Source organism: Pinus tabuliformis, chromosome 2_2, assembly GCF_031772625.1.
Source record: "Pinus tabuliformis cultivar Carrire ecotype Pingquan chromosome 2_2, CPIR1, whole genome shotgun sequence".
NCBI classification, from domain to species: Eukaryota; Viridiplantae; Streptophyta; class Pinopsida; order Pinales; family Pinaceae; genus Pinus; species Pinus tabuliformis.
The window spans coordinates 711086488-711230666 of record NC_142300.1 but is presented as its reverse complement, the minus strand read 5'-3'; positions in this window follow the sequence as shown (position 1 = coordinate 711230666).

Genomic DNA, 144179 nt, shown 5'->3' with positions numbered 1-144179 from the left:
TAATATTACTTATTTTTGTGGAATATTATGAGAATATTGGACAGATTATGGAGATTTGGAGGAGGAGATAATATATGGACCTTCTCTATACTGTAGTAGGATCAATATTAAATAATAAATCAACAAGATATTATGGAATTATTGCACAAATTCTGGAGCTCCAATGATTGAGAAAATCTAGGAATGTGTTCCCTATTATTTAATGTAGATTCCTAGTATTGGGAACCAGATCCACTAATCAAGGGATTTTGGTGGGGAAATATTCCTCCTTTTATGGGGAATGATTCCTAATAATTTTTTATAAGTACCAAGTCTAATTTTCCTCTAGGGGTTGATTTTTATTAGTCTTCTTGTGGAGAGAACTCGTATTTTTGCAGCTCCACTTTTATTTCTTGCAGGGATGTAATTGTATTGATGGAAATAATGAAGATTGGTTCCATGTTCAACTTCTATATCTTGGTATCCTTCATAGGAATCTGAGTTTCCTTGGGTTTAGCCATCCCAGGACCCCTAGATACCTTTTGTATCATTTACTTTTCTTCCTTTCAATTCTTATTCACATGCATCTCTTGTTGTTTTTTTCCTATTTCTGCATTTAGTATTAATGATTTCGTGTTGTAGGATTGGTTTAAATTGTTGAACTAAGTTATTTTGCAGGATCACAAGCATCAATTCATCATTGGAACAACTTTGGAAGGTCATAGTAATCATTGAGCTACTTGGATTAGCTTGCTTATTCCCAAATCTAGATTTCTAGAAGTCCCTTTTGGCATATAACAATAAATTTCTTCTATTTTTTAGAGCATGCTAACGAGCTTCAATCGAATTGATTATACTTGCATTAGATCACAAAAACATTGTAGTTAATAATAAAAATTACCCCATTGCATTTTCACTTTATTAGGTTAGGCATTTGATAGATTTGCTAGCTCATTAGTTCTTGAATTGCTATATTTTAGACTAGTATTTTTTTGTTATTTTTAGCATGGGTTAACAGAGGTATTTTTGAGTGATTCCACTTGAAATGGAAAACTAATAAATCCAAGTCAATAAAATTTTTTTTCCCATCCAATTTTGATTTGATTTTCTTGGCCATTCAGTTAATTATAGTTTCCTGTAGTACTCTTCCAATGTTTATATACTTGCCCAGATTCGCTCAAGAAGCTTGGTTATTGTCCCTTAGGGTTGATCAAAGACCCCTAGGCTCTTAATAAATGATTAGGGAAGACTAAAGACCACTTAGGACTTGCCTCTTTACCCATGCAAAACATTTCAGTGATTTGGGCTAATGGACAAATTTATGAAATGGATAATACAATGATGATTGCAACATCCAATGAACTCTGTTAATGGATCTAAAATATTTGAAATGCAATGGTTGAAATTAAGTTCATTATATTTACTTTATGAAATTAGAATACGTTTCTTTCATTGTATTTTCTTTCTTGCAAATAACCTAATGTTTCCATTCCAAGCATTTCATTTTCTGCAATTAGTTTAGGATTTGATTTCATTGCATGCACTCCATTACATCATGACAACAAAGGAAGGACACGTTGTATGCTTCACATATAGTGCTGATACCTCTTAAGTTTGTACTAACCCTGGGTTGATAATTAAATTTGGTAGCCTTGGGAGTTGCAGCATTCTTGTTGCAATACTGAGGCTCATCACATGGATTACATGGATGTAAACAGTTATGATTTAGTGATCCTAAACAATGGCTCCATATTTTTCTCTTCTAGTGAAGTCATTACCTTCGGTGGTTTTTTCTCATAAAATTCGACTTTTTCTACTAGGGATGCAAACTCGACTAGTGGGTTTTCTTGGAACCCTTCCAGTGGGGTTCTGGGGAATATTTTTTCGTTTGCCGTATTTTCGGGTTTCACAACAGTGGCTCCTTATATAAGTGTTTTCCCCTCCTCAATGGATCTTTTGAAGCTAGCTTCCGTGGGTGTTTTTCCACCTCTATTCCCTTCCTTTTCAAAGGAGTTTGTTTTTTCCAGGCCATACTCATTGGGTTTAGCCAATGTGGGTTTTCCTCTACCATCATTAAATAGATGGGTTTCAACTTTCTTGGTTTCCCAACCTATGAATAGTTTGCCTCAAGGTGTGGGGCCTATTCCTGTAGTGCCCATTATTCCTGTGGAAAATCCTCTTGTTGCAGATTTAGGCCCTCAAGTTTCGGTTAATCAGGTGGTGACCATGCCATGTCCTCATTCTAGTTTTGGTTCAGAGGGTTCAATGAAGGATGCTTGAAATTAGGGTTTACAGCATGGGGTGGTGGATGTCCTTCTCATATTAAGAAGAAGAAGCTACAAGTTCTAAGATGTGATGTATCCCCCATAGCATATAGCTTATGCCTAGGGGATAATGTGGAGATGGCATATGTGGCTGATTTGGCTGAGAAATCTTTGGTAGCAAGAGATATAGGGAGGAAATTCTTATTAGCGACCATTTTGGCATGGAGTGACCAATATATTTCCCCTATGGTCTCAGATCTGCTTGATGTCTTTCTTCTAGCTAAGGGGTGGATTTAGCTCTCCTTCAAGTCAAAGGAGGATGCAACTATAATTGTGAAGGAAGTCTGGGCTATACACACCACCCCTGTCATATTTAATTTTTGGACTCCCTTATTTTCCCTTGAAAAGGAGCATATGAATGAAATTCCTTTACAGATTTGGTTTCTCAGATTTCCCTCAAACATGTGGAACCCCTAAATCATTAAAAATATGGGGAATAGTTTGGGGTACTTCTTGGATGTGGATTACTCTTTCCGTCAGGCTTGTGACAAGTTTGTAGCGAAGGTGTTAGTTTTCCTGGACCTCCAGAAAAACTACACGCTACCATGAACATTGGGAAGGGCGTTATGAAGCTTCAGAAATTGGACTGCGAGAGGTTCTGTTTTCCTTGCACAAGATGCCATAAATAAGGCCATTTGGTGAACAATTGAAACCATCCTTTTAAGTTTTTTTCAAATAATGGGAAATAATCCAAGAAGAAAAATACTAGGGGGGAGGTTTTGGGGGTTGGTCCTGATGATGTAGAAAAAGATAATGGTTGGATGTTGGACGTGGTGATGTATATTTTAGTAATGCCAAGTTTGGTGATTGTTTCACAAATGGGGTTGCTTTCAAAGGTATCTTAGTCAACTCTAGCAGTGAGGAATGATTGGTCTCTTGAGGACACATCGATTCCTCTAATTCATATACCCTCTCTTTAACAAATTTACATATTTGTTCATTTTTTGATTCTCTAAATATTGGGCTCCATATTTGTTCGAATGTCAGTGTTGGGAAACCTCCTTTGTCTTATTTTCTACCTCCCCTAATTAGTTATCCATGTACCATGCCATCTAAGTATTTGGGTTACTCTTCCCCTGAGGGAATCTATATTGTTGGGTAGTTTTGGTGATTTGGGGGAAGGTGACATACTACATAATTTAAGGTCTCGTTTAGTGATTTCAGGTTATGGGGACCCTTATGGTGGTTTGTTTTAGATAATGGTGTATGATACTTCTAGTAAAGGTAGGAGGTTAAAATCTAATATATCTTTAGAAAAAGCCAATGACCATGTGGAAATGGTTGCAGGTAGACAATCGTCAATTGGTGAGGTGCTTAGAGAAATGAAAGCCCTTCAAGAGGTTCCCTTATTAATACTTCATCCTAAAATTGTCATGGGTTGGCTAGTAAACAAAAAAACTGGCTTTAAATGAATCAGTACTTGTGGAATGTCCAAAGGTTATTTTTCTGCAAGAAACCCTTGGGGAGGGAGAAAATATCACAAAGGTTTTAGAATCCACTTTATCTTCCTAGAAAATTTTCATTATTGATGTCCATGGACATTCTAAGGGTTTGACACTTGTTTGGGATGATCATAAGATTTAGGTACAAAAAATTTGGAGTTTTTCCTCCTTCCTAGGTTTGGTGGGTTTTTTGTCAGAGTTGGACCAAATTATTACATTTATCAATATATATGGGCCACATGAAGATAGAGTTCCCTTTTGGAATCATTTCTTTGAGAAATCATGTTTGAGGTCTAAGAACCTATTAATTGTTGGTAATCTAAAATTTTCCATGGATGTTGTAGAATCTTGGGGACCTCATGCTAGGGTCGACCCACTTTCATATTTTTTTTATGCACAAAATTTAAAATAGCCACTTGATAGACATAGCCCCAGTGCATCTAAAACCTACTTGGAGCAACCAAAGAATTGGGGGTAAACATGTGACAAAGAGGCATGACTATTTTCTTGTGGTCGATTCTATGATGCTAAATTTTTCTCTTCTTCACCACTAGTTTGGCTCTTGTGGGATCTCGAATCATTATACTATTATAATCGATATAAAAGAAAAATTTCATAAGCTTGCATGCCCCTTCAAAGTGAATTCTAGATGGATTAAGAAGAGGCCTTTAATTTTCTGGTTAGGGATAACTGGTGCCCCTTTGATGGAAGTCTTAGGAGATATTCTATGAGCCAATTTGAACAAAATATCAAACATATAAAATCTATAGTTAAAGAATGGGATGGTGAAAAGCATAGAAGGGGGGGGGGGGGGGGGTTGGAGCTCGTAGTAGTGGAACAAATGATTGAATATTTCATTGATTCTGGATCTGATGGATTTCGATCTCAAGAGTCTCATGAGGAGATCCATAGACCTTTTGCCAGAAGGAAAGAGATCCTTGCAAAAATGAAGAGACTTAGTGACTAAAATGTAGGGATTTGTGGTTGGATAGTGGATATGAGAACACAAAATTTTTCCATGCCTATGAAAAAGGCAGGAAAATGATTAACATTATCTATAGCATGGTTGATGAGGAGGGTCGTGAGGTTTCAAAATTTCATGGACTTACTTCCATTGGTCAGGCACATTTGCAAAATATCTTTAAGGAACATCAGAGAGTCAATATAGCAGAGATCATTTGAGTGGCTCACTTATTCCCATGTTTTGTGGAGGATGTTAAGTATCATGAGATAATGGAGGATGTTTCTGAAGGGAAGTTAAAAGTGACTCTCTCCATATTTCAAAAATACAAGTGTATGGGACCTGATAGCTAGGTTGTTGAATTCTTCATTGCCTTTTTTGACCCTATTGGAAAATATCTGTTACGGATTGTGAATGAATATTGTAGAAAAGTATAGTTTCTCCCCGCTTTCAAATTGGAATTCATACCTAATATTGATAATCCCACCTCATTTGAGAACTTTCATCCTATCTCTATTTGCAATTGTGTTTATAAGGTCATATTAAAGGTGATAACTCGTAGAATCAAAAATATCCTCTCTAAGATATTATCTTAAGAACAATTTGGGTTTCTCACTGGGAGAGAAATACATGAGGCCATCAAGGTAGCTCAGGTGGGTTTACACAACATCAAAACATTGAATCTTGAGGTTGTTGTGTTTAAAATTTCTCTCTCAAAGGCATATGATCATGTTAATTGGTCTTTCATTAGACTTATCACACATGTTGGATTTGATATTAATTTCATTAATTGTATCATGGGTTGTTTTAATATTGTTTTCTTTGTTGTTTTGATAAATGATTCAACTTCACATTCTTCCAAGCTCATCAAAGCTGGTGACTAGGAGTCCCCTTATCTCAACTTCTTTTCCTACTTGTTGTTGAAGGCCTTAGTCTTATGTTAAAAGATTCCAATAGAAGAAGGGATTTTCATGGTGTTATTCTTGCACAACTCCTATGGATCACACATTTGTTATTTGTAGATGATATACTTATATTTGCAATGGCTCGGAAAGAGGTTTGGGTAAATTTTCAGAGATTCTGACCTTATTTGTGTCACAGACGGGTGTGGTGATAAATGAAAGGAAATATTCCATCATTGTTCACAACTTGGAAGAGTGAGAGATTATATATACACATTCTAATTTTTCCTTTGAGATTTCATAGTTGGATTCAAGACTTAAATATTTTGGTTTCCACTTGAAATCAAATTGTTATTAAAAAAGCTAACTAGATGTGGTTGAAGGCTAAGATGGAAAAAAAGACTCTCGTGTTGGAGCTTCAGGTGGTTGTCTTGTGTCGGTAGACTAGTACTGGTCAAATATGTTCTTGAAGCCATACCAGTCTATTAGATGTTGTTGGTTTGGATCCCTAAGGGAGTATTGGAGAAATATAAAAGAATTTCCTTTAAATTTTTATGGGAAGGCTCTCAGGATCGGTTCGTCCTTCCATGGGCAAGGTGGATTTTATTGGCTATCCCAAAGCATTTGGGTTTGCAGGGTCTCAAAAATATTTTTATCTTTTCTAAATCTCTCACTTCCAAGTCTATTTAGAGGTTCCAATCCACACACAACCTTGTTCAATGGTGATTTACTAGAAGTATAATATTTCTTCATACTCCTTAGATGATTGGGTACATCTTCAAAGCAAGTATAGAAAAACATATCTGTGGTTTGGTGGGAAGTTTTAAATTCCTTTGATTTGGTTGCATCAAGCCTAGCATAGAAGAGCGTGTATGGGTCCAATTTTCATATAGGATATGATCCATGGCTAGGATGCAGGGATACTCACCATCTTTCCCAGGCACTTATTGATTATTTGCATGATTAGGGCATCACTCACTTGGCCCATAGAATTTCTCCTACTCGCTTGTCCATTTGGTAGCGAAGTTGGATGAAAGTGCTTGACCTTAACCTGTTAGACATCTTCAGGGTGGAGTGATCTCATTTCCATAATACTATGCATTTATTGCACATTAAATTAATACACAGAGAAGATGAACTAGTCTGAGAATTCACTCTGCATGGATGCTACACTCCTAAATTGGGGTATCTTCACCTAAATGTTGGTGTACAAAATATGGATGTGGATTGGTGTTGGCAGGTTCTTTGGAAATCCAAATGTATGTTAAAATATTGACTATTGGTTTGGTGCATCATGACAAGAAAAATTCCCACATGGGACATTATGCAACGTAGATATAAAATTGGGTTAGGAAGGTGTACATTGTGCAAGAACAATGAGGAATCTATTGATCACATTTATGTACTTTATCCTTTCACTATGTGGGTTTGGGACACATGTTATTCTTTGTTGGGGTAGGATTGTCATTGTGATGGTATTACTTTTGAATTCATTTGGAAAATATGGGTTGAGAACAAGGCTAAAAAGTATTTCCATGCTCTCCCCCTTATTTCGTGTTAGGGTATTTGGCTTACATGGAAAAAATATTTTTTCATGGATTCTCCATTGTATCTTGAAAAGGTTGCAGTTGAAGTGTTGGAAATTTTCTTTCACTATCCACAAACCAAGATTTCTTTGGGTGGTAGATCTATGCTAATTGAATCTCCAAATGTTTCCATACCTTGGGGTTATTTCAATGGGCCTTCATAGGGGGAAGCTCCTATTTGCAGGGGTGGCTTTGTTCTTCATTTAACATATAATCATTTCTTTCATGTAGAAACGGGTCTGGGAAGAGGGACAAATAATTGGGTTGAAGTTACTGCATGTAAATCTCTTATTTATTTTGTTATTGAAAAAGGATGTGCTCATCTTAAGTGTTTTGTGAATCTTTGTTGGTTTTCAACTAGGTTAATATGACTCAAAGTTGTAGGAAGATTATGCTTGACATGTTACATGGGAAATTCAGAGAATAAAAAATGCATTCAACTGTTTTACATGCTACCATGTCTATAAGGAAAGGAACGGGGCTGCTGACGGTCTTTCTAAAGAACGTGTTATGCAACCAGCTCAAAAATATATATAAATGACTTAAAAAGTATCCTCTTTGAGGGGTAAACCTCCTTTACAAAACATAAATGAAAAATTCTAGGATGATACAAATGATAAGACCTCCTTGGTATATATAGGAGTCTAAGGGGTCACAATATAATCGGAGCCTACATAACAATAATAATGTAAGGGTAATGTTGAAAGTAACAATAAGAAATGTTAAAAACAACATCTAGAAATTCCAATTTATTTTGTTCTTGAATTAAATCGAAATTCTATTCTCATAGCAACTTGTAATAGTTAATTAAGTTAAATTGACTTAATTGAGTTAGGAAATTTGATTTGGAAGTCTATCTAGAGTCATGTAGAGTGATCCCTAAATTTTAGGGGCCCAGGTTGAGTTCTTTTGAGTTGTAATTAGATAACTCAGTTAATCTAGTTCTAACTACTACGAGAACTAGTGAATGGTCAAGTGAATTAAATTGGATTTAAGTCACATGTAGTGATCAATTAGATAACTGAATACACACTCATAAATAACTCATGGATGTCTATTAAGAGGAAGACAAAGTTGATATTAGAGTTTAGGGATAGTATACTATCGGTTGTATAATTTTCTGAGTTGTACAAATGGTGCATGCAATCAGTAGAAGGCCTATGATGGATTGTGCAGTTATGGATGAGGAAATTGACAATTAAATATGGGCTAATTCTCTCAGGAATTACACAAGAAAGTAGGAGCTTGGAAGGCTAGGAATTTGGCTAAGTATTGGCCAAAGGCAGTCAGTCAGGCAAGGATAGAAAATACTTGCGCAGGTTGAGTAGAGCATATTGTATTCATCCAAGGCTTTCCCCAGAAGCAGAGAGATAGATTGCACTAGTTCAGGAATTGTTCGGGTGGAAAAAGCATTGTATTTTATTCTCAAATCTTCTGGTTAATGCAATATAGATAGTCGGGGTTTTTACCAGTTGCTTTCCCTAGAGAAATTTTGTGTTATGTGCGATTGATATTATTCCTTTTTTAATTATTGTTTTCATCTATTAATTTTGGTTTCCGCTGAAGAGTAGAGTATATTCTTGTATTGTGTTTTAACATATCACATAACCTGTTGAATCTACAGTAAAAATCTACATGGTATCGAAGTTGAAGACAATATAGAAGAGGAGAATTCGAGTTTGTTGTGCAGGTGAAAATCGAATTTGCAAGTTCAATATTCAGAGCAACAATATGTCATTCTACAGTTTGTGACTTGAGTATGCCTTGGATGGCAACTCGAATTTAATAGCTTGTAAGGATAGGATAGAGGCATTGCTGGAAGACAATGGCCTCAAGAAATTCATATATCATGACATTCCTAAGCCTCTAACATCGGATTCTAAAGATCTGTCTGAATGAAGAAAGTGTGTGGAAAAAGAAACAAGAAATATCCTGGAAGAAGTTCGAGACCACATTGTCTCGAGTCTCCATGGTAAAGATACTCCATACTCAATGTGGAAGGAATTGATAGACCTGTTTGAAAATAACAGTGACCATAGGAAGTTGGAACTCAAGGACAAACTCAGAAAGATCAAGATGGATAAGGGTGACTCAATTTTGAATTAGTTGACCAAGTTCACCCATTGTCGAGATTACTGTTTCTAAAGACGATTTGGTGAGCCTAGCTCTTCTAGGACTTCCCAAGAGCTATCACAATTACCAGGAATTAGTTAATGGGAGAGAGAAGCTACCAGATTGGGAGCAATTGTGGTCGGTTTTGGTACAGGAAGAGATTCGATGGAACACTAGAAATGGGACCTCTTCCAAAGAAGTGGAAGAGGAATTTTCATTAGTCATCAAAGAAAAGAAATCCAAGGGAAAGAAGCTCCAAGGCGAGGAGGGTAGCAAGATGAAACAATTGTCGAAAGTCAAATGTTTTCACTATCATGAGTATGGGAACTATGTGATGTATTTCCCACAGAAGAAAGCAAGCAAGAAGGAGCACGCAACTGCAGCAATATGTGAAGCTCTAGCTTCACAATTTGAAATTGATTTCACTCTCATTGCATGCATGTACAACACTGTAATGGGAAGCGTGTGGTATCTCAACAACGATGCCTCGTTCCATATGATGGGAAATAGAGATATCTTTAGTGATTTTGAGGAGAAAGACCTCAAGAAGAACATAGAGTTTTGAGATGACAGGAGGTATATTGCTAACGGGATTGGTACAATTACCTTTCAGAGGGAGTCTAGCTCCCCTCTCAGAATCACAAATGTAACGTATGTTCTAGGACACAAGAAGAATCTTGTTTCCTTCGCGGTATTTGAAGACCATGGCTATGATGTGATCCTTAGTAAGGGAAAGGTTTTCCTTAGACACATCACCACAGGACAGGTGTAACATATTGGTGTTTGAGTCAAGAACTTGTATGCTCTCTAGGTCGAAGATGCATGAAAATATTTGAGGAGCAAGGAAAATGTTAGAGACTTGGTGGTTGAGAGGGAGCATGAATTACCTCTCAACATAGAGTTTGAGAATCAGCCTTAGAAGTAGTCTCAAAAATTTGTGGAGCAGCCATAATTAGAGAAGCAGAGAGGAGACCGAGTGGAGAGATCCACTCAAGCAGAGAAGAAGAATCATTAGAAAGTTGTGGAGCAGCCAAAATTATAGAAGCATAGAGGAGTCTGAGTGGAGGCATCCACTCAAGTAGAGACCTAGAGTAGTGGGAAATTCTGAGCCAAGTGGGTAGATGGAGCACATGAAACCATACCTCCAGGTGAGAGGTGGGGCGATATGAAGTAATAGTCCCAAGAGTACAAAAATTTGGGTGGGTCCATTGAGATGTTTTGTCTCATGATTCATTACCTTGCTATGGTAGCCTAGAATACACAATAGAGGGATGGATTAGTGGTGGTTGATGCAGTCAGATGTTAGAGTGACAGAGGTAGAGACTAGCAATAGTCAGATACTGTGGATCACAGAGCAAAGTTGGAAGCAGTGCAAATGGCACAGTGCATAGTCAATATAAGCACAAAGCTTTCAGTAGATAGGTAGAGCTAGTAGCAGTCAGAGAATTTGGTGACCGATGCATCAAATTGATTCAGGTTCGATGCTTTTTTGTTGTAGATGTTGCAGTAGCAACAAAAACAGTGACAAGTGTTGCATGCAGAAAATTCCAAAGGTACTGGATCAGGATAGAGTTGAATTCCTTTCTTGTTGAGAGGGAGTGTTGAAAATAACAAGAAGAAATGTTAAAAATAACGTCTAGAAATTCCAATTTAATTTTTCCTTGAATTAAATTTCGAATTAAATCAGAATTCTATTCTCATAGCAACTTGTAATAGTTAATTAATTTAAATTGACTTAATTGACTTAGGAAATTTGAGTTGGAAGTCTATGTAGAGTCATGTAGAGTGATCCCTAAATTTTAGGGGCCCAGGTTGAGTTCTATTGAGTTGTAATTAGATAACTCAGTTTAATTGAGTTACATTCAGTTAAACTAGTTCTAACTAGTGGAGGAACTAGTGCGTAGTCAAGTGAATTAAATTGGATTTAATTCACATGTAGTGATCAATTAGATAACCGAAGATCCACTTGTAAATAACTATGCATGTCAGTTTAGAGGAAGACCCAGTTGAGATTAGAGTTTAGGGACAATGTACTATCAGCTGTATAATTTTTCGAGTTATACAAATGGTGAATGCAATCAGTAGAAGGCCTATGATGGATTTCATAGTTATGGATGAGGAATTTCCCAATTAAATATGGGCTAATTCTCTCAAGAATTGCACAAGGAAGTAGGATCATGGAAGGCTAGGAATTTGGCTAATTATTGGCCAAAGGAAGTCAGTTAGGTAGAGGATAAAAAATACTTGTGTAGGTTGAGTAGATCATATTGTATTCATTGAAGGCTTTCCGAGGAAGTAGAGATATAGATTGTACTAGTGCAGGAATTGTTCGAGTGGAACAAGCATTGTATTTTCTTCTCAGGTCTTTTGGTTAATGCAATATAGATAGTCGAGGTTTTTACCAGTTGCTTTCCCAATCAATCAATTTTGGTTTTCATTGAAGAGTAGAGTAGATTCTTGTATTGTGTTTTAGCATATCACATAAGTTGTTGAATCTACAGGAAAAATCTACAGGCACAACAATAGCAACAGAGAGATTCTATGGGGGCACAACAATAAAAAAATGGGGGATACATGGGCACACCAATAACAATAGGAGGCTACAATAAAAATAACAACAAGGGGAATACACTAGTATTATAGGGACATAACATGCTCCTCCCTCAAAAAATTTATGTCCTCAATGTTTGAGTAGTTCGGGATGCTTCTGTATAAAATTCTCATCCTCCCACATGGAATCTTCAGTGGGTAAGTTCTTCCACTTAATGAGATACTCTGAAATTAATCGATTCCGTAGCTGTTGGGTTCTTGTTTCCGTGACTGCTTCAGTCTCAAATATGATTTTTCCTTCTTCGTCAAGTGTTGGGAACACTATTTGAACTGGGAGCTTATCATTGATAACCTTCTTTAAGCATGAAACATGGAAAATTGGGTGTACTCAGGAAGATGTAGGTAGATCCAATTTGTATGCCATATTACCAATATTTTGCAACACCTTGTAAGGACCATACTACTTGGGCGATAATTTATTATCCTTCTTAGCTTACTTGAGGGACATTTGTTTGTATGGTTGTAGCCATAAAAATAACTAGTCACCTACATCAAAAATTCTTTCACTACGATGTTGATTTGCTTGTTGTTTCATTTTATTTTCACCAGAGTGAGGTTATCCTTTAAGAGTTGGAGAACTTGTCGTTGATGCTCGATGTGATCTTCCACTGCTTGAACCTTATAATTTTCTCTTAAATATGATGTGATAGATGGTGGATGATATCCATAAAGCGCCATAAATGGGGTAATTTTTTCTGCAGCATGGAAGGAATTGTCATGCCACCATTCAACTATAGGTAACCACTTAACCCATTGTGTTTGTTTATCATATACAAATAAATGAAGATATCCTTCCAAACATGTGTTCACTATCTGTTACAGATCCATTTGGGCACATCACTCCCATAATCCAGATCAGTGTTTTAGGGCTCATCAAACCCTAATTTCAGTTGCTACATGCCCTAAACAAGTCACCCTTTTGAATGCCTCCTTCTCAGATAGTTTCGTGACATGAAAACATCTTGAAATGACCTCTAGAGGGACCAACGCAGGTAGGCCCATGTAAGGGTGCATTGCAGAGAAGTTAAGTCCATGCTAGGGTGCTCTGCAGAGCACTTAGGCTTCCTTTCACCTGTGCTGGGTGAGTTTTTTTGGACTCATCTAGAAGGTTCCCTCACTTATCAACTCCGATGAGCTCGAAAATGGATGAGGAATGAGTTAAGATGCATCCTATCCTCTCATACCTTCCTCCATGGAACTAATTCTAAGTATGGAAGGCCATTCAATACCACCATTTATGTCAAAACCTCCTTCATCTCCCTATAAATTGACCACTCATCTAAGTGATCAAGGGTTGGACTATGTTGAATTATAAGGAGATAATGTTGCTATGAGAATTGGCTTTGAAGCAAGAATGCTACAAGTTTGTCATGCTTTTGATGTGATGTGGATGGGATCCAAGCTGGAGGAATGACTTTGAATTAGACACAATGGTTGTAATTCCTTATTCTATTCAATAAAGTATTTGAACCTTTCTCGTATATGTTTTTATTGTCTTATGATGATTATATGTGTGAAATTTATATGATTCCATTTACTTGTATTCAATAGATCTTTTGCTTTGATTGGTTCTTTGTCTTCCGTTTGTGTTTACAAGTACTTCTCAAGCATGTAAGTATGGGAAGGAGCAATAGGATCGATACAAAGGAGACCAAAGGAAAGTGGAACTACAAGTAGGTCTTCTCGTCTTCTTTGTCTTATCTATTTCTTGTAGGAAAAGACTAAAATGCTTTAAACTGTTGTTCTAGATATGGCTACATATCTAGGGAATTAATATTTATCCGTAGATACCAAATTCTCCAAAACAAATTGGTGACTCTATTGGGGAGATATCGTCCTTCCTAGTAACTTATCCACCTCCTAGGACATTCTTGCCGACCCTAATTGTGTTCATTGATTGTATTTCAGCTCTTTTTCATTGAATTTTGCTCAAAACTGTGTCAAATTGCCTTTTGAAATGGCTCACTGTCACCAGCGCAGGCTTATGAGGGAAACAATGCACTGCAGTTCAACCTTGGCTTAGGGACAATGCTCTGAAGTGCACTGTCTCCCATTCGGGGCTGCGCTAATCATCCTTGGGTCAGTTTCCCACCTTTGGAATGAGTTTTTGCCAACTTTTCTCTGTTTTTTTGCTTGTTGATTGATCAATGAATGTCATGTCTCAGAGAACAAGTTTCTATCTCCTTTGCTAGCCCTAATTTGACTTGATTGATTAATGTTTCTTAAATTTTTTCTTTGTCATTATCGATCCATAGTCAAAGTTAGAATATAGTTGATTAATCTTTGTTCAAATGGAAGTGTCGTAAAAGTCTTCTTTTCCTTTGAAACATAACTGTCGTAAAGTCTTCGTTCTTGTTAAAGATTGATTGATTGTATGTGCATAGTTTCCTTTTTGTTCACATTCACATTAAGGAAATCGAAAAGAAAAACTTGCATCGTTCATATTGTAGTTTGTGAATTCTTGAAAGGAATAGCTTGGGAAATTGCATTAGATGTTCTCTTTGCTCTTTGTCAAAGATCTGATTGCTCTATCCCTACTAGCTAAGGTTTTCATTGCTCAATTGAATGAGAAGAATGCTTATCATATTAGTTTCATTTTAGTAATTGCAAACATACATCATGTGATGAACCTTGAAAGGAAAATTCTAAAGAAGATCAACTTAAAATTCATCTGACCTAATGGAGCATTGTCACCTAACGAAAAAAATTTAGTGGTTCTAGGCTAGAGACGTGTTCTGGCATCATAAAACAAAGAAGTTGTCGCTAACTTGTCTACAATACATCCCAAGTGTGACACCTCATTCCACATACATGAGTATATCATAGCTTGTCCACGTACCTTCAGGTATATAGGGCGGTGTTACAGTATGTAAATTATATGGGAATGCTCTCACTGTGTGGTTTTGCATTAGACAATGCTTATACGGATTGGGCCTCCACGTACTTTCGTGTATATATGGGAGAACAAAACTAGGTTGCTATCCATCCTTAGGTAACCTATTCGCCGCCTTGTACACTGTGATACACTGAACACAACATTCGGGGAGATTGCCTACCCGTACTTCTCAGTTCATCGGGAGGTATTCTTTAGTTCATAATTGATTGTTAAACCTTTTTCCTAGATTATCCCTCTTTTGTTCTTTTATGTTACTTTGATTAAAATAAATTTAATTGACCACGAATAACATCCTCCACTCTCACTCCTTAGTTGATCTTAGGTTGAGACATATGGCGACAAATTTGGAGTCCACCGATCAGGGAATTCCTTTTGATGGGAATCCTAGTCCTTTTCCTCCTTTTGGAAATATTGGTGCTCTTTATATGGCTACATTGTCCCTTCTGGGGCTTACATTGGCTTGCCAGTATGGTTGTTTTCAACCTCCTTGGTTCAAAAAGTCGTGATTTCTCCGCAATCGAGTACACCTCCAACTAGACAAAATCAACCTCCAGTTGATCATAAAGTTGACCCTTTGTCTTACTCCTTGGTTGCTTCTTCCTCCCCCTTATTCCTCTTTGCCTGGTGAAAGTATTGATACTAGTAACCAGGTGGCTAAGAAGAAGAAGAAAGGGAAGAAGAAGAAGAAGAAGCAAATTCAGCAGAGGGGCAACCAAGCAACCATTGCTTTGAATGCAACATCTGATGAGAAATCATCTGTCAAGCCTCACAAAGTTTGATATCCATGCAAACTTTGTGCGGGAGACCATGTCCTTCGAAATTGCTCTGGTATTCTTCCGATATTAGAATAATAGTATTCCTGTTCACATCATCTTGTGTCATCAACTTCTGGAGATCATGTTGGTGACACACCATCAACTAGTGGTAGTAAAGTTCATGGAAAGAAGGGTAATGTTAAGTTTCCCTGTAGGTTATGTGAAGGGAATCACCCCATTCACCTTTTTCCCTATCTGGATGAAGCCAAAAAGTGTTGGACGACCATCTTGCTTCTCCGCAGCGACTTCCATCTGGTTACAGGAGACTCTCCCTTAATCCTTCACTAGGTGATGAAGTGACTAACCAAAATCAACCATCGGTCAAACCCACTCTCTCTGAATGTGAATCCCATGAATCTACACCTGACCCATGACAGGTAGAGGAAACAGTTGACCCAATTTCACCTTTAGTTAATCATACCTTTCCCACAGAGAGTGAATATGATACCACTCAAGTTCTTTTCATTTCTTCAGATTCCAATGAGCTTGGAGGCAACCCTCCTGTTCCATCAAGACAGGAGGAAAATCCTCCTGTTCTCGTAACTCAAGGGGATAATTCTCCCATTTTTACGGTACCCCCTCCAAGTAGTCTAGTCACTTCCTTTGATTGGAACTGACTGACAGGATTTTGTCTTCCTTCTTATGTGCCTTTCCAGATCATAGTACATGTTTGTAATATGATTGTATCTGGAACTATTATAGATGAAGGTGCATCTGTGAGTATCCTTTCCTCAACTGCTTGGCAAGCACTCAGTTCACTGCCACTTGTGCCTGTTACCCAAAATCTGTTGGCTTTTAATAGAGGAACCAATCAACCATTAGGGATCCTCCCTTAGTTGCCTATTACTTTGGGAGGAAAAATCGTTTATCTGAATGTGATGGTAGTCCCAGGCCCTTTAGATTACAATTTACTTCTTGGGAGCGACTATGTTTATGACATGGGAGCTAATGTTTCAACACTCTTTCAAGTGATGTGTTTCCCGCATGAAGGAAGAATTGTCACCACTGACCAGATTTCATTTCTTGGTCCAAATATGGCTTCCAGTCAACCATCTTCCCTAAGTGGTCCTTTTGTACCAATGGTATCATCCCTGCCACGGGTTAATTATGTGGCAATCCATTCCCTGCCTACATCAACTGACGATCAATTCAGTGATGTTGTAGATTATGTATTGGGGGCATTAGAAACAGATCCCTCTAATGGATTCCTTGCTACGGATCCCTTCTAGAGCATTGTTCTCCCATCTGATGAGAACCTCTTGGAAGTCATGACCTCTTATGAGTCGTGATCGAGGAAAATGGGGATAGTTCTTTTACTATGTTAGCCTTATTAAAAAATGAAACAACTCCCATGAGGATAGTTCCTTGTCTTGTGTCAACGTTGTTAAACAATGAAACCAAGGGTACAAGGATAGTTCCTTGTCTTGTGTCAACCTCGTTAAAAAATGAAATAAGGAATATGAGGATAGTTCCTTATCTTGTGTCAAGCTCGTTAAAAAATGAAACAAGGAATATGAGGATAGTTCCTGGTCTTGTGTCAACCTCATTAAAAAAATGAAACAACCTCCCCTGGAGAAAAGTTACAATTCGAGTCTTTGAGTAGATCTCATAAAATCCCAATTGAGTCTTTCACTTCATCTCGTAAACGAACCTTCATTCCATCCACCTGATATCCATGAGTAGTCTACTTAGGTGAATGTAATGGGGGGCATGCACCTAGTGGTAAGGTTAAGTTTCCCTGTAGGTTATGTGAAGGGAATCACCCATTCACCTTTGTCCCTGTCTGGACGAAGCCAAAAAAAGTGTTGGATAACTGTCCTACTTAACCGCAACACCTTCAATCTGGTTACAAGAGACTCTCCCTTTCATCATGCTAGGGGCATGTAAATCAATCCCAAGCATAGTTCTTCGTTTCAAGCTTGTGTAAAAAAGACACTGAATTCAAGCATAGTTCTTCATTTCAAGCTTGTGTAAAAATGAAACTGAGTTCAAGCATAGTTCTTCATTTCAAGCTTTTATGAAAATGAAACTGAATCCAAGCATAGTTTTTCATTTCAAGCTTGTGTAAACATGAAACTGAATCCAAGAATATTTTTTCGTTTCAATCTTGTGTAAACATGAAACTGAATCCAGTTTCCCATGGTTCAAGCTTGTGTAAAAATGAACCCATCTTGATTTTAACCCTCATGATTTCCATTCTATCAACCTCTTTCGTCAGATGAGCCTTAGTTGTTTTCATCCCATTGCCACCATCCCTTTGGCTGATCATATGCTTTCACTTGGTTGTTTTACCCTTTTTGAGGAACAATTGCAATGAGTTGTCTTATTAGCCATCCTCTTCACATAAATCAACATGTTTTGAGAAGTTCCAACATCACTGGAACCAGTTGCTATCCTAGACACCACTCGTTCCTCAAAGTGGAGTCCTCTTTAAGATCTTTTCAGACTCTCCAAACATGAAAAGATTGTCAAGTGCTTGTCCTTTTCAACTCATTAATGGATTGGAAATGACATCTACTCAGCATAATTTTAACCCTTTTTCGGGCTGAGATAGATTATGTACAAAAAAGGAATACGTTGACCGAACATGGTCAATAAGATCTCTCTCGTATTGTTTTACGCTTTTTCAAGCTTGAGATATTAATTTACGAAAAAGAACTTGTGGAGTTTTCTTTTTTTCACTTTTCAAACTATATAAATATGAAAAGGACCGAGTTATCTTTATTTTTAAACTTGTCAAAACATCAAATAGCAACAAACTTGTCCATCTAGACAAGACCAAGTTTCACCTTCGCTAGACTCGTTAAAACATCAATTAGCGATGGATTCACCCGAAGGATGGAATTATACAACAAGCATATGCTATCCTCCTCAAGCTTGATAAAAAATAAAGAGGTATTGGTCAACAATGACAAGGGAAAATGGGAAAAAGGGGAAAAAAACCACTTTATGGTAGGAGGTCGCTCTTGAACATGACACTTTCACTCCATCACCGTGACTATTTGGGTTGGGTTATCAGTTTGATGGTTATCATACCGTTGGTCTATCATACCATCCATCACTTTTTTTTGGGTCAATGAAGCCAATTCATTTCAGTGTTTCCGACATGTTCAAGAGAATTCATCCAGTCAAAATTCATCCTTTGCAATACCATAAACCTGTAGGTTTTAACCCCGTACAAAAATTACCTGCATATGAATTCTAAAACACAGAAAATAAACAATGCGAGAGCATAGCACATAAAACACATATACACATATATTATCCCCTGGATCCCAAAACCAAGACTACCAGCTTGATTTTTCATTATGTTCCTTTCAATGTTACAATACATATTTATACATGCCGAAGCATCCAATACCATGGACCGAAAACCATCGTGTCCAAAACCATGGACCGAGAACCATCTCATCCAAAACGATGTGCGAAAATCATGGACAAAAACATAGGTAGGTCTGCCCAACCTTATATAGGGTCCAAAACCATAGAGGGGGGTTACCTGCACCCCTCAAACTCCCTGTGACCCCTTCGCTACGCAATCGATGCAACGAAGGGGGGGCTTCTCCCCCCCTCTAATCCCCTAGTTAACTACATGGTCTTGTCATGGAAAGAATATAACACAACCCAACATTCTCCCACTTGTTGTTTTCCTTCCACAGGCGGCCACAAGAGAGCGTAGCCATTTATCCAACCCCGCAACACCCATTGTTTCTCTACTCCAAGACAACTTCTTAGGGCTCACAGATTTTGTCAATGCATCTGAAATATTCTTAAAAGTGTCCACCTTTACCAGCAATACCTTTTTGTCTTCTATCATATCCCTCACAAAGTGATATTGAACATCAATGTGCTTTGTCTTTGAATGATATGCAGGGTTCTTTGCTAAGAAAATTGGACTTTGGTTGTCACAATATATCCTTATAGCTCCTTGTACTAACCCCATACTTGAACACAATATTTGCAACCAAAATTCTTCCTTGATTGCATGAGTGGCTGCCATGTATTCTACCTCTATAGTTGATAGTCACTACAAATTGTTTCTTAATCATCCAACTGACTGCACCTCCAAATAGGTTAAACACATACCCACTTGTAGATCTTCTCTAATCTAGATCTCCAGCCCAGTCTGCATCAACAAAGCCACGAATATCCAACACTCTGTCCAATCTTGGTCTTCCTTGGTAGCATAAACCATAATCACTAGTGCCACGCAAATACTTGAAAACTCACTTCACTGTTGTCCAGTGCTCCTTCCCTGGTTTTGACATAAAACTGTTGAATACTCCCACTGCATGTGCAATGTCTGGTCTAGTACATACCATTGCATACATTAGGCTGCCAACTACACTTGCATATGGAACATGGGACATGTCCTCTTCCTCTTCTTCTGTCTTGGGACACTGTTCAGCAGATAACTTCACACCTACAGGAATAAGAACCTTCACTAGTTTATTATCCTGCATATTAAACCTCTGCAGTATTGTCTCAACATACTTCCTCTGGTTTAACCAAAGCTTCCTCTTTGCCTGATCTCTTTTAATTTCCATGCCCAAAATATAGTTTGCAACACCAAGATCTTTCATGTCGAATTTGGAGGAAAATTGGGTCTTCAAATCCTAGATATTTTCTTTGTCATTTCCAACCAGCAACATATAATCCACATACAAGACCAGATAAATAACACGGTCACCAATTAATTTAAAATACACATAGTGATATGCTTTTCTTCTGGTGAAGCCAAGTCCCCATATAAATGTATCAAATTTCTGATACCACATCCTTGGTGACTGTTTTAACCCATACAGAGACTTCTTTAACTTTCATACCAGTTCTTTCTTACCCTTCACCGCAAAGCCTTCAGGTTGCTTCATGTATATTTCATCTTCTAGATCCCTGTGAAGAAATGTTGTCTTCACATCCATCTGTTCTACCTCAAAATCAAGAGTAGCAACAATAGATAAAAGTAATCTAATAGAAGCTAACTTGGCAACAAGAGAAAAAATATCACCAAAATCAATTCTTGACACCTCGGAATAACCTTTTTCTACCAACCGAGCTTTGTATTTCTCCACCTTTCCTTCTGCATTTGTCTTCTTCTTGAACATCCATTTGCTGCCAATGGGTTTCATTCCAGCCAACAACTCCACTAGATCCCATGCCTCATTTTTGTGAAAAGATGCAATTTCATCAACCATGGGGTCTTTCCAGAGTTTTCTTTCCTCTGAATCTACTGCTTCCTTCATAGTTTTGGGATCATCGACAGTAATAGATAAAGCAAAATTTGAACAGAAAGAGAATGGACTATACCTTTCTAGCTGCCTTGTTTCCCGAACCAATCTTCTCACACCCAGAGTTTGTGGCTCTTCATCTTCTAATTACTCCTCTGCTGTAGAGCCTAATTCTTCCTCCTTAAGCTTGAACTCTATCTTCTCAGGTTCCTTTGGTTGGACTTCATGTTTAATAACAGCTTTCACCTCTCTAAACACCACATCTCGGCTGTACACAACCTTCCTTGTTACTGGGTTCCAAATCTTATAACCCTTTAAACCATCCTTATACCCAATAAAGATGCACTTTTTAGATTTACTATCCAACTTGGTTCTTTTCTCCTTTGGAACATGTACATATGCCACATCCAAATACCTTCAGATGTGAAAGAGAGGGTTTCTTACCAGTCCATAACTCTTGTGGAGTCTTATCCTCCAATGTTGATGGAGGTGATCTGTTGACCAGGTAACATGCTGTCTCCACCGCCTCTGCCCAGAATTCCCGTCCTAACTCAGCACCATTGAGCATACGTCTTTCCCTTTCCATCAACTTCTTATTCATTCTTTTTGCAACTCCATTTTGCTCACGTGTGTATGGAGTAGTCTTCTAGTGTGCTATATAATAATTCTTACAGAATCCTTCAAATTCCTTGTTGCAAAACTCTCCACCATTATCTGTCCTCAACACCTTTATCTTCTTCTCTGTCTGTTTTTCCCCCAGAACCTTAAATTATTTAAACCTATCAATGACTTTATATTTTTTTCTTAAGTAAACATATCCATGTATTCCTTGAGAAGTCATCTATAATTGATACATAGTACACAAAATTATCCAGTGATGGAACCTTCAGAGGTCCAAACATATCACTTTGCACAAGTTCTAATATATGTTTCACCCTTTTACCACCAGAGGGGAAACTCACCCAATTCTACTTCCCATATACACAATTTTCATAGAAATCAAAATCCAGAGAGCTATTACTCATACCTTCTACCATACCTTTACCATGAAGTATTCGAAGGCCCTTCTCTCCAATATTTCCAAGCCTTTGATGCCACAACATGGTCTTCTCTCCAGAGACCAGTAGATTTTCTTCTCCTCTTTCAAGAACCACATAACTGTTGCATCCATCAACAATAGTGCTACCTTGCAGCTTGTACAGAGCTCCAATCCTAACTTCCGACATCAATACTAGTGATCTCCGAACCATCTTGTAGGTATCCTTCTTGAACACTGTTTTTACATCTGCATCATCCAGCTTGCTTACGGAAATCAGATTTTTGGCCAATGCAGGAATATGCAGAACACCCGGAAGTGTTCTAACCCTTCCACCTCGCAACTTCAACTTTACTTTTCTATGACCAAAAATTCTAGCCTTCTGGTCTTCCCCCAACAAGAAATCACCACCATCATATTTCTCATACTCGCAGAACCACTCTCTATGGGGAGTGAAGTGAAAGGATGCACCTGAGTCAATCAACCATGCCTCATGATCTACACGTTAGAAGCCAAGTACACATCCCCACCTTCATCAGAGGTTGTTTTCGCCTCTGTAGAAGGACCATCATCAGATCCATTTCCTTTATCAGGAGCTTTAGATTTACAGTCCTTTTTGTAGTGCCCTTCCTTTCCACATTTCTAGCACACCACCTTTACAGGTGTTCCTGGAGATTTAGATCTCCCCCTAGATTTAGATCTCCCGCTCGATGACTTATTTTTGTTTTCTATTCTGGGACTGTCTTCGTACAAATAAGGCATTACCATTTTGGCTCTCCATATTTTTCCATCTCATCTCCTCCGTTAGCAAGGATGAGACTATTTCATCAAACTGAAAGGCAGTTGCATTGCTACATATTGCAATAACCAGACTATCCCACGAATTTGGTAGAGAACACAACAAACTGATGCACTTATCTTCATCTGAAATTTTAATATCAATAGATAATAACTAACTTACCACAATATTAAATGCATTCAAATACTCTATCACCGAGTCTCCATCTTTCATCGTCAGGTTATACAACTTTTTCCGTAGGAACAGTTTATTCACCAGAGACTTAGATTGGTACAAAGTCCCTAACTTGTCCCACAAAGCCTTCACGGTAGCTTCCCCTAATACATTCAACAATATTGAATCTAAGACACACAATCGTATTATGCTCTTTGCCTTCCGATCTAACTTCTTCCATTCTTCATCGGACACTCTCGTTGGTTTAGTATCTGGATCTACTGTGATCCACTAATCTTTATCCACCAACAGATCCTCCATATTTAGTTTCCACAACTCAAAACTCCGACCATTAAATTTCTTGATCTATATCTTTCCACTGCTCGCCATCTTCTTTCACCATCATAATCGATCTTGCAGATCTCCCACTGAACAGGGTCTACCACAGGCCCGAGCGAAACCCCTCAGTAAAAAAGGTGTCCCCTTGAAGCCAAAACAACTCTGATACCAAATGTAGGTTTTAACCCTGTACAGAAATTACCTGCATACGAATTCTAAAACACAGAAAATAAACAATGCGAGAGCAGAACACATAAAACACATATACACAGAGAATTTCCCTTGGATCCCAAAACCAGGACTACCAGCTTGATTTTTCATTATGTTCCTTTCAATGTTACAATACATATTTATACATGTTGAAGCATCCAATACCATGGACCGAAAACCATCGTGTCCAAAACCATGGACGAAACCCATCACGTCCAAAACCATGTGCAAAAATCATGTTCAAAACCATAGGTAGGTCCGCCCAACCTAATATAGGGTTACCTGCATGCCTAAAACCCCTTGTGAACCCCACCCTACGCAATCGGTGCAATGAAGGGGGGGGGTCTTCGCCCCCCTTCTAACTCCCCGGTTAACTACGTGGGCTAGTCGTGGAAAGAATATAACACAACCCAACAAAATCTTCATTTTCATGAATGCCATTCCTGAACATTGTGTTGTCAGTCAAGTTCCATCTCCAAAATCACTACACTTGTTTCGTGTTGTTGATGTGGGATACATAAAGGACCTCCTGCGACGAGTCGCGTCTTGTCGACATCAGCACATTATCCAAGAAGTTGACTTAGAAACACCCTTCTAGTACCTTGAGGCTTGCATACATAAATGGCAGGTTTCTAGCTTTCGGTGATAGGTTTACATCAATGACCTTCAACCGAAAGACTTTGTACGGTGTTCAACATCAAATCATGCATTCACACCATGCAGAATGTATTGCAGTACCTTGAGGATCATTATCATTATCAATGATTTCTCTTGTGTTTGTTAACAACTTACAACATTGTCTAGTAATCAGATGGTGTCTTCCCATGTTCGATTTCAGATCACATATTCACATGGTTAGACTCATACTTGAGTGAATGATTAAATGAGATAGAAGACCCCGGATCTAGTTTCATCCATTCGGGCTGCGATTTCAGGAGTACTAAATCATATGTACAATGGTTTTACATTAATGGTCATTCCGATCATGGGTCTATATCTGTAGACGACTATTTATGTACATGTAATGAAAATTTAGAAGCTGATCATGGGTATGCCTTCCCTCAACAATTCATGTAAAAATTAAAATATCATGATATATGTATTGTAATTGATGCAGGTCACCTTCCACTTCGAAACTTCCTCATCACATCGTAAAGCATTTCATTCGACATTGGCATTTTTTCGACTTCATGATTTAGGGGGAAGCTGTTACAGATCCATTTGGGAACATCACTCCCATCATCTAGATCAGTGTTTTAGGGCTCATAAAACCCTAATTTCAGTTGCTACATGCCCTAAAAAAGCCACCCTTTTGTGCCTCCTTCCTAGACAATGTCATGACATGAATACATCTTGAAATGACCTCTAGAGGGACCAGCACAGGTAGGCCCATTTAAGGGTGTGCTGTAGAGCAGTTAATTCCATGCCAGGGTGCTCTATAGAGCACTTAGGCTTCCTTTCACCTGAGCTGGGTGAGTTTGAGGGAAATTCACATAGGGTTTTGGGAATATTCTTATATTTTGGAGTCATCTAGAAGGTTCCCTCACTTATCAACTCCTATGAGCTCGAAAATGGATGAGGAATGAGTTAAGATTTATCCTATCCTCTCATCCCTTCCTCCATGGAACTAATTCTAAGTATGTAAGGCCATTCAATACCCCCATTTATGACAAAACCTCATTCGTCTCCCTATAAATTGACCACTCATCTAAGTGATCAGGGGCTGGACTATGTTGAATTGTAAGGAGATAATTTTGCTATGAGAATTGGCTTTGAAGCAAGTATTGTAATGCTACAATTTTGTCATGATTTTGATGTGATGTGGATGGGATATAAGCTGGAGGAATGACTTTGAATCAAACACAATGGTTGTAATTCCTTCTTCTATTCAATAAAGTATTTGAACCTTTCTCCCATATGTTTGTATTGTCTTATGATGCTTATATGTGTGAAATGTATTTGATTCCATTCACTTGTATTCAATAGATATTTTGCTTTGATCGGTTCTTTGTCTTTCATTTGTGTTTACAGGTACTTCTCAAGTGTGTTAAGTACGGGAAGGAGCGAAAAGATCGATACAAAGGAGACAAGAGGAAAGCAGAACTACAAGTAGGTCTTCTCATCTTCTTTGTCTTATCTATTTCTTATAGGAAAAGACTAAAATTCTTTAAACTGTTGTTCTAGATATGGATACTTATCTAGGAAATTAGTATTTATCCGTAGATACCAAATTCTCCAAAAACATTTTGCGACTCTGTTGGGGAGAGATCATCCTTCCTAGTAGCTTATCCACCTCCTAGGACATTCTTGTAGACCCTACCTGTGTTCATTGATTTTATTTCAGCTCTTTTGCATTGAAATTTGGTCAAAATTGTGTCAAATTGCCTTTTGAAATGGCTCACTATCACCAACGTAGGATTGTGAGGGAAACAATGCACTATAGATCACCCTTGGCTTAGGGACAATGCTCTAAAGCACACTGTCTCCCATTCAGGGCTGTGCTGATCCTCCTAGGGTCAGTTTCCCACCTTTGGAATGAGTTTTTGCCAACTTTTCTTTGTTTGTTTGCTTGCTGATTGATCAATGAATGTCATGTCTCAGAGAACAAGCTTCTATCTCCTTTGCTAGCCCTACTTTGACTTGATTGATTAATGTTTCTTAAATTTTTTCTTTGTCATTATCGATCCATAGTCAAAGTTAGAATATGGTTGATTAATCTTTGTTCGAATGGAAGTGTCGTAAAAGTATTCTTTTCCTTCGAAACATAACTGTTGTAAAGTCTTCATTCTTGTTAAAGATTGATTGATTGTATGTGCATGGTTTCCTTTTTGTTCAGATTCACATTAAGGAAATCGAAAAGAAAAACTTTCATCGTTCATATTGTAGTTTGTGAATGCTTGAAAGGAATAGCTTGGGAAATTGCATTAGATGTTCTCTTTGCTCTTTGTCAAAGATCTGATTGCTCTATCCCTACTAGCTAAGGTTTTCATTGTTCAATTGAATGATAAGAATACTTATCATATTAGTTGCATTTTAGGAATTGCAAACATACATCACGTGGTGAACCTTGAAAGGAAAATTCTAAAGAAGATTAACTTAAAATTCATCTGACCTAATGGAACATTATCCCCTAATAAAAACATTTACTGTTTCTAGGCTAGAGACATGTTCCTGCGTCGTAAAACAAAGCAACTGTTGCTATCTTGTCTACAATACATCCAAAATGTTATACCTCATTCCATGTACATGAGTATATCGTAGCTCGTCCATGTACCTTCGTCTATATAGGGCGGTGTTATAGTACGTAAAGTATATGGGAATGCTCTCACTGTGCAGTTTTGCATTAGACAATGCTTATACAGATTGGGCCTCCATGTACTTTTGGGTATATATGGGAGGAAAAAACTAGGTTGCTATCCATCCTTAGATAACCGAGTCGGTCATCTTGTACACTGTGATACATTGAACACAACATTCGGGGATATTTCCTGCCCGTACTTCTCGGTTCGCCGGGAGGTATTCTTCAGTTCACAGTTGCTTGGTAAACCTTTTGCCTCGATTATCCATCTTTTGTTTTGTTATGTCACTTTGATTAAAATAAATTTAATTGACCACAGATAACATCGTCGACGCTCGCTCCTTAGTTGATTTTAGGTTGAGACATATGGCAACAAATCCGGAGTCCACTGATCATGGAATTCCTTTTGATGGTAATCTTAGTCCTTTTCCTCCTTTTGCAAATATTGGTGCTCCTTATATGGCTACGTTGTCCCTTTCGGGACTTACCATTGGCTTGCTAGTATGGTTGTTTTCAACCTCCTTGGTTCAAAATGTCATGATTTCTCCGCAATCGAGTACACCTCCAACTGGACAAAATCAACCTAGTAAGAAGTCCCAACTAGACCTCCCTGGTAAGAAGTCCCAACTAGACCTTAGACCATTTAGAGTAGGAGTCCCAATAATGGGTAGTAAAGTAGTGCCTTGACCATGGTAGTGCGCAGAGGTAAGTATGATAAATTTTTTAGAAGAAAGTGCGTGACCTTGCAACGAGTAAACTGAGATGCATGGGGGTTCTAACACACAGATAGGAAAGGAAGTGTGTCCCTTAGAATACTATAATAGTACACATCCTGAAAGGAACACAAGAACATAATAAAATAACAGGTTGGAAGTGGAATAGTCCATAATCCAAAGTCATAGGTTAATACAAAAACATGTCTTCAACAAGATTCATACAATTTCATACAAAATAGTTCATACACAAATGCGTAAGTTAAAGAACACACATTGCTAAAGTAACTAGAATAGTCAAACTATAATAACAACGTATGCATGAAAACGTGTTGGCTCAATTATATTATTAAGTGAAAGTTCCATCCATACATACACCATTGACAACCACTAGCCCAGATAGTGGAACATTATAGTCAACACCATCTCCTCCTCCAAAGAGTTATACTCGCTCTACGCTATGGAGAAGCCAAGGCTCATCACAATACTCTCCAAGCCTTCTCTAAGAAATTCCTAGCCAAAAGCTTGGCTCCCAAAAAGCCCTTTACTATGAGTTATGAGGTTCTGTATATAACAAAGGCTGGGGTGACCCTTTCCATTCCCCTTTGACTCTTTGACTACCCCCATGACTCTTCAACTCCTTTACAAATAACTCTTTACATTACATAGTGACTGTTAACATTCCACTAATGACACTTGGAATTTCACATACAATATATTTACAAGTAATAATACAATTTCCACATATACCCATCTGGGACAAAATAGGCTTGAGTCAGACTAACAAGACAAACATCATCACTCAGGGTCTTGGGGAAAGACCAACTCGACACATCCTCTTGATGGTCTTTGGTGACGAACTGATACCAAACTTGGTACTGAGCTATTGTGTCCTTGTATCGTTTGGTGATGTGTTTCTCGAAATGGACCCTTGATTTAATGGATTCTGGGTATATGGTTATGGAAACTCTTTCCAGCTCATCTTGAAGCATGCACAACATTGTTCTATGTGTGGCTGGATTGTCGATGTAAGTCTGCATGTTTTCAATGCTCAACTGCAAGTTGTCGCTGGTGGCCTCTCACATCAACTGCTTTGTGTACCCGTTGAGCTCCAACAGGACTTGGTTCTTCTTCATGGATTGAGTGAGATTCTATGTGTCCTCACTATGAAATCCAGAGTCTTGAGCAACCATGGATAGGAAGCCTCAATTCTGGTGATGAGTGGAGAGAGCTACTCATAACTATGGATCAACATTTGAATCTGTGTTTTGTTTAGATATTCATGTGGCTTCATTATCTTCTACAAGTAAAGCGATGCTCCCTTGTACCTCCTTGTCCATTCCTATAGATACATAATATCAATGTGGATGTCCTTGAGAGTTTGGGATATATTCATGCATTGCTACTAAGAACCATATAGATGAAAAACTGCCTTCTGTACGGTGACAAATCTATCATATAGTTTCTACATGGTGATCTCAAGGGTCGATACTTCAGCAAGCATCACGTTTCTCATTTATGCCATAGCGGATCCTATGGAAATTTATGTTCTATGCCTAGCCTCTTGAAAGTCCTTTGCCATCTGATCATTCTTTGCTATTAAGAGCTTGACTGTTGAACTCGTGGCTTCTGCATAAGCCTTAGAAGCATCGGCCATGACATATGGATGTCTTCTAAGATCTGCAACAATCATCCTTTCCTCTATGTGTGCAGGTGATGCGTGATCATCCCGAAGCTACTTTCTTCATTCCTATACAGTCCTTTGCTATGACTCATAAAATGACATATTGCACACATCCATCTACAGATCATCATCAAGGAGGAAAAACTCTCCTTGCCAACTTAGGACTCGTTTTGATTTTGGAGGTGGCAGAGACTATGGGGCGACCTCAAATGCTCTCGGCATGATGTCGATGTCTTAGTCCTGTGGCTCTTGTTCCAACTCCATGTTTTTTGCATCAACCATATACTGAATCTACTGAGAAAGTTCCTAAACTTGCACCTTCTCACCCTCTTCTTCATCTGATAGCTACTTTGATTCCTTAACCTGTATAGGCATAGTTTTCTCTGTCATTGCACCTTTCCTTTCCTCCTGTTTCTGTTTCTGCTTTTCTTCCATTTCTCTCCTTCTTAGCTCCTGCACTTCTTTCAACTTCTTTTCTGTTTCTTGCAACTTCCTCTATGCATATTCCAACCTTTTCTTATCTCTCTTCCTCCGTTCTACTCTCCTTTCGTGTTGTTACCTCTTCACCTCTATCTCCCAAGCTACTTTCTCAACAAGGAAATCTTCTTTGAACTTCTAGATTTTCTCATCCTCTGCGCTCTCGACAATCTTCCTCTTTCCTTTGTCTTGTGCCAGTTTGATTCTCACTGTTGTTGTTGTTGCTAGTTCCTGTGGTGCTGCTACCTCTAGAGCCAATTTCCATTCTATAGCCATGCTGATTGGTTCGTTAATCCTAGAGGAGTTGTAGCAATACCTCCAAGGGTATTCCTTTGGCCAATGACATGCCCTGTGGATCCTTGGATACAACACCTTCACACAGTGGTTCTTGCATATGTAGTGGGGATCATATGGCTTGAAACTCTTGGTGCTGAACTCAAACTTCTTCAAGTCCTCAGCCTAGACATCCACATCCTTCAAGCTCGGGATCTCATACAATCCAATCCCAAAAGGAAGAGCAAGCCATGGTGCCTTCTTCCTCTTGTGCAGTCATGTTGATAAACCTGTGGAGATGTGATATGCAACCTCTTGCATGACCAACTTATCCATGGAAAACCTTGGTAGAACATGTGAAGGCTTCTCTTCCAAACATCGCGATGAAGGTGCCACTAGGTGAGGCATACCAATCTGCAATGTTAAGCAATGTCTGCATCACTTCTTGGGACATACAAGGTGGATCCTATTCAAATATTATCTTCTACACCGAGGTGATGAAGTGGTAGAATAGCCTTGCCATGAATCCTCAGTAGCTACACTCAGAGAGCAACTTGTAATAGGTGTTCACACAAATCTGATGGTGTCCATGTCCAACCCATGCCAGGAAACTATAGCTAGGCACATATATCATCAAGCAAGTACGCAGACATATAAAATCCCATTTTTTCATCCTTAGGAGGATTTTGGGCATTAGAAACATGCATTTTCAGCTAAAGAGCCAACATGTATGACTAGTTGGATGATCTTCCTTCATTTTCCAACTGATCGAACATAACCACCCAACTCTGCGGAAAGGTATCTGTGCTCTCTTGACCATACATGTAACATGAAAAGATGATCAAGAGTTGGTAGGCCTTCTTGAGTGACTTAGTCTTGTAGACCTGATTGGGTGTTGACTTGAAATTTGATGGATCTTTTACTCAATGCTTAATGATGTCTCTAGTGTTCACATTGCTGTTGGGAGTAAAGAAGAGTGCATCCATGCGGTTCATCGACTGTTGTAAGTGATACATTTGGTGATAGTTTTCCATCATGAAGGTAACAAGCTATGTTACACTAGTAATGCTCAATGTCATCATCTCAGGATTGGTATGTGAGACAATCCAGTGAATGATGTACGCACATGGGAAGGTGGGGTACCTGCATGCAACCATGTACAAGCCTAACTTGTGGATGTTTACATAGACCTGTCGATCTTCCAGATCTTCCTTGAAGCTACATGCAAATATGTCCTTTATTTCCTACCATGTAATCTTCATGTCCTTCTCTATGAACAATTGTGTGTCTGCATAGACTAGAAAGTTCATTGACACCTATTCAACTACATCTCCAATGCGGATTTCTACTGTATCCTTTGATCCAACTCTCTTAGAAACCATGTTTCTTATACTGTTGTGAAGTTGCTCAAAAATTGCTATACTTGGAGACAGAGAGGAAAATCATGTCATGCAAATGTCAGCTTAAAATAAAATAGCACTTCAAGGACTGATCATGAAACAAATTGGGCAACCACTGAGCAAGATTGTGTAATTTTGACTTTTAGAGGTGAGGGACTTCCAGCTAGATCTGCGCATTATGTAGCCCCAGCTAACGGTGAGAGGTGTTGATGACTAGAACTGCGCAATGCGTAGTCTAGTGTGGCTTGGTGGTGACTGCAACTGTGCAATGCATAGTTGAGTCTGACTTTGATGCTGGTTGGGAATGCACATTGTGCAATCCTAGTGGTAAGACTTCACGACTATCTCTTGGGACTATGCAGTGCACAGCTAGAGCCAGTCACTCGCAACCTCTATGCAATTCTTGGAGCCAAGGCAGAGCCTTGAGATCCAAAAATGCACGATGCATGCCAGGAAGAGCTAGATCCGGGCCAAGGCAGCCCATATATTCCTAAGGGAAACTTGAAAATGAGTAGATATGAATGCATGAGAAAAGGATGGTGCAGATCTAAGTGAATGGTGAAGCATGCAATGAAAACAAATGCATGAATTAGCCAAATAGAAGAACAATCAAGCTTGTGGGAGAGTCACCGCAACGATGACTGTAAGTGTAAAAACTAGGTTATGAATGTGATGCTAAGGAAAGGCAATGCAAAACTTAAAAAAAACACTTCTACAAGATAAAACAAATCAAAATTCTAGTGGTCATTTTACAACGAGGGTAAAACAATGCTCACACAAGCCAAGGAAACAAAGGTGAAAAAAAAGGATGCAAAAGACTTGAAAATACAAACTTACCCGGAAACGATTTGTCGACTGTGATAAAGGTTCTAAGATGCCTCGGGAATGCCACAACTCCAAGATCAAATGTGCAAATGAGATCTGGTGGCATCCATTAAATAGATTTGATCGATTTAATGTTTATGATGCGAAGGCCAAAATTCTAGGAAAAAGCCACAAGTAGTGACAATTTTTAAAATTAACCCAAGTGTAACTCCCACTACTAAAAATAGATCTCTATTTTTGATGGATGCTTTTTTATTTTTGATTTTTTGATAACGTCTTCCATGCATGCATGGATAAATTGTGCAGTCCTAGGGGGACCGAGCAACTTACCAGCACATGCATCGGGCAACAGCTAAGGGAATGCTTCTGCGCAATTCCTGGGTTGAGTGGCTTTGGCTACCTCTCATGCTCTGTGCAATTTCCCAGCTAAAGACAAGCTTCCAACTAGGTCTATGCATTTCTATAGCTGAAGCTCACTATCGGGTTGAACTACGCATTTCCTGGGAGCAAAGCTAGTTTCCCTCTAGGACTGCGTAGATTGCAAGGCAGTGCAAGAGCTAGATTGTAACCAAGTCACGGGGAGTTCAACCTATGCTTAATCTGCAAAGAAAGTAATCACACAGAAGTTTTAAAGCAAAAGATAAACTCAAATGAAAGCGCAAGTACCTGGGCAGTGCAAGCCAAGCTACTGAGATTTTAGTAGGGAGGCTCCAAAATGAAGCGAAGGAAAATTTTTGGAGGGCAATTGTAGCCACTACAACATTGGTGGCACACTGCTAGAAATCCAACTCTCTGTATGAACCTTGTCTCGTGCAAAGCAATTCTAACTCCTCTAGAAGTATTGTTCGATTCTTTGATCGTCATGGCTTCTTCACTAGCTTGAGCTAAAGGTATAGTCCCTGCCATTCTCTTGATTAGTCAACACACATACAAAGCCAAGTCAACTGAGTTGTTTTGATTGGGGATGATGGGTATATTGATGCACAATTAATATAGTATGTTGAAGCTTAAGTTTCATCTCTAGTGTTGCTTTGTTGCTAGTAGGCCTCAGCAATACCTCGACAGAGTCACTCTAGGAAAAAAAGCATCGCTCTGTTGCCAGTGAGCCTGGATGGTACCCTGGGAGAGTTTCTTTCTTAACCTCTTTGCGTAGGAAGCCTTTCTCTTCTTCTTCCTTTATTATATTATTTTTCATGTTTCATTTTTCAGAGAACTTTCAATGGGCACTTATTTATTTTCATGAGGTGCAAGAGGGATCCCGACTTATTGAGAGCAGAAGAGGTTGTCCCTTCAGAGAAGGATGTTATATATACCTTTGACATACTTGTTAATGTTTTCCCCCTCACCTTACTCTACTTGAATGAGTTGAAAAGGGTTAACTAAAAATAAAAAACCGATTAGAGTAGGCGGTACTAGTCAAAAGTGAATGCGTTCTGTTTTCACCAAGATTCACTCTGAAAGGAACATATTTTCCATTAGGGTATCATCGACTAAAAGAACGCAAGATATTCATAAGGAGAGGGAATAAACAGAGAACCAAATGTTGATAGTTGTACAAGCCCTCTTTTATTTCACCCTGCTTGCTTCAAGTAGCCAAACATGGTTTCATGGAAAACTAATCCTACAGGTGCATAACAAGAAAACAAACAAACAAGCAAAAGACAAAAGTAGAATGAAAGCAAAGAGAGTAAGCAAAATCAAAACATGATATCAAATAAAACAAGAAAGTAAATCAAACAAGAAAGCAAACACTACTCCTACTCCTACTCCTAAGCTAAACAGTGCATGGGCCTACTCACATGAAGTGATATTTCCAATGCAGCCACCAGCGCATTGCTTGGCCCATGTTGGTGAAGGCATGGTTAACAAGAAAGATATTTAGGAAAACCAGCAAACAAGAAAGATAAAAAAATGGAAGCCAACATGCTCGAAGTTTAAATGCATCCACAGAGAAGAAAAGTGTAAAAGAAAATGACAGACACTCTGTAGACGTACCATGGTGTTCCATCACACTGTGAACAAATGACAAACATGCACACTCTTTTGATCTTGACAAACGAGAAAACATGCAAAAAGAAGAAAATTTTTGCTTAACAACATGACTTGCTACATATGACTCCTCTAATGCATGAGTGATAGGATCATGAGTTTCTGGTGGAGGATGTGAAATCTGTGGATCAAATTGATTTTCAATGTGCACAAGAGAGTGATGAGGAGCTTGGGGCATTTCAAAAAAAATATGATCGGAAGTGGAACTGTCGTCAAGGCTGCGAGAACCTGACATGACCATCAGCTCGGGCTGAAGTGCATCGACAGCTTGAGGGGTTTCCACTTCATCAGCAGGTATATCATCAAAGACTGGTGGCTTGGAAAGATCAACATCGAGTGAATCAGAATCGTGATCGAATAAAGGAGTGAAGAGATCAAGACAACTACGATAAGAAAATTCAAGATGCACATCGACATCCTCATGATATTACAAATCATATAGAGGGTTGATGAGAAACAAAATTTTTCACCCTTTGAATTTCGAGAAAGAAAATATTACATATTGAGTGGATTTGAAATGAAATATTTATCCTCTCCATAATTAAATGATGGAATGAAATCCTGTGTGTCATATGAATGATCAGAAGTAGAAACATCTCAGGATGAATTTTCACAAGAAAAGTTAGAAATGGAAGAATAAAAAAAGATGTCAGGAAAGAGCGGATGAAGTGCAAACGAAAGGAAGCCATCCTTCACCGTAGGTTTTTCTTGAAATTCGCACACATACCCATAAAAAATGACAATGCAGGTTGGCTACTCAACACCAACTCCACCAATAACTTGATCCTTGTGAACATCAAATGTGGAGTCCGGAGTGGGTGAACACAACATGATACAATATGAAGGACCAAAGGAACGAGAGGATAGAGGTTGAGAAGACAAGGCCTCATGACAACGATCAGGGTTGCAGTCCAAATCTGCAAAAATGTTTAGAGAAGGCTGGGTGGGAGGATGTGACATTTCAATAGATGGGTTCACAATTTCTCCCACCTCATCCTGTGGAGCTAGAGCTCTTTGATGAGAAGAGGATGGAGGGTCACTTGTGACAAAAACATTGTCCATCCAGGACTTGGAATCTCTAACACTGAGGTATGCTGGGAGGGGTTCAAATGATTCCAACTCAAGTGGATTTTTTGATACATGACGAAGATATTGGATTCTTTCTTTGGGAAATTTCCAATAAATTTCATCTTCTGGGATTTGAAAAGCGAGATTATAGAAGTGGTCCCCAAATTGCGCAATAGATTCATTAGGTCCTTTCTATAATTTCAGAATTTGTTTATTGAGTTCTTTATGGTCATAATGATAAAAATCATGGATTAACTCTCTGATTATGTGATGATACGAGTGAATAGAGGTTGCGGGCAATGTGCAACACCATTTCTCAACATTCCATTTGAATGTTTAAGAAAACAATCCACAGGCAACGTCATCTGAGGGGACTTCATTCCTCTCACTGAAGCCTAAGAAGGCAACTATTTGTCTTAATAGGGATGCTCTACCTTCACCATTATACTGATTTGTGACAACTCATCAATGACATCCTTTGACGCTTTGAAATCATGTGCATGATAAAAACACACCGGAGTTGATATTGTGATGTAAGTCATGAATGATGTGCAGAGATTAAATAGACATTGAGGGCTCAACTTGTCATCTATCCTTCCTTCAGCGCAAAAAATTTAATGGTGCTAGACTTGCCAACATGTCAAGGGATCTCCTTGGTAAGAAGTCCCAACTAGACCTCAGACCGTTTGGAGTAGGAGTCCCAGTAGTGGGTAGTAAATTAGTGCCTTGACCGTGGTAGCGCGCAGAGGTAAGTATGATAACTTTGTCGAAAGAAAGTGTGTGACCTTGTAGCGAGTCAAGTGAGATGCATGGGGGTTCTAACACATGAAGGGGAAAGGAAGTGTGTCCCTTAGAAGCCTGTAATAGTACGCAACATGAAAGGAACACATGAGGGGAATGACATCACAAGATGGAAGTAGAATAGTCCACAATCCAAAGTGATGGGTTAATACAACAACACGTCTTCAACAAGATTCATAAAATTTCATACAAAATAGTTCATACGCAAATGCGTAAGTTAAATAACACACATTGGTAAAGTAACCAGAATAGTCGAACTATAATAACAACATATAATGAAAACATGTTGGCTCAATTATATTACTAAGTGAAAGTTCCATCCATACATAAACCATTGACAACCTCTAGCCCTAATAGTGAAACATTACAATCAACACCACTTGCTCCTCCAAAGAGATGTACTCGCTCTACGTTGTGGAGAAGCCAAGGCTTGTCACAATACTCTCCAAGCCTTCTCTAATCAATGCGTATCCAAAAGCTTGGCTCCCAAAAAACCCTTTACTATGAGATATGAGGTTCTATATATAAAAAATGGTGGGGTGATCCTTGACATTCCCCTTTGACTCTTTGACTACCCTCATGACTCTTCAACTCCTTTACAAATAACTCTTTACATTACATAGTGGCTGTTCACATTCCACTAATGAAACTTGGAATTTCACTTACAATATATTTACAAGTAATAATACAATTTCCACATATACCCATGTGGGACAAAATAGGCTCGAGCTAGCCTAACAAGACAAGCATCATCACTCAGGGTCTTGTGGAAACACCAACTCGACACATCCCTTGATGGTCTTCGGTGATGAACTGATGCCAAGGTTGGTACTGCATTAGTGTGTCCCTATACGGTTTGGTGATGTCCTTCTCAAAATGGACATTTGCCTCCATGGCTTCCGAGTATATGGTTCTGGAACCTCTATCCAACTCATCTTGAAGCATGCACAACATTTTTCTGAGTGTGGCTAGACCACTGTTGAGCTAATTTGTGGACCTAAATTAACACAATTATTTCTTATCAATCCGGGTTGTTTATGCTTTGAGGCAAGTTCACTATATGTGAAGATCAGATGTAATCAAACCTTGAAAGATAAGTTATTCAAAAGCTAAAAGTAATACATTCTATAACTCTAATTCAATCAGCTTAAAAAGAGGAAAAACATTGAAATGGTTCTTGACTCAAGAAGTCCACCTTCACCTCAATTATCACTTAATGAATCAGAGATTGAAACCAAAAGCTTAAGATGGATAAATTATTAATGAAAGAAGCTCTTAACTTAAGAGACACATAAGTTATTCCATCATGATTTATTCATCTCAATATCAAAATCTCAATGAGAAACTACTTGCATGCAAACAAAAGAAACTAGTTTTGATTCATCATTTTAGCAGAAGGGATGCCCAACTTGAACACCTGTTTTTCCAACTCAATAAAGTGATGAATAAGCTATTAACTAATGAAATCAATCACTATGCATAAACCATAAAGCAATTTGAAATAAAGCTTTGAAAGACTAGTGCTACAACAACCGGATTACAAGGAAATAACATTAGTTAACAAGGAAGTGTACTTAGCTTGGAATGGGGGCCCTCCACCCTTGCCTTGCACACTTGAGAGGTGATATCAGAAGCTTAAATTCAGTCACACATCCATAGCATTGAACAGCAAAATAATAATAACACAAGTCTTCAAATTAACTCCTCAATCCAAAGATGTCACAGCATAAAAGTATATCATAAATCAATACATAAGCCATCAAAGGTTTGGCTTTAAATAAGAAGTCTCATGAACAAACTGATCTATATTCACTCAAACAAACCCATCTACTCTCATCCACCTATCTAAGTCAAATTCATTACTCCCATCCCAAGAAAGATGACCAATCCTATAAAATCTCAAAACTGCCCTATTTCTATGGGATTTCTGAATGACTAGTCATGGTTGACTAGCACCAAATGGGCCTAATAAAGCTTTTTCTATTCGAACTAAGCATTGCTAGCTTAGTCCTAGTTCCCAAGCTATTCATCCATGCATTCCATTCGTTCCCAAGTGTCCTGAAACCATATCAACCATAGAGCTATTACGAGAATTTCTGAATCTGCCAATTTTGCACTAAAAACCATTTTTTCATAAAAACTTTAGAAATTGAAAAATTAAAATTAAATACCTGAATGGATATCAAATATACATCAAAATGGGATAAATGAAGGGAAAATGGATGGAAAATAGATGGATAAGTAAGTTTCTTTGAGCAAAAATAAGACCAACACTAAGGCCCAACATCTCTCCGTTGCTTATCATCAAGCATGTCCCCATGCTTGCTTGCTCCTCTTTGACCTTCTTCTTTCTGTAGTAGATGCTGTACCTGTAGATGCTTCCTATTGTGCTGCCTTGACCAAACAATCCAGACTTGTGTCATGTCTCTCCCTAAATAAAGCTGCTTTGACCTTTTGTTTTTCATACTTTGCCTGCCACATGTTCTTTTCCTTTAGCCATTTAAATGCTTGCTTAGAAAGTAGATCATTTTTCCTTTTCAGTCTCCCCAATTCTTCATTTAATTTTTCATTTGCCTTAACCAATTTAGCATTATCTTTCTTATTTGCCTTGTTTTCCTCCTTTAATTGTTTCTCCAAGATTTTGCTAATTTCCAATTGGTCAGTTAAGTCCCTGATTCTTACCAAATTGATTTCTCTCTCAAAATCTTGTGTTGTTTTCATTAGTGATGCTGCTGCTACATCATCATATGAAGAATCCTTCTCAAATACCTCTTGTGCAATATCATTTTCTTCTTGTTGTCTTGGGGAATATGTTTCTACTTCCTTGTCTAAATCAATGGGACTTTTATTCCTAAATCTTCTAGGAATAGACATAACAGATGTTTCATTTTCTTGCATGGCCATGTTATTCTGTTGTTTGGATCTTTTTCTAGGATACAAGGGTGAGTTCATCAATCCTCTGTTTTCCTGCTCTATTTTATCCTGTACCTCATTAACCTGTTCAATGAATTGATTTTTAGACATGAACTCTCGCCACACTATGCCCTGTGATCTCACCTGATACTCAACTAGGATTTTGATTAATCCTTGGTGGTAAATCTGTCCTGCTTTAGGCCTGTGTTCATGTTTGACTGTTTCAATCATTCTCAAAAGGCTCCTATATAGGAAATAAGGCAAGTTAATCCTATCCTCCCCTTTTATATGCTGCAGAAGTTTGACATGATACAAGTGGGCAATGCTATATCCTCGATCACAAGTCAAAAACTTTTGGATAACCAAAACCAACTCACCCCATGGTTCATTAAACCATTCCCTGGGTATCCCTTTTGTTCTATCAAATGTCCCTTTCCGGTTCTTCTCAAGAAAGAAAGTCCAAGCTTTCTCCTTGAAGTGCAGGCCTTTGTAATACTTCTCACCTATCATGGGTAGATCTAAAGCTTGGGAAAGATATTCCTGGGTTACAGGAATAATGACATCTCCTACCTGTGTCTGGTCTTGACTGAAATTGTTTATAAAGTCCCTGGTTATTTGTTCAGAGTGGCCATCAAAGTTTTGTAAGAAACTTATCATCCCCGCTTGGTAAAGTTTTTCTATAGTTTCCTTTCCCCAGCGTTCTATCTGAAATTTTGGCTCTACTCTGACTGAAATTGCTTCTGTAAACCAATGAATGAATTTCTCTGCTGTTACTAATTTCATTTTGACAATAAAAATATAACTATTTGTTTGTTTTCAAAATGAAATTTTGAAAGCAAAGAAGCTTACCTTCCTCCTCTCAATCAACTTAATTCTGACTTTCTTAACCTATGTTTGACTCTGCTCTCTGCAAAAGCACTGTTTTAGTTCCCTGTTCAATGCAAACAAACACCTGTATACCCCTGTCAATATGCTGCTCTCTATTTTTGAAAACAAAAGTACATATACAAACAATGTCCATTTACGCTCATTGCCTTATTTCGTTGCCAAAATTCAAACCATTGTTTTACTGTGTATGTTCAACCAAGAAAACTAAGTGGTTCGCATGCATATGGCTCTTGGCCTCACCAAAAAAAAATTTCAAAATGCTCTCGGCCTAATCAAAAACATTTGAAAAAAAACACTTTTGACTGATCACAAAATTTTGGAAAATATGCTTGCGGCCTCATCATAAAAACAATTACAAAAATGCGCTTGGTTACATCATAAATATTGGCAAGAAGGCTCTCGGCCTCAGCATGGCAGGTTGAGGACTATACACATACTCTCGGCCTCAAAAACACGGGTGATAAAACAAAAAAACACAGCGCATTTAGTTCTAAATGGCTCGGCAATCAAACTTCGTTTGGTAACCCAAAAATTCACATGGCATTATTCATTCAATCCTCAGGCATTTCAATCCCCTGTTTCGGTGCAAACGAAAGCAACAGTGCGCAGCAAGGGTTACGGACGCATGTCGTTTCATGCATATGGTATAGCAGTTTGACTGTTTGTTTTGATGTTTAAAACGGCGCGCAACAGAACAAGGTGTGGCAACAAACAAAGCGCAGTGCGCATTCTACAACACTCACAATTTAATTCCCACTCACCGCCATACAACATAACATGCCATAACAATTTAAGTTTCGTGCCTCCTCTGTTCGTAGATTTCATTGTTAACACGGCACGCCATAAAAACTCCTCATAACAATGCCAAATCCTAACGTGTTAACCATGCAATGCATTGTCATTTAAGTGAAGCGTGATCCACTAGCAGTTCATACCAAGATTCACGCAGCGAATCAACGGATTTGAGGCTATGGTTTCGGCTTACCTGTTATCAATGAGCGCTTTGAGGAATATCCGGTGCTCCAAATCCTTGTTCAACTGTGCAATTGACTGGTGGCAAGGGCAGAGCAATCGTAACCATTAATAACAGATAGTTCATAACCTTGACTCACTGTGTGCCGAGCTTAAACAACTAGTGCCTTACCTGATTGAATCCCGAAAATCTGCTATCTCTGAACGTTAAACCCGGGACGATTTCCTTCTTTAAATTCGCCCCAAACTCACTTCACCCTTCTTTTCACTAGGCTGCAGCTTCAAACACCATTTCTCTGAGCTATTCGGCGATGAGGATTATGGTTTAAACAACGCAAGAGCTCAGTCGGTTCATGACCGTTTCAGGGCTGTACTGCGCTTCTTATTCATTGGTGTTTACAATGCGTGGTTTACATGGCCGTCCTGTTTGACCAGTCGCCCGACTGTGTCATGAGGATGGCCAAATCATCGTTTCATACGCATGACCCTTGCGCAGTATAATGTCCAATGACAACGGGTTGCCATGCCACCGTGTTGAGCTCGTACCTGTGTGCTGGCCGGTTGTCGTTTGGGGTTAACGTTTTATTTATTGCTATTGTTTTACCATCATGTCCACCATCGTGTGCTTGCAATGATATACAAACATTGCTTGTTTTGCAATGATTTGTATGCAATGATATTTCAACACCACACCCCGCCGCAATGTTGATATACACAGTCTTTGCATGCGGCCGCCCATCATATATCACACCATATTGTATGCGTTGTTTTATGAGCCTTCACTTATAACTATATCATATACCATATGTTGTGCACCACTGTTTTATATACCTTATACCTTATATCATATGCGCGTTGGGTGATATAGATGACTTTAGCGCATTCACATTTTTTGAACTATGGTATATGTTGGTATGATATATAATAACTTTGATTTCCATATAGCGCATGGGGTTTGTTTGACTTGTATAACATAGCTTTATAATTTTAAAATGACCATTTGGGTCATATTTAAAATTATCACCACCACTAATGCTTTGAGTTGTATGTGCAGGTTGAAAGTTGTCCCAGTTTGGTCTTTCTAAGCTCTTAAAGAAAAATACTTAGGGGTAATAGGGTTAATGAAAATAGGGAATATGTATGGAAATGAAAGGGAATAGGGTTATGATGTATAAGGGTTATAGGAATATAGGATATGAATGATAATGAATATCCTCAGGTACTAATTTCAACTTAACAAAAACTAAAAATTTCTAAGAAAAATTTGAATTTTTAAAGCACAAAATGACTATACATATACTCCCCTGGATGATGGCTGTACAAGTGAGATGAAATCAATTGATCAGATGTTGTAGATGGATCAAAATGTAGACTTTATTGCTCCTCCTTGTTCTTCATGTTCTGGTTCTTGAATTGTTAGTCAGGTCCCTCTGTAATGATTCTTTGTTTCAGGTCCCTTTTCACTGCTTACAAAATATGCACATGTTGTTTTGACATTGGCAGGTCTTTCAGGTCCCTCGGCAATGATTTGTTATGTCAGGTCCCTCTGTTGACAATACAAGTTCCGTCTATACTTCAGCTGTCCAGCTAAAGAGCTGATGTTTGCAATGTCAGCTTTCAACTTCAGCTTTCCAGCTAAAGAGCTGATGCAAGTCTCCCCCTTGTTGAAGATATGACTTGTCCTCAAGTCATTTGGTGGTGGAGAGTGCCTGCATTAAAAGTATCTGAGAACAGTAGAACAAGTATAAGGAATTCATAGAGTCCAAGTTGCCCTGGTTTTCCCCTATGAATTCGTGCTTGCGAAGTGCCAGTTGCCTGGTTTTCACTTGCAAACAAATTATTTGTTTTTTATGTTTTTTTATGTTGTTTTTGTTTTGTTTTTTTATTTATTTATTCAACTACTAGATTGGAAGATGGCTGATCCTGTGCTCTTCGATCAGTTGTTTCATAAATTCTTCTTTACTGATAGGCCTATTGTAAACTTTGAGCCTATGTCCATTCACTATAAATGAGGTGGAGTCCTGGTCGATTGTCCTGATCTTGACTGCTCCATTGTCAAAGATTTCGTCAATTTCGTATGGGCCTAGCCAGTGTGTTGTGAACTTTGCTTTGAAGTCTTTGAATTTGGAGTCAAAGAGCAATGCCCAGTCTCCCTTGCGAAATGTCTTTGTTTTGATATATATGTCGTGCCACTTCATTCTTTGTTGTTGCACCAATGTAGTATGTTCCATGGCTTGTTGACGATGCTCATCCAACTGATTCAGTTCCATGATCCGCTGCTGTTGTGCTTCTGTCAAGTCTAGTCCTAGTTCAGCTGCTAGTCTGTATGTATGTATCTGAAACTCTATAGGCAGTAGGGCCTCTTTCCCATATACTAACTGGTATGGACTGAAACCAGTTGTAGTTTTCCATGTGATTCTGTAGGCCCATAGTGCATCTTTTAATTTTTCAGACCAATCTTTTCTGTTCATCTGTACTGTTTTTGTCATGATATTTTCTAGGACTTTATTTGTTGATTCAACCTGCCCATTTGCTTGAGGATGATATGGTGTAGATTTCCTGTGTTTGATCTTGTATTTCTCCGTTAGATCTCGTACCAGCTTTGATGTAAACTGTGTGCCTTGATCTGTTACAATTTGTCTAGGTACTCCATATCTGACAAAGATTTATTCAAAAAGAAAGGTGACCACTGTATCTTCTATTGCTCTGTTTACTGCTTTAGCCTCTGCCCATTTGGTTACATAGTCTGTACATACTAAGATGTACCTCTTTCCATTTGATGGTGGATTGATAGGTCCAACAAAGTCAAGTGCCCATTGCTCAAATGGTTCTATGAGGACCTGTGGCTTCAGCGGCATCTCATCTGTTGTGATTGGTCGCCCTATTCTCTGGCAGTTGTCACATTGCTTGACATATTTCTTAGAATCTCTGAAGATGGATGGCCAGTAATAGCCCAGTTGCAGCACCTTATATGCTGTTCGTTTATCTGCAAAATGGCCACCACATGGTTCATCGTGACATGCTCTTAGAATGTCTAATATTTCATCTTCTCGCACACATTTTCTAATTATCAAGTCTGAACCAGTATAAAATAAATCACCATTTACCCAACTATACCTAGAGCTTGCTCTAACAATTTTGTATTTTTGCTTTTTAGTGAATTGAGCTGGAAACTTTCCAGAAGATAAATAGTTTGCAATGTCTGCAAACCATGGTGTTTTTACTGTGATAGCAAACAGGTGTTCATCTGGAAAGTTATCTGCAACTGGATTTGGATCGTTGGGTGAGTGTATGCGGGACAGAAAGTCAGCCACTTGATTTTCTTTGCCTGGCCGGTCTTGTATTGTGATATTAAATTCTTGCAATAACATTAACCATCTTGTTATTTGTCCATTGGTGATGGGTTTATTCATCAAGCATTTGATTGCTGAATGATCTGTATGAATGAAAACTTGATATCCTGTTATATAGTGCCGGAATTTGTTTACTGCATGTATAACGGCTAACATTTCTTTCTCTGTGACTGTGTAGTTCATTTCTGCAGGTGTTAGATTCTTGCTTATAAAGTATATTGCATAAGTGAAAAAGTTCTCTTTCTGTCCAAGAGAGGCACCTATCGCGGTATTGGATGCATCAGTTGATATATGAAATGGCAAAGACCAGTTTGGCCCATGAAGAATGGGTGCAACTGACAATTTCTCTTTCAGAATTTGAAATGCATTTTGACAATCATTTGTCTAGTGAAATTCAATAACTTTTGCTAATAGTTTGAACAGAGGTTGGGCTATTTTACTAAAGTTTTCAATGAATCGTCTATAATAGCCTGCATAGCCTAAGAAGCTTCTTACCTCTTTCTGTGTTGTAGGAGGCATTAAGTTTACTAGGACTTGGATTTTTGCTGGATCCACCTTAATTCCTGAAGCAGAAATATGGTGTCCCAGAACTATTCCTTCTGTCAACATCATATAACATTTCTCATTGCTTAATGACAAATTTGTTTCAATGCATCGTTTCAAAAATTTCTCAAGGTTGTTTAAGCAATCATTATATGTGTTTCCGTAAACTGTGAAGTCATCCATATAGACCTCTACACATTCATGAATTAGATCAGCAAATATTGCAAGCACTGCTCGTTGGAAAATTGTAGGTGCATTGCATAGACCAAATGGGAAAACATTATATGCATAGGTTCCCCATGGGCAAGTGAATGTTGTCTTGTCTTGGTCTTCTATTGCTATTCTTATCTGGTTGTATCCGCTAAACCCATCTAAGAAGGAGAAAAATTTCTTTCCAGCTAATGAGTCTAACACTTGATCAATGAATGGTAGAGGAAAATGATCTTTTAGTGTAGCTTTGTTTAGTTCCCGATAGTCCACACATACCCTCCACTTTCCATTTTTCTTTGGTACAATAACCAGTGGAGAAACCCATTGACTATCTGAAATAGGATAGATGAATCCAACTTTTAACAATTTTTGCAGTTCTTCTTTCACTATTTCCTTCATCATGGGATTCATTCGTCTTTGAGGTTGTCTTACAGGTTTAAGTTGATCATCTGTATAGATGTGGTGGATACATGTGCTAGGATGGATTCCTTGCATATCAGTATAATCCCAGGAAAAAGCTTTTGAATATTTCTGTAATAATGCAATTACCTCTTGCTCTTGTGCTGATTGCAATTCGTTTCCAATGTTTAGATGTTTTCCAAGATATACCTCAATTGTTTTTATTGTTGGATTGGAGATTGTGTTTACAGGAAAGATGTCTATAAAATATTTCCGCAGAGTTTGAATAGTACAGGTTTCCTGAAAGCATTGATTCAAAAGGTTACTTGCAGTTTCATATTGAACTTTTCTAAGCTGCTCTGAAATACTTGGTTCTGAAATGAAAATATCCATTAAGTCTTCATTCTCTTCTTCTTCTCTAAAATCAAAGAATTGGTTTATACTTAAAACTGATTTTGTTTGCTGTTTTTCTTGAGTTTCAAGTACTGATTCTAAAGAAGTTGATTGTGCAGGTGAATAAAGAGTTATGTGTTTCCTTTCATCTCCATGTGAAATAATCATGCTTCCTGATCTGCATCCTATGAAGGCATCAGCGGTAGCTAACCATGGTCTGCCTAAGATTAGAGGATGTCCTCCAAAGTTTGACTTTGGTTGCAAGATAAGGAAGTCAACAGGATACTCCCATGAATCCAAAGAGACTATGATATCTTCTAATATTCCTTCAGGAACAACTTTAGATCTATCTGCTAATTCCAAGATTGTAGAAGTTGATCTAATGTTGTTTAAATGAAAGGTTTTCATTGTCTCCATTGTCATTACATTTATAGTTGCTCCCAAGTCTATTAATGTGTTTGGTACTGAGAAATTATTTATTGATATAGTAACCATAGGGATACCAGGATCAATATATTTCTCTACTATGGTTTCTGTAGACATGAGGCTTGCTAGTTTACCAATGACTTGGATTGTAGTAGGATCCTTTTTCTTTTTCTCTGATTTCCTAATGCACAATTCCTTTATTGTTTTAGCATATATTGGTATTTCTTTAATTGCCTTTAACAAAGGAATTTTTACATAAGCATTTTTTAACTCATCTAAGATATCAAATTCAGGAAGGGTTGTTTTGTTTTGTTGTTCCACTAACCTTTCATGATAAGGTGGTGTTTGTGTTGTAATATTTGTTCCTTTCTGAATTTGTATCTCAGTTTGTGATGTTTCAGGTGATTCTCCTTGTTCAGTTGGTTCTTCTATGATTGGAGGAGAATCCTTTTTAAGCACTTTTCCAGACCTTAGATGGACATCATTAAGAGGAAGAATCGAATATGTAGGAAAACATGTTGCTTCCTCTACAGTGTATGCAGATTTTTCCACCTTATTATTTGGATTTGCCATTGGTTGGGCTGGTAATTGAGTTGGTCTGGGTTGATTTGTGGGTAGCTGTAACTGTTGTGGTTGGGTCAACAACGATGGTGGATTCCGCTGTGGAAATGGAATGGATTGCAGATATGCATAATGTTGTTGTTGAAAGGGTATGGATTGTGGATATTGTGGATATGCAAATGGTTGTTGGTATTGCTGCTGGTATTGTTGTTGATACCGTTGAGGTGGCTGGTTTCCATAACCATATCCTCTCCAACCTTGTACATGTTGTTGTGAATATTGTTGTGGAGGCCAAGCTTGCCATGGCATTGGAGGTGTCCAAGGATTTTGAGGTGGATAGGGATAATTTTGTTGAGGGAATTGCTGCTGATTTTGCTGAGGCATCCTAGGTTGCCATGGTCTTCTTGGTGCTACATAATAGAAAACTTCTATCCCTGGCACTTCTTCCATTGAGTTCATTTGTAATTCTTTCAATCTTAGACAATTTTCCGTGGAATGATTTTCTGTACAAAGACCACAAACCTGAATACTATCCAAAGGACATTCTCTCAAGGGATGTTTCTTTCTACATTTGGAACAAAAGATTGCTAGAGCTTGTTCTTGTTCTTCTTTCTTCTTGTTTGCCTTTAGCATATCTACTTGTGTTCCTAATGTACTCAAGAGATCTGTTTTGAAATTTTCCAATAAGCTTCTTATTTCAGCTCTTGTTATCCCTCCTGCAGCTGACTTTGCTGCTTTTGAACTTGCTTCCCTTCTTCCGGTTTTTGATCTTCCTCTAGAATATTTTTGACATAACTCAACAATTTCATCGAATGGTAGGTTGGAAATGTCTCCTTTACCCATCACATTCAAAATGTCAAGGTATTCATCCCTTACACCCTTGAGAAAGATTGTTCGAACGATTTCTTGATTTAGAGAGTGTTGTTTAGATTTCCGTAGATTATATGCAAATCTTTCCAAATATTCTTCTAAACTTTCATGTTCTTGTTGTGTCATTCCGAAAACATCTTCCTTTGAATCTCTAGATCTACAATAAGCTTGATATTTCTTAAGGAAGACATATCTCATATCATCCCAAGAAGCTATTGTTTGTTCTCCTAAACCCATAAACCATTTCAAAGCTGCTGCTTTTAATGTTGCAGGGAAAAGATGAAGTTTATGAATGTCATCAGTATATCCATATGTTCTACATAGAATATCAAATTCAAACATAAATGCATCAGGATCTTCCGTGGACATTGCATAAAAGTTTGGCAATACAGAAGGTGGAATATTTTTCATTTCACTTCTTCTCCTAATATTGCACTTGTGTCTACTATTGGAAAACCAAAGGTAGTCTCTTGATCATTACCATCTTCTTCTCTTTTCCGATCGTTTTCTAGCTTTCTATCATTTTCTTGTTTTGCCTCCTCTTCTCTCTTTCTTCTCCATTCTCTTTGTTGTCTTTCATATTCAGATCTTTGTTCAGGAGTGAAAATAATAGATCCATGTCCCTCTTCTGCCATTGGTTGATTTGTTTCAATTTTGAGTGGAGTTTCAGGTTGTTGGAAGATAGGAGGATTTATGGATGGAAAGACAGGATGTTTTCCTTTGATAACTTTTTTTTGTTTTCCGGAAGTTGAGAATTGTTTTTGTTTTGCCTCCCAAGCTAACAAAGTTTTCCTTTCAATCAAGGTTAATTTTTTCCAGTTCTTTGTTTTTCTGCAAATTCCTCAATTATTGGATTACCAGTAACTGGGGTGTTTGATGATCCTATCTCTACTTGTGGGGGTTTTTGATAAATCTACCTTGAGGATCTCTATATATAGGCATAAAGAAACATAACTAAAAAGGAATGTAACTAATGTTTTTGTTTTTGTGAAATTTATCTTTCTATTGACTATGCCGATATTTGCCTCCGGCAACGACGCCAAAATGTTGAGCTAATTTGTGGACCTAAATTAACACAATTATTTCTTATCAATCCGGGTTGTTTATGCTTTGAGTAAAGTTAACTATATGTGAAGATCAGATGTAATCAAACCTTGAAAGATAATTTATTCAAAAGCTAAAAGTAATACATTCTATAACTCTAATTCAATTAGCTTAAAAAGAGGAAAAACATTGAAATGGTTCTTGACTCAAGAAGTCCACCTTCACCTCAATTATCACTTAATGAATCAGAGATTGAAACCAAAAGCTTAAGATGGATAAATTATTAATGAAAGAAGCTCTTAACTTAAGAGACACATAAGGTATTCCATCATAATTCATTCATCTCAATATCAAAATCTCAATGAGAAACTACTTGCATGCAAACAAAAGAAACTAGTTTTGATTCATCATTTTAGCAGAAGGGATGCCCAACTTGAACACTTGTTTTTCCAACTCAATAAAGTGATGAATAAGCTATTAACTAATGAAATCAATCACTATGCATAAACCATAAAGCAATCTGAAATAAAGCTTTGAAAGACTAGTGCTACAACAACCAGATTACAAGGAAATAAAACTAGTTAACAAGGAAGTGTACTTAGCTTGGAATGGGGGCCCTCCACCCTTGCCTTGCACACTTGAGAGGTGATATCAGAAGCTTAAATTCAGTCACACATCCATAACATTGAACAATAAAATAATAATAACACAAGTCTTCAAATTAACTCCTCAATCCAAAGATGTCACAACATAAAAGTATATCATAAATCAATACATAAGCCATCAAAGTTTTGGCTTTAAATAAGAAGTCTCATGAACAAACTGATCTATATTCACTAAAACAAACCCATCTACTCTCATCCACCTATCTAAGTCGAATTCATTACTCCCATCCCAAGAAAGATGACCAATCCTATAAGATCTCAAAACTGCCCTATTTCTATGGGATTTCTGAATGACTAGTCATGGTTGACTAGCACCAAATGGGCCTAATAAAGCTTGTTCTGTTCGAACTAAGCTTTGCTAGCTTAGTCCTAGTTCCCAAGATATTCATCCATGCATTCCATTTGTGCCCAAGTGTCTTGCAACCATATCAACCATAGAGCTATTACGGGAATTTCTGAATCTACCAATTTTGCACTAAAAACCAAATTTTCATAAAAACTTTAGAAATTGAAAAATTAAAATTAAATACCTAAATGGATATCAAATATACATCAAAATGGGATAAATGAAGGGAAAATGGATGGAAAATAGATGGATAAGTAAGTTTCTTTGAGCAAAAATAAGACCAAAACTAAGGCCCAACAACCACCGATGTACTTCTACACTTTTTCTGCGCTCAGTTGCAAGTCATCGTTGGTGGCCTCTCGCATCAACTGCTATATGTACTTGTCAAACTTTAGGAGGACTTGGTTCTTCTTCATGGCTTGAGTGAGGGTTTCAATTGAAGGGATCCTGTGTGTCCTCACTATGACATCCAAACTCTTGAACAATCGTGCATATGAAGCCTCAATGCTGGTGATGAGTGGAGGGAGCTACTCATAATTCCGGATCAACATTGGAATCCATGCTTTGTCTAGATCTACCTGTGGCTTCATTATCTTCTGCAAGTAAAGCGGGGCTCCATTCCACCTCATTGTCCATTCCTGTACATGTGTAATAGAAAAATGGATGTCCTTGAGAGTTTGGGCTATCTTTGCACATTGCTGCTGAGAACCATATAGATGGACAATGACATTGTGCATGGTGACAAATCTTCCATACAGTTTTTGCATGGTGGTCTCAAGAGTCGATACTTTAGCAAGCATCATTTTTCTCATCTATGCCATAACTTATCTTGCATATTGTTATGTTCTCTGCCTCGCCTCTTGCAAGTCCTTTTCCATCCGATCATTTTCTGCTATCAAGAACTTGAACGTTGACCTCATGGCTTCTTCATAATCCTTAGAAGCATAAACCACGATAGCTAGATGTCTTCTAACATCTGCAACAATCACACTTTCCTCTATGTGTTCAAGTGATGTGTGATCATTGTTGGGCCTTGAAATTGTCATTCACTTCCATTACATTTTCACTTATATTTCCATATTGTCACCTTCACTCCACCTCTATTTCATTACATTTACCTCCATTTCATTACATTTACCTTATCATTGTCATTATTGGGTCACATTATGTTTTTCCAAACTTTATTAATTCTTAGCATTTTTAAGTGAATTTATGGTTAAAAGTTAGAAAATAATGTGCATATGCTCATACCTAACAAGTGGGTGAGATTGTTGACATGTGTAGGTCAAAAGGAAGCTTCTAAAAGACCCTTATGTGGCCTCCCAAAACTAAATTTGAATTTGAGTGGAGAAGATCATGGGATCAGAAGGATGTGTCTCATTTCCTATTTGTATTGAAACTCTAAGAAGACATGTGTCTCATCATTTCCTATTTTGATTGTAACTCTAGAGATATAGGGAGAGATTCATGGACTTTCATTAATAAGGTAGCTTCTCATCTTTTTGTATAAATATGGGAAGTTTTCTCCTATCATTGGGATGTGAAAAGTTGGGGAAATGCTCTTGTGTTGAATATAGAATTTGGATTTGGCACCATACTTATGAGTGATGTTCACTTTGATTTGGTTATGCTTGCATTTGGAGCCTCTCAGCTTTCCATCCCTCATGCTTTTGGATTGGCCATCTATAATGTATGGGATTTATTGTTTTTCATAGATTGAGATTTATTGTTTTTCATAGATTAAGATTTATTTCTTTCATATCTTTTCACGTGTGATAGGTTAAGAGTGATTGTTTTTATTTGCTTTCATATCTAGAGGTTAAGAATTATTGTTTTTGCTTTCATTTCATATCATGTGGTTTTGATTATTCATTTCATAGGATCTTGATTTGATAATGCACACATGATCCCTTAGAGTAGATTTCATTTCATGCAATTTCATTTTTTTAAAAGAGTGGTGTGCTTTTTAATTCCCGCAAGTGTGGTAGATTAAGACTTCAATTCCTACAAGTGTGGTAGATTAAGATTTCAATTCCTGCAAGTGTGATAGACTAAGATTTCAATTCCAAACACTATACTATAATTTCCTTTGAATTGATTGTTGAATTAGAATAGGTGAATTTGGTTTGTCGTTATTTGGTTTAGTAGTTAGATTGATCTAAATTGGAAGTTAATTTCTAGCATATATAGTGCACGCATGCTTTACAAGTTTTACGAAACCCCTGGCTTGAAAACTAAATGATAGGTAATTAATTTGACTCAACAATCATCCGGGAGTTGCTTTATTTGTGTCTGTACAATCCTTTGATGTGACTCATCAAATGATAGATTGTTCACATCCATCTATGGATCATCATCAAGGAGGAAAACCTCTCCTTGCTCGCTCGGGACTAGTTTTGATTCTGGAGGTGGAGGAGATTGTGGGGTGACCTTGGATGCTCTCGGCATGAGGTCGATGTCTTGGTCCTATGGTTGATGTTCCAACTCCATGTCTGTTGCTTCAACCATATACTCAATTTGTTGAGAAAATTCCCGAACCTGCACCAGCTCACCCTCTTCTTCATTTTCTGGCTGCTCTGATTCCCCAAACTATATATGCGTAGTTTTCTTTGTCATTGCACATTTCCTTTCCTCCTGTTCTTGTTTCTCCTTCTCTTCACTTTCTCTCCTTCTTAGCCCTTGATCTTAATTTAGCTTCTTTTCTATTTCCCACAACTTCCTCTATGCATCTTCCAACCTTTGGTTATTTCTCTTCCTTTGTTCTACTTTCCTTTTCATGATGTCACCTCTTCGCCTCTATCTCCCAAGCTACTTTCTCAGCAAGAGGATCTTCTCTAAACTTCTAGCTTTGCCCAGCCTCAGTGTTGTTGACAATCTTCCCCTTGCCATTGTCCTATGACAGTTTGCTGCTCACTGATGCTGTTGTTTTTTCTTCCTTTGGTGCTTATAATAAATAAATAAATCACTATTTATTTGATTTTCTTCTAGGAATAATTAATTTAACCATTGTTTTATTACTATTCCTTGTCATATTTGACCCAATCATGAAAAATAAACAGATAAATCATTATTTATCTTATATTTATCTAAGAATAATTAATTAGTCACTAATTAATTATTATTCTTTGTTAAATTTGACCACTTAGGAATAATTAAATAAATCCTTATTTGCTTATTATTCCTTAACTAATTCCTTGAGATGATAAATAAATCATTTATTTATTTATTATTTCTATATAAAATTTTAAATGATTTTTCCCACCTAACCAAATATAATAAAATATTCTAGGTGGTTTTTTTTTTCTTGAGAAGAAAAATCATAATTTCATTATAGGTGAAATTACATGCTATAGATGCCCATGGGCATATGCCATACTGTGATCAAAGTCCACTGTCGTAGTTCAGAAATAATTACAATAAAACCTTGAGGGGCGTACTATGCTATTGTTCAAACCCAAAAGAAATCAAAATGTCACCCAGAGGTGATGACTGTTTTGTAAATACTATTATTTACATCATTTTAGCAACCTATATAATGAAAAAAAATTTAAACAAAAAATTCTGAAAATTAGGGGTTGTCCCCCCTCTTAAGATCCTTGTCTATGTATGGCCTATTGAAATACTAATAGGTTCTTGCTGGTGCGTGTTCAATAATCATCCATTCTCCTAGAGGACGATTCGTCGCTTCTTTCGAAAGCTTGTCCACACTTTCATTTCGCTCCCTGTAGATGTGAGAGCAAGAAATCTGATCAAAATATGTTTTAAAAAAAACAATTTCATCCATAATAGATCTCACTGTATAAGCATTTCAAGTGGTAGTGTTGTTAAACCAGTCAATCACATTCTTTAAGTCCCCATAGATTTGTAAATTTCTGCAATGTTGAAGTGTAGCAAAGTATATGAGGTGTTGGAGAGATATCAGTTCAACATGATTATTTGTTCCATAGCCTAAACCCATACTAATCTAGAAAGAACGTGATTCGGTGAGATGGAATAGGATGCCAACCGAGAAAATTTTCGGTGGGACCAGATTCCAGATTACCGGCTTGTCTTGGAAAATTATGAGATTGTGCCTCAGCCAGATATGCCATAAGACCAGTAGGGGCAAATTTCTTGTCTTTGGTTCAGATGCTTCTCCCCACCAAGTGTCCCAAGCTATTGGTATATCAGCTCCATGCCAGCTCTTGTTCATATTAAGAGTTGTAAGAAATTGCGTCCATATTGATTTTGTAATGGGACAAGTGAGGAAGAGATGCTAAGTCGATTCCTCCTCCTGATGGCAGAGTACACTCTAGGTAGGACCAGTGAAGGCCCTCTTTCTAAGATATTTTCCAGTGGGAATTTTGTTTTCAAGAATGCACCACATCAATAGTGTTGTGCGTAGGGGGGCTTTCAATTTCCAAGGGAGCTTCCACCAACTTTTCATGCTTTTCAGTTTTGAATTAGCTACAATGATGTCATAGCCCTATTTAGAGGTGTATTGGCCATTTTTTGAGTGCCCCCAAATAAGTTCATCAACTTCATTATTTAGTCTGACATGAGATTTTGTAAGGGCTTGAAGGAAATTTTGCCATGTCCTATCCCATTCAATGGGTATGTTCTAGTTCTCCCCAGAGTGCCAGGCTTGAGAAAGAAAAGTGGAGTTTTGTTGGTCACCGATATGTTCAATATATATGATGCCTTTGTTATTTAAAAAGTTTATTAGCTTAGGTGGGAGTTGATATGAGTTCCCACTTCCGATCCAAGGATCTATCCCGATACGAACTAAAGCTCCAATTCCTATTTTCCATATGAGTCCATCCTTTATAATGGGTATAGTATTTAGGATGGCCCTCCATATGACAAAGATGTATTTCCTGCTCCAGGAGGGTCGTCTTATCCAATCAATGATAGATATGGGCCAAATGTACTTATGGGTGATCACCTTGGACCAGAGTCTCTTGTTCTTTAATAATAGCCACCCCTATTTTGTGCCAACGCTTGTGTAAATGCAGGGAGTTTCTTTAGTCCCCAGCCTCCCCATTTTTTGGGAGTGGCGATTTTGTTCCACTTAACCCAGGAAAAGGGTTTCCTCTCCTTTGTTCCCTTCCAAAGGAATTAATTGCAAGCATGTTGTATTCTATGTAGAATCCCCCTTGGGATCCAAGCCAAAGACAACCAAAATACTGGAGTGGCTTCCAATACTGATTTGATAAGAATCAATCTTCCTGTTCTTGATAGAAATTGGTGACACCATATATTGATTCTTTTTTCCACCTCTGTGATAAGCCAGTTCTAGTATGATATTTTGTATCCATCAAGCTTGAGTCTAAAACCTAGATACTTCAGTCCATCCTTTAAATCATTAGCTTGAAAAGGAAAATTTTGAAGTGAGAGCTGAATTTCCTACTGGGTGCATTCCGATAATGAGATGGTAGACTTTCCCTTATTGATTTCCATCCCAGTGGCATTGCTGAAAAGATTTAGAACCTCATTCATGGTTGTGGTATCCTGAACACCTCCACTTAAGAAAATGAGAATGTCATCCACAAAGAGGAGATGAGTCAGATGGAAATTATCAGTGATCTTTAATCCCCCGAGCCTTCCCAGTCTCTTTTTAGAATCAATCAATCTACTCAGGCCTTCCATGACCAGGAGAAAGAGTAGAGGGGATAGTGGGCATCCCTGTCTTATACCCCTATCAACATGAAAGGAGGGAGTGGCGGACCCATTTATAAGAATAGGAAAAGATACTGAAGAGATGCATCCCACGATCCAGTTTGAGAAAGCCAGGGGAAAGCCCAAATGTGTGAGGATCATTCTGAGGTATAACCAGCTGACTTTGTCAAAAGCTTTTGATAAATATATTTTAAGAGTCAGTCCTTTGAGATTTTTGAGTTTAATTGAATAAAGGGCTTCGTGGGCTGAGCCAACAACTTCCTGGATATGTTTGTGATGAAGAAATGCAAATTGTTCCTGGGATATGTGATCAGATAAGATGGGCTTGATGTGATTGGCAATGATTTTGGCTATGATTTTATATAGACAATTGCAAAGAGAAATAGGCCGGAAGTCATTGAAAGAAGCGGGGGAGTTAGATTTAGGGATTAGAGCTATATAGGTGAAGTTTAGAGGGGCATAAATACAACCCAAGATCCTACTTTCTTCAATGACTGCAAGTAGATTCTGCCCTAAAATATCAAGAAATGCAGAATAAAATTCAACAGGCCATCCATTCGGGCCTGGGCTTTCGTCTCTCTTAAACCATTTAAGGGTTCCCTCTAGCTCCCCCTTAGAGACAAGTTTTAAAAGACCTTCTGTGCCATTTGGATCCACAAATCTAGGGAAATGGCCTGCCAGATTAATGATATCAGGGAGAGTGGTGGCAAAGGGGGCTGTGAATAGAGTTTTGAAGTGTGATATACCCATCCTTGCTAACTGGGGGTGGGTGAAAGCCCATTCTTCCTGTTCCATGGGCAACTGCCAGATGGTGTTTGTTTCTTTCCTACCATTGGCGAAGTTATGAAATTTTTTTGTGTTGTTGTCACCAGCTTGAAGCCAAATAGATTTGCTTCTAAGCCTCCATAGTTCTTCTTTTTCCAATAAGATCTTTGCTTCCCGTGATTCCAGATTAACAAGATGACATTTTGTATCATTTGAGAGGAAACCAAGCCCCTTTTCATCAGTTAGGGAGGCAATTTGTTCTTCTAAATCCTTCAGGGTCTGCTCATCCCTCTCTTTTTTCCTTTTTGACTAGTCCATAGTAAGTGTTCTGAGCTTGTTTAGGCACCCACAGAAATCAACAGCCTTTCTCTGCTCCTTGAGAGGGGGTTGAGCTTGCCAAAATTTCAAGACTAGTTTGATATAGTCCGGGTCTTTTAAGAAACTAGAGTTGAATTTGAAAGGAGCTCGAGGCTTCCTGGAAGGGCCTGAGATTTAAAGAAATATGGGTGAATGGTTTGACAGTCCTCTCGAGCCTACCCATTGCCTGTACAGGGTGAGGGTTCAAAGGATATCTTCATGAATGAGAAATCTATCCAGCCTCCTTCCCAGGGCTGCATCACCGATTCCCCTATTGTGCCACGTACGAAATTTCTTGTTCATGGGCACATCAATGAGTCCATGGTTCTCTAGTAGAAAGCCCATATGGTCTAAAATAGGGTCAATCTAAGAGTGATGACCCTAGGATTCCTCGTTCCCAAGAGAAAAGTTTAAATCACCTCCTATGATGGTGGAGCCCGTAATAAGAGAATTGTCCAGAAAGGAGTGCCAATAATCGAGCCTATTCTGGTTTGGAGCATATATGTTTATGACTCAAATATGAATCCCAGGTCTCTCACAAAAACATCCATGCCTAAGAAACCCTTCCCACCCCAGGAGGAAATAGATTTAATTTATTTAGGGTTGATACCCAAGGCAAGATCCCCTGATCTTCCTACAACATCCAAACCTTGGAAATACCAGCCCGGGAGGAGGAGAGGAGGGTTCGGGTTATAAGTTCTGAAGACCCAACGATTTCTTGGAGGAGGAGAATGTTGCAGATGGAGTTGTTCAAGAGACGCTTTAGAACCAATCTTTTTTTGGGGTTGGATAGTCTCCTACAGTTGAAGGAAAGCCAAATCATGGGGCAACAGATACAGAGGGCTCGAATGCTCTAAGTGCCCTTTCAATAGTGGATTGCTGGTCCTGAGCTACATCAATCACCATAGACTTGATGACTTTTTCAATCTTAGATGGTCGCCGTCTAGAGGGTTTGGATTCAGCAGATAAGGGATGTATACCCAAACCAAGAACTGGAGTAATGTGCAGAGATTTGGAACGGAGGTTGTAGGTATGGGACCCCAATGCAGAGAGAGGAGAGGAAGGGAGGGTAGGAGGAGTAGTCCCCAGGAAATATAGAGGTGTTGTGGAGAAAGTGGGGGGGGGGGATTGATGATGTCACAAATTATGGTGGGGAGAGAACGCGGAGAAGAGGTGGGGGGGGGGGGGGGGGTGGAGGGACAATGTAGAGATGAAGGAAAATTATTTGAAAGAAAAGTAGAGGATACAGGAATAGAGTCACTACATGGAGAAGGTGTTGTTCCCACGGTAGACTTGGAGCGCGTCTGAGGTGGGGATGGAGGAGACTTCCTTGGAACTTTGGTCCGCTAAGTTGTCACACCTTCAACATCCTTTGGAGAGGCTTGTCCTTGTAGCTATTCGTTCATGATCCGCTCTTCCAAATGACGATGTTTGACCACTCGAGCAGTCTCCAAAACTGGTGTTGAGACTAGCAGACAATCCTTGTACATATGCCCCGCTTTGTGGCATCTTATGTAGTGGGAGGGCACTCCTTCGTAGTCTAGGATCTATTTGTGAGAGAAGTGCCTCCAGTGGAGGGTAATTTTCTCCTCTAGACCCTCTGTTGTGTCAAGGTGAACTAGGATCCTGGCCAAGGTCATGATTCCAGTTTTTTCGTAGGATTGATCATGTTCAAGGTATGTCCCCAGTGCATCGCCAATGTGCTTGAAAACCTGAGGGATCCAAAATTGCATGGGTAACCCTGTCAATCGAACCCAGATTGGTCCTACTCCTAACTACTCACGTTTCGGATCAAACAATGGATCCCATCGCTTGAGTAGCACAGGTGCCATCTCAATGTGCCAGTAGCGAGAAAGAATCCAATCCATATACTCTTCCCTGTGAAAACAGAGGGAAAACCAGCCACGAGCCAAAACCCTGATGATGGGGAGTTCTTTTAACAATGAACCCCAAATCTCCATAGTCCAATGGCGAAGGCACTCAACCGAATAGTTTCTTCCACGCACACGCCCAACTAAAACCTTCCTTGCCGTATCAGCTACATCTCCCATCGGAACGTCCTCATCGAAGGTCAGGTTAATGTCTGAATCCACAACCTTGAGGCACCTTCCCTTTTTTGGGTTATTCGTGCGACAACCTGTGGGGTGCTCTCTCTGTAAGCTTCTGCACGCCTCAGAGGAACTTTGGGGAGTTGATTGGGTGGATTTAGGGTTAGGGATGGGAGAGCTAAATCACCTAGAGTGAATCAGAGAGTTAGGGTTTAAACTGCAGGACCTAGGATGAGCGAAAGAGTGTGCATAATTATTGGGGTTAGAGGGTCCAGCCAGGGCACAGGAGGGTGAGGGCGTGTTCAAGGGCATGGAAAGAGGCGGAGGTGTATCCAAGGGTGAGTTGAAAGTGGGGGAGGATTGAAGGCTGGTGCCAAGCAAGTTGAGGGTAGCTGGTGAAAGTGGTGGGTAGTCCAGTCTGGGGAGGTCCTTAATATGGACATCAGGCGGGGGCAGTTTTCCAGTGGAATGCGGGTGGAAGGGATTCAACCATGCATCTGTCAGCTGTTGAATAATGGCAGAGCAGGGACCAGCGTCGGGGCCAGGTTGATATGCCCATATGACTTGGTCGGGCTTTGGGTCCTCCTCGTAGTCCACAAGGTCCTCTGCATCCATCGGAAACCGGCAGAAACTGTCGGCCGAGTAACACGGGAGAGTAAGCGAAAAATAAAATCGGGTTCCCAAAATAGAGCAGCGTGTAAGGTCCAACCACCAGTAAAACAAGAGGGTGAGAGTCTAGAGGGTCAAGCAAGTGAAGACAGTGGGGTAATAGTTAGACCCGCACGATTAAAACCCCCGGAACTGCCATGAAACCTGTCGTGGGTGAGCTGAACCAGGTCCTCTTCCTACCTCCTCATCAATCTCTCAGATTTGTTGAGCATTATCATAACACATAAAGATTTAACTCGCTTCAAAATGTCATTTCCCATAATATTCCAGGTGGTTATTCCAAGAATGGGATCAATAATATTTTATTGTTACTCATTATTCGGGGATAACTCAATATTTTGTTATAAATAGAAGGGTTTTCCATTCTTTATTGACTTTTGATTATTTTCATTGTTGCACTCACTGTTTTAACTCTGATTATTTTCATTGTCACTCAACATAGTTTTTCTAGGTTTACGCATTATAGAGGAGAAGGACTCTACATAAGCTGAAGACATTTGAGGATAGCCAAGAACGCATCCCATAGAGGGGGACTCGTAACATTTATCTATTCTCTTCACAGGTGTTATAATAAAACTATTCTTTACATATCTGGTTTCCATTGGATGATTGGGGTTATTACTCTTTCTTTTTGTTGTTTAACTATGATTGTGGCATAGATCCAGACTTTGGCACGTTTTGTTTCTATCCGTTGTTGCAGATCTATAATGTTTAGCAGCCATTTATATTGTTGAGATTGTTTTTCATCCACAATCTTAAGTCAATTCTTTTTGTACATCTTTGAGAAGAAAACACTACAACATCTCCACTTGGAATTAACTGAGAACATTTACTTCAAAGCATATGTTTGGTTGGGTATTCACCAAGTACATCACTGAGCCAATCAATTTCCTATAATTGAAAGGATCTACGGAGCTCGATTAAGAAATCCTTAGCCTTTTCAAGTTCATGATCATTGAAGTTGTCATTGGTTTGCAATCAATCATCTCAAACCTCTTCAAAATCTTGGTCACATACTTCCCTTGACCCAGATAAATCTCATCAGGTCCTTGCAAGAATTCTAGTCCAAAATAGTAATGCATGAACCCTAAATATTTCATGTGAAATTTTGCTACTAATTGCTTCTTACATTCTTCAATTCAAACTTCTACACCTCTCAAGAGAATATCATCTACATACATAATAATGATTACCGATTCACCCTTTACAACATTAATATAAAGGTTTGGATCAACAAAACTCTTCGTGAAGCCTAATCTACAAAGGTATGCATCCATCCTATCATACCATGCCCTTAGTGCTTGTTTGAGGGCATATAATGCCTTATTGAATCTGCAAACATATGCCTTTTTGTCTTTAACCTCAAATCCCATGGGTTGTTCTATATAGACTTCCTCATCAATTGTGCTATTCAAAAGTGCAGCTTTGACATCCATTTGGTGGATGTTCCATCCCATCGATGCTTCCAAAGAGACCGACGAATGCATAGTTGTATACCTTGTCATTAGAGAAAATGTCTCTTCATAGTCAATGCCTTCAAGTTTAAGGAAACCCCTAGCCACAAAATTTTCCTTATACTTGTCAATACTTCCATCTGCTACAAGTTTGATCTTAAAGATCCATTTGGAAGTTACCACATGTTTTTCATCGGGCCTAGCCATGATATCGATAACTCAATTCTTCATTATATATTGATATTATTCATTCATGGCGTCCTTCCATTCTTGATGATTGATAACTTCTTCAAAAGTGGATGGCTCTGCTTCTATTAGTTTTTCCATATACGCTGCATACCCAAAATATCGTTTGGGCTTCTTGATTTCCCTGAATGTGCCCTGAGTTGCTCCACAACCTTCTACATCAATTAGAGTTGATTTCAACCAATTAGGTTTCTTTATTGATTTAGGGATGACCACAAGTTGAATAGGTTCACTGGGACCTTCATCTTCATGGTGAGATTCTTCTTCTTCGGTGTCAACTTTTTCTTCAAATACTGGAAGTTCTTCATCATTAGAGTCCATGGGAAGTTCGTTTGATTTATTGAATGTAATGATTTCATCAAATATGACATCTTGACTGACTTTTATATGGTATCCTTCTTTTATGTAGATTCTATAGGCCTTAGAGGAGTTGTTGTAGCCAACAAATGTTCCTCTCATGTATGATGGATCCAAATTCTTTCTTTTGTCCTTCAGTATATGAATATATACAGGACAACCAAAGACATAGAGATTATCTACAGTTGTTTCTTCCTAATGAATACTTATTCAAGAGTTTTTTTATCCAGTGACCTACGGGGACTTCAATTTTGAATATATATTGTTGTCCTTGTGGATTCTCCCCACAAAAATTTCGGTAGATCTTAATCATGCAACATTACTTTTACACTTTATTCAATGGATTAATTATTTCGCTTTTCAACTCCATTTTGTTTCGGATTATATGGAACTATTAGATCCATCTTAATCCCAAACTCCTTAAATAAAGTTATAATTTCATTGGATGTATACTCTCCTCCATTATCAGATCTTAGTATCTTAATTTTCCTTTCTGTAAGGTTTTCCACTTCAATGTTGAATTCTTGAAATTTGGTAAATACTTTGTCCTTGGATTTCATCAAGTAAACCCAAGTTTTCCTTGAACGTTAAACTACAAATGTGACATAATATAGATGACCTCCAAGTGTTTTAGGAGTTATAGGACCATAAACATTAGAATGAATAAGGTCCAAGATTTCTTTTGATTGTGAAGCACTTGTTCCAAATGGTCTCTTCGTATTCTTACCCAATGCACATCCTTTGCATACTCCTTTGTGATATTATTTCAATTTGGGGATTCCTTATACTCTATAACTTAGAGTGGTAATGATTTTGAAATGAAGATGGCCAAATCTTCTATACCAAAATTCACATGGGTTGATTTCAATGTGAACCAAACTTGTGTAAGAGGATATATCAACTTGTTAAGCCTTCCTTCACGAATACCAATTACTCTATCATTCTATATGTTTGAGTTCTTACTCCATAGTACAAATCTTCCATCAATGAAAGCTACTGTATCACCCTTATCTTCTAAACTTGAAATAGAAAGTAAGTTCTTATGCAAACCTAGAATAAATAGGATGTTGTTGAAATGAATGTTGCTTCCAATTTCCAGCTCTATAGAGGTAGATCCAATTCCTCTTACATGATAGATATTATTATCTCCAAGTTCCACTGAGTAAGAATATTTTGCCTTTAATAATGTCTTTAGTTTTTTTTTATGACCAGTCATGTGTCTAGATGCAGCACTATCGATTACCCAAATGTTCTCCCCTTGGAATGTGCTAGTGAGTGTTGAGAAGAATCCTCCATCCTTTATCTTGGTTCCTTCCTTCTTTGTAGTAAATAGAAGATTCCATGCTTCCTTGATGCCTTTCTTGAGATGGATTGCTACCTTTGAACACTTATTGAATAGCTTCCTCAATTTACTATAGATTTTCATAATTCCCTTAGCCAACCTTAACTCTGAAACCATGTTGATAAATCTATAGGGAAAATATTATAGTGATTTATCTTTACTTGATAAATGTTTGTGATGTATTTTTACTAATTATATTTGTTACTTGTTATTATATGTGTATATCATGAAACACCTACAAAAAACAAGAAGAATAAGAACACAGAATATAGGCTGCAAGCCAGGGCCAAAACCTCTCCACTTGAGAGGAAAACCTGCAAATCTCTTTGTAGAAATTCTCACTGTAGATCAACAGATTATTCAATAGACTAACACAAAATACAAGATCTACTTCTACAACAAACTTTGCGGAAGCTTAATCGAATATGAGCAAGATCAATGAGAACACATATAACTAAGAATGAGAAATCAATCACACGTAACACAGAAGAAATAACCTGGGGAAAGCCTTAGCGTAAAACCCCAATATCTGTATTATCATACAAGTTGAAATCTTGTTCAAGTTACAAAAAGAATTAGCTCTCAAGATATCCTGCTGTCTCTGCAATCAAACAATACAACTCAAGACTGAATAGACACAGTATATTTCCTCCTCAAGCCCTCCAAGCCTCCTATTTCTTTGCACACTTTTCCTTGGGGTCCAATGATGTCACATGTGTGAATTGGCCTCATCACACTCACAAAACCTGAAGAAGTAATTCTGCGATTCTCAAGGAAAGAATTCCTTCTGCATGAAAGAGATATTCACAATGGAATATTCTAGCAACTGATAGTACACTGCCCCTCCATCTGATCTCAACTACGTGTCTGTCTGAACTGACATGCATGAGTTATTTATGAGAGAATATTCAATTATCTGAAGTGAAACAGTTACATGCATGCATGCATTAACTAACTGAACTCATAATTAATTCAACAAACTGTTTGAATTAATCTAACTGGACTTGACTCAGTTAATTGAGCCAACTAATTACAACTCAATATTACAACTCATCCTTATCTCTTTAACTGATGGATAAATTCCTCAATTAATGGAGAAACTGTTGCATGTCCCCACATAGACTTCATGTTTGATTTTCTACGACTAATTAACTCATGGTGAATTAATTAATTATTTTACAAACAGCTGCTAAGATCAAATTCGAATTTTACTTCTCTATTTTAGTTCAGGGAATAACTAAAATAGGAAGGTATCCCGAAATTCTATTTATAGCAATGCTAAATTTAGCACTTCTATATTTAGCATTTATTTTTGCTATTTTCAACACTCCCTCTCAACAAGATAGGGATTATCAGTAACCCTAATCCTATATCTGTGGAACTCGAACTTGCATTTTGACAATGCCTTAGTCAAAATATCTGCATCCCGTTCCTCAGTCGAAACATAAAGCAACAACATGATCCTCTTGACCACACAGTCTCGAAGATGGTGGTACCGGATATCAATGTGCTTGGACATGTCATGAAAAACTAGATTCTTAGAGAGTTTGATACAACTTTGATTATCGTAGTAGATCACGGTTGGATCCATCCTCTGACCAAACAATTCCACTAAAATCTTCCGCATCCAAATGGCCTCACATGTAGCCTAACTAGCAGCCATGTATTCAACCTCTGCTGAGCTAAGTGCAACTGACCTCTATTTTCTGCTGTACCAGGAAACTGCAGCTGAACCAAGGTTGAAGATTCCTCTAGAAGTTCTCTTCCAGTCTGATGGACTGCCTGCCCAATCTGCATCTGTGAAGCCCTGAAGCTTCACTCCCTCTGTCCGTCTGTACCACAATCCGAACTGAGATGTGCCTCTGAGGTATCTCAGCACATGATTCACTACCTTCTAAAACAGCTTCGTAGGCTTAACCATAGCTTGACTCAGCTAGTTCACCGCAAAGCATAAGTCGGGTCGTGTGTTCACTAGATACATAAGTGAACCCACCAGCTACTGATAAACAGTAGCAACTGCTACCTCACCTAAAGTAGCATCTTCCTTCCCCTAGTTCCCAACTAGAGGAGTCTGCATGGTCTTACACCTTTCCATGTGAAAGTGCCTGAGTATCTCATTGGCATTATTGCCTTGAGACACAAATACTTCACCATCTTTCTGCCACACCTCGATGCCTAGAAAGTAGTGCATAAGACCCATGTCTTTCATTTCAAACTCTCTTGCAAGGTCCTCCTTGCAAGACTGTATCAGCTGATCATCACCTGTCAAAATTAGATCATCGACATAAAGAACAATGATCAATGGTTTACCTTCTACCATGATGTGGTAAAGGTTCAAATCTGCTTCACTCTTGGTGAAGCCCAACCTGGTGAAATAGCTGTCGATCCTGGTGTACCAAGCATGGGGTGCCTGCTTCAGCCGATACAAAGCCCTCTTGAGTCGGCAGACGTGCGACTTACAATCGAAGGTCTTGAAACCCTCTGGTTGCTCAATGTACACCTCCTCCTCAATTTCCCATTGAGGAATGTTGTCTTCACATCCATTTGGTGGATCTTCCACCCCATCTGAGCTGATAGTGCCAACATCGATCTAATCAATGAGTACCTTGCTACGGGAGCAAAAGTCTCATTGTAGTTGATCCCCTCGACCTGTGAGAAACCCCGGGCAACAAACCTTGCCTTATGTTTCTCAACACTGCCATCAACTGCCTTCTTTACCTTGTAAAGTCATCTGGAAGTCACGACTGACTTACCCTGAGGTCTTGGGACAACATCCCACACACTGTTCCTAATGATAGAGTTGTACTCCTCTACCATTACATCAACCCAGACTGGTTGCTGCACTGCCTCCTTGAATGAAGAAGGTTTGGAATCTACACACTCCCCAACCAGGGCCATGTACTCAGTGTACTGCTCGGACGACCTCCTTTGTCTACGCTGAGAAGATTGTTGTCCCACATTCTCCTGCGCATCCAACGTCAACCTGTCAGGTTCCCTTAAGCATTTCTATCCATCTCTGGAAGTCTCAGCATGAGTGGATGTCTCCACTCCCGGATCCTCTGATGTGGCTGCTCCGCATCAATCTAAGGCTCCTCCTCCTTAGGAACTAAAAGTTCGTCCTCTGCATGCAACTTGAGCTCCATCTCAAGTGATAAGTGCATGGCTTTCTGCTCATCGAACTTTAGATCCCTGCATACCATTATTGTCTGAGTGGTAGTTAGGTAGACCCGATAGTTGTGGGGTGTATCCATGTACCCCACAAGTATTCCCAACTCAGCTGTTGGGTCTAGCTTCTTCCTGGCATATTGGTCACATGATAGTAAACTGATGATCCAAAGATTCAGAAGTGACTTACATCAGGTCACTTCCCACAAAAGGCCTCCATAGGTGTCTTCATCCCCAGTATGTGGTGTGGGCTTCTGTTCTGCAAGTATACTGTTGTATTGCATGCCTCAACCCACAAATGCAGTGGTAGGCTTTGGTCATGCAACATCGCTCGAGATTCTCCCATGATTGATCTCTTTTTCCTTTCGGCCACCCCATTCTGCTGTGGGTTATGTGGTGCTGTCAATTCCCGTTTAATTCCTTTTGCAGCGCAAAATTCTTTAAACTATTGGGAGACATACTCTCCACCATTGTCACTACGCAAGGATTTTATTTTCTTTCCATATTCTTTCTTTGCCAAGGCTTTAAACTCACAAAACCTCAAGAAGGTCTGATCCTTCTTTTGCATAAAGTAGATCCAGCATCTACGAGAAAAATCATCAATAAAAATAACATGGTACCTTTTTTTAGCGGTGGAGGCTGTAGAGGAAGGTCCACAAACATCTAAGTGAACTCGCTCCAGGATTGCTCCAGCTCTACTATCTCGATCCGGAAAGGAAGATTTCGCATACTTACCCATGTTACAAACTTTGCATGTATTCGTCTGCTCAAGTTTTCCCTTGGATAATCCGATAGAAATCTGCTGCATGATCTTCAGGGCTCCATGGTGCAAGTGGCCTAGTCTTCTATGCCATAGCTCGCCAATATCTTGGCTCTGCACCATCTCAAGTTTGGAACTCAATGCAGCACAGTCATATACCTCCATCTTGTAGAGATTCTTTACTCGAATCCCAATTCGCTTTGTATGTCCAGTACCGATATGCCTCAGGAATACCTTTCCTTTACTAAAGACTACATCATAGCCTTTATCTTCTAGCATAGCGATAGACACAAGATTATTCTTCAGACCTGGTACATACTTTACATTAGTGAGGGTGAGGGAGATCCATGCTCCCTCTAAAACATAACCGTAGCTTCACCTGAAACACGATACTTTCCATCATCGCCCATATCGATCCGCATCTGGAGATCCTTCTCCTCCAAGGTACTGAAAAGATTCTTGTCACCTGACATGTGGAATGAAGCTCCACTGTCCAGGTACCACACACATCCCACCATGGATGAAACTATGCATGCGATAAGCGAGAAATCTGGCTCAAACTGTGAGGCCAGTGCCTCACCATCAGATCCCTTCGAGGAACCCTTCTTGGATTTCTTCTGTGGACAATTTGTAGCATAATGGCCCACTTCATGACAATGAAAGCATCACACTTTCAATTTTTCAAACTTCTTCCCACCATGGGAAGAACTAGATTTGGGATGAGATGCCTTCCCTTTCCCTTTCCTCACCTTACTTGCTAAGGCTAGATTTTCCTCATCATCTTGCTTCGATGAGGATCCATCTCTGGTGCTTCTTATTTCCTCCTGCACCAAATCCAACCAAAGTCGTTCCCAATATGGCAATTTTTCTCTTCCATTAACCGAGTCTTGGTAGCTATGCCAACTCTTAAGAAGATCAAGGAGTGCAAGAATCACCATGTCATCATCAGCGGTCGTGATCCCTACACTTCCAAGCTCATCCCTACAGGAGGTGAGCTTCTTCAGATATGTAGAGATTGTGTCACCCTTTTCACACTTGATTTTTCGAAGCTTGTCTTTCAACGCCAACTTCCTCTGATCGTTACTATTCTGATATAGATCTTTCAATGTTTTCCACATCAAAAACAATGTCTCCTTTCCATGGAGACTCGAGAGTATGTGGTCTCAAACTCCCTCTAGAAGGATTCTCCTTGCTCTAGCAACACATTTCTTCCATTCCACCAATTGAGTAGCATCAGTCGGCTTGGGGACTTCTTGATCAATGAAGTCCTTTAGATCATTATCCTCTAATACTGCTTCCATACGATCCTTCCAGGCTATATAATTCAAGCTGCCATCAAGTGCATACTCAAGTCTTAAATCGCTGAACGCCATTGGTGAAATTGAGATGTGATAAGAACTCAATTTCTATATTCAGGAACCACAAAATTCCAACTTATCCCTTCTTGTATACTGTTCTTCTCCTTTGATCACCTTTGCTCTGATACCATGTAGAAATTCTCACTGTAGATAAAACAGATTATGCAATAGACTAAAGCAAAATACAAGATCTACTTCTACAACAAACTTTGTGGAAGCTTAATTGAATTTGAGTAAGATCAATGAGAACACATCTAACTAAGAATGAGAAATCAATCACACATAACACAGAAGAAATAACCTGGGGAAAGCCTCAGCCTAAAACCCCAATCTCTGTATTATCATACAAGTGGAAATCTTGTTCAAGTTACAAAAATAATTAGCTCTCAAGCTATCTTGCTCTCTCTGCAATCAAACAATACAACTCACAGACTAAATAGACACAGTATATGTCCTCCTCAAGACCTCCAAGCCTCCTATTTCCTTGCGCAGTTTTCCTTGGGGTCTAATGATGTCACATGTGTGAATTGGCCTCATAACACTCACAAAACCTGAAGAAGTAACTGCGCAATTCTCAAGGAAAGAATTCCTTCTGCATGTAAGAGAGATTCACAATGGAATATTCTAGCAACTGATAGTACACTACCCCTCCATCTGATCTCAATTGGGTCTTTGTCTGAACTGACATGCATGAGTTATTTATGAGAGAATATTCAGTTATCTGAAGTGAAACAGTTACATGCATGCACGCATTAACTAACTGAACTCATAATTAATTCAACAAATTGTTTGAATTAATATAACTGGACTTGACTCAGTTAATTGAGCCAAATAATTACAACTCAATATTACAACTCATCCTTATCTCTTTAACTGATGGATAAATTCCTCAATTAATGGAGAAATTGTTGCATGTCCCCACATAGACTTCATGTTTGAATTTCTACAACTAATTAACTCATGGTAAATTAATTATAATTAATTATTTCACAAACAACTACTAAGATCACATTCAAATTTTACTTCTCTATTTTAGTTCAGGGACTAACTAAAATAGGAAGGTATCCCAAAATTCTATTTATAGTAGTACTAAATTTAGCACTTCTATATTTAACATTTCTTGTTGCTATTTTCAACACTCTTCTCTTATTTATAGATTCTTCAATTTACAAATTCCAAGACCTTAAGAGTGACTTCAGAACCCTCCAAGACCAATGCCAACCTCTCCGGATGATGTGGTATCCTTGATCCAGTCAAACCCAATCAAATCTATTCTAGTAGCACTTATTTGATCTCTAGTTGTAGAATTTGGGCTTCCACTACAGATGTGAAATTTTGACCCCCCAGCAGTTGTTGCTTCCACATGTGTGATCTTCGATCTGCCTTCTGAGCCTTCCTTTGACCTTCACTTGACCTTCCCTCACTTCTGGAACTTGAGGATTACCCTTGGCGACCTTCGCTTGACCTACTTGCCTTCTTTTCTCCAAGATCAAACTTGTAGATTGAAACCCTAGATTTGTTGTAGAAACATTAGTTCTCCTTAGCATGTTTAAAAGATAAATAGCCCAAACGAATATCTTCTTCATCCTCTTCCTTCTTTGCTACATTCCTCTTCCTTCTTCTTCGCTAGAATGAGAGATGAGTGAATGTATCTCAAGGAGGACAAGTTCCCATATATATATATAAGCTCTTCAAGGTGGACGTGGCTCTTCCTTTGAGGCCTACCTAGTCTTGGAGGGTATCTAGACACTTTTTAAGAAAAAAATATTTTTCTTTACAAGTTACAATGTTCCTGATGGGGTATTAAACTTATGACAATGACACTTTTGACTCCTTGACGTAGGACAAACCCTAGAAGCACTCAATGGGTGCTTGACCTATAAAATAAAATACCTTGAACATGAAATCGATGCTCCAATAATAATAATAATAATATTTTTCTTTCATTTTACACTTTACAAGAATCAAAAGTACATTTCATCTTTATGAAGATCGAACCTAGTTACACATTTTTCAACAATACAGTTGTACAGTGCAGTGTTAGCAACAATGTAGATGTAGGGTGATTCAATTACATAGTGGTAGACGAAACAGAGTTGTGCAGTAGTTGGTGGGTAGTGACAGTTAGTCACAGTTGTTAGACATCAACAACATATATTGAGGATGTTAAGGGATAGAACACCTTCCTCACTAAGAGAGAGTGTTAGTTTTTGTGGAATTAGATGGTGTTCTAATGTCAAACTCTGTGGAGAAGCTAAAATACATGAGATATCTAGAATCCATAAATTGTTTCTGGAAATTCCACCTAGAGACAACTGTATTAAATTAATTGATCAATAATTAAAAAATGACTACGTCTAACTTAGGAAAATCTATTAATTAATATGAATTAATTGATAAAGGTAAGAATTCTTGAAAAACTAACATGGATCGACATGGAGATGATCTTAGCCATTGTTGAGGATCTAATTATGGTCATTGTTGATCTAACTAGAGAATATAAGAGGTCAATGGGGTTGGTGAAGCACACACAGGAAGAGTGAGTTTCCTTGACAAATCGTTTTTTCAAAGAGTAGCATTTAGCTGGAAGGATTCGAGCTAAAATGATGCAGGAGTAAGAGGGAGGTCAGTAGTAGAGTTTTGGAGGAGGATTCAATATTTGGAAGAGTTAGAAGAGGAGGTCGAGTTATTTTCCTAGGAGGCTACAAAAGTACTACACAGGCGCCTTAAGAAGGAAATTCATTTCAATTTGGTAGGAGGTCGTTTCAGGTTCTTGAGGCCTGGAATGTTTTCTAGAGGGTAGGAGAAATTCTTCCAGAGGCAACAATAGGCTAGACGACTGATTCAGGAGCAGATATAGGTTGTGTAGAGAAGGGACTGCATAAGCACTGCGCAAGGGTTTTATGGAGACCAATTTCAACAAGAAGGGTGTTGTCAGATTACTTATGGCGAGGGGTAAATTTCCCTTAGATATTTTTCTAGTATTTCTCTCACATTGTATTGCTAGATTAAGCATCCAAATTATACTCAGAAATTTTGTAGCTATATAATAATAAAACCTTCATCTGTTAACGATTTTCCTGCATTGGGTTTTTCCAGGGACAGTTGTTCAAAAATAGTTGTGTCAAATTTTATTTTGTGCGTGTTGCGTTTTCTCAGTTTCCAGTTTATTTCTGTAGCATTTTTATTTGTGAATAAATTACAATGTGATTAATTCGATATTTTGTCGTAACAAAATAAACTGTATAATTTGTCAGTTAGAAGAATTAATTCTAGTTGTTGCATTTCAAGCGAATTTTCACTAAGGAGGCCAAGTTTTGGTAGAATTGAAGGAGGCTGAGTTCTGGTACACTAAAGGAGGTCAAGTTTTATTCATCTTGAGGCCCAAGTTTTGGTGTTTGAAGGCTGAGTTCAGGTTTGGTTTGAAGGTTGAGTCTTGGTGTTTTGAAGGTCAAGTTCAGGTCTGATTTGAAGTCTAAATTTTGATGGTTTGAAGGTTGAATTCAAGTCTGGTTTGAAGCCCGCGTTCTAGTGAATTTGTTGTTGGTTCTGAGAGGCCGAATTCAGTGTGCTAAAAACATATTTGTAAAGGATATAGGATCAAATGATTGACTCTTGAATAAGTGAACAAGCCCTAAGTTGGAGCTTACTAAGGATTGGTCTCCTAATCTTCTTGATAGGTTGAAGCGTGGAATTTTTTGTAAGTTGGTGCTTACAGAGGATTGGTGTCCTCATGTGGTTTTAATAAATTCGAGATAGTTTTGAATTGTTTCTTCTTCAAGCATTCCTTCTTTGTTTTCATACATTGTGGATGATTTATTATGTGATGTGAATTTAGTTTCAAGATTAACTAAGTGAAAAATCATTCAAAGCAACGAAACACTGATTCACCCCGTCTCAATATTTCTATCAATTAGTATCAAAGTAGGCTTCTTCGAGAATGGGCTAACAATTGGAAGAAAATATTACAAGGGCCATGGCTAGTCAAGAAGCATCAATCAAAATTCCTTTCTTCGATGGAATAAAATTTTGCTTTTTGGAAGATAAGAATGAAAAACCACTTGATGTCTCTTCGTATTGAATTTTGGTAGTCTGTTATAGATGGATATAAGGTTCCATGTTCTCCTCCAACTAATTAAGATCAAAGAAATTCTTATGGCTCAAATGTTCAAAAATGTAACTAGGTTATGTATTCATAATTATCATCCTACTTGTATCAATATGTATTTCAAGTAAAAAACAAAAAGAAGAAAAATAAATTATGTTAATATTAGATAGCAATGGTATGTTCTATGATTTCAACAATTACTTCAATGTCCTTTTATTAACCCAATGGTAATTTCAACTTATTTTCCAATAGAAATCACATTAACCATTAATTACATTGGCAGTAACTGTAGATAGAAGATAAATAATAAAATGCAGAAGATAAGCCAAGACAAGAGAACACAAGAATTTGGCTAATGCCAGGGAAAAACCCCAAGATGGGGAAAACCCTTGATCAATTATTCTTATTATAAATATCAAATGTTCAATAGAGAGAGAGTACAATAATATACTGTCAAAGTGAAAACTGACTTGCCAAATCACTGTCCAAAACAACCTCGTCAAATCTACAAATGCTGGTCGTAGTCAACCATAGTCAAATCATGCCTAATCAGTCAAAAATCAACAGTCAAACTTCCATTCTTGAGTTTGGTGAACCTTAGTTAAAATCGACCTCTTTGGTTGGTAAAAGTTAGCCTAAAACAGTCCCAAAATAGTCAGTCAAACTCAGTCAAAAGAAATAATTTATACGGTCAAACTTTGCAGTTTATCTCTGCGGTTAGTGCAAGTCAAAGTGCCCATATCACCTCGATTTTGTGCCAAATAGTGTGGCTTTCCAAAACAAAAAGATGCCCAAAAGAGCGAACTAAAATTATTCTTATAAATTCAAAGTCAATATTGGTCAAAGTTGCATATACCTTCAAATTTTTGGCCCTGTGATTTTCGTCCTTCTTTTCCTTTGCACATGTGAGAGAAGTTTGCAATTATTGAGTTGTATGAACCAATGGAATGAGGAGAGAGAAGATATTTTGTGTGAGATGAGATGATGCCAAATGAGGGTGGAGGAATCTCTTATTTATGAGATGATGTGGGTGAAAAGACATGTCACTTGGGCTTCATGAGCCTACATGATGATATGGTCGACCTTGACAATTTGCACATGTGTGGGTTTCACTTCAAAAATGTATTTATCCTTGTCCAAATTTAGTGATATTTAGGTCGATTTTGGTTGTCTCGAAAAGAGGAATTCAATACAATAATTATTTCCATAAAATAAGTTGTCTGAAGTGGAATGTGGCCCTAGTTTCCAATTTTAACACTCCCTCTCAACTAGGTAGAATTGCACTTGCCAATATGTGAACATTGATCATCATGCCCTCCTGTCGTCATGAACCATCTCTACATCTCATCTGAACTCTGATGAACATTGATATAGATAATGAAGAAGAATCGATTTAGAGTGAGTCACAAAATCTTACCACTCTCAACTAACAAAAGTTAGTCCACATAACTAGGGGAGAAACCCTAATCAGACTTGATCCTGAATGATCAAGTTGTTGAACATCATGCATCCTACACATAGGGAGTACGGCAATATGCAAGGTTTCCATCTGTAATGTTATGGTCCCTATCCTCTTTTCCCAACTCATTCGCCAGATGAGAGGTACTTCCCAAGAATAAGGGACTACATGGGTAGGATGTATGTTGGGGCATTTGTAGGAGATGGTGAACCACTCATCCTACTCATATGCCATAGGAGAAGGTGAACCACTCATCCTATGCATATATCATTAGTTATAGGGGAAGTTGAACCACTCACCTTATGCTCTCATATATCATCATGGGGTATCATAGGGAAAGGTGAACCACTCACCCTGTACACAACGTACCTATAGGGGAAGGTGAACCACTCCCCCTATGGTTGCACATAGCTCCATGAAATACCCTAGGCCCCTAGGAGCTCCCAGATCTCAATGTACAACTCAACCAGGACCCTCATGGGAGGATCCTTCCACGACTCCAAATCTCTTTCAGAAGGCTAATAAATTTACCTTCCCCAAGGGCTTCATGAGGATGTCAACAATTTTCTCATCAGTCCTGATGTTCTGGATCCTTATTACTCCCTATTGTACCATTTCCTGGATAAGGTGGTACCTGATATCAATATGCTTGGAGTGGTCGTAGAACATGGGATTCTTTGAAAGGTGAATCTCACTCTGGTTAACGTAATAGATAATAGCGGTATCTAGCACGTGCTCAAATATCTCACTAAAGAGCTTCCTCAACCAAAAAATTTCACAACAGGCCATACTAACTGCAATATATTCGGCCTCAACGGTGCTTAGAGAAACCAACTTCTGGTTCCTTCTCATCCATGAAATTTAAGAAGATCCCAAAGAGAAGCAACATCTTGACATTCTCTTTCTATCCACCACACTGCCATCCCAATTAGCATTGAAATATCCATGTAGCCTCAAATTCTTGATAGTGTATCTTAGTCCATGGTTGATAGTTCTATCTCAAGAGATTCTTAGCAGCAACCCAATGTATGGGATGAGGCTCAACCATAAATTGACAAGTATTTTCAGTGAAGCATATGTTTGGACAAGATTTGACCAAGAACATCAGGCCCCCCACAAGTTGTCTATATGCATAAGGGTTTGTGAATTCGAGCCCAGCAACTCTTCCACATAGCTTCTGGAAGTTGAGTTCCATCGGAGTAGACACAAACTTGCATTCCACCATCCTACATCTCTCTAATGGTTTTAGAATGTATTTTCCTTGAGAAAGGAAAATATCGCCTGCCTTTTGATAGACTTGTAGGCCTATGAAGTAGTGCATGAGTCCTAGGTCCTTCATCTAGAATTCAGAAGTCAACTCCCTCTTGCATTGATAAATGAGAGGTTCTGCACCAGTGAAAAAGAGGTCATCAACATAAAGGACCAAATAAATGACATGTACTTTTCAACCTTTAAGTATAGGTTTGGATAAACATAGCTTCTTATAAATCCCAGCTTCATAAGATAACTATCAATTCTTTCATACCATGCCCTAGGGGCTTGCTTCAACCCATAGAGGGATTTATTTAGCCGGAAGACATGTGTCCTTATATCTTGTAATTCAAACCCCTAAGGTTGTTCCAAGTCAATTTACTCCTTAAGAAAACCATGCAAGAAGGCAATTTTGACATCCATTTGATGTAGGCTTTGTTACCACTCAAACTAGCAGGGGGCCTAAAAAAGACTCCTAAAGGAAAAACTACTAGATCAAAGGGAAATGATGGAGGTTTAGTCCACTGTCACCTCACCTAAGACTCCCTACTCTTTATGCACTTTAACTGATGGGAGGATACCCATTATATAGAATGCCACTTATGAAGGAGGAATCAACCAACGGATGTGAAGTGACCCTAATAATCCTTTTCCTAGAAGGGCTTTAAGAATAGAGCTTACTTGCTTATTAAGGAAGGTATAAATATTTCTAGGATAAAGGAGGTGAGGATTTGAGAGTTAGGTTAGAGGAATATGCGTTATTAAGGATTTTCCCAAACCTAAAATCCTTATTGGACTTGACTTCCCGAAATGGTTCTTGAATATTTGACTTTTCAAAAGTGTGTGACCACACGGGACGAAGTTGACCCAACGTAGGTTAAGGGGCAAGAATATAGCAATCAATGATGTTTTTAACCCAGAAAAGGAGGGGGAAAGGATCAAAGCAAGATGTTACACTTTAAGGTGTCAAATTCATCCTATGAGTCACTAGGGAAAATTTTGATCTCAGAGCTAGGGCTTGGGTTATCTCACAAATCCACCGTCAGAATAACTTCAAAATTGGAGGAGGCTGTTACAGGCAAAAGTGTCTACACAGAATTGCTTATCCCACTAAGGTGTGGTAGCTACCTTAGAAACAAACAAAGTAAAGCTACTTTCATTTTTCCTTTATGAAATATAGAAGAGAGAAGAACAAAGAAGACCAACCTCTGTCTTGCGCTAATCTCCTAGTTCGATTCCTCTCTCTCTTGATAGTCTTGCGCTACTTGCTCCCTTGTACTCCCAACTTCGCAAAGTACCTGTAGGATCACAGTAGCATAAAACTATACAAGAACATGGATCTATAATCATAAACAATCTAGGATCAGATGTAAATTGACCATACAAATGCATAAAACATAAATGACACAAGAGTATGGAGGAAAACTTGAATAGCTTTTATTGATAAACAAGAAAGAGCCAAGGGAGTTACAACCAGTTGTTCTGACCCAGCATCATCCTCTTAGCAAGTAATCCCTTCTTCATCTCATACAAAGCTTAGATCACCCAACACTCTGATGTTGTCTCAAGAAACCAACAACAATTCCTTACAATATGCAAAATTCTAGCCTCTAACCTCTTGGATCTCTGGGATGAGAGATCTATATATAGATATTTGCAGAGGTGTGAGTCAGCTCTAGGTTTTTGATTAATGTCTTCTCTCTAATAGTTCTTGGTTCCACTTGGAGATCTCATTGATCTCTTACTCATCCTTGGGCGATTCTGAGAGGCAAGTGTCCTAGGAGAAGTTTCTGGAAGGTTCCAAGACCATCCACCTCGCAAACTGTCTTTGCCACTTGTCTTTTCTCATCCATCGCACGCCATAGAAGGGATTTTTGAAATGCAACGCACTTCCCATGTGTACAAGGTGAGATGCATCGCAACCTGGCCATGGAGCAAGTGAAATGATCCAGTTTTGACCAGTTCTGAGTAGTTTTTCATGGAGAACTTCTGGGAGAAGCTGTAATCAGTTGACCTTGTGCTTTTAGGGGTTGGAACAACACTTTTAGGGACTTAGGAGCCCTTGGTTTATGGACATTTTATGCTTGGGGTTGCAATGCCCAAAAATTTCTATAACAGTTGCCCCCTAAAGCATGAGGTCGTTAATCTTTTTTGATGTCGGGTGAAATGCTTTATCATGAGGATCCGAAGTTCTTTGAAGCTGGGAGGAGACCTGTAATAAGATACAATACAATACATTATCTTCATAATATTTTCATGATCTAGCTGAGGTAGGCATTCCCATGCTCAGCTTTATAAATTCATTTTCATGTACATAGGACAGACAATCGTCTGAGTGTAGACTGATCATTCTGGTAGAGCCATCATCCCTTTGATTGGATGATTATCTGTGCAGTAATGATGTACATTTGATGTCTTTATTTCCATGAATATATATCGTAGCATGGATGGATGAAACTAGATCCAGGGTCTTCAATCTCATTCGATCTTCACTTGAAGTACAAGTCGATCCATGTGAGAGATGTTCTGGAGTCGAACATGGAAAGACATCACCTGATTACCAGCCAATGATGTAAGATGTTAACAGGCGTGAGAGGAATCACCGATAATGATAATGACCCTCAAGGTACTGCAGTACAATTCACGTGGTGTGGATAAAGGACTTGGCATCGAACACCACGCAAAATCTGTCGGTTGAAGGCCATTGATGTAAACCTGTCGCTGGAAGTGAGAAACTTGCCATTGAGGCATGCAAGCTTCAAAGTACTGAAAGGGGTGTCCCTAGATCGACTTCTTGGATAATGAGCTGATGTCGACAAGAAGCGATCCATCATAGGAGGGCCTTAATGAATCCCACATCAATGACACGGAACGGAGCAAATGATTTTAATGGAGGTGAAAACGATCTGGTGATATAAGGTTCAGGGTGGCGGTCATGAAAGAATGGAGCGTAAATGTATTGTAGCGGGTGAGACACCGGTGAATTCTCTGAATGACTTCTCTTGAACATATCGGTGACACTGATGTGATGGATTGGTAGCATTAACCCCAAATGTGGATGGTGTGATGGGACCATGGTGATGTGACCGGTGAATGAAACAACCCAACTCGACTTGGATGCGGAATGAAAGTGTCATGTTCAAGAGCGACTTGCTACCAACAAAGTTTCTTTAAATTTTCTTCCCAATTTTTCCCCAGTCATTGCTGACCAGTACCTCTTTATTTTTGTCAAGCTTGAGGAGGATAACATATGCTTGTTCTATAATTTTCCCTTCAGGCAAACCCATTGCTATGTTTTAACGAGCCTAGCGATAGTGAAACTCGCTCTTGTCTGCTATGGACAAGTTTGTCGCTATTAGGTTTTAACGAGTTTAACGACAAAGATAACTCGGTCCTTTTCAATTTTAGAGAGTCTGAAAAGGGACGTAAAGGAAACTCAAAAATTCCTTTTTCTTCATCTAATCCCTTAAGTCCGAAAAAGTATAAAACAATACAGAAGGGATGAATTTTTGATACTTTTAACGAGTCGAACAAAACAAGCGCTCGATCTTTTTGTGTAATAATCCCTCAAGTCCAAAAAGATTAAAATCTAAAGGAGGGAAAGAGTGATGAGACAATGGCTCCCATGCAATAAATATAGTCTCTTCCAAGGAGTAGATTATAATCCAGGGGCCCTTGGACTACCATTACGTTCATTTGAACGATTTTGCCCCTCAATGTTAAAGGATCCCTAACGGTCAACTGGTTCCTTTGTCAAAGCCTGTTAGATTTCTCATCTCTGGCAAAAGCGATGGCGAGCCAAGTGCTTTCCAAGCAGTCGAGGAAAGGATACTCACAGAAGCCCCTTCATCTATGATGGTACCAACCATAACCATTCTATATATTTGAGCAATAATTCGAAATGGTACACTAGCCGGTAAACGGGGTCTGCCTAGTTGATTCCAATCGAAAGAAACAACTAGGTTGCTTGGAGGTGGGACCAAATAGACGGCCGGGTACGACTCCGACGAACTTCCTTCCTGCGGTAAAGGAATGGGTAAATTGCCCCCATGTTCATCGGAGTCTGTGCTTACGAAAAGAATTTGGACGGTGTCATCCTTATTCTCTTCTGTGACTGTATCATCTGAAGATGGAACATCTGAAGGCAAGACCGGGTCAACTGCCGCCTCGACCTTTTGACTTCCATCTGGTATGAGTTTAGATGGTTTGTCTTCAATGGTTTGTCTTCCCGAATGCTGTGTTCAGTGCATTGCGATCGATAGGGCGGCAGACACGGCTTCCTATGGATAAAGGATTAAGCCTATTGTGGTCTCCCAAAATATACTCGACGGTACGTGGGAGCACAAGTCCGTACTGGAACTTATTGTCTCAAAGTGGAGGAATCACCCAACCATCAGTGAGAACAACTGTTACCAGGATTTACGATGTCGGAATACGTCTCTAGCCTAGACTTCTAGATGTTGTGCGTTAGGTTCCAAAGCGTTGTTAGATTCATTGAATTTATTTTATAGTTGATCTTGTTTAAGAAATTTTCCTTTCAGGTTCACCGTGAGATGTATATGTATAATTCCTAAAATGCAATCTAAGATGATAAACAGTCTTTTATCTTCTTTGTGCAATGAAAATCCTAGCTACTAAGGAAAGAGAGACAGTATTCTTTCACAAAGAGCAAAGAGCACACTCTAAATGCACTGTCCTAAATCAAACCAATCAAATAGTCTAAATGCAAATGCACATGCATGTATTTGTTTTTGGCTTTCTTAGTATGTGAATGGTAAAAAGAAAGCTAATGCACAAATCTGAATTACTTTTCAAGCGACGATTATTAACAAATTTCTTTTCAAAATAAAAATGGAGACAATCACAACATTTTACGATTTGGAAATGAATGCTTGTTTTTGACACTAGAAAAACTACAAATTCAGACCAAATACAATAGTAACAGGATAATCGACTACCAATAGCAACTAAACTCTTTCCTACGACTGAAAATGACACTTGGGACACTTTCAAATCAAAGGACGACAATACGATTACGTTACTTTTTGCAAAGGAGAACTGAAAATGACTCAACAAATACACAAAAACATTTACAGTTCTTTTGTACAATGGAGGTAGAATAACAGCAAGGAAAAGGGGTTTCAAACAGAGATATACTGATTACAGGCAGCAAAATTCATGAATAGAACTGGAAAGAATGAATCACAGAAACCAAAACTGAACAATGCCTAGTCTGATCAGTGCACCTGTAACACAGAGAATTTGAAATGCAGCACACCTACTACACTCGGGAAGTGCGATGAATTTCAGATTCACAGAACAGTAACTGCGCTGGGCTAGAGATGAGACTTTGCTTGGGTTCTGGGTCACAGTTTGCAGTTCAGTTCATGGGTTTTGGCCGAGCAAATGGTAATCAGTAATGCAACAATCAGGGGTAGATCTAAGGAGGTTCTAAGAGCTACCACGAGGGCAATCAGAGAGTTTGTGAATCAGTTGTTTAAGTCATAAACAAATCCCAAAGATTGATTGAAGCTACATTTATCTACTTTGCTTTTGCATAGCAAATGTAGTTCGAAAGCTACCTGGCTCGACTTTAGGCTCCGTCTGTAAGTTTATAAAATAAACAACAAGGAAGATAAACAAACAAACTAATTCGTCCCCAGTGGAGTTGCATGTTCCTAAGGGTTAAGATTTTGGAAAGGCAATTTGATTTTATTCAATATCATCATATTTCCAGAACCTTAAACACATTAACTGACTCATTGGCGAATTATGTGTTAGATAGACATTTACAACATTTATAAAAAGAAGCATACCATCAATATTTGCATTTGGATCATGTAACTTAACCAAAATAAAACTTAGAAAATCAAAAATATATACATAACTGTTTATGGTTTACACATAATGTTCTGTAACCAAGACAAAATTGGTCAAATGACCCAAAACTCAAAACGCCAGGGGGCACCCTAGTCTAATGGTGCTCGTGATAGCAAGTCATAGCCTGTGTGATCATGCGTAAGAGCCGAGTCCATCGTCTTGGCACACCAGTAGTATGCCACTGTAACCTCAAGGGCAGCTCATCAGTCCTCACATCTGGGATACCAAGAGTGAGGCCCTCAACCTGTTCCTGTAATGTTGTGAGAGTCTCGGCCACATCGAGGTCGCGAAGGATAGCCCTTCCAACAGCCTCTCCTGCTGGGGCGGTAGCTGGCACTCTCAGGTGTACTACTAGCCGAATGGGACCAACATCTGCATGAACACATGAGTTTGATTAGTCTTGATAGAATAAAGCACAAGAACATTGTAAAAGAAAAATGATAAACAGGAATATGGTCAAAGAATTTACCAATGGCACCCCACTGTTCGCCAGCTGGCAGTACTAAATCTGGGTCACCTCGGAAGTCCATACCAGCATATGGATACTCGGAATAAACCATCTCCTGACGATCATACCACCCGAAGAAGGTATCAGAAAAGGAAATCTGAGACTAACCAGCATGCCTAGACATATGGTCGACCCATCTCTGCATACGTGGTTCAGTCGGTGAAGGTAAATTGAGTGCAATATACTGCGGCTGTATCAATGGTATCTTTTCCAAGGCAAAGGCGGTCAGAATAGAACCATACCCAAAGTTCTTCAGCCTCCCACTCTTCACCTTGGTCAACTGTTCTTTCATCACAAGAAGTGTTGTGTCGCACCAGTTGAACACCTTTGGTTGGAGGCATTCCAAGGCATACTGCATATAAGATCGGTTGGCTACATGAAGAGCCGCACCACCAGCCATCCTACCAAAAGTAAACAGAATAGTCTTGAGGGACCTGTCAGTGACATCATGGATAATGAACTTTCCGTCTTTACTCAGCTGAGATCCCTCTCTGCAATACCGGCGAACATAATCTCTCACAGATTCACCTCCTCGAGCCGAACCTGATAAAGAGATGGGGGCACCCCGCCTCGACAAGCCAGTCAAAAAATATATGTCCACTACAGTCAAGGGGATGGATTTGCCCCTAATTTGGAACACCTGGTTGGTAGGATCCCAAGCATCGAGAAAATACTGCAGCAAGTTGATTTGTTGTCTCATGCTAGAAATGCGGAAAAACTTCAGCAAGCCACAGTTCCGTAGTGCGTTTACTGTAACCAGATCATGTAAATCAAGCATGTCCTCTTCTTCATGTTCACGTTCTTTCCATTTAATAGTCATCTTGCTCCAAAAAATCTTTGAAAACAAACAAGAGAAAAGTTAGATTCTGATTTTGGTGAGAAACAGGCAAAATTTCCATCAAAAATTGTGCATAAAGTTCCTTCCTTGCGCCCATCGCACCTACAATAGTGCTCTGGGTGCGTTGCATGTCAGATGGTCAGTAGACAGGCCAACATCCAATGCACCTTTCGATACACAAGGGGTGCGCTGAAGCGAGGGCGAGTTTTTAAAACCCCAGAGGCTCAGAAAAACTAGGAATCAAGCTCAGAATACAAAATGGAAAGCATGAAATGAAAGAGCTCAAGTTTAGCTCCTACCTGGTCCAGACGGCGCCGAGAATCGTCCACAGAATCTCCCGGAATCAGCTGATTAAAACCTAAAGGAGGGATAGCACTTCCAGTCCCTTTAACGAGCTGGAGAGGCCAATGGCTCGACAATTTTTTCATATTTTACGAGTCAGTTGAAAAGAGCTTAAAGGAGACTCGTCTTTGAGGAACGAGTGATAAAATTGGGTAGCAGCTGATTCCAGGTAAGGTTTGGAATTTTCCAATCACAACAGTGTTACAAGGATGGATAGCGAGATCACTCTTCGCAACTGTTCCTCAAAAGGGGTAAACAATCAAATGGAGGTGAATGATCAGCTGATACAGAGTGGAGGTGATAATGAGAACACGACAAAGGCTTTAAAGGCTGAAGTACTACATTCACGATGGTCATTTACCGGGAAATAGTTCATTTTTTAATGAGCTTAAATGTGGGGAGAAACATTTGCTCATGGCTTATGTTTATTTCTTAACGAGCTTGAACTATGCGCTAAAACTACTCGATGCGGGTTTATTTTTTAACGAGCTTGAACCCTGTAGTAACACTGCTCATGGCGGGTTTATTTTTTAACGAGTTTGAACCCTGCATTAACACTGCTCGTGATAAGTTTGCATGCCCCCTGCGTAATAACACAAATCGAGGTGCATGCCCCCCAAGCTTCATTGCATTCAACTCGGTGGTTGGAATGAAGGTTTACCTTCGAGATCTTCGAAAGACTCGACTTTGATTTTACGAGATCGTAATCAAAGACTCGATTTGGAAAGGTAGTCGTTTCATTTTTTAATGAGGTTGACACAGTAAAAGAACTACCCTCATGACTCCTTGTTTCATTTTTTAACGAGTTTGACATGAGATAAGAACTGTCCTTGGAATCCACCATATTTACAATATTTGATAGAAAATCAAAAACTGACGGATGATTAAGGTTGATGGAATAATCTTCGTGGTAATCCGGAAGATGGGAGCGATGGTGGTAATCTTCCCATGGTGCCTCTCCTATCATCATTGATTGAATGATTCCTTCGTCTGTAGCATGTACATGCGACCAAGGATCTGAAGAGGTGCCATATTCCTTAGACCTATCTATCCAAACACTCGATGAGTGTTGATTTGGGTTTCCCCCCCAAGCCAAGAAAATTGATTGCTACAATATTTCTAAAATGGCGATGATCCATGCTGACAAAATGTTTAGGAATCTTACGAATCCATTAGATATAGAAGATTTCATATTGCAGGTTTCCACTGTGGCCACTTCCACCAAATTACTCGGAGGTGGTAGGGCAAAAGTACCCATTAAGGTAGGGTCTTTTAGGAGACCTGCTCCGATATTTTGAAGTGAATGATTGCTTCCATGGATCATTGGAATGCTTCCCGTAACTTGTGAACTGTTGGGCAGAAATGTTTGTTGGTCGACGATTGTAATTCCTCCTTGAAAGGGAAATGCAATCTTCCTGAAGTAGGTAGACACAACTGCGGCCATGGCATATATCCAAGGCCTTCCCAGTAGGATGTTGTAATCGAGGTTTCCGTCGATTACTTCAACATCAATTTCTACTATTTTCCCCCCCAGTTCAACTTGAAAGTTACTTAAAATCCTGTATGGAGTGTATGATCATCCATCAAATGCTTTTAACGTCGTTGACGACCTCGACAAGGGTGGTGAGCCTAAATTTTTCCAGCAACTCATCGACATAATACATGTAGATGCCCCCTCATCAATAATTGTTCGATGAACAATTTTGTTGAGGGCTTTCACTTGAATAAGGAAAGCTAGTTGAGCTGGTAATTGAGGGTCATATCCTTTATGATCAAAGGCCACAAGATTGGAATCCATTGGGTCAATCCCACCTATTGTTGATAATAAAGCTTGCTTTTGGGAGGGGAAATTTTGCAGTACCTCAAGTGTCGAAATAACGGACGCTGATTGGGCCAAGTCCCCTACTATATTATAATGCTGTGCCGCTTTGGCACAAGGATTAAATGTCGACTTGTGTACTACTCCCTTTGGCGGTTTTATTGTCAGTTCAGGAATGATGGGTGGCGCAACTTCTGTTGAAGTTGTTGTCGAACTACTAGGTTGATCTTTATCCTTGTTGTTTGACAGCTGTGGATTCCTGTAATCTTTATTCCTTGTCAAAGCATCATTTTGCTGCTTTGAGATAGACAACATAAGCACTTGGGATCGAGAAGCATTTTGATTAGCAACCAGTTTAGTTCTCGGGTTTGGAAACGGATCAGTCAATACTACTGAGATTTTTGAACTCTTAAAGAGTTTCTTAACTTCAACTTTATGTGGACAATCTCTCGTCCAATGATCCTCATCGCATATATGACACCCTGCAGGGGGTTTCCTTTGCCCAGAAGGTTTTGCAGAAGGTTTTCCAGGAGATGACTCATCCTGCTCCTTTTTTCTCCCTTTCGTTTTATTCTTTCCCCCTGGTTGCTTCATTTGTTTGCCCTTATAGGTCGACACGGCATTTACCTCTGAGGCGAGAAGTTCTGCATTTGCATTTTGATTAGAAATAATACGGGCTTTCTTAGATGTGGCCTTTGTCGATTTCGTGCTTGTTATACCTGTCACGCCATCACTGGCAAGAGAGTCTTTGTTTGATTTAGGAGGGGGAGGAACGAAAAATTCCGGTCTAGGAGCATCAGGTATTTTATCATAGAGCGTGCCAGACTGAGTATAGATCAAGTCTAGATATTGTGCACGAGCAATAACTTGCTCTTCAGTGACAACTCCTCCCTTTGCCACATCTTTTGTGATAGAAGGTAATAATGACTTAATAAACCATTCAGCTAGCAGCTGATCAGGAACATATGTTTTTACCATTCTGCGACGACGTCGCCACTCATGAATATGATCAGATATGTGAGTGGCCGTTGTTTGCTTGAAATTGGTAAGAAGTTCTGTTCCCGTTTCGTACCTTATGGGTAACTGAAAATGGGTTAAAAAGGTTGTGGCTAGGGTACTGAAGTTATCAAACGAAGCTCTAGGTAATTCGATATACCATTTTGCTGCCGGACCAGTTAACGTTCTCTGAAAAAGGCGAAGCCTAATCGAATCATCGTTTAGGGTGTTTGATGAACACCACAGATGAAATGTCATCACATGATTCGACGGGTCTTCACCCGGATTTCCATTAAATTTAGGAATATCTGACGGAAGTTTATGTGGAATCACTGGCCACCAAGGGGCATAAGAAATTGGATCATTCGTCAGCCGGTTTAGATCTGGTAATTCTAAAGTTGCTACGAAGGGCAAATGTTGATTCAGGTTTGGTGAAGCATACCCAGGATAAGATGGAATTGCCTGAGCAGTGGGTCTTTGCATACCAGCATAATGTATTTGATGCTGGCAACTTTGACAAGGTTGATGGGCATAACCATTATAATATGGTTGTTGATAACCGCTTTGGAAATGTGGTTGCCCATTACTTACAAAGACTTGTTGCTCAGGTCCTTGATATGATTGCTGGAATGGAGGTTGTTGAGATTGAACCAGCCATGGTTGTTGGACCATTTGCTGTTGCCCAATACTAGATGATTGACCAAGATGAGGAGTCATAGTACTTATTTGAGCCTGAGTCGCTCCAGATAAGGAGGCACTAACCTGAGGTTATGATTGAGTTTTCGAGACAAGAGGCTGTTGTATTGCAACCTGAGAAACTTGGGGTTGAAATACAACAGGTAGCGCTTGTACTTGCGACGCAGTCACCACAGCAGGTATAGTGGGAATATTCGACATAGGGTAGACTGGTTGCATTGAATATACAACCCTTGGTTGCTGAGGCAGTATTGGTACCCAATCACTGGATGTAATTCCAGTTTGACCTAAACTTTGTTGTAAACTCCCATATGGTTGTTCCCCGGGAGGGAACAATGAAAAGGCATACTGCCCTCCATATGGTGGCAATCCAGTACTTAAAGGGTAGATTATCCTTTGAAGACACATTGGATCAATTTGTTGAGTTTCAACATAAGAAATACCAGATGATAATTCGGATGAAGAAATAGGAACTGACCATGTCGTCGAAACAGTCCCTGATTGGACTCCGGCTTGTTGTTGATAACTTGCCGGGACAGATGGTATACCGACGAAAATCGTTAGAGTAGCAGCAGGAGGCTCTGCCGCTGCTATGTCGGACGACACAGTCCTAGATGTTGACAGTTGTTCAGACATTTCTAGTCTATCCAAAAGATTACCTAGCGATTCTACAGGAACTAGCGATGAAGGGAGACTAACTTCTAAGACCAACGAGGGAACAGTGACGTTATTATGATTAAAATAAATTTTAGATGCTTTGACACAACTTGTTTTTTCAATTTTAAAGAGTTGAGAAAAAACAAAAGATGACTCTAGTTGCCTTCGATTTTTAATGAGCCTGAAGTGACAAGTGCTCAGATGGACCTTTTCTGTTAAGGAGTCAGAAAAGGAAAGAAAGGGACTACTCTGGAAATCTAGGTAGAGGGAATACCAAACCAATCGCAAAACTGTAGAATACTTTTTACGGTACGGCAGTCAATCTTCCCGAATGTTGTGTTTAGTGCATTGCGATCGATAGGGCGGCAGACACGGCTTCCTATGGATAAAGGATTAAACCTATTGTGGTCTCCCAAAATATACTACACGGTACATGGGAGCACAAGTCCGTACTGGAACTTATCGTCTCAAAGTGGAGGAATCACCCAACCACCAGTGAGAACAATAGTTACCAGGCTTTACGATGCCGGAATACGTCTCTAGCCTAGACTTCTAGATGTTGTGCATTAAGTTCCAAAGCGTTGTTAGATTCATTAAATTTATTTTATAGTTGATCTTACTTAAGAAATTTGCCTTTCAGGTTCACTGCGAGATGTAGATGTGTAATTCCTAAAATGCAATCTAAGATGATAAACAGTCTTTTATCTTCTTTGTGCAATGAAAATCCTAGCTACTAAGGAAAGAGAGACAATATTCTTTCACAAAGAGCAAAGAGCACAGACTAAATGCACAGTCCTAAATCAAACCAATAAAATAGTCTAAATGCAAATGCACATGCATGTATTTGTTTTCCGCTTTCTTAGTATGTGAATGGTAAAAAGAAAGCTAATGCACAAATCTGAATTACTTTTCAAGTGACAATTACTAACAAGTTTCTTTTCGAAATCAGAAATGGAGACAATCACAACACTTTATGATTTGGAAATGAATACTTGCTTTCGACACTAGAAAAACTACAAATTCAGACCAAATACAATAGTAACAGGATAATCGACTATCAATAGCAACCAAACTCTTTCCTATGACTGAAAACGACACTTGCGACACTTTCAAATCAAAGGACGACAGTACGATTACGTTACTTTTTGCAAAGGAGAACTGAAAATGACTCAACAAATACACAAAAACATTTACAGTTCTTTTGTACAACGGAGGCGAAATAACAACAAGGAAAAGGGGTTTCAAACAGAGATATATTGATTACAGGCAGCAAAATTCATGAATAGAACTGGAAAGAATGAATCACAGAAACCAAAACTGAACAATGCCTAGTCCGATCAGCGCACCTGTAACACAGGGAATTTGAAATGCAGCGCACCTACTACACTCGAGAAGTGCGCTGAATTTCAGATTCACAGAACAGTACTTGCGCTGGACTAGAGACGAGACTTTGCTTGGGTTCCGGGTCACAGTTTGCAGTTCAGTTCATGGGTTTTGGCTGAGAAAATGGTAATCAGTAATGCAACAATCAGGGGTAGATCTAAGGAGGTTACTAGAGCTAACACGAGGGGAAATCAGAGAGTTTGTGAATCAGTTGTTTAGGTCATAAACAAATCCCAGAGATTGACTGAAGCGGCATTTATCTACTTTGCATTTGCATAGAAAATGCAGTTCGAAAGCTACCTAGCTCGAATTCAGGCTCCGTCTGTAAGTTTATAAAATAAACAATCAAGGAAGATAAACAAACAAACTAATTCGTCCCCAATAGAGTTGCCATTTTGTTACAGGGAAAAGTGTCTACACAGAACTGATTATCCCACTAAGGTGTGGTAGCTACCTTAGAAACAAACAAAGTAAAGCTACTTTCATTTTTCCTTTATGAAATATAGAAGAGAGAAGAACAAAGAAGACCGACCTCTGTCTTGCGCTAATCTCCTAGTTCGATTCCTCTCTCTCTTGATAGTCTTTCGCTACTTGCTGCCTTGTACTCCCAGCTTCACAGAGTACATGTAGGATCACAGTAGCATAAAACTATACAAGAACATGGATCTATAATCATAAACAATCTAGGATCCGATGTAAATTGACCATACAAATGCATAAAACATAAATGACACAAGAGTATGGAGGAAAACTTGAATAGCTTTTATTGATAAACAAGAAAGAGCCAAGGGAGTTACAACCAATTGTTCTCACCCAGCATCATCCTCTCAGAAAGTAAGCCCTTCTTCACCTCATACAAAGCTTAGATCACCCAACACTCTGATGTTGTCTCAAGAAACCAACAACAATTACTTACAATATGCAAAATTCCAACCTCTAACCTCCTGGATCTCTGGGATGAGAGATCTATATATAGATATTTGCAGAGGTGTGAGTCAGCTCTGGGTTTTTGATTAGTGTCTTCTCTCTGATAGTTCTTGGTTCCACTTGGAGATCTCATTGATCTCTTACTCATCCTTGGGCGATTCTGAGAGGCAAGTGTCCCAGGAGAAGTTTTTGGAAGATTCCAAGATCATCCACCTCGCAAACTGTCTCCGCCACTTGTCTTTTCTCGTCCCTCGCACACCATAGAAGGGATTTTTGAATTGCAATACACTTCCCGTGTGTACAAGGTGAGATGCATCGCACCCTGGCCATGGAGCAAGTGAAATGATCCAGTTTTGACCAGTTCTGAGTAGTTTTTCATGGAGAACTTCTGGGAGAAGCTGTAATCAATTGACCTTGTTCTTTTAGGGGTTGGAACAACACTTTTAGGGACTCTGTAGTGTAGCTTCCGGATACATCACATTTAGTTTTTTTATAGTCGACGTTTTGAACCAGCAACGATGGTTCATCATCAGGATTTATGGACTTAGGAGCCCTTGGTTTATGGACATTTTATGCTTGGGGTTGTAGTGCCCAAAAATGTCTATAATAGAGGCCTTAAGGACACACTAGCGCAGGAGGCTAGGAGATAAAAATTTTTGTTGGGCCATTTCGTCTGGAAAATGATGCCCTAGATGACCCAATGTGGATAGACCTAGAAGAGAGAGGGAAAGGTGAATAAAAGTATTCATTGAGTGACCACTTATTGGAGGATCAATGCCTTAATCCTTCGGGAGAATGGAGTCTAGGATAATGATGAGGAAGGGCTTTATATTTCGGTCAAGGAGGCCTTAAGGACTTCTTTGCTCAACCTTTAGGGTAAAAGGAAGAGACCTCAAAACTTTTATACTTCGCTTGGAAAACGAGATGGCTTATCAAGATAAATTCACCGGTGGAATTATCCCTAGGAGATTTCATTGACATACATGGCCCAAAGATTGAGAGATGCTATATAGAAACAATAATTCCATAAATTTGCAATTATGTAATGCAACAATTAGCCCTATTATAGTGAAAATCCCATTAAATGCACATGAAAAAAGTAAAACAAGAATAACATTAAAAGTGTTTACTTACATGTAATAGAACATATCCAACCATAAAAAAATTGACAATAAAGAAGCTCCAAGATAAAAATACTCCAATCCAAACATCAAAATTCATCCATGCTCCAATTATTCATCACAAAAAAAGTGTGAAATTACCTAAAGAGAAGAGAGATCCAATCCAAAGTGATGATGAGAAAATGAATTCATCTCACCTGTATTTATGTACCAATGAGGAGTTCGAATTAGTCTCATAGGCTTACATAAGCCCCAAAATAAAATAATGTGCTAATAACCTAACTTTTGGTGACAAGCCCATCAAACTAGCTTAAAAATAAAATAAAAAGTCTCTCAAGAGGTCAAATGATAAATAATACATGTCGTAGGGCCCTCCAAGAGGCCCGATGAGGTCCATAGGCGCCATAATTAAGAATAGGGCCCTCAAAAGTGATGGAAAAGGGGTTGACCCCTTGTTCTCCAAACAATAAACCTATGCTTCTCCTTGTAGGTGTGGGGGAACAATAATAAACTCATGGGTCTCCAAATAAGTTGAAGATGTTTGTAGATCATCTGTAAGGGCACTAATGATGGTGTAGGTGATGCCACATCATAATACAAGTACTGGGTCAGCTGCCAAGTGCATGGTGCATCTGTGGGGCTGGTTGGGCAAGGGTGAACCAAGTGATGGGCCTCTAAATTAGACATAAATTAAAGCCCATCCCTCTAAATTAAACATAAATTAAGGCTCATCTAATCATCCTTTAGCACATTAGACCTCTATTTTTTCATTAGATAATGTATTTTTAAATTTAATACGTTCATTAGCAAGGTTTATGAATAATTGCATATTTGTGCCTAATATTATATTTCTTTTGGAATATTGTGAGAATATTGGGCAGATTATGAAGATTTGGAGGAGAAGATAATTTAGGGACTTGCTCCCTACTACAGGAGGATCAATATTAAATAATAAATCAACAAGATATTATGGAATTATGGCACAGATTGTGGAGCTCCAATGATTGAGAAATTCTAGGAATGTGTCCCCTTCCATTTAATGCAGATTCCTAGTATTGGGAACCAAATCCACTAATCAAGGGATTTTGGTGGGGAAATATTCCTCCTTTCATGGGGAATGATTCCTAATAATTTTCTATAAGTACCAAGTCGAATTTTCCTATAGTGGTAGATTTTGATTAGTCTTCTTGTGGAGATGACTTGTATTTTTATAGCTCCATTGCCATTTCTTGCAGGGATGTAATTGTACTGATGGAAATAATGAAGATTGGTGACATGTTTAGCTTTTAGATCTTGGTCTCCTTCATAGGAATTTGAGTTTCCCTGGGCTTGGACATCCCAGGAGCCTCATAGCTGTTTTGTATCATTTTATTTTCTTCTTTGCACTTGTTATTCACATGCATCTCTTGTTCTTGTTTCTTTCTATTTTTTCATTTAGTATTAATGATTTCTTGTTGTAGGATTGGTTTAAATGGTTTATGTAAGTTATTTTGCAGGATCAAAAGAATCATTTCATCTTGGGAAAAACTTTGGAAGGTCATAGTAATCATTGATCTAATTGGATAAGTTTTCTTATTTCCAAATCTAGATTTTTGGTACTCCTTTGCGACAAAGAACAATAAATTTCTGGTATTTTTTAGAGCATGCTAATGAGCTTCAATCGAGTTGGTGTTGGGATAGGGTACCTAGGGTTATTTAACCCAAGTTTTGTATTAAATTTTGTAAAATATGTAAAGTCTCTGTGAAATGTGGATGCAGAGCGCGCATGTAGATAGGAGTCAAAGTGTTCTTAGCCCCTTCTTTGGGTCATTTTTAAGATTCTCCCATGGTCCATGAAGCATGGTATTGTATGGAAGAAAACTATAAATAGTCGAGTCATAAAGAGTCTTAGATATAACTTAGAATGAACAATTGTGAACTTTGAATGGTTTTTATAGTTTTGGGCAAGTGCTAAGGCTGGAAGGCTCTGCTTCCTATACTTAGGTGAGAAGGGGAAGGATCATGTAGTTGGGTGTGTAGGAGGCCTTGGTAAGTTTGCAGCTAAGTGTGTAGACCCCTACAACTGAGTGCACAGGGAAGAAGAGTCTGTAATATGAACATTGAAGATCAATAAATGATGATTTTGAGGAATTACTGTGCACTTTGAGTATTTCTGTTGATTCTGTTTATGCTATGATTTGCTGCTTATAATGTGTTTTCTATGGACTAATGAATGAATGTTTTGTGAAACCATTGCATCTGTCTTATTTATGCTTGATTTAACTAGTTATCTAGTTTCACGAAGATAAGAGTTATTTCTGCTATGATTTCTGATGAATTGGATATATCTGCACGAAATCAAGTCTAAGGTTATTTATTGATGCCCGAAAGTAGATAAATTGTCTATTTATGGTCCACAAAGACTGATCGTAGACGTTTACAAAGGTTTAGAAGCCGTTTTCATAGAGTTGCAGTCACCAGCAATAGGAGACTACTGATTTACACGAAGGAATATCTGAGCTATAGGAGCTTAAAAACTAGTTATCACATGTCCGTGGATGTTGAAACATGATTCTAGCATCCCCAAATACTGCTTCAAGTGAGACTGCAGCCTGTGTTATGTAGGTTGTTGCCAAAAGGGCTAGCACTTAGGGTTTTTTTGGTTGGCACGAACAGCTCTGAACCTAGTTTAGCCCCCCCTAAGCCAACCAATGATTCCCTTGTTGGAATCGGGATCTATCTAAGAGATGTGTGATAAATGGTTTCCTACAAAGAAAGAGCTTGATAAGTGGATTGATTAGAAATCGCACGCATTTGCGGCTCAGGAGAAAATGAGCCCTAAACTATCAAAGGAGAAATGGTTGTAGATATGTTTGGACATGGAAGAAACTAACACGTTCTTCTGTTTCTTCCCTGAATAACTGTACAAGTGGTTGTCTAAATTGGTTGATATTCAAGGGATGTGGAGGTTCAATGGCCCTATAGTATGGACTCCTGAACTGGTGCAATGTCTAGAAGAATTAGAAAGCAATATCACATGGGATTTTGATCACTGGGTTGACCGCACATTGGGAAGCTTTGTGACCTATTTCGTGATTGACAGGAACATCAACTATAGCAAAGTGAAGAGAAGGATCTTTAAAGGACTGCAACGTAAGTACTTGAACTCACTGAAGACTTGGATTAAATTTCTGTTATGTGAAAAGAGGGTTATGCAATTACCTTGATGTTTGGGCCTATGTTAAGTGGGAGATTCTTTAGAAGAAATGGAGGATCTAGCCCAAATTACAGTCTGCTCATTAAACCCCCTTCAAGAGACGACGAGGGGGCAGTGCTGACTATGCCACGAAGTGAAGTTAAATTAATAACATAGGTTATTCCAAAGATAGCTGATCCATCCACTCCACCTCCAACTCCACCTCTGCCTCACACACCTTCACCTATGTCTCCACCTCCACCCCCACCATTCAACATGGAAACATGATGAAGATGCTTATTTTTAATAGAACAAGGACCGAGGATCTAGAACAATTTTGGTTTGTTGCAGATGTCGTTTGGAGAGCACAACATATCACAGATGATAATATTAAGAAAGCGAAGTTAGTTACAACCTTATAGGATCGCGCATTAACATGGTTTATCAAGTTTTGCACTGATAACCACAACGTGTCATTGGAAAATACCTAACTAGATTTGAACAAGGAATTCAGTAAGCCTAAGTTAGAGGCGCAACTAGTAATCGGGTCCGCCTTGGGTCACTTTCACAAGCCCCACCGTCGATCTGGGTGATCTCCAATCCAATGGTCAGCATGTAATTTCGGGCGGCTTAGGAGTATGGAAGTTACCTGCCCGAAAAGGCGGTTTTCCTCTCTCCTCCTCTAGCCACATGTCGACCAGTCTGTGGGATCGGGCAGAGCCAGCCCAAAACCATTTACCACTTGAGGCCTGTTCGTAATTCGCCTTTACGGAACTCAAATTCTAGGAAATCAAGCTTTTAAATCCCTTCGGGTCTAGCTTTACTGCTTCAGGAGTTGTTCCTCTGTATTTTGGTTTTTTCATCGAAAAACGTTAATACACAGAAAATCCCTTTTTCCAAATTTCAAATGTTATAAATTGTGCTTATGAAATCTATCAGGTTCGGAAATCACCGATTGTCGATTCAATCTTGGCCGTTCATTCCTTTCGTAATCCGACAACTGAGATTTATCATCATGATCACTATCACATATCGCGCTACACACGGCCCAGGGGTTCTATACATCGCTGATGTCGATTCTCCGATCCGATCATCGGTGATTGGCATATCGCATGATCACAATCGTCGATTCCAGGGTCTTGAAATCGCACACGTGCCTGTCTCCGACCTGATTGATCGGATCGATCGATCAGGGTTTCCTCCACCTCTACTTAAATCTAGCCTTTGCCTTTTTCTGATGTGATTTCCATTCATAAATGTTTTTTTCCATTTTTAGGGGTTTTTGCCTCTTTTTCCAAAGAACAAAGGGCATCTTCTTTCTGCGATAACTTCTGCATCCTAAGTTTGTTTTATCCCATTCAAGTTGCAGTAGATTTAGAAGGAGAAGATCTCTGCAATGGGGCTATTTCTAGGAACTTCCTTGGACTTTCATTTTTCCTCTGTGAGGACCACTTAGACTTAGGAGTCTATCCAAAATCCATTTTGGATCACGCCTTCCCACTAAAGAAATTTTGGTCTCCAAAAGACTGACATACTGATCTGAATAGTAAATGAGAGTAATAGAACCCTCTTCTTTCAGCCTCCACACACTTGCCTTGCATAGTGCCTCTGAACCAAATTATTTGACCACTTTCCTTTCTGAATGTGCTGGTTCTCCTAGGAAGAATTGTCTTCCTTCTTGCCTTCATGCAGAACTTTTGCTAAAATGGTCATAGAAGGTAGTTTGAACTTTTTTTCCTTGATCATTGATCCAAGGTGGCTCAAAAAAATGTGAAGTACATCTTCTTCACAAAAAATTCATTTTTACCTGTTTGAAAAGCTTCCAACAACAAATTTTAACAACAACAGAAACACAGACAACAACTGGATGGCCTAAACTCCTGCTTCAACAAAAGAAACAGATTTCACATCTTGTGAACACCTCCATGTCTTACATCTGCATACAAATGATGGACTAGACAACAAGCCCACAAAACATGCCTTTAAACAAATGAACCTTCAAGTCAAGCATGTAGAAAATGACCATTAGGACTCTTTTTCAAAAGGTGAGACACTTCATCATTATCTCCATTTAGAGACCAAGTTAACTTCTCCTAAGTCAACATGGCATCACATGCATGTCAAAGCAATCAACCCTGCAAGTTAATTACACATACATGTTTAAATACAAGGAAATCATCAACATCCCTGTGTTCATGCATCTCATGCTCATGCATGCGTTTCATCCTTCAACTTTCGCTTAAGCACACTGTACTTTTGAAGATAAAATGAAATATAATGTAGATGCATCAATAGGCATGCAATCTTAATCGGATAAGAACTCTACCCATTTCTTACCAATCCCTTTCAAAGGTACTACTTTTGTCTGCACATCAGCATCATCAGGTGATTCATCCTGAGACACATCATCCATGGAATCTTCCTTTCCATTTCTTCCATCTTCTCTTTACACTTTCTTCAACTTTTGTGGAAGCATTGCTAGATTCAAAGTCCAACATTTTGCAGCAAGATGTCCTTAATTATGGCAGTAAGTGCACTACATGTGCATCCTCTTGACAACATGACTTGCCTTGTCCAATGGACCTTTGGCTTCTTGCTTCTTTTCCTTCAAAAGTTTCTTGTATGTGGCCATTCTCTTTCAACATTTAGAAACATTATGGTCAAGCAATACTTTTCCCATATCTATGTGGGAATTTATCATGCTTTGCACAATCAAAAGGAAAATGTTTAGAACCAGATTTATACCTGCCTCTTTGACCTTTATTGCCTTCATGAGGACGTGAAGCAGGTGAAGAAGTGGCTCCCTTTGGAACACCATCAATATCTGCAAGGCTTTCAGAGTCTCTCCAACTCTCTGGTTCAAGTGTGTGCTTTTTAACACCTGCATCCTGCAAATGATGTTTCAAGCTATTGCATTCCTCCTAAATACAATATTCACACTCTGCAATGCAATTCCTTCTTGGAGTTGTCTCAATGGCCTTCATGGCAGGTGTGGAACTCTTTCCATAAGACTATCCGTAGCCAAGACCCAAACACTTAGGCCTTTCCTCAACCATTATTGGTTCAACAATACCTTGTGCATGCCTTCCCAAGCCCTCTCCTTCATAGCCCATCTTGGCCATGAGCTTGGAACCTATGCCTTTGGTAAGTTTTTCAAAAGAACCAATATAAGCATTCTTAGAAGAATTTGAAGACAAACTGGAATGGTTTACCTCTTCTTCAAGCTGATACTTGACTAAGGCTTCTTGGGCAACAAAGAGTCGTGTCTCCAACTCATGCATCCTTTTCAGGTTCATATTTGCAATATGAAGTTGCCTCTCCATTTCCTATAATTTGTTAGAAAGCAACTGCTTCTCTTTCTTCACGGAATTCAATTGCTCTCTAAGTATGATGCTCTTCCTTCCATCCTCATACATTTCTCTCACCATATCCATCATGGTGGACAAGTCTTACTTCATGTCTTCATCAAAGAGTCTTGTGATGAAGAAAGAAGAATTCGAGGACTCACATGTAGAAGTTTTCATTATGCCAATGAATAAAGAACTTCAAACAAGATTAATAAAGAGCGTATTTAAGAAAACTTTTGCAACAAACCTCTTGTGATTCAAGGATTTCCTTGAGGTACTTTGGGATAGAAGAATGCCTTCAGCCCTTCTTCCTTCTTCTCCTTCCTATATTGCAAACTTAAACCAATTTCAGTCTACAAAACAAGCATACAATCAACCTCTGACTATTTAAACACCTTCCAGACAAGAAATCTTTGCTCTGTCAATCAAGTATTCTGATGTAACCTTCTTTAAAGGTGAGGTTAATCAATCTCAAGCCCTGATACCACCTGATCTGAAAATGGGGCACTTAGGCTTCTTGTATAACTTACAAGAACCTCTCCCACTTCCAAAGCTTAAAGATTCCCAAGTCTTTATGATTAACCAATGCGGAATTAAATATGTGCTTGAACATAAGGTGTATGCTGGTGTTTGTTATTAAAACTATTTATGTGCTGTAATTTAATGTGCTCAAACTGATATATAAATACATATAACAGTAAATAAAGCAGCAGATACAACATAGCAGCAAGCAGTCACACATAATAGCAATATTAATTAGGAGTTCACTCAAAACTCTTGGGCTACATCTCTGTGAGCTCTAGTCAACTCAACTAGGCTCTTTGGGATTATGGCAAAGTCCTTCTTACAAGCTCTTGGCTCAACTCCACTATTTTACATAGAAGCAATGGTTTTGACACCATTTTATCCCTGGCTCTTGAAGATATCGGCTCTCAATCTGGCTCCTGGCTCTCACTCTGGTTCTTGGCTCTAGCTCTAGCTCTTGGCTTTGACTCTGGTGCTTGGCTCCACTCATTGCTCTTGCTCTTTGGCTTTGGCTTCTTTGTCTTTATGCAACCTTCAGCTCTCTGGCTTTTCTCTCGAACTTCAAGTGACCCCAAAGGCTCCCTCAGCTGCTCTGCGCAATATCTTTTCGTCTCTCTCTGCTTCTGCCTTGCTCTCTGCCTTTCAACTTCTTCTTCCTCTGCTCTCAATCGTGCTCCCTAGCTCTTTTGAGGGTTCTTCCCAGCTTTTTGGCTTCCTTGGCCGTTTCTCTACGATTCATTGTCCCTCTGCAGCTCTGTCGCTTCAAAATGCATCATTTCCTGTAAAAACACCTGCTGCAGCGTGGCATGATGATCAGGAGTGGTTACAGAAGGAATTGGGGCTGTTTAACAGGGAAAAATCCAAAAAAAGGAGAGATTCCCATTACACAGAGAATGTCTACAAAAACACTATAGGGTGTGATTTGTGGACTTGAAATCCAATTTAATCGCCCCTAGATCCCTATCAGGTCCGCCATTAACCGTCATATCGCATCGCATTAGTGTATTGGGAAAAATCCCAAATACACGGGAAGACATTCAAAAACCCGACAAAATCCTTTTTATCAAACTTCAAATTCTATCGAGTCCACCCTATAATCACATCGGGTCCACCTTGGGTCGTTTTCATAATCCCCACCATCGATCTGGGTGATCTCCAATCCAACGGTCAACATCAAATTTCAGGTAGCTTAGGAGTACGGAGCTTACCTGCCCGAAAAGGCGGTTTTCCTATTTCCTCCACCAGCCACGTGTCTACTAGTCTGTGGGATCGAGCGTAGCCAGCCCAAAACCATTTACTTCTTTAGGCCCACCCGAAATTCGTCTTTATGGAACTCAAATTCTATGAAATTGGGCTTTTAAATCCCTTCGGGTCCAGATTTACTACTTCAGGAATTGTTCCTTTGTATTTTGGTTTTTTCACCGAAAAATGTTAATACACAGAAAATCCCTTTTTCTGGATTTCAAATGTTATAAATTGACTTATGAAATTTGTGGTGTCTGGCAATCGCCGATCACCGATTCAATCCTGGCCGTCCATTCCTTTCACGATCTGATGGTTGAGACTGCTCGTCACGATCGCTATTGCATATCGCGTCGCACACGGCCCAGGGGTTCTGTACATCACCAATAGCGATTCGTCGATCTGAACATCGGTGATCAGTGTATCACATGATTGCAATCGCCGATTCCAGGGTCTCGAAATTGCATATGGGCCTGTCTCCGACCCGATTGATTGGATCGGTTGATTGGGGTTTCCTCCTTCTCCGCTTAAATTTGGCCTTTGCCTTTTTCCGATGCAATTACCCTTTATAAGGGTTTTTTTCCATTTTTAGGGGTTTTTGCCTCTTTTTCCAAAGAGCAAAGGGCATCTTCTTTCTGCGATAACTTCCGCATGCTAAGTCCATTTTAACCCATTCAAGTTGCAGTAGATTCAGAAGGAAAATATCTCTGCAATGGGGTTATTTCCAAGAACTTCCTTGGACTTTCATTTTTCCTCTGTGAGGACCACTTAGACTTAGCAGTCTATACAAAATCCATTTTGGATCAAGAAAATAGCAATGCAAGTGGAAGTTGGAGATCATGATGAGGCTGGATGCATCGCCTATTTAGGATATGAACCTTGGAGTGCAACATATTCATTCATAGCTGGAAAGCCTGCACTTGCAATTGCAGAGCTTGAAGAAAGGAAGGCAAGCTCAGACGAAGTCGTGCGCCGAGGTCTGGTGTCTAAAATGTAAGAGCCATGGGCATGATAAGGACCATTTCTTGGTCTTTAAGAGTTATATTATAGGGGGAGGGCTTGTGCCCGGGAAACCAGAGAACAATGTTGGGGCAAGTGTAGGAGCTGCGCTGTGGTGCACTATTTTTCAAGTTAGATGATTCTGATTTAGACAGGAATGAAAAAAATTACAAAGATAACCATAAATACAGAGATGCAGGAGAGATAATACTTCATTTCATTAATGTAAAATACTGAAATATGCTTGCAAACAGAATGGAAATAAGACTAGCTCGGACGATGGTAGCTTATCTCTGAGACGAGATGTGGCGACTACGTGCCTCAGAACTGTTTTACCATGAGGCTTGAAGGCCTATTTATTATTTAGAAACAATGGAAAACCATAAACATCCAAAAACCTAACCCTAAGAGATGAAGCGCCAAACTATGGGCATTGTTTGGGTAAATTGGTACATCAACTTCCTAGGATCGTAACTTTGGCTTACGATCTCCGTTTGACACGCACAATATCCTGTTAGAAAGATTATCTGAGGAATACAACTTTTGAGTGACCAATATGGGCCTTAGTCCTAGTTTTCCTAAAAAACATTGGTTATGGCCTCAAAATGGCTCCGAAAGTTGAGGACCAGAAAAACTGCCAAAAATAGTAAATTGTGCTACAAATAAGGAAACTGAAAAATTGGAAGAAACAATGGTGGGAGTCCAAGTGGAATAGGTGGGTGGCCACCAATATCCACTTGGATCATTCCTCCCCTCTTAAGAAGCAATGGCCCCCATTGCATTGAGTTCCTCCATGAGACGAGGAAACTTCTGCTAAACTTGGTCCTTGGTGAGCCACTTTCCCTAGTGCAGGAATTGGCATGCTTTGACAACTTGATATAGTTGGATCCTTTGCCATCGGGTGTTCTTGATCTATGTGTCCATGATCCGATTAGTTGTGGCTTGCTCCATGCAATCTGGATTTAACTCTGTAGGTGTGAGTTGTTCTGCAATGTCTGATGTGTCGAGCAATGGTGGGAAGTATGGTCGAAGGTGGTTTACATTGAACACTGGGTGCAGGCCAAGGAATGGGGGAATGATGAGCTCAAATGCATTGTTTCCCATAGCCTTGGTAATGGTGTAAGGAAAACATCGGAGTCGTCTGAGTTTCCGATATGCTCCGGTAAGGTGTTCCTTCTACAAATGCTACCAGACTTTGTCGCCAACCTGAAAATTGTGTGTCACCCGATGTTGATCATGTTGCTTCTTGTACTTGGCATTCGATTTCTCCAGAATGTCATGGACATGTTGGAGGATATTTTGGATGTTCTCAATGAAGTTTTTTGCCTTATCGGCTTCTGGCTAGACATGATCCGAATCTGCCTGAGTAGCTACAAATGGTATGGCCACATCAATGGGACATAGTGGTTGGAATCCCAAGCCCACCTGAAAACAGTTGTGGCTAGTTGAGCTATGGAGTGCTCGGTTATAGCTGTGCTATAAATAGGGGAGAATATCATCCCATGTGCATGGATGCTTTGAGTTGTACATGTGCAAAATGTGTACAATCATCCTATTGACGACCTCTGTCTGGAGATCAGTTTGGGGATGGAAGGTTGTGGACTTAGTGAGCTTGGAGTTCAACATCGATCAGAGACTGGACCAAAATGTACTGAGGAAGATGTTGTTGGCTTGTATGGGCCTGACCCAGGTTTAGAGGTGATTCAACCAAGAAAATCCTGGAAATACTGGCCCTTTTGGCAACAGTCTGCAGAGCGCAGATTGAGGTGTCACCCAAAGTAGTATGGGAGGGTGCTAGAATCAGGTTTCCGCACCATGGGGATGTCTGATGAGCTTCTGGAGGTCCACGGTTTGACCCTGCATGTACATCGCTACGCGTACTTTCTATTCCTTCGAAGTCGTGCGACGCTGCATCCGTGTAGCCCTACTCGGGTGCAACCCATATAATATCCAAGTTCCTTGCTATTCAATCTGTTATTACTCAATTACTTAACTTATTTATGTAAGAATAATGATTATTACATCATATTCAACAATCATATCAGTGCGCGCCATAAATAAAATAGTATAAATGTAAAGAAGGCAATGCACAACAGCTACACAGAAACAAGAATCAACTTCTCTTTATTATTCTTCGATCCAAATTACAGATTCGACACCGCCTTGCACAATCAGTTGCAGGGGTCTACGCACATAGGTGTAGACTCTACTATGCCTCTTCACACTCAGTTGCAGAGTCTCTTCCTACTACTATGACCCAATACTCTTTGACTCTTACTCTATTCTCGAACCATTCATATTCTTCTCTCCCATTCACTATCTTTACACTTAGAGCCTCACTCTATTTATACAATCCCATGGTCCACGGACCATGGGTAGGCCAACATGACTTTACATTACATTACAATACTTTAGGGCGGACAACCCTATGACTCATCCTATACTTCGCGCTCCATGCCCGTAATTCGTGGAGTATTTACAATACAATTGAACAAAACTTTGGCTTTGAGCCCAAAAACATGTTGTGGGGGGATTCCATGCCCAACAGGCCCCCAATACAATCATCATGACTCATCCCGAGTCACTTTTTTGGTGTGGCGATCTTGGCACGAAGCCCCTCCAACTAGTCTTGTTAGCTTTGTTGGTGTTGGCCCAAAACTGGATCCAAAACACTCCCAAAGTCTCCAAAGTTTACTTAAAATCATGCAAATGGATCCAAATATGCTCCAAATCACTCCCTAAGTCTTCAAAAGTTCTTAAGATCCTCTAAAGATCCAAACAAGCGAGGGAGGAGAGCCCTTGGAAGGACATAAATAAACTATTGGGAGGAAAAAGTGCATTAAAATAGTCAAAAACCATTATCACAGGCTTAAAACTCAAGAATACATAGTAGCTGTTAGATTTGGCTGATCGACAGCCCAGATCTAAGCGGAAAATTTAAAATCAGTGGTTGCAGGCAATGGCAATCGACGCTGGACACCACCGATCAATGATCGTCGATGATTGGATCGACGAGTCGCATCGGCGGAGGTTGTGTGGAATGAGCGATTGTGATCAACGATTCAACGTCGAGTGTTGATCACACATGCAGATCGACGGCCCACGTTGCATCGTGAATATCGCTATTGACAGAAACCATGGGGCGGGGCCTTTTCATATACATATGGTGCGATCCGATAGCCAGACCCGACGGCATATATATGAGAGTTCATGAATTTTTAGGTCCGTGCCAAAGCCTTGTTTTAATGCATTTTTCGTGTATTTCGTCATATAAAAAAATACAAAGGAACCTTGGGCCAGCGCCTATTGTGATGAAGCCTGGACCCGAAAGGGTCTGGGAACTAAAATATATGTTATTTGAAATCTGCCAAAGCCCATTTTTCAATGTATTTTTGTGTTTTCGTTGTTTAAACGAAATACAAAGGGAACCATAGGACAGGCTGACTGCAATAGGTGATAATGACCCAAGGGTAGAGCTGATAGATAAAGAAAGCCATGTTTAAGGACTTTTTAAGGTCCGGAAAAGAAGAAATGGGTGGGTTTTTTGTTATATGCGGTGTTTTCTGTATATAACAGAAAAACAATAATTTATAAATGTTTAAGGGATTGCACAGGCCCGAAGACCCTTTCCATTGCCTAACAGAGGCTAGAAGGGGAATAGAAGGGCCAAAACACGCTGCAGCCCAAAACAGAAAGATCAGGGAGCATAGACAGTGCAACATAGCCAAATCAAAACAAAAATATCATGGAGCAGCACAGTGCATCAATAGCCCAACCTAACTCATCAAAACCAACATCATGGGGCATCTCTATCATGAGAGAGCTCCCAGACAGCACAACAAACCACCTGAATGCGTTTATTCCTCTGTTAGAAGGAGAAAACCTCTGAGCCATGCTTGCCTATTCAGGGAATCAAACGGTTAAGGGACAGATCAGACAGATTAAGACTCTCAGCCTCTTAGAGCTCAGGAGCATTGTAAACAAGCTATAAATATCTAAAAGGAAGATGTAATACAGGTTCAAACTTCTAGAGACTATAGAGACTTTGCTACTCAAGCATCTCATCTTCATTCATTAGCAATATAAACTTCTTTTGCTATTATATGTTCAATATTCCATTTTCTCTTATGTTCTAAGCTTGCACTTGAACAGTTTGTTCATGTTTTTCTTTTGTGTCTAAGGCGAGATAACTGTCATCTTATCTCTGCTTTGATGAATTAGATTTGCAAGCTTCTTCACTACCTGTAGCTAGCCATTCATATGTGGTCATATATGCATCTGATGGTACAATTAGTATTCTCTTTTGCTACCTGTAGCTAGCCATTCATTTATGTTTATGTGTGCATCTTCTGGTATGGTTAGCATTCTGCATCCATTCATTGAATCCACAAACTGTTGAGTATTAGTGGTCTAAAGCCTTGTAATTTGAGGGTGTTCATGCATGTCTTGAGTAAAAATATAGTTGAAATGGTTATCTGGCTTGATCCAAACCATCATTTATTCCAATAGTTCTGAGAACAATATTGAAGATTATATGTTACCAAGAATCTCTGAGATGCAACCTAGGAGAGTTTCTTGGAGTGATAACATAATTGGCGCCATTGCCGGGGAGAGGAAACTGAAGCTTAGCTTCCCTGGGAAACGACATAGATCCAGCTTTGATGATAGAAAAAATATGGGAGCTTTTTTGGTTGTAATCATATATTTGGTGACTCTACTGGAGGCCGAAATTCTTGACGACTCTACTTCATAGTTCTGGCTCAGTTTGTGTGGCATACTCGGAGAAATCCTCAAAAGTCACAAGTTGACCCAGTACTTGATGCTGAAAAAATCATTAAAAAGAGAAAGGTATTGTAGAAAGGAGCATCAGGTTCAGGTAAACCTAAAAAATCTCCTATATCTCTTCAAGCAAGTCCTACAGTAGAACAAATATATGTTGAGAGTATAGCTTCTAATTCTAACAGCAAAGAAAAACTCTTAGAGATTCATAAAGCTACTTATTATTTAGGTTCTCCTTTTGTTGTAACCCCAAAGGAAACCTCACCTCCTATCCATCATACTCCTTTAGTCTTATCAATCACTCCTCAGCCCTCTATCATTCAGACCGCCAATACTCTTTTAGCCACCATAGCTATGGCAGGTCCATAAGCACCTACCAAAATGGAAAGAATCATAGTTGCTAGGTATGGACCTCTAATACTTCCCACTTCTTTGAATGCCATGCCTACTAGAGAATATCAGAAATATATGCCTAAGTTCACTGGGACTGAAGGTGTTTCAACTGAAGAACATCTTGAGTCATTCTATAGCTATGCTGATAACCTAGACATTAGTGAAGATGATGTCTGGATGAGAGTCTTTTTCCAAAGCCTAGATGGAGAGGCTAGAAAATGGTTCAGGGAACTGACGCCAACAGCTATAGCAGATATTGAGGCCTTAGATGATGCATTCCTAAAGCATTGGGGGGATTAAGAAGGATCTCCTTTACTACCACACTGAGTTTGGGAACTTACAGAGGGAAAGTGCTGAGCTGCTGTCCGATTTTAATATCAAATTTAACCGCATGTACAGCAAGATACTAGCTGAAGTGAAACCCACCACTACCTCTGCTAGAATCATCTATGCCAGTGCCTTTGATTCTGACTTCTGTTTAATGTTGAGGGAGAGGCGATGTGCTTCTTTGGCTGATATGCAAGATGCAGCCCTGGAAGTAGAATCAAACATCATGGCTACAGAAAAGCTCAAAGGTAATGTTGATAGAAGGAGATAGAGGGGCGAGCCTTCATCATCTTCAGATCCCAAGATTGATAAAATGGACAAGATGATAGAATCATTAGCATCTAAGATCTCCAAATTAAAGGTTGAGCAACATTTTGGGAAAGGAAGAGTTCCTAACACCTTTGCTCCTCCAAATCCAAATCCATATAGAAGACCTAATGAGGAGTTGCAGATTTTACAAAGAAGCAAAGAGGCCAATGAAGACCAAAGGGTGAAGAACCCTTTTCAAAATGCAGTCATGGGAGAAGAGCATCTTGAAGAAGATGATGAGGTCCATTGTATGGAAGACAAAGGTAGCGCCACATTTTTAACCAAAGCTACCTATGAGAAGTCATTATTCAATGACTAGATCAGCCAAGAATGGGATGGTGAAGCTATTCTACAAACTAAAGATCAACACCAATATAATCTGAGGTCTATGATGAATAATGTCAAGGAAACTACTGTTCATAAAGTTTTTGTCCCTGCAGAACAACAAGCTAATAAGCAGAAGCAACCAACAGTTAATCTTATCATCCTCAAATCTCCAGCCATAGAGGTAAGAGGCCTTGACAAGTCCCCTTCTTCTTTTAGTTTTCAATCAGGAATTTAGAAGCCAAGAATACCTATGTCTCTGATTGAACTAGTGAAGAATAAGTCCTTCAAGAAATGTATTCTTGAGGCTCTTGAGCCTAAAGCCATCCAAGCCTCCATTGACTATAGAGATTTGCAAGATGACCAACCAGCTATTATTCTTAGCCCAATGATTGAAAATTGTGAAGATAGCTCCCCATCATTCTATGTTTCTCTGTCTATTCATGATAAAATCCTTCATAATTTCCTTATGGACAGTGGAGCCAGCCATAATCCAATGCCCAAAGCTGTCATGGATAAGCTGAGTCATGACATTACCAAGCCTTATCAGTTGGCCTCTACGCAGCTTAAAAAACTAGTTTGCCAGATCACAGAGGAAGAAGGCCCACAGATTTGGGACATGTTCTTTGATGGGGCTTGCTCTAAGGAAGCTGCAGGAACATGTGAAGTCCTTGTGTCCCCCACACAAGAATGCATTAATTCATCTTTCATATTAACTTTTCAGGTCGCAAATGACATAGCAGAGTATGAAGTAGACCTTATCATTCAGCAGGTGTACAAAAATTTCCAAGCAAAACATCCAAGGCTGTGGGCATACAAATATAAGGTGAAATATAGATCGTCTCTGCCTGATAATACCAAATACTGGAAATTTTTTGAAGTAGAGGATCAAATCAATAGGCTTTTGCAAGTCTTTTATGATTTTGCTGATATGCACATTGACCAAGAGAAAGAAACCTTTCATAGAAAGGTAAAAAGGGTCAATTTTTAGTTTGGTGACTGTTTTCTCAAAAGGAATGCATTAAAGGAAGGAGGAGATGCTTTTGATGGCCCATTAAATGGGTTTTTCTTTGAACTTTATTTCAGTTAAGGCTTTCAAGCCTTGGTATTGTAAATATGTTGTTTTCAAGTTTCTATTTCATGCTACATAGACTCCATGCCCAATGCAACACTAGTAGGAAGATTTGATCTTGTTTTATTATAGGAAAGGCATTGTTCTGTAGTTCTTGAAACCTCACATGGAGGATTTCATCCCCAGAAGGAGCCAGTGTTAGCTTTGTTAGCGTTTGGCCCAAAAATGGATCCAAAACACTCCCAAAGTCTCGAAAGTTTACTTAAAATCATGCAAATGGATCCAAATATGCTCCAAAGAACTCACTAATTCTTCAAAAGTGCTTAAGATCCTCTAAAGATCCAAACAAGCGAGGGAGGGGAGCCCTTGGAAGGACAGAAATACACTATCAGGAGGAAAAAACGCATTAAAACAATAAAAAATCATTATTGCAGGCTTAAAACTCAAGAATACACAACAGTCGTTAGATTTGGCTGAACAACGGCCTAGATCTAAGCTGAAAATCACAAATTGGTGGTCGTAGGAAATGGAAATCAGCGCTAGACACTGTCGATTAGCGATTTCCGAGGATCGGATCAGCGGGTCGCATCAGCGGAGGTATCGGTGGAGGTTGTGTGGAATGAGTGATTGCGATCAACGATTCAACGTCGACCTTTGATCGCGAATGTGGATCGACAACCCACGTCGCATCGTTACTATCACTATAGATGAAAACCATGGGGTGGGGCCTTTGCATATACATATGATGTGACCTGATAGACGGAACCGACGACATATATATGAGAGTTCATAAATTTTCAGGTGTGCGCAAAAGCCTTGTTTTAATGCATTTTTCATGTATTTCATTATATAACGAAATACAAAGGAAGCTTGGGCTAGCGTCGATTGTAATGAAGCTTGGACCCGAAAGGGTCTAGGAACTAAAATATATTTTATTTGAAATCCGCCAAAGCCGATTTTTCAATGTATTTTTGTGTTTTCATTGTTTAAACAAAATACAAAGGGAACCATAGGACAAGCCGACTATGACAGGTGACAATGACCAAAGGGAGGACTTGATAAATAAAGAAAGCCATGTTTAAGGACTTTTTAAGGTCCGAAAAAGCAGAAATGGGCGGGTTTTTTGCTATATGAAGCGTTTTCTGTATATAACAAAAAAAGAGTCATTTATTAATGTTTAAGGGATTACACAGGCCCAAAGACCCTTTCCATTACCTAATAGAGGCTGGGAGATAGGGACATAGGCCGAAAGGGGAATAGAAGGGCCACAACATGTTGCAGTTTGAAACGAAAAATCAGGGAGCATAGACAACACAACACGACCAAATCAAAACATAAATATCATGCAACAACACAACGCATCAATAACCCAACACAACTTATCAAAACCAACATAATGGGGCATCTCTGGCACAAGAGAGCTCCCAGACAGCACAACAAACCACCTGAATGCGTTTATTCCTCTGTCAGAAGGAGAAAAACTCTAAGCCATGCTTGCCTATTCAGGGAATCAAATGGCTAGGGATAGATAAGACAAATTAAGACTCCGAGCCTCTTAGAGCTCAGGAGCATTGTAAACAGGCTATAAATATATGAAAGTAAGATGTAATACAGGTTCAAACTTCTAGAGACTGTAGAGACTTTGCTACTCAAGCATCTCATCTTCATTCATTAGCAATATAAGCTTCTTTTGTTGTTATATGTTCAATATTCCATTTTCTCTTCTATTCTAAGCTTGCACTTGAACAGTTTGTTCATGTTTTTCTTTTGTGTCTAAGGCCAAATAACTGTCATTTTATCTTTGCTTTGATGAATTAGATTTGCAAGCTTCTTTACTACCTGTAGCTACCCATTCATATGTGGTCATATATGCATCCGCCGGTACAGTCAATATTCTCTTTTGCTGCGTGTAGCTAGCCATTCATTTATGTTTATGTATGCATCTGCCGTATGGTCAATATTCTCCATCCATTCATTAAATCTACAAACTATTGAGCAAGCTGAGGGTGTTCATGCATGTTTTGAGTAAAAACATAGTTGAAATGGTTATCTGGCTTGATCCAAACCATTGTTTATTCCAATAGTTTTGAGAACAATATTGAAGATTATATGTTACCAGGCATCTCCGAGCTGCAACTTAGGAGAGTTTCCTGGAGTGATAATAGGTCTCGTACTGCTCGAAGGTTCACCACGCACTGTTCTGCGGTTTGCTGGACCTACTGCATGCGCTCTTCCGATGCTTCTTTGTGAGGATCAGCTGCCTGCCTTAGTACATAGAGTCCCTGCATCTGTGCGAGTTTTCCCTCAATATCAACTGTAATGGTGAAGGCCTCAGCAATCCATGGCTGGAGGTGGGCTTTAATAAGTGCCTCTTTCTGTCTTGCGGCATCCACCTACTCCTTCAGTGCCCTTGCTTGTTGCATATTTGCCAGCCGTTGGGTGAGGATGACTATCTGCACAGTTCCACTTACATTATCATACTGCTCCTGAAGCTCACGTGCCTCTGTTTCTAGGCGTCGTATGTTGGGGTCCTCCTGTAAGGATGTGAGGACGTCAAAGGCTTGGGCCAACATATCGGTACAGTCCTGCACTGCCCATCTAATTTCTTCTAGTCCTGTTTGAATAGTGCTACCGCGCTGCTCTCTAACTTTCATAGGAGTGGAAAGTTGTGCCTTTAGCTGCAGCTCAACAATATGGAGGTTCATCTCCAGTTGCACTCGCATTGTTTCCTCACACGTGCTTCAGACTCCAATTTCCAGACAGTGGATCCGCATTTCTGTTGGCAGGTATGTGGTGATGGACAACTCTGGGACTTGTCGGCATGCTTCATCAACTGTCTACACTATCTGCTAGTTCTGTGACACTCGTTCGTCACATTGCAGGCTGAGTTGTTTGATGTTGATCTTTTGCTCACTCATCACCTGAATCGTGCGACCCTCCTTGGTGCGGAGCTCTGCTGTTATGCCATCCTGCAATTGGTACAATGTGTCTCACAGAAGGGTAGCCAAATTAAGGTCAAGTCCCTTGATCCTGCTCACCGCAGCTCTATTGTCCTCGTTCCCTGCTATTAGCGCTCCTTCCGGTAGCACTATGATGTTGGCCATCTTTGCGCGTAGCAGTTGCTGTGCTGCTGAAGTGCCTATTGCGCCATGGGTGGCTACAGGTCCTTCCTTTAGGGGCCATACCTGTAGTTCCTATAGCTGCGCCCTTAGGGCCACCAACATAATTTACTACTCCAACATGGCTTCCTGGAGTGCTTCCTTGGTGACCTTGCAAACCATGTTGCCAATGTCGTAGAGGTCGCCTTCTGTTAATGTGATAGGGTCGATGGACAATTTGGATGCCTTGACCGTTTTTCGTGGACCTGATCTCTCTATGATGCACGACCTTTTTAGTTGGGTGGAAGTTGTGCCCAAGTCTGTGCCTTCTTCTGTGTCTTCTACTTCCTGTCTTGTAGACAAGTCCTGACCCTCCTCTTCCTGTGTTGTGGTGGCCTTGGTTTCCTGCGCTGCTACTACTTCTTCTGTGGCTTTGCCTGCTCTGCGGCTACCCTTGCTACCTCGCAGACAGCCCTTACCTCCATGGCCTCTTTTTCATTGTGCCTTTTCTCAGCCAACTTCATGACACGCAACTTGGCTTCATCTTTTTGTTTCTATGCTGCTGTTCTATCTAGCTCCACCAGATCCATGGCACGCCACTTGGGGGGCCATGATTCTAACACTGAAAATATTGCATCATCAATGGCGATGAAGGGGATCTTGGTCCATTGCTGCGCTGGATCCTTATGCACCTTGATGTAAACATTATGAATGTCTGCCTTGAAGTTTGCAGAGCTCTACATACTGTTGTCCACTGTGGGGGACAGGCACGACTGTCTATTGATCCACATCTGGATGCTCGCCTCCATGAGCACCCAGAAGATCTTTGTCTTGCAAATCCACTTGGTGTTCTTGGTGGCCCAGAGTGACACGTACTTTGCGGCCTCTGGTAAGTACTGCTAAATGATAGGGAACTCACTGTCCTCGGGTAGTTCCCTGTTACTAGTAAAATGGACAAGAGCAGCCACGCGTAATGGAAGTCCTTGCCCTGCTCCTGGGCTTCCTTGAAGTTGGTCAAGAATTCCTCACAGAAGAACTCGGCCCTATTGAATTGGACCTCCTCTAAGAGTTGTTTGGCTAGCACAACTACCGGTGCTGGTACCTCATCGCTGCGACATTTTCTCATTACCTTCCTAGCCATGAGTTGGGTGGCTACGCACACCCCTTTATCTTTAATGTGTTGATTGCGTAACCCCTATTTTTCTTCTCAAGTTTGTATTTTTTCTTCATGGCCTCCGCAAGAGTCAAATCTCCACTTTTTCCTACTATCACCGCAAGGTCCTTTCCCTTATAGGGGAGCTGGGAAATTCTATGGATGAGATCCGCCGTGATGGGAATAGGCTCCTCCAGCCATAAGTACCCATCGTGCATCAGGAAAAGCAGCTGCCTGATGACGAAAATAGTGATAGGCACGTGGTGAAAGTGTGGAATCCATAGTAGATGAAGTAATCCAGCCTTCTCCACACCACGCAGCCATTTCCGCGGCTCTAGTGTTGTGACTGGGCCCTCTGTCCTCTACTTCATGAGGTTCTCCGTCTCTTAGTGTGGGAACTTCTCGCTGTCTGCGAGGTCCCAATATTCAAACTTCATTATGGGCACGCGACCCGGGTGCAAGCCCTCAAACACAATTCCATCGAGGAGAAGTGGGTTCTGGAGTGCACTCTTAGTGGCATCCAGGTCCTTTGGTATCTTAGTTTTCCCTTTCCACGGAGGGATGTACTCGAGCAATTTTGCTGCAGAGCACACCGGATGGATGTACTCTTCCATGTCTTCTGTTTCCTCTATATCATCGATGAGAGCTTGCAGGTCTTCCTCCTCATCATCTGTCTCAATGGTGACAACCTTGCCCTTTTCTTCCATTGAGAGTTTACCAAACTTTGGATTCCTCGGGGATATGCGAACTGGTCCCGCTGCTTGCTTATCTTTCTTGGGCCTCGGTGTCCGAGGTGATTTCAGGATTTCCAGCATGACCCAGTGTCTCTGGGAACATCATGTACCATGGGGTTTTGCAGGGCCTCATCAGTGGTTCCTTCTAAAGAGCCCAAAATTCTCCTGGCAGTCGTCATCCTGTTTGAGTTGTCTAGGGTCGTTCGTGAACTTTGGGGTTCAAATCTTGCTCGACGCTCAACACTCTATGCTCTAATCAACTGCTCAAATCTCAAATGAAGAAGTGTTGTCTCATGGCTAGCCCCTAGAGTTTTATAGCGCCTATTGAATTCAAAGTCGATCATTCCACCCAATTCTGGGCCATCAATGCCTTCTTAGCAGCAGATTGCCCCAAATCTTTCCCTTAACTCATGTCTTAAATGGGCACCACCCCCTCCCTTTTGGCTTAAATTGGACATCTTTTCATGAATAGTGACACCAATGGTCACTACCCAGCTTACCTATGCGACATCATAGCCTCCTGTGCATGGTCGCGACTGTTGTGACATGCTGATTCGGTGTGCACCTCTCTCATCATGCAGCTCCCAAACAGACTCTTTTATAGTCCTACGCTCTCTTTCAACTGCCTGATGCACGGAGAATGTGCTCCCTATGACTAGTCAGGTGGTCGTACCACTTGTGCAATACTTCAACTCATCTTTCGGCATAGTCCGTGGAAATTCCTCAATTGCCTTCGCAACAGCAAGCGCCGCGCATTCTACTGTATGTAGTGCGCTCCCCTGGTTACTGTGGTTGGTGAGGTGTGGTTGTAGCCATGGCAGCAGAGTTATATATTCTCGACAACAATCTTCTAATGCAGTGGTATGATCATTTGTATCTTGCTATGTCATCCTTGGCTTATCGATGAGACATTCTTGCGTGATCTCGTTTTCTAGCCTCTTGATCTCAGCATCCATCAAATTGATTTTCTTCCTCAATCATACATGGTCCTTTTTTAGTTCGCGAAGTCTAAGGTTTCCTCACCGAATGGCTTCCTGAATCCTTATATGTTTGACTGCACGTAGATGTGTGATTTCTTCCTCCTAGTCATCGCGCACTCTCACAACTACAGGAGTCATTATGTGTGGATTCCTTTTTGTATTCTCTTCTGAAATTACGGTCTCTACTCTGTTCCGCACCTTTGGAATCGTCTCTGTGTTCAGGGTTTTGCACATGGTCCTATAGGCCCATCGAACCACTGGCACGCTTAGGTCCCAATCAATTCATCTCGCCTGGTGAACCTTGTTCAGTACTCTGCACACCCTATCGAATTCTTCATCATGGAGAATTGGTAGTGTGTGTCACCTTTCCTGCTACTGTGGTTTGCTCCAAGTCTCTATTCTGGGGGTGGTGTGCACTTATGCAGGCTGTACAACATATGTCCGTACCCATCGGGAAAGGTGGGCTTACAAGTTGTTTTGCCCCTGCTGATTAGGTTTCGTTTGGATCTGGGGTTTTCCAAAACGTAGGCGCATCATCCTTTTGCATTCCCGCTAGTCCTCAAAATTTCCTTGATGTGTACCCCCCCATCATGCGGTTGTTGCACGTAGTGCCCATTTCAGAGCATCGAATCGCTGCTATTCTGGTACTGTGCTTTCAAATTTTCTCAAAAATTCGTCCACCGCTGTTAATCCATCATATGTCAGTAGCTCCCTTGCCTCTGTTGTCACGCAACACAATGATCTAGTCATCATGTTTCAATTCAGCGTTGTTACTTCGTGCAACCGATTTTGCCATCGTTCTATTTCTCTATCTGAGTTTGAAGTGCAGGAGCTTTCGCGCTCCCACGAAATTCTTCCATCTGTAGTTGGATTCACTCAATCCTGTTCTCACATAGTTATCTTGTAAATCCAATCAAGATCGTCATCACTATCATCGTTGTGCACCCTTTCAATGTATCGCACTCCTTCGGTTGGATCCATCGGTACTACTACGCGTCGTGACTTTTTCTCAAAGATCATTTTGCGCTTATTTAGATTTATGACTCCATTCATATCGATAGCCCAGTCTATTCCTAGTAGTGTGGGATATGGATTACTATCATCGACAATCGCTATCACTTCAAAATCCACCTACGCGCTCACATCTTTAATGTCTACTATTACCCCTTGCAATATTCCCATGGGAAAAATCTTCTGTTGGTTCGCCATTTGTAACTGAATAAGGGACCATTGTAATGTGGGTTGTCCATGCGTTCCCATGTTTGCTTTGGTAGAACATTCGCGTCCGATCCCAGATCTAGGATTACCTGATCCATTTCATACTTACCAATTTGCGCAGTCAACCTCATTTCTCTTCCTGTGCGTAATGCATGCTTTCCAAGTTTTCAGACCACGCGCGGTTCTCCTGACCCTGCAAACCTAGTGATAAGTTCCTTTAGTCCTTTGACTGCCTTGCTGTCACGTATCAATTTCATGCATGTCTCCAAAAAGGTAGTGAGCCTTGAAGGATCCATCCCTGGTTCTAGTTGATCCTTACTACCTGAAGTGGAGGCCTCCGTGAAGCTCTTCTTAGCTTCCATGAATGTCTCCTTTGCGCATTCTAAATCAAATTTGGGTTCCTTTGTAGGAGCCTTGTGAACCCACGCACTTTCTTCTGGCTGCTTCCCTTTATCATCTCCCATGGTCATACCGCTCCTCATCATCATGTTTACATTCGGGTCTTCTTTGTGTGGCTCAAACCTCATCATCTGCAAATTTTGAGTCAAAGGGGGTTGGAGTACCCCTTTTCGCACATCCTCGCTATCAGCAAAGGGCACTCTTCTGCCTCATGATCAAACTGAGTATAGTACCAACATGATTTCCTTGTTGGGTTTGTACATTCACTGGCATAGTGCCCTGGCCCTCCACAATTGTAACAAATTGGTTGTCTGTGACCCTTTCTTGGTCCCATTCCGCCTAGACCTCGACCAAGTCGTTGAAATCTAGTGCGTGCCATCCCCGCATTTGGGTTGAGGGCTCGCATTGCGGTCTACACCTTGTAGGCAGGAGTCTAATCCATTATTAGTTCATAGCTTTGATAGGTGCGTTCATCATGGCCTACCGAGCTGCAAAAATTACAAAACAATTGTTGGGATGTCTGCGTATACTTCTGCAATAGATAACAATTATCCCTAGTGTGTTTTCCTCCTATCTGATAGATCATTCACCATGATGTAGATGCCTTGCTCGACCCTGCCTATGCCTCCTATCTTAATGACATCAGCCCCTGTCTTTCCAAGTAGTTCGTGAACACTGGACAGTGGTCCTTGTCATGCCCTTGGCCTTTGCATTTTATGACCATACTTCCTCGCGTGCCTTCAGCCGAGGTGTCCTGTCCTATTTCAAACTTTGCATTTCTAGACACAGATTCTGCAGTTGCGCATGGATTTGTTGGACTCCCAATCCAGGGTCTTGTATAGGGGTCTCATGTAATCTCATTGCCATCTCCAACGCTTCATCTTGGGTGGAAAGTTTTTACTGTGACAACATCATACTTAAGTGTGGCATAAGTGATGCCAAAAACCATGCACGATGTCGTCCATCTGTCAACATCATATTGCCTTCGCGAATCATACTCTTTAGCCTTTGGTCCAGATCCCAAGAGGTCTTGCCTGGGAGCATTGCGATCTCCTTAAAACCGATGATCGATTGTGTTTACGATTTTGGCTTACTAAATTCCCTGTTCAACACGGCCTGGATCTCTGCAATTCCTGCATTTGGGTGGTCATTAGAATGGTTGATATACCATATTAATACATGATCCTGCAGCATACTCACCAGTGTAGGCTTCTTAATATTGTCGTCCACGATGCCTTGTGCTTCCCATATTGCTCTTACCACGAACCAAAATTGGACCGGATCTTCATTCCCCACTCCTCTGAATACCAGTACTTTGATCGCACTCGCCATAATAAAATGTGGTGGTAGTGGATGTGGGGTGGGTGGAGATGGAGGTGAGGAGGGTGAGACGGGTGGCAGTGTGGATGGAGGTGGTAAACACGGAATATGCTGCCTTATCAGATTGACCGTGCTTCTTGGAGAAACTTTCACGAGTTCTTCCTTACTTTCCCTTGAGGGTGAAATTAAGGGAATAGTTTCTAAGTCTTCGCTACCTCCACTTCTGTAGATCTTCCCACTTTGTGTAGCTCCAAACATTAATTTATTCGCATAACCTGCTTTTCACACAATAGCATATTAATCCAAGTGTTCAATGATTTAATATACTTCCCTCATGGTCCCTTGAGAAAACATCGCTCCACCTCACTGTAGCTGACGGTCGTGTCTACCATGAACTCAGTGATAAATCCTCTTATTATTCAGTTGAGCCAATGGTCCACAGCTCATGCAATCTTATCTCCTGACACTTCTAGTCTATGCACTAATTCCAGAGTACACACTATTGGTTTGTCAAGCCTACACCTTCCCTGGCTTTCTGCGAACTTCGCGATCCACTCATACAACTCAGAAGGAAAGGATGAAATTTTTTTTTTGTGGATTTCCATATATTAGTAGCGCTCCAACCACTATTCCTTAGATACTTGCATATTTCTGTTTTCCTGCGTCGCGAACTCATGAATCCTCTTGTCCAACCACTCTTCAATTTCTTTCCTTGTTGGATTCCAGTGGCACGACATCAGACATCCCTTATGCAGATCTCAGTCCCAGTAATGGAACCATTTGTCGGCTTGTATGGACCTGACCTAGGTTCAGAGGTGATTTAGCCAAGCAAATCTTGGTACTATTGGCCCTTTCGACAACAGTCTGCAGAGCACGAACTGAGGTCTCACCCAGAGTAGTATGGGAGGGTGCTAGAACCAGGTTTCCACACCCTAGGGATGTTTGATGAGCTTCTGGAGGTCCACGGTTTGACCTTGCACGTACGTCGCTATGCACACTTACTATTCTTTCACAGCCTGCGATGCTATTTCCACACAACCCTACTTGGGGCGCAACCCGTATAATACCCAAGTTCCTTGCTATTCAATTTGTTATTACCCGATTACTTAACTTATTTATGTAAGACTAATGATTATTACAGCATATTCAACAATCATATGAGTGCGCGTGATAGATAAAACAGCATAAATGTAAAGAAGGCAATGCACAACAGATACACATAGGAATCAACTTCTCTTTATTATTATTCAATCCAGATATAGACATGACACTGCCCTGTGCACTCAGCTACAGGGGTCTGCGCACTCAACTACGAACTCTACTAGGCCTCTGGGCACTTAGCTGCAGAGCCTCTTCCTACTACTATGACCTAATACTCATGGACTCTTACTCTATGCTCGAACCATTCGTATTCTTCTCTCCCATTCACTATCTTTACACTTAGAGCCTTGCTCTATTTATACAATCCCATCGTCTGTGGACCATGGGTAGGCCGACATGACTTTACATTACATTACAATGATTTAGGGTGGATAGCCCTATGACTCATCCTATACTTCATGCTCCACACCCGTAATTCATGGAGTCTTTCCAATACACTTGACCAAAACTTTGGCTTTGAGCCTGAAAACATGTTGTGGGGGGATTCCATGCCCAACACCTTCTATCCCGATCTAGGATGATAGACCGTGGGATACAAAAGTGTACCCACAGTCATTCAAAGAAGAGTTTAGCAGCGGCTTCTGCTGTGATATTCTTATTGCCGCCTACCATAATGGCCATCTTCGAGAACCTATCGACGACCACAAAAAAGAAGCTGTTTCCATGCTTAGCAGAAGGAAGGCCTGACATGTATTCCATGGAGATGGATTCCCAAGATCGACTAGGGGTAGGCAACGAAATATAGAGGGCTTTCTTCTTGATGGTCAGTTTGGCAATGGCATAGGTAGTGCAGGATTTGATGTACTTCACGACATCCCGTTGAAGATTTAGACAATAGAAATACTTCTGCAGTACTGGAACTATTTTATTGACCTTGAAATGCCCAGTGGCCCAACTATAGTGCGCTTCCCAAATCATCTTGGCTTGCTTGCTTGAAGGAACACAAAGGTGTCCTAGGTGGCATAGCGGGACATCCTGGAGATGAAAATATGGAACTTACTGACCCTCCAAGGGAATCTGGTATGTGTGGTCGAATTCTGGGTCACTTTTGTAGAGAAGTGGCCAATTAGAGGTCTCATTCCCATAAGAGTTAAGCATTGTGGTTAATGCCATGATCGGTGGTTGGGTGAGGCAGTCTGCAACATTATTGGTGCTACCCTTCTTATACTTGATATTCAGATGGAACTGTTGCAGGTATGTGGACCACTTCTAACGACGATCATTTTGCAACTTCCATTGCATTTGCATGAACTGCAGGGGTCGGTGGTCTGTGTGGATGACCATTTCATTCCGCAAAATGTAATGCTTCCATTGTCGGCAGGCCTGCATAATGAAATACATCTCTTTGTCACAAGTGGGATACTTACAAACTGTGTCTGAAAGTGTCTCACTGTGATATGCCATTGGATGCCATTGTTGAGTAAGGACTGCCCTAATAGCATAGTCAAAGGCATCTGTCTCGATCTTAAATGGCTATTGCAAATCTGGTAAAGTGGGCATTGGTGCAGAGAAGAGGCGATGTTTCAAATCTATGAATGTATTTTGTTGAGATTCAAACCAAAAGAATTTTTCTTTTTCTCCTCCCTTGGTGACTTGACTCAAGGGCCAAGTGATATGAGAGAATCCCAACACAAACCTGCAGTAGAAATTGGCGAGACCCAGAAAGCTACGAAGCTCTGTCAGAGTGGTTGGGGATGGCTAATCTTGAATGACTTGGATCTTGGCTAGATCCACATGCACCCCTCGTTCATCAATAATGTATTCGAAATACTAAACCTTGGTCATGCCAAAAGTGCATTTCTCCAAATCGGCACACAACTTGTGTTGCCATAGTGTTTGGAGAACCCGTCAGATGTGGTGGAGGTGCTCTTCCCAACTCTGGCCGAAGATCACAATGTCATCCAAGTATACCACTACAAATGAGTTGGTGAATGGCAACATGATGTCATCCATCAACTTCATTAAGGTTGTAGGAGCATTCGTCAACCCAAAAGGCATAACCAACCATTCAAAAAGGCCCTCCTTGGGTTTGAAGGCAGTCTTCCACACATCAAAGGGTTTGATTAGTACCTGGTGATATCGAGACTTCAAGTCTTTTTCTGAAATATTTTTCCCCCTTGAGTTGGTCAGAAGGTCATCAATCCATGGGATCAGGTACCTATTCCAAACAGTGATCTTGTTCAGCGCCCAATAGTCAATACAATGTCTCCAAGTCTGATCCTTCTTCTTTACCAACAATATTGGGCTCCCACAGGGTGATGAACTCGGCCGGATGTGACCTTTCTGCAGCAGCTCCTAAATCTACCTCTTGATTTCGTTGTTCTCCAGAACAGATCACCAATAAATTAGTGCATTGGGAAACGATGCCCCTGGGGTTAGATCGATGAGTGCTTGACTTGGCAGTGCAGAGGCACCCCACGGGGGACGTGAAGATGTCCTCATACTCTTCCATGACCTTGTCCATTTGTTGTTGTCGTGCGGAGGGGCCCTATCTGGAGGTCGTGGCCACTGTCTTCTTCTTTCCCTGAGGGTGTATCATCATGAAAACAAATTTCCAGGTTTTGGAAATTAGCTTACTACATTGTTTTGTAGTAACCAAAGATATGGCAGTAGGCGGTGCTACCTCCGGTATCCTGTACAACTCATTTCCCGAAGTAACAATAACAACGTGATGCCTTGACTCATACATAGCATGTCGCTTCCACAAGTATGGTTGGCCTAATAAGACATTGCAAACATCAAGGGGAGAAACATCACATAATACCTCATCCGTGAAGGGCTTGATGTTGTATGGAAGGCGACACTACTGGCTCACGCAAAGATCCTGTCCTTGGTGAAGCCACCCGATAATGTACGACTGTGGGTATGTTGTGGTAGTTAAGCCCAACTGCTTCACGACCTCTACTGAAATGAGGTTCTTTTGGCTCCCCCTGTCGACAATGAACTATACAGGGGAACCCTTTACCCACATCTGGGAGTGGTAGAGGTGCTGCTCCTCCTCTAGATCTTCTGGTTCCTTCTTCTCGATATTCATGGTGGCAATAGTGGTGTCCAGCTTCGCATTGATAATCTGCTTCCCTTTGTCCCCCTTGTTAGGTTCAGACACAGACTCAAAACATGCATATGATTCCAAAGCCTTTAGCTTGACCACCATTGAATGCTTGGCCTGACACTCATTGTGTTGTGAGTGGATATCTTATGTAACTTGCACCATTTTCTCGTGTCCTCCTTTGGCCTCCTTTGGCTTCGCAGTGTTGTTATTTGCTTGCGGCTTTGCCGGGTTGTCCTGGGCCGGTTCGCCTTGGCTTTTTCCTTTGTTTTGCGCTTTGGGGCACCTTTTCCTTGTCTCAGATTTGTATATCCAAAGTCTTGCTTCTTCTATTTAAACTTCTGCTCGATCTTGATAGCGTGTTGGTACGCTGTGTCAAGAGAGGAAATGTCTAGGAACTCCATCTCATCCTAGATGTACTTTTGTAGGAAACCATGGTATTTGAGTACCAAATGTTTCTCAAAATTCTTGATACCCAACTTCGTGTGAAGGGTATGAAAAACATTGGTAAACTCTGGCACATCTTGGTTCCTTCCCTGCCGTAGCATGGTCAACTTTATGTGTTTATCCTCATAGCTTCCAACAGTGTAATACTGCTCCTTAATGGCATCCTAGAATGAATTCCAAGTGGGTGTGGCTGAAAACAGTGAGGCCATGCTTTCATCCTTCTACTCGTAGTAGGTTTCTCAACAGTCGTTGACGTGGATGGCAGCTTTGAGTAGAGCAAAAGTAATCTTTTCCTAGTTATAAAAATCATGAACAAAAAAATCCTTCTAGCAAATTTACCAATTTATCTACGATGTTTGCATCTATTTGTCCCTCAAATATGGGAATGTCAAAGTTTACTTGTACCTTAAAAGGAGTGGAGCCTCGAGAGTGGCTGATAGATATGGATGCACTGCTGGTGGGTAACCGTTGAAGGATCTGTGCAAAGTTATCGATCATCATGTTCCTTTGTTTCTCGAGGGCCTCCTCGAGCGATATTTTGATAGGATCTCTTGCCCCCTCATCTTTCTTTTCTTCCACCATGGGAGGTCGTCAGGGTTTGCGAGGTTGATCTTGCAATGGTTGAACCAGATCGAGCCCTAACTCCTTATATCCCGACCTCGTCGGGACATGCAAAGAAAAACACAGAACGAGCAGACCACTCTGATACCACTGATCCATATTTAGACAGGAATGCAAAAAATTACAGATATAACCATAAATACAGAGATACAAGAGAAATAATACTTCATTTCATTAATGTAAAATACTGAAATATGCTTACAAAAAAAATGGAAATAAGACTAGCTTTGGCGATGGTAGCTTATCTCTGAGAAGAGATGTGGTGGCTACATGCCTCTGAACTATTTTAGCATGAGGCTTGAAGGCCAATTTATTGTTGAGAAACAATGGAAAACCATAAACATAAAAAAACCTAACCCTTGGAGATGAAGCACCAAATTATGGGCCCTGTTTGGGTAAATTGGTACATCAACTTCCCAGGGTTGTAACTTTGGCATATGATCTCCATTTGATGCACACAATACCCCATTAGAAATATCTATCTGATAACTACAACTTTTGAGTGACCAACATGGGTTGGTCCTAGATTTCCCAAAAAACATCGTTTAGGGCCTCAAAATGGCTTTGGAAGTTGAGGATCCGAAAAACTACTAAAAATAGTAAATTGTGCTACAAATAAGGAAACAAAAAAAATAAAAGAAACAATGGTTGGGGTCCAAGTGGAATAGGTGGTTGGCCACCAATATCCACCTGGATCATTACAAGACAACATGCTATTGATAACTTCCATCTATTGTAGAAGTTTGTATAGACCCGGTAGTAGTTATTTTGTAATTTTTGTAAGTTTGTAGGACACGATGAACATCAATGTAGGAGTTATGAGCTGACGATGGATAAAACCCCCACCTATAGAATGCAGGTAGAGAACCGAACTTAGGATCAAGGTGCAGGAGAAACGCGCAGAGGATTCCAAGGTAGAGGACGGGGAAGAGGTGTTGGACTAGGAAATGAGTGTGGGTAGGTGATCTGCTATAACTGTGGCGAAGCAAGGCACCTCACGCGAGATTGTACAAACCCCATGCATCCCTCATGTCATTATTGTTGACAGTTTGACCATGTCATAGAGGAATGTCCGGTTCTTATGGCAAAGATGCAAGAAAATAAGCCATAGCCCCAACAACCTATGTAGAACATTTAGATGATGAGGGCTGAGCCCCGCGAAGAGGATCAAATATTGTGTTGAGAAGTGGTATGATGATTTGCACAGATAAAGGTAATCAACTTGAGGAAGATGGATGGGTACATAAGGCTGCTGAGAAGGAAGTCAAGTTTGATCTGAATCAGGCTAAAGAAACTTTCGTGGAAGCAAAGAAGAACTTCGCTGAGGCCTCCACCTCAGGATGTCAGGAGAAAATGTTGGAGACTAATGTGTCACAAGAAGTAGATCCTTCAATACTAGCTACCTTTTTAAATACTTGTATGAAGTTTTTACATTATCAGAAAGTCATTGAAGGATTGCAAGACCTAATAGACAAGTGTGCCAATAAGGAAAACACTCCTACCAAGCATCGCAAATTACAGAATATTGGTAAGCATATGGCATGAATGGGGAATGAGATGAGGCTAATTGCACAAATAGGTGACTATGAAATAGATCAGGTAATCTTGGATCTAAGGTCTGATGCGAATGTCTTGCCTAAGTAGACATGGGAAAGGATGGGGAGACCTACGCTGCAGTGGTCTCCTTCAGTTGTGTATGAAAAACCAATAGAAGATTATTCCGATGGGGCGCTTATATGGTGTAATGGTGGACATTGAGGGTGCGAGTGCGGTGGCTGAGTTTGATGTTATTGAAATAGTGGATGATAGTAAGCCATACCCCACGCTGCTAGGGATTTACTGGGATATTGATATGAATTAGGCAATCAATTTGAAGAATCGGAAGATGTCATTTGAGAAGAAGACACTTAGGGTTGTAGTGCCATTAGACTCTACAGAAGGAATGCATTATATTGTACCTGTACGTGACTATGTAGAAAGTGATGATGATCTCGATCATATATTTAAGATAACAATGCGATATGAGGATTGGATCAATCCTAGAGTTGATGGATGAATTGCATGGGACGGGGATAGCTCCTATGCCTCAGATTCAGATGAAGAGCTTGAACATTGGCACAATAGGCTGCATGAAGTATCTACGCTCTGCTATAATATGATGACAAAGTCACTGAGGTGTGTCTCAAACGAAGTAAGGAATCTTCCACATTATGACGGTTTGACTGATGTGGAACTGTTTATGGATGAATTTGAAAAGGAAGTTCTAGAAAAACATCGATTCCAAGCACTGGAATTGGTGTTGCATGCTACGCCTTCCCATTGGTTAGGTATGCATAAGGAAATCTTTACAAAATGGAAAGAATATAGAAGAATGATGAAGTTAAGGTTTGGGTATGCTAATACGAGAATGAAAGAAAAGTAGAGTGGGAAGGATGATCCACGCGATCATTTATCAAGATGGCCTAAGGCCTGGGGAAAAAAACCGCAACCGAAATGGGTGCATATCTTCTATCATATGCTAGATACGATCCCAATGAACTGGTATATGGAAATAGAGCTTCTCCATGGAATGACTGAAGCGAATGTTTTAAGGGAAATTTTTCTATTAACCTTTAGCTTTGAAGATGGTTTTGAGAGCATTAATGAGGCATTACAAGAAATTAAAGTAGCTATATTTAGAACACCGAAGGAATTGGTAGAATGGACTCATCCAGATTGGAGTACACAGTTGTGCCACATGTTGGAATGCTATAATGTGTCTGCTGAAGAAGAGGATGATCCACAGAATATTACCATTCCTGAAACTGAAGGACAACGCGAAGTCGAATGTCTAAAGGTAGTGAACCTGGATATATCAGAGCCTTTGAAAAATTGATAGGTAAACATTGGGTCTGAAGAATAACCTAAGTTCGCAAAGATAGGAGACTATTGGGATGAAGATATGGTGGATAAGGTAGTTGAGATGCTGCACGAGTACTAGGATTTATTCCCCATGAAGTTTTCAGATTTGAAAGGGATTGTGAAATAACTGTGTGCAACATTGGGACACACTGGGTACTACCAGAAGTTTATCAAGGCGTATTCCTAGATAACTATGCCAATGGAGAAATTTTTAAAGAAGAATGAGATGTTTTGTTGGGACGAATATTGCCAATGCAACTTGGATGTCTTGAAGGAGAAAATGGTGACAATGCCTATTTTGGTGTTTCCGGAGTGGAAAAAAGAATTTCATGTGCATGTTGACGCCTCCTACATTGCATTAGGAGTAGTTTTAACACAAGCAAGTGAAGGAGAGATTGATCATTTGATATATTTCACGAGTAGAAAGTTATCCAAAGCCAAGAAGAATTACTCCACCATAGAGTGCGAAGGGCCAACGATGGTCTATGCGCTAAAGAAGTTTAGATATTATTTGTTGGGTGGACACTTTAAAATGTACTCTGATCACTTTGCACTAAAGTACCTGGTCAATAAGCATGTGCTGGGGGGAAGATATGTCAATGATTACTATTGTTATAGGAGTATGACTTTGAGGTGATTATGAAGCCTCAAAGTCCAAATGCAGGCCCAAACCGTCTATCAAAGATTGAAACAGGTGAAGAACCAAGTAGTTTGGAGGAAGGGATTCCAGATGCATAGCTCTTTGCGTTGCACGTTGCAGACGATCATTTTGCTGATATTTTTCAATTATTAACAAGGGGAACAACTCTGAAAGGATATTCCACTCAACAAAAGAAGGAGTTAGTAGTTCACGCTATGGACTTTTTGGTAATTGAGGGTCATTTGTATAAGATGGGGTCGAATGAGATATTGTGAAGTATGTTCTGGAGTTTGAGCGTGCAATTATCCTGGCTTAAGCCCATGGATGAGTGGTAGGAGGTCACTATGCAGGGAAAGTGACGACACAGAAGATTTTGCATGCTAGTTTATGGTGTCCAACATTACACAAGGATTCTAAGGCATACTGCAATGTGTGTGATGCTTGCCAAAGGATGGGGAAACCTTCGCAAAGTGATGAATTTTCTTTAAATCCCCAATTTTCATTGTAGGTATTTAAGAAATGGGCCATTGACTTTATCGACCCTATACAACCCCTAAGAAAGAAGATGGGCACATGGTATATCATTACTGCAACTAATTATTTTACCAGATGGGTGGAAGCACAACTAGTGAACAATTGTACAACGACCACTACTACGAAGTTTATATTCAAGTATGTATTAACGAGCTTTGGATTCCCTAATATTTTGATGAGCGATAGGGGTATGCATTTTTTGAATGAAACGATCAGTGCGATGCTTGAATGAGTTTAGGTGTATCATGAGAAGAGCACACCCTATCACCCACAGGAGAATCGAATGGTGGAAGCTTTTAATAAAAATTTGGAGCATGCATTAACAAAGGTATGCAATGTGCAGGGGAATAACTGGGACATGTGCATAGCTGTTGTATTATGGGATTATAGGATGACCTAGAAGAAGTTGATAGGACAAACACCGTTCAGGTTGGTCTATGGAATTGAAGGAGTAATGTTGATGGGGTATATAGTGCCGAGCTTATGGATTGTAGCCTTGACTGAGATGGTGGACCACGAGACCTTGGAGGAACAACTCATGCAAATCATGGAGTTAGAAGAGGACCACTTGCTTGCAGGATTTCACTAGCAAGTGCAAAAGGAGAGCGAGAAGGCATGGCATGATCGACACATTAAGCTGGGCACATTCAAAGTGGATGATTTGGTACGGTTATATGACAACAAGTTCATGAAGTTTCTAGGAAAGTTTCAAATGAACTAGTTGGGGCTATGCATTTTTAAGGAGATCACAGATGGTGGCACAGTTCAACTCGTGAAAATGAATGGAGAACCATTCCATGGAAAAGTGAATGGTAGTAGGCTAAAGTTGTACACAGGGGATCCTGCCCCTACGTGATTACTATATGGCAGCAAGACAATCTTAGTAACTCAGGTAGTTGCAAGGGATTGCGGGACTATAAACTATGCAACTCGACTAGATGGAGACCATGGTAGAAAGGTTGCGTGATGGATGATAGGGGTGCGACAGGCAAAGCTGCATTGGATGAGCTGCGCCATGTGGAATGGTGTTGCATAGGTGGGTCCAAAAGTAGTTTTTGAAGTTACTATTCATGATTTGATGGCCAAAAATCAGTTAAGAGGAGCATGTAGGCACGATCTATGTCAAAAATATTTGGAGATCTACCGCCAAAGACACATTTATTATCAAAATTTGGGGGGAACGGTCAGATTTTAATTAAAAAATTCCTATAAATCACGCATGTTGGACCATCGAAGAACGCTTTGCATTTTGAGACTTGTCTTAGCGATTTGTTGTCTAAAGTTTATGAGTCGTCAATTCTGGGAGGATTTCGTGGGAAGCCCAACATTTTCCACCTCACCTGCATGGAACTAGAAGCTCATTATCCAGTAAATGACTGCCACCAACCCCATTGAAGTCGCGAGTACTGAAGCCATTGTTTCTGACGTGATGGGCCTTGAGATATCGAGTATGGAAACTACAACTCCTGTACCAACCATGCTGAAGTCACCAAGGCCAAAGTAGTCCACCGTAAAAGAGAAGCAATCGGCCGCCAAGGAAAAATAGAAGAATCTGATACTGGTGAGAATGTCACTGAGGAAGAATCCAGAGGTGTGACAAAAGGAGAAGAAAGACAAACAACCAGAGAAAATGGTTGATTTAGAGGAGGAGGATTACCAAGCTATTGAAGAATTAGATGCTGAGGAGGTCAAGCCCATCTCATAGCTTCCTGAGTGTATCCCTCCACAGAAGGGACGAGCCAAAGTTACCAAGGATCCAAACTCTGGGAAATTCACCATTTTGACACCCCTGTTTCCTGAACATGTGGAATTTGAAGGTCCTACATTAGCGTGCATTCCAGTACTAAAAATGGAGGATTGGGACCTTGCGGACCATGAGAGGTTCCCACACTTGGAGACCAACAAGTATATGCCAAAAATATACTATGAGGAGACTGGGGTTACATGGTTAGAGCCCATGAAGTGGGTCAGAGGTGTTGAGCAGGTTGGGATGCTACACATTCTTTGTGTGCCACATTATCATAGATCGACTATTAACACAGTATGTGTGCAACAACTCCTCGCACTAGATCATGATGGGTGTCTATGGCTTTGGGAGCCCATCACAATTACAGACATGTTAATCCATCGAATAACAAAGTTTCCTTACAAATGAACAGAAAATGCCAAGGAGTTTGGCGGGAAAAGTGGGGAAAAAAATTAGCAGATAAGATGAAGATTGAATATGGGCTTGTTAAGAAGTCGTGCAGATACTGTATCCCTCTATTCAAGACTAGGAAGTGCAGTTCACTGCCCAGATTCTAGTAGGAAAAATAATGAGGAAGTGTCGCGTGGACGAGGTTTCAGCACCAATAGTGTCACTTGTAGCACAGTGTGCGAAGGGACTCCAATAAAGTTGGGCCAAATATCTATGAAAGGAGTTCCTTGCGAACTACCGGGAAGCTCAGGGGGAGAGCAAGCCATTCCATTGTGCATGGCTTCTATTATCTATTGTTCTAGTAGCTTAGAGGTTGTCAGAGGACAGTTGGTTCCCCCTGCATAAGGAAGATTTACCAGAGGTAGCGTGGTTTGCCTTGCTGTAGTCTACAAAGGATCTGACATGAATCAAGGAGTTGAAAATTTTCTAGATCCTCATGGAGATGGACCTTCAAATGGGTATAAATCAGAGGCCATAGTTGTCCCCAACCATGTTCGAGAAACTCATGCTCTATGTGGAGTTCAAGGCCGACTTCCACAGTGTTTCCATTAGAGTACGGAGGGACACCAAACACCTATGGCACAAGTTTCCCTATTTGGTATCAAAGCTAGACATGCAGGAGATCATGGGGTATTGGCCAGCGGAGTGGCGCAAACTCACTGGGTTTGATGTGGGAACAAGGAAAGGTGTAGAGAGCTCTGTTGTGTAGAAGTGCAAGGAAGCTACTCAGAAGGCCGTGTGAGCTCTTGCTGAGCAAAATAAGAAGGAAGCTACAACTAAGGTAGCTACGAAGGAAGAACGTGCGGAGAACGAACATGCTGCTAAAGAGAAGGCTGAGAAATAACATTAGGACTCAAAATAAGGAAAAAAATCAGCTTCGCAGCATACCGATAAACAAGAGATGTCAGAACAAGGAGGAGGTGGTGGTGAGGAGCAGAGCACTCCTTTCACCTTGAAGAGGTTTGGGCAGAAGCAGATGGGTGGACAATAGAAAAAACATAAATTTGATAAGAAAATGCATCTCGACCCAATGGTGCTGACCGAAGGTGATCTAAATGAGATCGGCGACAAGGTAAGAGACACAACAACTGACGTTTGCAAAAGTTTGAGGAATAGTACATGCAGACATTGGGAAACGTCTCAAAGGATCTACGTGAGCTACAGATCCAGGCTAACAGGATTTAGGTGGGCATTGGGAAAGCTAGCGGGGTGCAAGTGAGCTTGACATAGGGAAGTGGAACAATGGTGGAGCTGGAACAGACTCTGGACCTCAGATTCATACCCTTTCCAGAAGGGTCCATATGCATAGCTATAGATCAGGATCACGTTGTGATCAACATAGTGAAGGACATGGGGCTGAATTCGGCCACGTTGCCACTCCCGACCCTTCATGTGCTACATCAGAGTGTTTCAGATGAGTTAAAGATCAGAGAGTAGTGTGCCCTCATCGTCATCACTAAGTTTAATTTCAACAACGAACAAATATTTGTGGAGAAATATTAGGAACTGAAGGAAAAGGAGGAGCTACAAACACAACGTCAGAGCTTGGAGACCACGATCGAGTAGGCCTGCAAGTCAATACCTGAATTGAACATACCAGAAGATGTAGAAGCCTCAACTAAAGTAAGGAAATTGATTGTTGTGGTACACGCTCTGAAGGATGAGGTTGACAGGGTTACCTTCGCCTTCCAAATGAAGATAGCAGATCTGCAGTTGAAGTTGCAGCCACTGAATTCGCTAGAGGTATGGGAGCAAAGGGGAGTAGCAATCAAGGATGGTATGAACACATCGGATACCGCAGTCATAGACTGTGCAACAATGTTCGACGTAGCTATGGAATTATGGACAAATATGCAGGAGAGCCCAACCTTACAGAAGCCGAACACCGATGTCCGAGAGACACATCGTTAGTATGATGAGGTCCGAGTGACTATGCACAGTTTTGTGCCAGTGCATTGCCTCGCAAATTTATAGGAGGGAAAGAAGCTGCAAGTAGACGTGGAAGAATTATAGAGGAAGGAGGCCCTGCTAAAAGGAAGATTACAACTGTGGCTAGAGAAAGCTTGTCATCTTACTCTGTCACTTCAAGAAAAGCTAAAGGTTCTACAACAGACTTAGAGGACAATGCGGCTAGTGTAGGTTTTTACCCCATGCAGAAATTACCTGCATAGGAATTCTAAAACACAGAAAATAAACAATTCGAGAGGATAACACATAAAACACATATACACAGAGATTTCCCCTAGATCCCAAAACCGGGACTACCAGCTTGATTTTTCATTATGTTCCTTTCAATGTTATAATACATATTTATACATGCTAAAGCATCCAATACCATGGACCAAAAACCATCGTGTCCAATACCATGGAATGAAAACCATCGCGTCCAAAAAACATGTGCGAAAATCATGCACAAAACCATAGGTGGGTCCACCCAACCTAACATAGGGTCCAAAACCAAAAATTTCCGGGGCGCTACCCCGGACCCCATAAAGGGGGGTTACGGGTACACCTCAAACCCCTTGTGACCCCCCCCTGCACTACACAATCAACGCAACGAAGGGGGGCTCTGCCCCCCCTCTAACCCCCAGTTAACTACGTGGGCTAGTCATGGAAAGAATATAACACAACCCAACATTCTCCCACTTGTTGTTTTCTTTCCATAGGGGAACACAAGAGAGCTTAGTCATTTTTCTAGCCCTGAAATGCCCATTTTCTCTCTACACCAAGAGAACTTCTCAGAGCTCATAGATTTTGTTAATGCATCTACAGTATTCTTCAAAGTTTCCACCTTTCCCAGCAACAACTTTTTGTCTTCTATCATATCCCTCACAAAGTGATACTAAACATCAATGTGCTTTGTATTTGAATGATATGCGAGGTTCTTTGCCAAGAAAATTGCACTTTGGTTATCACAGTCTATCCTTATAGCTCCCTTTACTAGCCCCATACTTGAACACAATCTCTGCAACCAAACTGCTTCCTTGCTTGCATGAGTGGCTGCCATGTATTCTACCTCTGTAGTTGATAGTGCCACTACAGATTGTTTCTTACTCATCCAACTGATTACACCTCCAAATAGGTTAAACACATACCCACTTGTAGATATTTTCTGATCCAGATCTCCAACCTAGTCTGCATGAACAAAGCCACGAATATCCAACATTCTGTCCAATCCTGATCTTCCTTGGTAGAACAAACCATAATCACTAGTGCCACACAAATACCTGAAAACCCGCTTCACTGCTGTCCAGTGCTCCTTCCCTAGTTTTGACTTAAACCTGCTCAATACTCCCAATGCATGTGCAATGTCTGGTCTAGTACAGACCATTGCATACATCAAGCTACTGACTGCACTTGCATATGGAACACATGACATGTCCTCTTCCTCTTCTTGTGTCTTGGAACACTGTTAAGTAGATAACCTCACACCTACAGGAGTATGAACCTTCACCGGTTTACTATCCTGCACATTAAACCTCTGCAATATTGTCTCGACATGCTTCCTATGCTTTAACTAGAGCTTCCTCTTTGCCCGATTTCTTTTAATTTCCATGCCCAATTATAGTTTGCAGCACCAAGATCTTTCATGTCGAATTTGGAGGACAATTGGGTCTTCAAAGCCTGGATAATTTCTTTGTTATTTCCAACCAGCAACATATCATCCACATACAAGAGAAGATAAATAACACGGTCACCAATTAATTTAAAATACACACAGTGATTTGCTTTGCTTCTGGTGAAGCCAAGTCCCCGTATAAATGTATCAAATTTCTGATACCACATCCTTGGTGACTGTTTTAACCCATACAGAGACTTCTTTAACTTGCATACCAGTTCTTTCTTACCCTTCACTACAAAGCCTTCTAGTTGCTTCATGTATATTTCCTCTTCCAGATCCCTGTGAAGAAATGTTGTCTTCACATCCATCTGTTCTACCTCAAAATCAAAAGCTGCAATAACAGATAAAAGTAATCTAATAGAAGTTACATTGGCAATAGGAGAAAAAATATCACCAAAATCAATTCTCGGCACCTGGGAATAATCTTTTGCTACCAACTGAGCTTTGTATTTCTCCACCTTTCCTTTTACATTTGTCTTCTTCTTTAACACCCATTTGCTACCAATGGGTTTCCTTCCAACTGGAAACTCCACCAGATCCCAAGCCTCATTTTTGTGCAAAGATGCTATTTCATCACCATGGCCTCTTTCCAGAGTTTGCCATCCTTTGAATCTAATGCTTCCTTCACAGTTCTGGGATCATCGTCAGTAATAGATAAAGAAAAATTTGAATAGAAAGCAGATGGACTATACCTTTCTGGCTGCCTTCTTTCTCAAACTGATCTTCTCACACCTGGAGTTTGTGGCTCTTCATCTTCTGATTCCTCCTCTACTGTAGAGTCTTATTCTTCCTCCTTAATCTCGAACTATATCTTCTCAGGGTCCTTTGGCTGGAATTCATGTTTAATAACATCTTTTACCTCTCTGAACACCACATCTCGGCTTACACAACCTTTTGCGTGACTGGGTTCCAAAGCTTATAACCCTTTAAACCATCCTTATACCCAATAAAGATGCACTTTTCAAATTTACTATCCAACTTGTTTCGTTTCTCCTTTAGAACATGTACATATGCATCACATCCAAATACCCTCAGATGTGAAAGAGAGGGTTTCTTACTAGTCCATACCTCTTGTGGAGTCTTATCCTCCAACACTAATGAAGGTGACCTGCTGACTAGGTAACATGCAATATCTACCGCCTCTGCCCATAATTCTTGTCCTAACCCGGCACCACTGAGCATGCTTCTTGCCCTTTCCATCAACATCTTATTCATTCTTTCTGCAACTCCATTTTGTTGAGGTGTATATGGAGTAGTCTTTTGTCGTGCTATACCACACTTCTTATATAATTCTTCAAATTCCTTGCTGTAAAACTCTCCATGATTATCTGTCCTCAACACCTTTATCTTCTTCTCTATCTGATTTTCCACGAGAGCCTTAAATTCTTTAAACCTTTCAAAGGCTTCAGATTTCTTCTTAAGGAAATATATCCATGTATTCCTTGAGAAGTCATCTATAAATTATACATAGTACCCAGACTTACCCAGTGATGGAACCTTCATAGGTCCAAACACATCACTGTGCACAAGTTTTAATATCTATTTCGCCCTCTTACTACCAGAGGGGAAACTCACCCAATTTTGCTTCCCATATAAACAATTTTCATAGAAATCAAAATCCAAAGAGCTATTACTCATACCTTCTACCATACCTTTACCATGAAGTATTCAAAGGTCCTTCTCTCCAATATTTTCAAGCCTTTGATGCCACAACATGGTCTTCTCTCGAGAGACCACTAGATTTTCTGCTCCATTTTCAGGAACCACAAAACTGTTAAACCCATCAATAACAGTGCTACCTTGCAGCTTGTACAGAGATCCAATTCGAACTCCCCGCATCAATACTAGTGCTCCCCAAACCATTTTGTAGGTATCCTTCTCGAACACTGTTTTTATACCTGTATCATCTAGCTTGCTTACAGAAATCAGATTTTTGGCCAATGCAGGAATATGCAGAACACTCGGAAGTGTTCTAACCCTTCCACCTTACAACTTCAACTTTACTTTTCCACGACCAATGATTCTAGCCTTGCTATCATCCCCTAAGAAGACATCACCACCATCGTATTTCTCATACTTGTAGAACCACTCTCTATGGGGAGTGAAGTGAAAGGATGCACCTGAGTCAATCAACCATGCCTCATGATCTACATGTGTACTTGAAGAAGCCAAGTACACATCCCCACCTTCATCTGAGGTGGTTTTCGCCTTTACAGAAGGAGAATCATCAGATCCCTTTCCTTTATCAGGAGTTTTAGAATTACAGTCCCTTTTGTAGTGCCCTTCCTTCCCGCATTTCCAGCACACCACCTTTACAAGTTTTCCTGGAGATTGAGATCTCCCACTCAATGACTTATTTTTGTTTCTGTTCTGAGACCATCCTCATATAGACAAGGCATCACCATTTTGGCTCTTCATATTTTTCCGTCTCATCTCCTCCATTAGCAAGGCTGAGACTATTTCATCAAACTACAAGGCAATTGTATTCCTACCTATTGCAATGACTAGACTATCCCACGAATCTGGTAGAAAACACAACAAAATGATGAAATTATCTTCATATGAAATTTTAATATCAATAGCTAACTGACTTACCACAGTATTAAATGTGTTTAGATTCTCTGTCACCGAGTCTCCATCTTTCATCCTTAGGTTATATAGCTTTTTCCGCAGGAACAGTTTATTCACGAGAGACTCAGATTGGTACAAAATCCCTAACTTGTCCCACAAAGCCTTCACCGTAGCTTTCCCTGATACATTCAACAATATTGAATCTGAGACACAAAATCATATTGTGCTCTTTGCCTTCTGATCCAACTTCTTTTATTCTTCATCGAACACTCTCGTTAGTTTAGTACTCGGATCTACCGCGACCCACTGATCTTTATCCACCAACTGATCCTCCATCTTCAGTTTCCACAACTCAAAACTCTAACCATTAAATTTCTTGATCTCTATCTTTCCACTTCTCACCATCTTCTTTCACCACCAGAATCAATCTCACAAATCTCCCACTGAACAGGGTCTACCACAGGCCCGAGCGAAACCCCTCAGCAACAAAGGCGTCCCCTTATAGCCAAAACTAGTCTGATACCAAATGTAGGTTTTAATCCCGTACATAAATTACCTGCATACGAATTATAAAATAAATTAAATAAACAATGCGAGAGCATAACACATAAAACACATATACACAGAGATTTCCCCTGGATCCCAAAACCGGGATTACCAACTTGATTTTTCATTATGTTCCTTTCAATGTTATAATACATATTTATACATGCCGAAGCATCCAATACCATGGACTGAAAACCATGACATCCAATACCATGGATTGAAAACCATTGCGTTTAAAAAACATGTGTGAAAATCATGCACAAAACCATAGGTGGGTCCACCCAACCTAACATAGGGTCCAAAACCAAAATTTTCTAGGGCGCTGCCTAGACCCCATAAAGTGGGGTTATGGGTACACCTCAAACCCCCTGTGACCCCCCCCCCGCTACACAATCAGCGCAACGAAGGGGGGCTTTGCCCCGCCTCTAACCCCTCGGTTAACTACGTGGGCTAGTCGTGGAAAGAATATAACACAACCCAACACCTAGTAGTGGAGGGCCCAACAGTAGAGAAATTGGTTGAAGAAGTGCAACAAGCTGCGGCACAGAGTGCTGCTGAAGTTGTAGTGTTACAAGTTGAGCTCGGTGGTCTACGCAACAAGATCGAGGCACCAACAGCATGAATCGAGGGAGAGTCACAATATTTTTGTTGGGGACTTGTTGGGATAGGGTCCCTAGGGTCAGTTTTTGGGGTTAGTTAACCCAAGCTTTGTATAAATTTTTGTAAAAGATGTAAAGTATCTGCGAAATGTGGATGCGTAGCGTGCAGGTAGATAGGAGACAAAGGGGTCTTAGCCCCTTGTTTGGGTTGGTTTTAAGATTCTCCAATGGTCTGCGGACCATGGTATTGTATGGAAGAAAGCTATAAATAGTCGATTCTTAGATATAACTTAGAATGAAGAATTGTGAAATTTGAATGGTTTTTGTAGTTTTGGGCAAGTGCTAATGCAGGAAGGCTTTGCTTCTTATACTTAGGCGAGAAGGGGAAGGATCTTGGAGCTGAGTGCATAGGAGGCATTGGTATGTCTGTAGTAGAGTGCGCAAACCCCTGCAGCTGTGTGCAAAGGGTAGAAGAGTATGTAATCTGAACATTGAATTTCAATGAAGATTGGTTTTGAGGAATTACTATGCACTTTGAGTATTTCTGTTGATTCTATTTATGTTATGATTTGCCTCTTATATTGTGTTTTCTATGGAATAATGAATGAATGTTGCTAGAAACCACCGCATCTGTCTTACTTATGCTTGATTTAAGTAGTTATACAGTTTCACGAAGAGAAGAGTTATTTCTTCTATGTTTTCTGATGAATTGGATAGATCTACGTGAAAATAGGTCTAGGATTATTTATTGATGCGTGAAAGTAGATAAATTTTCTGTTTAAGGTCCACAAAGATTGATTTGTAGACCTTCACGAAGGTCTAGAAGCCTTTTACATAGAGTTGCAGTAGCGAGCCATAGGAGACTGTCGATCTGCACGAAGGAATATCTAAGCTATAGGAGCTTAAAAACCACTTATCACATGTCCTTGGATGTAGAAACCTAGTTCTAGCATCCCCCAATATTGCTTCGGGTGAGACTGCAACCCGCACTATGCAGGTTGTTGCAGAAAGGGCCAATAGTTAGGGTTTTGTTGGTTGGCGCGAACAATTATGAACCTCAGTTAGGCCCCCTTAAGCCAACAGTTGGTTCCACTTGCATTAGATAAAAAAAAAATTCTAGTTAATAGCAAAAATTATCCCATTGCATTTGCACTTAATTAGATTAGGCATTTGATAGATTTACTAGCTCACTAGTTCTCAAATTTCTAGATTTTAGACTAGTAATTTTCTCCTTTTTTTAGCATGGGTTAACAAAAATATTTTTGAATGATTCCACTTGCAATGTATACTTAAGACATCCTAGTAAATAATTTTTTCCCCATCCAATTTGGTTTTGATTTGCTGGGTGATTCGATGAATTATAACTTCCTGTAGTAAATCTGTAACATCCTATAGTTTCCTGTAGTAGCCTTCCAACATGCATTTACTTGCCCAGATTCACTCATGAAACTTGGTTATTGTCCCTTAGGGTTGAATCAAGACCCCTAGGCTCTAAATAAATTATTAGTGAAGACTAAATACCACTTAGAACTCGCCTCTTTACCCATGCAAAACATTTCAACTATTTGGGTTGATGGACAGGCTTATGAAATGGATAATACAATGATGATTTTATTGATTTCCTCATCCAATGAACTTTGTTAATGGATCTAAAGTATTTGAAATGTAATGGTTGACATTTAGTTCATGATCTTTACTTTATGCAATTAGAATGGGTTTCTTTCCTTGTACTTTCTTTCTTGCAATAGGTTGAGGTTTCCATTTCGAGCATTTCATTTTCTGCAATTAGATTAGGATTTGATTTCAATACATGCATTTTATGCTTGAAATATAGTGCCGATACCTCTTAAGTTTGTACGGACCCCAGGTTGATAATTAAAGTCAATAGCCCTGGGAGTTGCACCATTCTTGTTTGCAACACCGAGACTAATCACTTTTTGGGTCCATTGCTGGGGAGGTGTCAAAGTATGCATTTTTTTCTTCCCTAGTTGATTCATTTCTTTTTACTTTTTGAAAAAGAAAAAAATATTTTCATTAGGTAGATTTCATTTCAAAAACAGAAAAGTGCATTGCAATAGTGTTTTCATTCGATCATAAAAACAAAAAAAATTCTCGAACACCAACCGACCCCCCCATTTTATCACATGGTGCAGTAAGAGCCACATCACCATCAACTTTTGCAGGTAGAAGAAGAAGAGATGGCAAAGAATGTAGAAGAATGGATGGAGATGATGAAAATGAGGAAGATCCTCTCAGATTTCCCATTCAATATATTCGTGGTATCGTGCACATGAAGAACATACTTCCATCTTTTCTTCCAAAATTTCATGGTCTAAGGCCAGAGGATCCAGAAACCTTTCTCTTTGAATTTGAAATCCTTTGTTGATCTTATGCTTAATTATTAAACACTCAAAAATTGATATTGTTTCTAGCAACATTGAAGGATAGAGCTCTTAAATGGTTCATGAGTTTAGGGACTAATTCAATAAGATCATGGAATCATATGCAAAATATATTTCTAGAAAAATATAAAGATCATGATTTAAAAAAGAAATATTCAGCATGAATCAAAAAGAAGATGAGAGCCTTGAGGATCTAATAGAGAGGTTCACGTATAATGTTAAGAGGGAAAAACTACATCATTTAGGATCTGACACACTAAAAAACATCTTACATAGAAAAATTAGGGATGAATGGATTGATCTCCTTGATCCCATGAGTAAAGGTGATGTATAGCAATTATCATTTGAATAAATTTTTGCACCATGCAAACACATATCAAGAGGAAGGGAAAGGGTAAGTAAATCAAGATTAAGATCGGTAAGTCAAGCTAAACTTGGAAATTTGTTTGATGAATTTAAAACATAAATTCTTACCAATCTAACCAAACAAGTAGAAATGTCAAGAATGCAAGATGAAGAAAAAGAAGATGTTGATATTTGTGTTGTCCATGCACAATCACATGATGTTAAATATTGTCCATCATTACCAAGGTTGAAGGAATTTTACCAAGAGGACAATTGAGCAAGTCAATTGCCAATGCAGTTATGTTATGTAGCTCCAAGAGGACCATGGCAGCCTATTAAGACTGATATGATGCAAGAGTCTAATTCACAATTTCAAGGTTATGCATATCCACCTCAAAGTAATTTGAACCCACCTTTTCCTTGGCAACATTGGCCATCTCAACCCAAAAACCAATCTTGCAACAATGTTGGCAAGGAACTTATGGGAGCCATCCACAATATCCTCGATATCCTCCATACCCAACTCCATCTTATCCCTACCATTCACCTTCACCTTCACCACAACCCTAACCACATCTATCTCAAATATCCACTCCCACTCAACTACCTATACCACTATTTCCAAACCCACACAATGAAGTAACTCAGCCCACTTACAATTCTGGGGTACAACACTTCCAATATCTCCTCTTGATCTCAATGGTTTTCATCTCAGCTTAGGAAGAGTATTGCAAAAAAAATATTCTCTTGATATCATTGAAGGGCCACATCCAGAAGAAGAAGATTCAAATGAGAATATCAAAGGATCATGGGCTACATTAGATGAAGAGCAAACATCAAAATCAGAGATTAAGAACGCTCCCTCATGGTCACCATTAAATCCTCCATGTATTCAAGATAACAATCAACAAAAAGAGGAATATTTGAAGGTCATGGTAGAAGAAGACATGAAGAATGATCTAGATAAGAAATCAAACCAAGGGCATCAAAGTTATATTAAGGTTTGGTTCCAGACAATCACTAGGTTGCAGCAACACTCTCTTCTTCAATTGTGCTTGATATCATCAAACTCAAAGCATTTGATCTCTCAAATTCAGGTACATGTCAAAGAATACATTTCAAGCCTACACATAATTATTTCTGTCATCTTGATGTTGACATGGCTCCATTGGAAGTATTCTTATACTTGAAAGTGATTTAGTTTTTCAAGTAGAGTAGGGTAGAAAAAATAAAAAAAATAAAAAATAAGAGAAAAAAAATAAAATCTCAGGTGAGAACCTCCTTTGGGGAACCTGATATTGGCTTATTGATTGAAAACCTCCATGAGGTGGTCAATGGGTTAGAAAAAAGAGAAAAAGAAAAGATCCTAGGTGAAAACCTCTTTTGAGGCACCTAGGCAGACCTACTAGTTGAAAACCTCATTGAGGAAGGTAGTAGGCCTAGAAGAAAAAAAAGGAAAAAAAAATATTTTCTCCATGTATATCTCTGATGAATGTAGGTGCTCTCCCACATCTGCAAGCAACAAAAACAAGTTGGCACCCAAAAAAAAAATATTTGTCAGAATTCTATTCAAGGGAAGTCAAACTTGGGCTTTCTCTTCCTTTGCTCAGATGTTCCAAAAGGGCCAAGGCTATGACAATCCATCACCCTCATCTATTTCCACCATCCACTCAGCATTCCCAAGCTCTTATGACTCATCTTCCTTGTTGTCTTGAAATACTACACGAATGCTTTGTTTTACTATAGAAAACAAAAATACATAGAGAAGGAATTTATTCTTTTCATATCTTGAAAACAATGCATCCATTTTGCAATATATTTTAGGTGGAGATGCATATGGATGATGGTAAGATGCTCAAGCGATTTGAGAAAATTCAAGTGCATAGGTTCCGAGAAATCGACGTCCATCACCTATACCCATTTTTTGAATTTTCTCGGTATTCGTGAATTAATTTGAAAAGTTGTTTCATGGGGAGATACATATGCATGATGGTAACATGCCCAAACAATTTTACAAAATTCTAAGGAATGGTTTCTAAGAAATATACCTCCATCAACTTCAGCCATTTTTAAATTTTCTCGATATTCATGCATCCATTGGCCAATTTTTTTTATGGGGAGGTGCATAAGGATGATGGAAACATGCTCATAAAATTTCAGGTCAATCCATTCTACTGTTTGGGAGATATGGACAAAACAAGTTTGCTACAAGAGGTTGTCCTGAATTACTACAAGAAGATCCTATAGTACTACAAGATGGCCGAGAAGAAGCTACAAGAGGCAATATGATTGGAGAAATGGGTCAAAAGGTCATGTATTCTTTAGGGAAGGTTGATATAGGTCCCCCAACACCACTTTCATCACTCATCCACTCCATCTAACCAAAATCCATCTTCAAATTCCACTCTGCCTTACATGAAAAAAAAATTGTCATCAACTTTTCCACCACCTACACCACCTCTTGATGATTTTAACCCTATCCTTATACCTCCTATGACTTTACATCAAACCCACATGCATCAATGAGGTATCGAAGATGAATTAAATGAGTACTACAACTAGAGGATTCCTCATGTAAGTAGCCTGCATAGTTTCAACAAATTTTAGCATCAATTAGTTTTTCACTCACATAGCAGAAGATCTAGCCACCTTGAGCAACATGAAGCCATTTATGAAGATTGAAAATGGGTAACACCCTCCTTAGGAAGCACTCCATACACTCCACCAGAAAAATATTGAACACTTGAAAGAAACTTGCACACAACAACCTTGTCAATCGAATAATCAACAAGCTATGAAGACTTGTGCAAAAGCAAGCAAAGCAAATTAGCACCTCCAGGGAAGTAGGGATCGATCATCAACTCGGCAGCAACATGCATGCCTCTCCAAAAACCATCAGGTAGGTACATGTATGCAATATTCTTGACCTCTTCTCTTTAGCATATTATCGTTAGATATTTGTTGTCAATGCATGAGAGATGAGGTTTTATAAGCTAAAGAATGGGTCAGCAGTCGTAGTCGCCTTCAACTAGTTAACTGTAGCTCACTCCTTTGCTCATTCAATGTGGAAAAGTCAAATTAGGAAGGGTGATGATTTCGAGGAATGGGGACAACAGCTAAAATATTTTTTTTTTGCAAAGGCCAAGTCACCACAACACTCCATGCGCTCCATCCACTTCATATCCATCATTCATCCATCCCATTTCATAAGAAAAAAATTGATATTTTTCAAGAACAAATCCTACACTTTGTCTCACCCTGAAAATTTCTTGAAAAGAACACATAGAGCACATCCTCTCCATTTTCACAAACCTACACTACTCCCTCTAAGCCCTAGAATTATTCTCCAAACCCTATACGTCATTTCTCATCACTCCCATACAGTTAAAAGACTCTAAAAGAGAAGGAATGGTTGCTACAGAAAGACATAATGTTGCTGCAAGAAGGAAGAAAGCAACAAATGGTGCTTAAACAAAAAATGGTAGTGCCTAAGAGAGACCTAATCAAAACAGAGAACTCCATGGCCATTAGGCAATCATCTAGGCCAGAAAAGAGAAGAAGAAGGCAACAAAAGGAAATAATGCATTCACCATTAAAACAAAACTCAAATTGCAGTGATGAAAGTATGCTTTCCAAGAGGTCTCTAATCTATTTATAGCTTTGTCTAAGGCCTAAAAGATGTTATAGAAATGGCATAAAGGCATTGAAGTCAATTTGAGGGCCTATCCTAGGCTCAGGCTATCATTTCTGCTGAAACCAGGTTTAAACAGGGTTTCCTGTAGTTTTAATAGGCTTTCCTGTAGTTTTTACAGGAATTACTATAGGATGTCCTAGTTCGCATCTAAAGGTGTTTTGAAGGTATCAAAAGTGTCCAAATGGTGGAATGAGGTAGCAGAAGGTTGGAAAAGGATGTAAAAGACCTTGCCAAACTAAAAAATATTCAAGTACCCATCTTGAATGAGGGAAAGAAGGCAGGATAATGGTCTCAAGAAATACTGTGATTTTTCTATGCACAAGCAATTTTGGAAAAATGAGTGAAAATGGAATAAAGGATCAAGGGAGAGGATATGAATGAAATGGATCTACAAGCCAATATAGTTTACTTGCAAAGAGGAAAGTGTTTTTTTTTTTTTTTTTTGCTTGAATGATCCAAGGATCTTTTGCTTATAGATGTAGTAAAGGATCACATGTAAAAATTGCAGCTTAACCACAGAAACCAAATGTGTACACGAGAGAAGAAGAAGAAACACATAAAGGCATGAAAAGAAGACAACAATACTTGATAACAGAGTTTGTCCAACTTGGACTACATCTCCGGGCCCTGCTCGATCAATGGGGAGGCCTTCATTCATTAAACGAAATGAAAATAAGAGAATACAATTATCACTTACATAAAATAAGTCTTACACCTCCATTCTGGAAAATGATTGAGAAATGAAGAACTCAAATGGAGAAATAGATAGCACCACTGTGTTTGTGGAATCGAGAAGGGCAGAAACCATATAAAATTTGTCAAAATCTGGACAAAATGACTTTCGCCCCTCCTGCAAGCTTTGCCTCGAATTACGTGTAAATTCCTCTCTCCCTACACTTTTCAACATGCATTGGGTTTTATAACACTTCCTTTGTTACAAGCATGCTTAGATCAGAGGTTAGTTTGTTTAGAATAGCAGCCATTGAATGGAAGGATTGGCGGGCACAACCAAACCATGAAAATAGGCCTTTTTTCGTTAATACCCAATAATACATGGAAACACTAGAAAATCCGAAAAACTAGACTTCAAGTTTTATTAAATTGGGTCTATATACCCATCGAGTCTCGACCTTTCATCGGAAGTCACATATTGTGCTGTTCAATGGCCCTTGTCGTGGGGGTCAGCGAATCGCTATCGGCCCTATCGAAATATCACATGTCGCTAACACAATGGCCCTGGGGGTCCTCCCTTTGGTTATGCCGACGACGATCATCAACGCCGATTGCCGATGACGATATCGCCGATATGTCGATTCGTCGATCACCGATTGCCGATATTGCACCTCGCATATCGGATTAGCTGGGTCTATGCCTTCTGCTCCTTCGATCGCCGATGCCGATCGCTGATGTCGATCGCTGATGCCGATCACTGATATCGCATGTCATTGATCGGGGGTTCCTTCCGCTCGGCCTTAGTCCACCTTTTGAACCCCTCTGATTTTGATTTCCCTTTAGAAGGCTTTAAACCCATTTTTTAGAAGAAATGCCTCCTTTTTCAAAGGAACAAAGGCAAACTCTTTTCGTGATGACTTCATCATCCGAAGTCCATTTTATCCCATTCAAGTTGCAGTAGATTCAGAATGAAAAGATCTATGCAATGAGACTATTTCCAGGAGCATCCTTGGACTTTCATCTTCCTTTGTTTCTGCAAGTCAACCCAAAACTTTGATTGTTTCTATCTCCTTCTTTCGGACTCGGATTGGAGTGTTGTTTACACCGTTGGAATCAAGGCGATGAGCACTTCGATCTGATGTCAAGATAATTTCCTTTCTACCACTTTGAATTTTGAACTTTTTCCATGCCACTGTGTTTGAGGATCCACCTCGATCAATCCTCCCCATTGAGGAGCTTTTGGATTTCCAAAAGCTTTATTAGTCAATTAGCAAGTGAGGGAATTTTTCCCTCACTCTTTCCTTCTCCAGCCATTTTGCCTTGCTAGGGTGCATCCCCTTGAAACCAACTCGAAGGTATTCCACATCTCCTCATCGTGAAGTCCTGGTTCTTCTATCAAGGATGATGTCTTAAGGTAACTCTCTGAGATACTCTGGTGCAAAATGATCAATTGGGAGATGCACATATGGGAGATGCTCATCCCACAACTTAGGATGTGTCCCACAATAGCCTCGTAACAAGTGTACCATAGTGCGGTTTACAACCTCGGTCTGTCCGTTAGTATGTGGACGAAATGTCGTGCTTCTTTTCAACTTGGTGTCCATCATCTTCCACAAGCTAGTCCAGAACTCTCCGAGAAAGTGAGAGTCCTGATCTGACACGGTTAATGTGGGCAACCCAAAATGGACCCAAACATGCTGAAAGAAAAGATAAGCAGTTTGCTCTGCAGTGATCTTCTTTTTACAACGCATTAAAATACACATCTTACTAACACAGTCAACGATGACATACAAATAGTCGTGACTCTTTCTAGATGAAGGAAAACCTCCTACAAATTCCATCGACACACTTTCCCATGGACAACTCAGAGTAGGGAGTGGTGTGTAGAGCCCGAGTTTTCTATTAGAGGGCTTTGAAACAGAACACATCACACAACCCTTTACATAGCGAGTCACAATGTTCTTCATATGAGGTGAAAAACAAAATCTTTGTACATGACATAAAGTCTTTTCGAAACCAAAGTGACCAGACACAAGAGAGGTGTGGGCCTCTCGAATTACATGTACTCATTCCCCTGTGGGAATGCACAATTTTCCAAGGTGATACAATAGTTTCCCTTGCAAGTGATAGTTGTCCACCTGTGAACCATGGGTTAGTTTTGCATAAATCTACTTAAATTCATCATCATTAGCATATTGTTCAACATAACTCTCAAAATACAACGAAGCATTATGAAAAATAACATAAGCATAAATAGGAGGGCGAGATAGCATATCAGCCACTTTGTTGCTATTGCCCTTCTTATAATCTATTACCAGATGAAACTGTTGAAGAAAACCCATCCACCTGAAATGATGAGATTGCTGCAACTTGGTTTGTGACTGAAGGTACTGCAAAGGCTGATGATCTATATGGATGATGGTCTCCTTGTCGATCAGGTAGTGTTTCCACTTTTTCACTCTTTGCACCAAGGAATAAAGCTCCTTGTCATAAGTGGGATAGTTTATCACAACCTAAGAGAAATTCTTGGAATGGTAACATATCAGCTTCTTTTGCTGCATCAGTACAACTCCCATGGCATATCCGCTGGCATCTGTTTCAATCTCGAACGACTGTTGGAGATCTGGTAAGGCTAAGACTGGTGCGGTGCTGATATTTTCCTTCAATGTTTCGAAGGACTTCTACTGTCTTCCTCCCCATTGAAAGACCTGTTTCACACTTGTCAATGTGTGTAGAGGTGCTGCAATAATAAAGAAGTTTGCAATAAATCTCCTCCAATATTGGACTGCACCTAAAAAGCTGCGGACCTCGGTTACACTAGTAGGCTTAGGCCAATTTACAATTTCTTCAACTTTAGAGGGATCAATTTTTAACTGACCATGACCAACAATATGACCTAGGTAACCCAAAGAGGTTTTCCCGAACTCACACTATGACAATTTTCCATAGAGTTTTTCTTTTTTCAATACATCAAGCACTTTCTTCACATTACATACATGTTCATTCCAACTTTTACTAAAGACAAGGATATCATCTAGATATACAAGAACAAATTCA